This window comes from Pinus tabuliformis, chromosome 5_1 (assembly GCF_031772625.1).
Source record: "Pinus tabuliformis cultivar Carrire ecotype Pingquan chromosome 5_1, CPIR1, whole genome shotgun sequence".
Lineage (NCBI taxonomy): Eukaryota > Viridiplantae > Streptophyta > Pinopsida > Pinales > Pinaceae > Pinus > Pinus tabuliformis.
This window is the reverse complement of record NC_142305.1, coordinates 697,119,082-697,263,260: the sequence shown is the minus strand read 5'-3', so window position 1 is coordinate 697,263,260 and position 144,179 is coordinate 697,119,082. Positions and strand designations below refer to the sequence as shown.

General features: G+C 38.7%; 1 protein-coding gene across 1 annotated transcript; it reads left to right on the top strand.

Annotated features, from left to right (window-relative positions):
• Positions 1-41,941: 41,941 nt before the first annotated feature.
• On the top strand, positions 41,942-124,159 carry LOC149166854 (glycine-rich RNA-binding protein 4, mitochondrial-like). Its single transcript, XM_089432792.1, has 4 exons — positions 41,942-42,276; positions 42,396-42,464; positions 123,221-123,327; positions 123,493-124,159. The coding sequence occupies exons 1-4, from the start codon at positions 42,129-42,131 to the stop codon at positions 123,652-123,654; spliced, it is 486 nt and encodes a 161-aa protein (XP_089288918.1). The 5' UTR covers positions 41,942-42,128; the 3' UTR covers positions 123,655-124,159.
• The last annotated feature ends 20,020 nt before the right edge of the window (positions 124,160-144,179 follow it).

Sequence of the window (144,179 nt, the reverse complement as noted above, 5' to 3'; positions counted from 1 at the left end):
TGTTTCTTTCAGTTAAAAAAAATAAAAAAATTAATTAATTAATTAAATTTGTATAAGACTGAAAACCAATCACAGATTGGCGGTCTTATACAGAAAATGTAGAGTGAAAATCAGGGACACCTGACACTATATTTTCCAAAAAAAAAATCTCTTCTCTCCTTCTTTTTCCATCTTCACTCCACCTCATTTTCCATTCCACTCCATCTCCATCTCATTTTCATTTCACTTCACTCCACTTCATTTCACTCATTTCATTTCATTTCATCAATAAAAGTCCCTTTCAGGACTATTTTCACTCAGTTAGTTATTATCTAACTATCTTTGTTCAGTTAAGAGGGTGTTGTGTCAGTTTCCGCAGCTGGTAGCAGTTTCCGCAGCCAGAAGCAATTTCCGCAACTGGTAGCAGTTTCCGCAGCCAGAAGCAGTTTCCGCAGCCACCACTCTGTTTTTCAAATCCACAGTCAAAATGTTAGTGCAATAATCATGAAAATGCAGGTGTGATTGAGCATATGCTATGAAGACATGGAGCATCTCCAAGACATCAAGGAAGAGCAGTTGGTTAAAAGCTAATGAGCAAGAAATGACAAGGTTTCCAAAGGTATGAGCAAATTTTTTTAATCAAATAGCAATTAAAGTCATGATTATGCATAGTTATCAAACCATAAAAGCTTTACTATGTGCAATGATAGTCACGATAGCTCCATTACCCACTACCATTCCACGATATTATTCCGCACACCATGCATTCATTTCTTAACGGTCTCATGATTGATTTTCGGGTTTGAACTCATAGTCGACTACACTTTCATTCACCACCTGTAATCATGAGATGTGACCTATCCCATTACGGCTCCTCTCCACCACATTTTCTGCAGCCATCCATTAAAACGTGTAATATTTCGTACACAGCCGTTTAATTCAAAATCTCGACCTCACTCCATCTCCTTACCATTCTATTAAGACCATCCTCTTCACATACGTCTGCACTTCATCTTGTGGACTCATTGCGGCTGCTCATCCTCTGTTCCGCCTGTAATCCCGAAGCACTCCCATTACCTGCTATCCATCTACCGATTGCAGCCACTGTATTTTGCTATAAACCCTGCAACCGAGCCACCTTCCCTCTGCTAAACCCTCACACGCAATTAAGTTTTCAGTTGAAATTCAAAACAGAGGAAGGAATGGGAAGATTACTAAGAGCAGAACCAGAAGGACCTAAATATTTAGAAGGTTACCCTCGAGCAAAAGATTTGCTGAAGAAAGCCAAATGGTTACGCTTCATCCAAAAATTTAAGGGCTATAATAAAGAGGAAGCCAAAGCTTTTGCATGGTCTTTCGATGGACAAATGGTGGAAATTGGAGATTTGAAGCTCATGGTGACTGAAACAATAGTAGCAGCTGCCACGGGCTTACCCTAGGAAGGTGAGCGATGGTTTAAAAACAAAAGTGTGGACGAACAGGCATGGAGAATTATGCTAAGAAACCCAGGTATGGACACCACTGTGTTTACAAAAGGAATTCATGTTCATGCATTGAAAGAAGAATGGGCCAGTCTGCTGTTAGTTATCCAAAAATTTATCACTTGCGAAGGACGCTTTGGTTCAATGTACATGTACCATGCTAGACTGTTGATGAATTTCTTAGAGAGTCAAACTCTTAATTTGCCTTATTTCTTACTGTTGAGTTTGAAAAAGATGAGTATCACAGTCCAAAAACACATAGGAAATATAGAACCTCATCTATATCATCATGGACTTGTAAAGATTCTCATTGAAGACCAACTGAAGAAAAACAAAGATACCTGGGAACAATTCTTGATAAGAAACTACTTTCAAGAGCCATCTGAGGCATCTGAAAGTAGTACACCAAAGACACCAAGAAAGAGTAGGAGAAAAGAAAAGAGTGCCATAGTCCAAGACTTTCCTACTACAGAAACTCAAGAAGTTGGTCAAACAGAAAAAGAGAACAGAACTAAAGACAAAAAACAGAGAAAAGTGAAAGGCAAAAGAAACATACAAGAAGTCTACCAATCACCTGAGCCATCTATAGAGGAAGATTATCAAACACTATCGGAGAGATTAGTGCATCTTCAAGAACAAGCTGCTATAGCAAAGAAAAAGGAAAAAGGGAAACAGAGCATACAAGAAGGGAGTACTAGTCCACCATACTTAAGGAGAAGCACCAGGCTTAGAGGAAAGGGGAGTAAAACACAAGTAAAATGGCCCCACTTCATTGACTTGGGTGGGGAAACACCTGAGAAACCTCCAGCTGGCCATAGTCCACCTCGTCCTCAGACAAGTATTGAAACTAGTCCTCCACATGTCGATGAAAGCCCTTCTCGGCTAGAGCTAGAAAGCAATCCTCCTCCTCCACAAGATTTTGAACTCAGTCCAAGAAATACACCTGAAATAGATCCCAGTCAACAGGAGGTATATGACTACCTTGAATCTTTAGAAAAAACAGTTGCAGGTCCGAGTACCACTCTGCCCCACATGACACCAGATGCACAAGTTCAATCCTTAAAGCAAGAGGTATTTGAATTAGAGGTTCTAAACAAGCATATCAAGCAAGAAAATGAAGCACTTAAGGAGCAGAGCAAAGTAGATAAAATTATTCATGATAACACTATGCTTCATTTGGGACTATGGCAAAAGAAAAACAAGAAACTAAAGAAAAAGTGCAGAAAGCTGAGCAGAGAATTGATCAATCTCAAATTCAGATGTCTAATAAGGAAACCCAGGATGGTGGTAGCACCAAAGAAGAAGAAAAGAGGACTAGATGTCCTAGCAGAGGCTTTAGAACATATGGATTAAAGCGGAATGACTAAATTTTGGTTGCATGAGGACATGCAACACCTTCACAGTGGGGTATGTTGAGTCCCAAACCTGCATCTTCCATATATACCTTTTCAGCCTTCTTTTTCATTTACTTGATCCACCAAGCTGTCAAGTCATTGCATATTAGTATAAAAAGAGCTTATGAAATGGCTTCCTAATTATGTTTATGCCTGCTGTTTGATTTAGATTTTTGTTCAATCAGTTGCGGAAACTTGTCACTTTCCGCAGCCAGCTCAAGTTTCCGCAGCCATTTTGTTAAATACTATGTTACAGGTGTCCAATGGAGAATCTGGCCACGTGGGCAAGCTGCAAATGACATGTACATGGAGCGTGTCCCCTTGGTTCAGCCGAATCACTCACAAACAGCCATGGTCAAAGACAGTCAAAGGAGGGGTCAAACCAAGAGTTTTGCGGTGGCACGGCTCTGTTTTGCCCACGTGAAGTTTTGCGTGGCAAGATCCTCAATCTACGGAGGTGTGCTAACACCTGTGGATCAATCCTTGAACCAAATCGAGCAGCCACCACTCCATGGATTTATCTGTCATGATTACCATACCGTTAGATCTCAGGCCGTGGAGATTTAAGTGTCTGTTTGGCAGCGTAGATCTAGGAATCAGTTATAGCATTTTCACTTATAAATAACGCGTTATCATATGCTGGATAGTTAACTTTTCATATGTAACCTTGACTGTTTTTTCCGAGCCCACTGTACCGTGCTCTATTTCCATGTTTTTACTGCACTTTAACATATGAGAAGACAACATTCTTGAGTTCAATTTGTGACTAAGTGTTGATTGGCTGAGGTTGCAGAGGACCCCTGTACACCAAAGCTTTGTATCTACTGTATAGTTTATCGCTTTCTTTCATTATGTTACTGCTTTTATAATCAGTTGCTTGTGTATATATTTCCTGATGTTTATAACTAACTGTTGTTCATCTTTTCTTTTATGCTTTCTCATGATTGCTAGCTGATCAGTATTTTCTCTTTCAGGTTCTTGTAGGCAGCCCGGGCAAATTACATAGTTTTAATGACTACTGACATGAGATCATCTTGTCCTTTCTGCTGATTCATTTACTGAGTTTTAATTCCAGCATTGTCATTTCTTTCAGTTTTGCTTTGCTTATTTACTTTTATGCCACTTAGATATCATATTACTCATCTGTTTATGATTTCCTTCCTATAGCCAAGCGACTCAATTAGTGAGGAATCAGAATATTATTTGATGTAGTATGATTTAGTTTGCTTTCCTGCAAGTTAGTGATTAAATTACTTATGTCATTTTCAAGAATTGAAATATGAATGAGTAGTTAAATCTTAGTTTCCTTTTATGCAATTTGATTTCCTGCAATTTAGATATCATATTACTCAGCTTGTTTATGATTACTTCCTATAGCCGGAGTGAGTCAAAAGGTGAAGGGTCAGAATGTGGGTTGAAGTAGTGTGATTTAGTTTGCTTTGCTTTCAGTCTTTGAGTTGCTTTGAGTTCAGTTTTTATTTTCTTTTCATACAACAGTAAGGATACTGGGCCATTGTCACTAGTTCACTGTTTTGGTACATTTTTATTTTCTTTTGAGAATTGATTTCATCACAGTCAGTTTGAAACCTTCTTTTTGAGAACTTTAAAGTTTGGAAAAATCATTGTAGAAATCACCATTACCATCCATACTTGACTCTCAATTTCGCCATCTCACACTAGGGAATCCACAGAAGATAAACCCAAAAACAAACCAAAAACTCAAAAACGACAAAGAACCAAGAAATTGGTTATCTTGCATATACAGTGCACTTCACTTCAGCAGTTTACGACTCCCGGATTAACATTTTAAATAGCAATTTAGGACACACTAAATTGACCAAACAGATGTTCAATAGCAAGGTACTTCTGAGGAGGATTCTCTTAAAGTCAATAAAGGTTCTGAGGAAGAACCTCTTCAAAATCCAATTATTCAAAAAGAAAAAGACAAAGAGTCAACCCCCACAACTACTATAGTTGAGCAACCTGCATCTTCATCCATGCCTCCTTTCCCTGAAAGATTACAAATCGACAAAGGGGTGGAAAAACAAATCTTGTTGCCTGACTATGATTTTCTAAATGAAATGAAGAATGTCTGTATTAAGATCCCCTTGCTACAAGCCATTCGAGAGATTCCTATTCTAGAAAAAACAATAAAGGAGTTGAGTCTTAAAAGACCAGGAAGGAAACCAAGAGATATAAGAAGAATCCACCTGGTAGGGAAAATAACAGATATCATGATGGGAAAAATTACCATGCAGAAGTATGTAGATCCAGGTAGCCCAATTGTCAAGACACATATAAATGGGATAGAAATTCTAAACACTTTGATTGACTTAGGGGTTGCTATCAACATTATGAGTAGACAGACTATGGAACAACTTAAACTTCCTAATCTTCTTTTTACACCCACCTTACTGCAACTTGCAGATAGATTAATAATCAAACTAAATGGTGTACTAGAAGATATTTCAGTCTCCTTAGATTCTTGGGAGTATCCAGTAGATTTCATGATTTTGACTCCCAAGAGTAATCTAGGAGGACATCCACTCATCTTAGGAAGACCTTGGCTAGCCACAGCTGATGCTTTCATTAGTTATAGATATGGAGATATGTACATTTATGATGGTAGTTCGACAAAGAAATTCAATTTGTATCCTCTAGCAAAGGCAATTACAGAAGTAGGAGACAATGAATGGATTGACGATGAAAATATTATACAACCTATCTTTACTGTTTCTGAAATTAGTGAAGATAGTCAAATTTTGAACACATTAGAAAATTTTAAAACATCTTCAGAATATGACCACACACAATTTCAGTTAGATTCTGATATTGAATATCTATCATCAAGACAAATGTCTCTTTACTCTATGGAGGAGTTTGGTAGCTCTACCATTGAGATTTTTCTAGGAAAAACACTGAATATCAACAAAAATTTGGAAAAGTCACAACAGGAAGAGCTAACCAAAATCTTGCAAAAACATTCTACTTCATTTGCATGGGAGTATACTGATATGAAAGGGATTGATCCTAAGACTTGCATCCATCATATCTATATCGAGGAAAACAGTAGACCAATCAGACAACCTCAGAGAAGGATGAATCCAAATCTTAGGGAGATAGTGAAAGAAGAGCTCCAAAAACTACTCAATGTAAATTTCATTTACCCAATTTCAGATAGCCGATGAGTTTCTCCTTTGGTTATAGTACCCAAAAAGAATGGTAAATGGCGGTTATGCATTGATTACAAGGAATTGAACGAAGCAACTTTGAAGGATCACTTTCCCTTGCCCTTTATCGATGAAGTATTAGATACATTAGCAGGAAAAAAGTAATTTTCATTTCTGGATCGTTTTAGTGGTTATAATCAAATTCAGGTAGCACCCGAAGATCAGGATAAGACCACATTTACTTGTCCATGGGGAACTTTTTCTTATCGAGTACTTCCTTTTGGATTATGTAATGCACCTGCAACATTCCAAAGAGCAGTACTAGGATTTTTTTTTGATCTAATCCATGATTGTGTAGAGTTTTATATGGATGATTTTACAGTTTATGGTGATTCGTTTGAAGAGGCATTAGAAAATTTGGAAAAAGTCCTTATAAGATGTAAAGAAACAAACCTTTCACTAAGCCATGAAAAATGCTTTATGATGTTTACTGAAGGTATTGTTTTGGGACATCATATTTCAGGGGATGGGATTAAATTTGATAGATCAAAAGTTGAAGTCATCTCCAAGTTGCCTATTCCAAATTGTCAAACAGATGTTAGAAGTTTTTTGGGATTCATTGGATATTATAGAATATTTATAGAAAACTTCACTAAAATAGCATCTCCACTCTTCAAACTTCTTAAAAAAGACTGTGAATTCAAATGGGATCCTGATTGCCAATCAGCATTTGAAACTTTGAAAACAAGAATATCTGAAGCGCCTATCTTGAGAGGACCAAATTGGAAACTTCCTTTCCATATTTCTACAGATGCTTAAGATATAGCTCTAGGGGTTGTATTGGGACAAAAAGATTTAGTTCCTTATGCCATTTACTATACCAGTAAAGATTCAACTCCTACGGAGTTGAACTATACTGTGACTGAAAAAAGAGTTCTTAGCTATTGTTCATGCAATCAATAAGTTTAGACATTATATAACCGGCTATGAAACTTTTATTCATACTGATCATTCTGCAATTAGATATATAATGAACAAACTCATTACTAATGGCAGAGTTACAAGGTGGCTCTTACTTTTATAGGAATTCAATATTACTGTGTTAGATAGACCAGGGAAACAAAACATAGTAGCTGATTTCTTGTCTAGGATTCATAATACTAAAGAGGATTCTCATGTAGAGGACAAGTTTCCTGATGAATATTTATTTGCAGTAACTACTAAGACTCCTTGGTATGCAGATATAGCTAACTATTTGGTTACAGGGAAACTACCTCCACATTTATTTCCTGGTGAAAGAATAAATATTATTCAAGAGAGTTCAAAATATTCATGGATTTCTAACGAATTGTTTAAAACAGGGCTAGACTTTGTGATCAGAAGATGTGTTAGGGAAGATGAAATGCCTGATATTCTCAAAGTATGCCATGATGAACCATGCAGCGGACACTTTGCTGACAAAAGGACAGTCTATAAAATCCTCTCTTTAGGATATTATTGGCCATCCCTCTTCAAAGATGCAAAACAATATGTCAAAAGTTGTGACAACTGCCAAAGAGTAGGGAAACCTACCATTTCAAATGAAATGCCATTACAACCAAAGGTGCTCATCGAACCCTTTGAAAAATGGGCTTTAGATTTTATTGGACCTATTAACCCACCATTTAAACAAAGAAAGTATATATTGATATGTACTGATTATGTCACTAAATGGGTGGAAGCCAAAGCATTATTTTCTGCTACTGAGCATGCAATTGTTAGTTTTCTTTATGAGGATATTTTTACTCGCTTTGGTGTTCCAAGAGAAATTCTGACAGATCAGGGAGGACAATTCACATCGAAACTGGTGGAGAAGCTGATGGAAGAGTACAAGGTTAAGCACAGACAATATACTCTTTACCATCCGCAAGCAAATGGTCAAGTGGAGTCTACAAACAAAGTTCTTGAATGCATCATTACCAAGACTATTCATCTACATAGAAGAGATTGGGCAGAAAGGCTTCCTGAAGCCTTGTGGGCCTACAGAACTACATGGAGGAATACAACAGGACATTCTCCCTATGAACTTGTTTATGGGAAAGAAGTCCTGCTCCCCATTGAGTTCCAAGTCAAAACTTTCAAGATGGCAGTTTAGTTGGGAATGGATCTATCAGAAGCCCAAAAGCATAGAATGGAGCAGTTGAATGAGCTAGATGAGATCAGACAAGAAGCAATCCTAAGAACTGATCTAGTTCAATATCAAAGAGCTAAATGGCATGACAAATACATCAAGGAGAAAAAGTTTCAAGAAGGAGATTGGGCATTGCTATTTGATTCCAAGTTTAAAGACTTTAAAGGAAAATTTCAGACTCATTGGCTTGGGCCATATGAGATTGAAAGAATCTTTAGCAATGGAGTGGTAAGAATCAAAACCATTGATGAACATCAAACTCCTCTTATTGTGAATGACCACAGATTAAAGATCTATCTTAAGCCACTCTCAAAAGAGGAATTTGTCAAAATATTTCAAGATAGTTCTGCAATAAGACTAGTGAAGAAGAATCCTTCTTCTCCACCAGCCTAGTCTTTGTTCTTTTCTGTTAAAAAAAAACAAAAAATGTGTATAAGCCTGAAAACCAATCATTGATTGGCAGTCTTATATAGAAAATACAGGGCAAAAATCAGGAACTCCTGACGCCCTATATTTTCCAAAAAAAATCTTTCATCATTGTATTCATAGTTTCATGTCATTTCACTTCACTCCATTTCATTTCATTTCATTTCATCATCTCATTTTGCCAATAAAATTCCTTTCATGACCAGTTTTCCTATATCATTCACTCAGTCATTATTCATTTCCATCCATCTACATTCAGTCATATGTTCATTGTATCAGTTTCCGCAGCTAGAAACTGATTCCGCAACCAGTTGATTGATTCCACAGCTAACACTTTGTTATTCAGCACTGATAGTCAAATGTTAGCCAAATGCAGGTATGAAAAAAAAATGTTGAAGCACCCAAAGCATCAACAGGAAGCAGCGAATCAAAGGTTAGTGGATAAAACTGGCAAAAATTCCAAGGTATGAGCAAGATTTATTTCAAATAGCATTTTAAAAAAGAACATTCTATATAGTTATGAAACCACGGCTCCATTATATGTAATGATTAGCATTGATAGCTTCCATAACCGCTCCATGACCTTTACATGATTTCTCCACGAACCTTGCATTAATTTTTAACGGCCTCATGATCCGCCTCCGAATTTAACTCGTGTTTATTTGTACGTTGGCATTCCACCTGCTGAACCAGGTAATTATGAGGATGTGATCTATTTGATCACGGCTCTGTTCCGCCGCACATTCCGCAGCCATTTTGAGAACGTGCTCACGCTTATTCTGCAGCTGTCTATTTCAAAAGCTAAGCTCACTCTATTCCCATACTATCCCGCCTGTTATTTTCAGACTGTTTACACTCCCGTGAACTCATTCTCATTACCTGTTCTCTGCTCTTTCATTTACGATTACTGGTTTTTCTCCATAAACCTTCTCCATTCCCCGCTAACACAGCCGTTTCACCTCCGTCAATCCATCATTCACACAGATGTATTTTAAAGCAGAAGGAAGGAATGGGGTTTTTGCTAAGAGCAGAACCGGAAGGGCCCAAATTCATGGAGGGGTATCCACAATTGAAGAGCATACTAAGGAAGGCACGGTGGCTACAGTTCATTCAGAAATTCAGAGGCTACAACAAAGAAGTTACGAAGACATTTGCAAGGTCTTTTAATGGCGTGGAAATTGAGGTTGGAGACCTTAAATTTTCAGTCACAGAGGCATCTATCGTTGCAGCAACAGAACTCCCACAGGAAGGAGAACAGTGGTTCAAAAACAAAAGCTTTGATGAGAGGGCATGGAGGGTTATCCTACGCAATCCAGGTATGGATATAACCATTTTTAAACATGGAATCCCTGTCTCTACTTTAGAAGAAAAGTGGGCCAATCTATTATTGATAATCCAGAAGTTTATTACATGTGAGGGACGGTTCGGGTCCATGTATATGTACCACACCCAGTTGCTGATGAATTTTCTAGAAAATCAAACCATTAATTTGCCTTACTTTTTGTTAAATAGCCTGAAAAAGATGTCCATAACTATCCAAAAGAATCTGGGGGACGTAGAACCCCACCTGTACCATCACGGCCTTGTGAAAATTTTGATTGACAAACAGTTGAAGGAAAAGAAGGACACCTGGGAGCAGTTTTTGGTTAGAAACTTCTTTCAAGATCCACCTGAAACACCTGAGAGCTGCTTAGCAAGGAAAAGTAGGAGAAAGAAAACAAGTGTTAGAATTCAGGACACTCCTACTAACATAGTTAAAGAAACTAGTAGGGAAGAAAAGTTGTCTGAAAGTAGGAAGGAAAGAACTGAGGTTAAGAAGCCAAGAGAATCAAAAGGGAAAAGAAATATTGAGGTTGTCTATCAAACCCCAAAACCTTCCTCAGAAGAGGACCACTAAATACTTTCTGAAAGACTATTTTACCTTCACAAACAGTCAGCTGCAGCAAAGAGAAAAGGGAAAGAAAAACATAGTGTGGAGAAAGAAGACACTAGTTCACAAAATTTAAGGAGGAGCTCCAGACTTAAAGGAAAATTGAGGAAAGTAAAAACGAAAGGGCCCCACTTCATTGATTTAGGAGGGGAAATACCGAAAAAACCTTTAGCAATCCCTCCTAGCCGTGGCCCACACCATACTCCTATTCCTCAGCCAGATTTTGAAAATAGTCCTTCTCGACCAGATTTTGAGATCAGTGCTTCTCAACTAGATTTTGGGGACAGCCCAAGGAAGACTACACCTGAGATAGATCCAACCCAGCAAGAAATGTATGATTATATTGAAACGTTGGAGAAAATTGCCACAGATCAAGGCACTTCATCTACCCAGCCTAATATAGCCCAAGAAGCTCAAATCCAATCACTAAAACAAGAAGTTTTTGAGCTGAAGGTCCTAAATAGACACATCAAAAGAGAAAATGAAACATTGGAAGAACAAGGCAGGTTAGATAAGATTATTCATGACAACACCATGTTGCATCTTGGGCTATGGCAAAAGAAAAATAGAAAATTGAAGAAAAAGAACAGGAGGTTGAGCAGGGCTCTCATCAACCTCAAATTCAAGTGCCTAATGAGGAAGCCAAGGATGACAGTGGTCCCAAGAAAGAAGAAAAGAAGGCTGGATGTGTTGGCAGAGGTCTCAGAACACATGAACTAAAGGGAGGATGGTCAAAGTTTTGGTTGCATGAGGACATGCAACACCTTCACAGTGGGGGTATGTTGAGCTCTGAAACTACATCTCTCCTACACATTTTCCTAGACTTTTTCCCCTCACCAGTACCTCATAAGCTATCAAAGATCATTGCATATTGATTCTAAAAGAGCATTTAAGTGGTTTTCTAACTATGTTTTTGTGTTTGCTATTTGAATTAGATTTTTCTCATTAGCTGCGGAATGCAGCCACTTTCCGCAGCTGTTTTTGTTGATCTCTAGGTTACAGGTGTCATCAAGCAAAACGAGGCACGTGGGCAGTTCAAGAATGATCTGGACATGGATGAGGTCCTATTGGTTTAGCCAGATTCATAAAGGGAAGCCGTGGTCAAACGGTGGTCAAACGAAGGATTCCTACGACAATAGGTCTCTGTTTTTCAACACGTGAAGGGTTAGAGGCCGTTCCTATATCCCTGGGTTCATTTTGACAGTTGTACACTACCTCCACGACGCAAATCCAACAGCCATCTTTGATATATTGAATTATCTCGGCAACCATCATTCTAAACCCATAGACGTTGTCTTTTTACGTGTCCTCTATTGAAGGTGTTTCATGAGAAAACAGCTATGTAATTTTCCTTATAAATAACGCATTTGCAAACGCATGTAGAGTTAGTTTTTGATGTCTTTTTGCTATTAGTCGTACTGTGTCGTGAACTGGTCTTGCTGTTGTAACGAGAGGAGTCTTCCTCTGTTTTGCAATACAATAGAACTCTGTTTTATATGACTGTGTGAGCGTAATTCCAGACTGATAACGTGTTGACCAAGGCCGTGCAGAGGGCCCCTGCACGCTGAGGTTTTGTTTTCTTTATTGTTGTACAGTTTTATGTGTTGTTTCCTTATTTTCATTGTACATGTTTCATAATTCGTTCACCTGTGTATATTTCATAAGATAGTCATGGTGTTAACATTACAGTCCTGTACATGATTTTTCAAGTATTGTATATTGTTGCTAACACTGATCAGTGTGTGTTTCAGGATAGGCTAGGCCCAGGCATTTTCATACAATTTTTACGATAACTAGTGACATGAGATTAGCCTTTCTGCTGACTTTGCTTTTCTTAGCTTTTCAATTACAGTTATGCATTGATTTCAGTTTTATTCATTTGCTTTGTCAGTTAGTTTAGATATCAAATTCCTCATATCATTGACATTATCTCCAGAGCTATAGCTTAGACTACTTTGCGAGCTATTGGACTATGAATGATGTGATTTGATTTTAACTTTATTTTTCTGCAATTAGATATCAATTCCTCATGTTATTGACGTTATCTTTAGAGCCATAGCTTAGATTACTTGGTGAGCTATCGGACTATAAATGAAGTGAATTGATTTTACTTTTATTAGTTTGCAGTTTTTGATTTGTTTGAGTGCAATAGCTTAACTTTTATTTCTGTATTTAGATAAGCAGCAGAGATAGAGATTTCATGATCAGTAGTTCATCATTTGTTTGATTCAAGTAGCTGCACATTTACATTCTTGTTTAGCTGCACATTTACATTCTTGTTCAAAGAATCAATTTCATTACTAGATTGTTTTGAGATCTTCCGAAGTGTTAAGTTCTGGAAGCCATCATAAAGGACATAATTGCCTTAAAATCTATACCCAAACTTGCCTTCTAAAGTATTCTTAAAACTTAGGAATAGGATTATCATTTGCATTAGGAGACAAACCAAGATAAAACCCCCAAAACAAGATAAATTTGATAAAAAGTAAGAAAGAGGTTGTCTTGCACATATAGTGCGCCACACTTCATCAATTTAAGACTCCCGGATTGATAATTAATGTAGCAATTTAGGACATTATAAATTGACTAAACATAAAGGATCCCTTGTCGAGCATTCATATGCTTAGTGATCTGGATGAAAAGAAACATATGAAACAAAACCCATCAGATATGGAAGAGGTGTGGTGATAACATACAACTAAATATGCAAAATCTAATTTTTCTAGTCAACATGAGATAAATAGGGGAAAATTGATTAATTGTGAACATTTAAAGGAGTCAATGCCAATTGTTTGTATCAAAGTCAAGCACACAAAAGAAAGGAGACATGGTGAAGAAAAGTTGCCAATATTACAACAGGTCTTGAAAAGGCATAATGTTGAATGTGCGGAATCCAGTTTCCCTGATAAACATGAGAAGTGCAATGAAAAATCATGGAATTTAGAAAATCTCAAGAAGCCTATCTCAAGTTCCATTCATTTAGATCTAAATCATATAAAGAAGAAAAATAGGCAAAGGGGGCTTATTAAGAAGAGCTAATTCTTTAGAAGCAGACGATGCTAAAAAGGCTAAAGAGGAGCAAGTATCAGAATTAAAAATAGAAGAGGACTCTTCAAACAATGGGTCAGTGGAGGATTTTGGAATCTAGATAAGCCACATTAGCTCACTCATTCAAGAAAGCACTCAAAAAGAGACAGAAAACAATGATATAGAGACAATGTATTCGACAAGAACAAGAGAAAGCCATAATTATAACCTGAGAGAGAGTTATGGGAAGAAAAACATTCCAACTGTAAGGCAGAGTTGGAGTTACATGAATAGTACCAGAGGAATTCAACATTGGGAATGTGATAAAAGGAATTCATTTCGTAGAAGGGTGATGTCTACACAACCTAGTCATAAAAACCAAGTGCATCCTTCATGTAGCAAAAAAATAAGCATGCATATTTCCTCATCTAGAGGTCCTGAGTACTTTGGCCCAACTGTCTCATCCATTATGAAAAAGTGCAACTTACATGCATTGAATAAAAAAGAAGTTATTCCACAACAATCACCAAGATGGATATTTTGATTTGAGGTTTAGTAGTTCACTGAACATAATTGTGCACCCCTTATTCTGAAGGGTCTGTTGGAGAGGAATTTGTTATTAAAATATGAGGAAAATAATTTCCTTTCAAAACTAAAATATACAATCACCAAGAAAGGAAGTTCTTACATGTAAAATTTACTACCATTATTCTCACTACCAAATTTGATTGTTGCTTTTTATTTGATGGGAAAATAAACAATTTTTGAAAGGCACTAAGGAATGAAGTCATTTCTTGCAATGATGAAGTCATTTCTTGCAATGATGAAGTCTTCCCAACCTAGTCATAAAAACCAAGTGAATCCTTCATGTAGAAGAAAAATGAGAATGCAGGTTTCCTCATATAGAGGTCCTGAGTACTTTTTCCCAACTATCTCCCCCATTATGAAAAAGTGCAACTTACATGCAATCAATAAAAAAGAAGTTGTTCCACAACAATCACCAAGATGGATATTTTGACTTGAGGTCTAGTAGTTCACGAAACATAATTCTCCACCCCTTATTCTGGAGGAGTTGGATCTATGAAATTTCCCAGTAACTCATCAGTTGAAGAAGGCCCACATGAGAAAATTTGAAGAGATTCCTCAATGTGATTTCCATTTGACATTCAGTCACTCTACTCTTTTTTGTCTATCGACCTCTTTACCTTTGCCCTTAAATTCAATAACTTAGAAAGAACTAGACAAAATACACTTACCTATTTCAATCAATTGAATAAAAAGGGTATTTCTGAAGGGTTTGTTGGAGAGGAATCTGTTATTTAAAAGATCAGGAAAATAATTTCCTTTCAAAACCAAAATGTACTATCACGAGGAAAGGTAGTTCTTACATTTAAAAGTTGTTACCATTCTTCTCACTAGCAAATTTGATTTTTGTTTTTTGTTTGATGGGAAAATAAATGATTTTTGAAATGCACTAAGGTATTGAATGGTGATCCTTAAACGAGTGACTAGATTCCCTAATTACAAGCTATTTTTTTTCTTAGTTTTGGGTCTTGATGATGTGTTAAGGGTGCTGGAAATCCATAAACCAAGGGGGTCTCCCTAATGTGAAGTCCCAATTAGACCTCACACCATTTGGAATAGGAGCCCCATCTGTAGTATCAACTCGACTGCCATATATTCTTATATTTACCTTCGCTTTAGCTGTCACCAACAGAGAGAAGCATGTATGTGCCTTTGTGAAAATCAGGTAAGTGTGTCTGGTGAATGTTCGGTTGCAGGTGTGTCAACATTCTACTACTACATAGGGAGGAAAGGTGATCCTCTAAGAGAGAGGTAATAGTACCACCCTAGTAGCAGTGCACACAAGCGAAAATAGAATCGCCTAACATCAAGCAGAATAGTCCACATAGATACAATAATTGTTACAAGCATTACAACAAATTTTCAATTAGATAAGCACTAAAATAACTGAAATAGTTCAACTACTTTAGTACAAGTGAAAGCAAACATGAATCATAAACATTCACATAATAGTCTTACAAATATTCATAATCCATGCATGAAAATGTGTTGGCCATCATGCTTCAAGTACTAAGTAAAATTCCTAATATATATGAACACAATGAACTGTTGAAGAAAAGTGTAACTAGATTCGGTATCTACAAATGTAATTTTGATCTCTACACTTGACAAGAAAAACAAATATTATTTTTGTAAATTAAATGAATGAGTTTCTTTCTCATTTCATAGGTCTAGAAAAGTCAAAGAGTCAAAGTGATATATAAGGAGCTCTTCCTGAGCCTTCATGTAATGTATATGGGTCAACCCAATGTCTAAGAACAACCCTCTAAGACCAGCACAATCCTCTTGAAGACAAGCAATCAAAAACAATGAAAAGAAACACAGTCATGTTGGCTTGCAAAGGAGACACATCAATTCACTTGGTAATTTCGGCTTGATATGGAGACATAACACCTATAAATAGGAAGTTAGAGTCACCGCAAAAGTGCATAAGAGAACCTCTCATATCTCTTAAGAAGCTTGGATGGGTACAGGGTCTGCAACCCTGCATACTTTGAAAGAATACACTCTCAGATGGATACAGTAAGGATACTATCTCGTCACATCTGAAACCTCGCAAGAAATCTCAGTCTCCTCCTTAGTACATGTTTCGATGCATTTCTAATGAAGTCTACTCCTCGGTGGAAAGAGATGATACAAATCTCAGTGCTATGATAAATGCAGTCACAAGTGTCTACACCCTTGGCAAGAAGGATCTATATCAAACTCTGTCTCGACTTACATATATCATAGACACAATCACTATCTTGATGATCACTGTCTCACAGTCTCGGTGTATTCGAAATGAAGAGGATCTCTGTGATCTCTGTAATGATGCAACAACAGTGAAGCTCATAGCTATGATGAGTCTCTCAGTGGAAGCTCAGTAATATTCTCAGTGATGTTGCAGCAGTAATGAATGTCTCTGTGGTACAGTGATGATGATGATCTCAACAGTATGAAGAAGAGGATCGATGTCTTGGTCTTGGAGTGGCTTAGTTAGTCAAGGGTAATGGTGTTGGTGTTCGTCAATTGGAATCTCTATAAGAATAATTTTTGTGCGGGTTTTCCTCTCCAAGAGGGAGAGGTTTTGGCCCTGGCAGAAAGCCAATATCTTGTGTTCTTGTCTCTTTGTTATGATAGTTATTTAATGAACTAAAGAAGACACACTAACATTAAATAATATGCCAATAAGCTAAACATTAATAGTTATCATGCTAAGAAGAATCTCATGAAATCAATGCCCTATATTCTTAAACATGGTATTAGATCTATGGTTGCAATCTGAGAAAGGGCAGAAAAGAGACATTGGAGGAACAAGTCTACAACAAGGAATCTACAAAAAACAAAATCGTGTGTCTCTCTATTCATAATCAAATAGTCATCACAGTAAAACAGAACCTCGGATCACTCTGAAATTTCAGATGGTACAAGCTCTCGGTGATGCAGAGCATTGACATATTTGAACTCCTTTATTAGTCTTGATGAGCACAACAGAGTATAATATCTTGGTATATGAGCTCGACGAATACTCTATCTCAGTGAAAGAAGAGAATACCATGTCTCGTCACTCTTATGATTTCTGCCTCAATGAAAACACAGTCTTGGCATCAACGCAATCACTCTCTTGATCTCCTCATAATCGAAGTCTTCAACGCAATCACTAAGTAATATATTCTCGGCATGATCATGATGGAAAGAAACACTAACAGACTTAACGTGTTCATCTTGGTATCTCTGTTTTGGTAATTTCTTGGCATAAGAATAATGGTCTCGAAGATCCTATAAGAAGCACACAGTCTCGGATAATAAACCCAATACTACTACAGTATATATATATATATATATATATATATTCTCTGCACATCCATGATAAGTAAGATCTTGGCGATCACAATTACATTCTCTGTCAAGATACAATTATCATACTAACATAGGTTTTGATCTCGGTAAAGTCTATGATGAGACAGTCATGATCTCGATGGATCAAAATCTCCAATATATATCTCAACTTGAAGATCTAGTTGATGAATACCTCGAGATGAAACAACAATCAAGATCTTTGTGCTACAACAAAAGATGATCTCAATAAAAACACAGTCATGAATTCGGTGACCAGTTCGGGCTCACAATACAATATCTCTCTACACAACTCGTATGTATAGTGCTCATAGATATCATTGTCTCAATACAATGTCATAACAATATACTTGTCACAATCTCAAATCTTATTTATAAACATGATCTCAATAGCATGGTGCTCAGATCAGCACATGAGTCCTTCTATATCATTATTATTGTTTGGATAATGCTTGATATAGGTGTTTGCTGATGCACTCCTACAAATGTTGAGTGTGATAAGGTCCACTTGTGGGACAACAATATCACTAGCATGTCAACAATGTTTTCAAGTGTAAGAGTCAAAAGAACCTTGAAGTTGAATTAGAAGTCAAGATGATCTCAAGATCATAAAGCAATTTCAGTGATGTCAAGATTACAAATGTCATGATGTTAGAAGGCCTCCAAAGAAATTAAGGTAAAAGGATACTAGTGGTTCATAATGGGCAACTCAAGCAAAGGAAGCATCGAGGTGAAGATCTCCTCTTCACATGCCAAGTAAGTATCTTTGATTTTTTTGGTTTAATGACTTTATTTTGCAAGGAAATAGAAATATTGGAGGATAATCATAGTTCGCATGAAAAAGGTACTTGCATAGAATGAGGAGGACAGCGTTAGTCCTCATAAATGAGTAAAGTCGTTGAATAAGGTCTCATTTGAATTCATAAGGTAAACATTAGGGAAGTTAGAAAAGGAATTACGAACAGTATGGTTCTTAAAAGGACATTGATAGAAGGAAAAGAAAATTTATGTCACTAGATGGAAGAAGTTGAATGCATCCCATGGTAAGAGGGAGTAGAATTCTTTAAGTTAGTCTATCTCTATAAGTCTCCTTTTGGGCTCCTAGACCCTGCAAAGAATGTGACTACAATACATTATCAAATATGATGTGACATTATGGAAGTATTAGAAACAATATCTCTTGACATCATCACGAGGGTGACTATAATCACAAGGATAAGTAAGATACCTTTGTCAACAACTTAGGGTTTCTATGAAAGAAGGCAAGTTGTAGGCAACAACTTTGTAGAACTCAAACATTTGAAGAATGCTCATCATGCAACAAAAGGGAAACATCTGCTGGATAGGGATCTTTAAGATCCTCAAGTCTCTGTGATGGAATATTCACTAGAAGATTCATTGATCCAGGGATGAAGCAAGTGTTTCAATAGAAACTCCAACCTATGGAGTTCATGAATAATGATACGATGACGTAAGAGTAATTAAAGGGGTTGAAGATATTTCAATCAAGGAAGATGTTGAAAGAAGACTAGACAACCTAAAGGTGAAATGAGGTATGTATACTTGTATTTAAGTTTTTATAATGTCTTGTCGTATGGTTGCAGATCAATACTTTTATCTTGAGAAGCATGATCGAAGGAAAATGATCTCCTCCTCTGAAAGGATGTAGAAAGACATAAGTCACACCAGATGAAATCAACATAATATGAAATATGAGGTGGTTGACTACAATTACATAACTTTGATTAGAAAACCCCTAGAATGGGATGTGTGAGGAAGGAAGAGATTGTAATATATATAGTCATGATAAAGACAATCAACATCCAAGGACTAGGAATATTTGACTAGGAAATCTCTCGGAAATATGTAACTAATCTGATGGAAGTCTGGAAAAGATAGAGACCCTTGACAATATATACCTTTGGGAAATGTGTCAACATGTATGTAGGATGTTGATACCTACAGAAAGATGTCATGATAAAGAGCCATCTCAAAAGGTACAATTTGATTTAATGTTATGCCTTGATTTCTTGAATAATGTCTGGATGAGTTCATGCAGGGCTACTGGAACAAAAAGCACAAGGACAACTAACATTCATGTGGTGGATGGAAATTCTTGAAAGAAGCATGAAGAAAAAGAAGTATCCAGATGAAGAAGGTTCCAGATATGTACCAAGAAGGCCACTTTCCATGAAGAAAGAAATGACATGACGAACCAAGAAGGAAAGTGATCGATGGCCAATGTCCTACAAGGAAGAAGCTTAATTGAATTTCATGACATCAACGAAAGAATTTGATCAAGCAATTAAAGGACCCACGAAGAAGAAGTTGTTGATGGAAAGGAGATTCCCCTGTTAAGAGGGAGCTCTAGCAAGTCCCTGGTCACAGGGAGCTTGGATGCATTCCTTTATAGGAATGGGCATATCTTCCCTAGCTAAGAGGGAGAGATAGACACAACATTATTGTCTTCACTTTGGAAGAAATAATGGAGGATTGGGTAATAATCTGGCATCAGATGCTCTTTGAGGATGTGTAGGGTATCTAAGACAAGAGTAGGCAAGAGGACTGATATTCTTTGAGGGTTGGGAACCCAAGATAATAATAGTCCTAGAAGGTCATAATCAATGAACACCCAGGTGGGTATGTACCTTGAGAGACAATGATGAAGGTGTCTATAGTCATTTGTCTCGCCAACATTGTGCTCTAATCGAATGAGATATAGAGCTTTCAATCAAGGTCTTGCTGTGGAAACAATGTTGGTTACTATGATGCCATACAGATAGGTTACCAATATGATTATTCTTATTAGAAATTCTTCAGATTGAGAATGACCAAGTACCATTATAAATACCTCCCTAGTTAAGAGGGATTGTTGAAGAAAAGTGTAACTGGGTTCGGTATCTACAAACGTAATTTTGATATATGTACTTGTCAAGAAAAAGAAATATTATTTTTGTAAATTAAATGAATGAGTTTCTTGCTCATTTCATAGGTCTATAAAATTCAAAGAGTCATATTCATATATAACGTTATCTTCTTGAGCCTTCATGTAATGTATATGGGTCAACCGAATGTCTAAGAACAACCCTCCAAGACCAGCACAATCCTCTTGAAGACAAGCAAGCAAAAGAGATGAAAAAAAGCACAGTCATGTCAGCTTGCAAAGGAGACACATCAGTTCACTTGGTAATGTTGGCTTGATATGGAGACATAACACCTATAAATATGCAGCTAGAGTCACCGCAAAAGTGCAGAAGATAATCTCGCATATCTCTGAAGAAGCTCAGATGGGTAGAGGGTCTGCAACCTTGCATACTTTGAAGGAATGAACTCTAAGATGGATACAGTAAGGATACTATATCGTCACATCTGAAACTTCGCAAGAAATCTCAGTCTCCTCCTTAGTACATGTTTTGGTGCATTGCTAATGCAGTCTACTCCTCGGTGGAAAGAGATAATACAAATCTTAGTGCTATGATAAATGCAGTCACAAGTGTCTACACTCTCAGCAAGAAGGATCTATATCAAACTCTGTCTTGGATTACATATATCATAGACACAATCACTATATTGATGATCATTGTCTCACAGTCTCGGTGTATTCGAAATGAAGAGAATATATGTGATCTCTGTAATGATGCAACAACAGTGAAGCTCATCGCTATGACGAGTCTCACAGTGGAAGCTCAGTAATATTCTCAGTGATGTTGCAACAGTAATGAACGTCTCCGTATAGTGATGATGATGATGATCTTAGTAGTATGAAGAAGAGGATTGATGTCTCGGTCTTGGAGTGGCTCAGTTATTCAAGGGTAATGGTGTTGGTGTTCGTTAATTGGAATCTCTATAAGAAGAATTTTTGTGTGGGTTCTCCTCTCCAAGAGGGAGAGGTTTTGGCCCTGGTAGAAAGCCAACATCTCGTGTTCTTGTCTCTTTTTTATGATAGCCATTTAATGAACTAAAGAAGACACACTAACATTAAAGAACATGCTAATAAGCTAAACATTAATAGTTATCATGCTAAGAAGAATCTCATGAAATCAATGCCTAGATTCTTCAACACGAACATCACTAGCTCCAATAGTGAAGTGTTGGAGCCACGAATTGCTCCCCAAAAGTACTGACTTTGTCTCTCTGATACCCTATGGGAGAAGCCAAGGTGAAAAATCCTTTTCATGAACAATGAGGGTGTATATATAACAATTGGGGTGATCTTGCGCCTCCCTTATGACTCTTGGACTACACTCATGACTGTTTGATCTCATGACTTTTCGACTTCCCACATGACTCTTCACACTACATAGATGACTCTTAGACTTCCACTTTACATTACATTTTCCAATATAGAATTACATAATCCATGAATTATGGGGCATATGATGGCTCATGACATGACATGACATTGATGACATGGACTACATGATGGCATGACAATGTCAGGTCACTTTTTGTTGTTGTTTTCCTTTTGTCATATTAAAAGATGGTGCATTTTCTTCTTCTTCCTCCTCCTTATGACTTTAGGATAAGAAGTCTTCAATGTGATCTTGATCTTCCTCCTTTTGTTATAATTCGGTGTTCCTTTGTCTTCTTGCATGATGATCATCTTATCTCCTCAACTCCTTAGGTGTCTTATAGCATGGTCTCATTCTCCATCTACTTCATCATCATCCTTTCTTGACAAAATAGAATAAATGCGAGTGCAATGCACCCATGACAAGAAGACATCAATCTAATAAACTGCTAGCCTAAGATGCTTCATGAAATCACTTGTTAGGGCTAGTACTGGTGACTAGTTGAGTGACTGACTCGGGGATTGTAGTTCCAGAAGCCAAGGTTCAGGACTTAGGCTTGAGACTATGAAATTCATATTTCAGGATGGCGAGGGTCAAAGGATTGCACAGTTGAGGGACTTAAGGAATCAGGCTGGAGGCTTGAGCCTTGAGACTGCTCAATGCACAGTCCTAGCGGCCTGGGTAGAGGGACTGCACAGTTGAGGGAATCAAGGACTCAAGCTAGAGCCTTGAGGATTAAGACTGTGCAGTGCGAAGTTTTAAAGGCCTAGGCTAAGTGACTACATAGTTGATGAACTCAAGAGGTCAATCTTGAGGCTTGAAGTTACCCAATCCATAGTTTAGACAAGAGAACATGTTGGGAAATTACATAGTTAAAGGTTTCAAGGCCTCAAGCTTGAGGCTTAAGTCTTGAATTCAACCAATGCACAATTTTGGAGGGAGAGAGGCAAAGGGATTACACAGTTGCCCAGTTCAAGATATCAAGGTTGAGGCTTGATGCTCGAGACTGCGTAGTGCACATAGAAGGATGAATGAGGGTGAGAGGCATGGTTAGGGAGTTTTCCCAGTTTTGACTAAGTGTGGGATTAATGAGATGAAGTTGAAGAAGAACAAGACTTGAGCATGACCACACACTTAGATCACTTGATGACACAACACAAGACACTTAGAACACATGAACAACATACTTTCCTCAATGCGACAACATTGCAACAATTCACTCCAAGTGCAACACTAAATATACACTTTGCGACAACAATTGTACGACAATGCTTAAAACTTTGGAAATGAGTGTGATACATGTTTACATGATGAGAACAACTCATTATCACAAAAATTAACTCTTTAAACACACCATAACTAGCTTTTATATAATGTGCGACACTTAACATGCTAAAAGATGACATTTGCTATAGGAGCAAGAAAAGTGTGAATGATACCAGTAGTAGGCGAACGACGGTGAAAGCAACACATGCTAGAGCGAACATAACATCAAAATGGTAGTAATTAAAGTGAAAGCAAGCAAAAGAAACAACCAAAAACATGAAAACGACACTTGCAAAAGTGAAAGTGTGCAAAAGAAACAATTTGAAAAACTCACCGAAATAGAAGTACAAACACAACCAAAAGTGAGGGATTGTCAATGGTAGTGCACACTAGTTGTCGACATGGGTTGAACATTGCACATAAACTATCTTGATGGATTGTGCTATGCTTGTTCAAGCTTGTGTAAAATAATGCACTCATGAACTTGTTGTGACCTTAGCATGTGTGAGAAATTGACTTCAACTGACCAAGAAGTGACCACGGGATGACCAATCACAAGATCCATAATAGGCTCTAAAATTCAAGTGTAGGTAAAATTTTAGAGGGTGTTTGTCGCAGTGACAACATGATGTTTGTTATTATGACTGAGCTGCAAAGCTCCAAAGCAGTGGAATATTGGTCGTTCAAAGAGGAATTATGGCAAGATGATTGTAGATAATTTACTAATATATATGTATATGAACTGAGATTTATTAAGCATCCCCAAGGGTTAAAAAAGGCCCAAATGTCCCTTATCCATAAAAATTGGTGATTAAGATGACTCTATGCTTTATGTTCAAATGACAGGTGAATATGGATAGCGTAAATATTAGAATTATATACCATACTTAAGCTTCTTAGTAGTCTCTTACGATGTACAACCTCTCATAGTGATAAGCTACTATGCCATTAAAGCATTCCAAATGTAAAGCAAAGTTAGAGTTCCATGAGTAGTATAAGAGGAATTCAACATTGGGAATGTGATAGAAACAAGTAATTTCCTGGAAGGGTGAAATTTTCCCAACCTAGTTATAAAAACCAAGTGCATCCATCATGTAGCCAAAAAATAAGCGTACAAATTTCCTCATATAGAGGTCCTTAATACTTTTTTCTCAACTATCTCATCCATTATGAAAAAGCGCAACTTATATGCAATCAATAACAAAGAAGTTGTTCCACAATAATCATCAAGATGGATATTTTGATTTGAGGTCCAGTTGTTCATTAAACATAATTCTCCACCCCTTATTTTGGAGCAGTTGGAGCTCATAAAGTTCCTACTACATCATCAGTTGAAGAAGGACCACATGAGAAAATCTAAAGAGATTCCTCAATGTGATAGCCATTTTACATTCATTCACTCTGCCCTTTTTTGTCTAGTAGTCTCTTTATGTTATGCTCTTGACCTGCGAGAAGATACTAGAATACCAAATATGCGAAGAAATATAACCCAGAACATAGAACAATGAGAAATAACAACATGTATTTTATTATTCAGAAAGGAAAGAAATGTTCACTTTCCTCTTCGAGGGGGCTACCTCCAATAGAGAAGGGCTCAATTACAAAATAAAACATGACGCTCCTCAATGGGGAGTCTCTATCATTTATATAGGATTCATACATGCAATACCATGGGTCAGTACCATGGTTCTTATTAATACCATCTATCTAATACCATGGCCCATTTGCAACTAACTGTGGTCCCTTCTTTAAATGCGGGTCAACCACTTACAATTATTAATATGGGCTTTATTGACTCTTTAACTAACTATAACTATGACTTGACCTTATTACATAAATAAGGGGGTTAGGGTTGGACCCTAACATTCCCTCCCCCATAAAAACAGCCTTGTCCTCAAGGCTGAAGCTGCAGAAACTACTGAAGAACAGCGGTTGGTTCCCAAGTTGCATCTTCTGGAGAGGTGTCTTTCCATTTGACGAGGACTTCCTTGATCGTGAGGCCGCGCAGGTGCCATTCTCGTGTGTCAAGAACCTGTTCAAGTCGAATCCATATTGAACCTTCTTCATCCAATTCGGGTAGACTGGTTTGAATTCTGCAATTGTTCCCAACCACTTTCTTGAGGCGTGAGACATGGAAGACGGGATGGATTTTTGCAGTGGGTGGCAAGGCTAGCTTGTAGGCTACTTCTTCGATGCGTTGAATTATTTGATATGGTCCCTAGAATTTTGGAGATAATTTTTGACAACCCTTGTCTTTGAGTGATGTTTGCTTATATGGTTGCAGCCTCAAGAATACCTGATCCCCTTCTTGAAATGTGCACTCTAAACGACGTTGGTCTGCCTGTTGCTTCATGCGATTTTGAGCTTGATGGAGATTATCTTTGAGGTGGGCAAGCATGGTTTCATGGTTCTGTAGGAGTTAATCCACTGCTTGTACCTTAGAGCATCTTGGGATATAAGAAGTAGGTGAAGGGGGGAGTTGACCATAAACTGCTTCGTATGGAGTCATCTTGGAGGTGGCATGATAGTTAGTATTATACCACCATTCTGCTAGAGGTAACCACTGTACCCATAGATGTTGCTTTTCTAAAGTGAAACACCTGAGGTAGGTCTCCAGACATTTGTTGATTGCTTTAGTTTGACCGTTAGTTTGGGGATGATAGGAAGTACTGAGTTGGAGTTGGGTACCTTCTAGCTTGAAAAGTTCCTGCCAAAAGTTACTGGTGAATATCGGGTCACGATCAGACACAATGGAAGTGGGCATGCCATGCAATTTGAAGATCTGGTCCATGAAAGATTGAGCCGCCAAAGCGGGTGTAAAAGGGTGGGCTAGGGTGCAAAAATGAGCATACTTAGAAACTCTGTCCACAACCACCATGATGACTGACTTGTTGCCTGGCTTCGGAAGACCAATAATAAAATCCATAGAAACATCCATCCAGATTGAGGCAAGGATGGGCAATGGTTGTAAAGTGCCTGGGGATTTAACTGTTTCTCCTTTGTGGCGCTGACACACATCACATTCAGCTACAAAAGTAAGAATGTCGTTTTTCATGCTTGTCCAAAAGAATGAACACCAAGTGCGAGCATAAGTCTTCTGAAAGCCTGAATGGCCTGCAGAGGGAGATGAGTGCAACTCTGCCAAAATGCGATTTTTGAGGGTGGATGTTGGTGATATCACTACTTTGTCCTTGTAGCGAAGAATCTCATCCTGCTAAGAGTAGCCCACCGTGGAATTTGGATCTGCTTGCAATTGATTAATGAGTTGGGAGAGCGAAGGATGTGAAAACCATTCCTTGCGAGCCTCTCCAATCCACTCTGGAATGGGAAGAGAGATTGCTAGCAGGGTGCTTTACTCCTCAAATTGGTGCGATAAAGCATCCGCTATGACATTTTCACGCCCTTTCTTGTAAATTATCTCCTAATCATATCCCAACATTTTTGCTAGCCATTTATTTTGTTGTGGCGAGGATAGGTGTTGCTCCATAAAATATTTAAGGCTTTAATGGTCTGTGCGGATTTGGAAACGCCGCCCCAATAAGTATCGTCGTCACGTATCCACTGCATGTAAGATGGCCATCATCTCCTTCTCATAGGTATATTGTCCCAAATTTGTCCCACTTAGTTGTTGGCTAGTGAAGGCCAAGGGTCGACCTTCCTGCATTAATACAACCCCAATACCCGTACCTGAAGCATCACATTCAATCACAAAAGATTTGGAGACGTCAGGTAGTGCCAATACGGGAGTGGAACACATGGCATGTTTGAGAGCTATAAATGCCTATTGCGCTTCATCATTATAGAGGAATGAATTTTTCTTGAGAAGGTGAGTGAGGGGTCTAGCAAATGCAACCATAATTGCGAACAAATTTGCTATAGTAGTCGGTGAAACCCAAAAATCCTCTCAAACTCTTCAAGGTCTTTGGTTGGGGCCAATCCTGCATTGCCTGGATCTTTTTGGGATCCACCCTAACACCTTCACGCCCCACAATGTGGCCCAAATACTTGACTTATTTCATGCCAAAAGAGCACTTGGGACAATTTGACAAATAATTTATGCTTCCGGAGCAGTTGCAAGAGAAACTCTACATGTTGAAGATGTTTTTCTTGGGTGAGGCTATAGATGAGGATGTCATCAAAGAAAACAAGGACAAATTTTATGAGATATGGTTTGAGCAAGTGATTCATGAGGCTCTGAAAAGTGGATGGGGCATTACAGAGACCAAATGGCATTACCAGGAATTCATAATGGCCTTCATGAGTTCAGAAAGTAGTCTTTGGAATGTCTACTTCTTTCATGCGAATTTGGTGATAGCTCGAGCAAAGGTCTAGCTTAGTAAATAATTGAGCCCCATTTAGCTCATCCAACAAATCATCAACAACCGAGATGGGAAATTTATCTTTGACTGTCAGCTTGTCGAGGGCCCTAAAGTTTGGACACATACGCCATTCCCCATCTTTCTTGAGCACCATGACCACAGGCAATGAATAAGGACTAATTCTAGGATGAATGACACCGGCTTCCAAGAGTTCCTTGATGATTTTTTCAATTTCATTCTTTTGGGCGAAAGGGTATCTATATGGGTGCACATTTGGTGGTTGTGCCCTTGGGACCAAAGTAATGTTATGATCATGTTACCCTCTCGAGGGTGGAATCTCATGAGGTTTGCCAAAGACCTACAGATGGTTGTTTAAGACTTGTTGCATCTCAGGATGAATATGAAGAGAAGTGGGCTCGAAGGCCTGGATGGCATTAAATTGGGCGATAACTCCATGGTGGCCCTTTTTTAACAACTTTTCCATCTGATGCGAGCTGATGATAGAAGGAGCACCTGCCTGGAGTCCACGAAGGGTATGCATGTGGTCATTCTGCTTAAAGCTCATATATAACTCTTGGAAATCCATTGTGATCGGGCCGAGTGTGCGAAGCCATTCAGCCCCCAAGGCAATGTCACACCCACCCATGTTGATGGCAAACATGTGGGTCTTTAGGTGGTAATCCCCCATCTGAAGTTTGACATTTTCATAGCGGCCGTCACATTTCATTATGCTCCCATCAGCAATCTAGACCTGGAAATTAGAGACTACTCTGACAAAACAATGCACTGCTTCTGTAACTCTTTGATGGATAAAATTATGCATGTTGCCACTATCAATCAAGATTACTACAGGGTGATGTTTAACAAAACCTCTAATTTTGAGAGTTTGGGGAGAAGAAATGTCTGCTAAAGCATGGAGCGATATAACTGGTTCTTCTAATGTAGCTGGGAACTCATTGTCCTGCTGGTTGTCCTCATCTTCCTCCTCTGGTCCCTCAAAGGGTGGGGCTTCCTCAGTAGCATCAATTTGAAAGAATTTGGATTCCTTGCATTTATGCCATGGGGAGTATTTGTCATCACAATAGTAACACAATCCTTGCTTTCTTCTTTCCGCCATTTCTGCTAGTGACACCTTTTGAACCTTAAGTGTTTGGGTAGTGCTCAGAGCCTGGGTGGGGCGTCCCTTGAATATGAAATTTGGACGAGGTGACTGGGCCGCTAACGTGCGTTCCACTTCACGAGCCGTTGTGCAAGCTGCCAACCATGTGGCTGGGTGGTGCATCCGGACGTGGGCTTGTATGGCATCTTTGAGACATTGATAAAACATTCCAAGTAGAATTCATCTGCTAGACCTCCTGTGCGGAAGGCTAATGCTTCAAAGGCTTTAATATATTCTTGTACTATGCTTGTCTGTTTGAGCTTAGTAAGACAACCCAAAAAGTTAGATTCATGATCAAAGCGATCAGAAAGGGCTTTTGAGAATATTTGCCAAGTCATTGGCCTTGCATAGCATCATTGATGCCACTGCCACCATTGCCATCTTTCTTGGTCCAAGTAAAGGCTTCCCACACTTAGCTTAGTCTCATCATCTCTGATGTGATTCAATGTGAAATATTGCTCCATTTGTGATAGCCATATGGCCGGATGAGAGCCATCAAATTTATACATGTCCAGCTTGGGTGGTCAAGGGTGGGACTGTTGGTGGTTTCCATAGAAGTGAAGAGAATGGCTAGATTCGTCCTCATGGTTTTCATTAAAAGCATATGCCTCTGATTGTAACCCGACTTGCCCTTTGTGATTGCGTCACTTAAGGATTGGATCTGCTTCATTAAGTCATCCAACTTTTGTTCAAGGGTGTCTATCTTCTCATTGGCCATAGCTTGAGCTCTTGTTTGTACCATGCACATATCTTGTGCACTTGTTGTTACTGGAATTTTTTTTTTGTGACCACCCAAAAATTTGAAGCTGACAAGTGAATGGTACCACCTTGCTCAGCCCGTCGTCCTAATTCTTATGGGCTAAGTCTCCTATAAGTGTTCCAGGAGGGCCTCAGAAAAGTTAATCCTCGCTTAGGAATACTGCAGTAGCCAATTCTCAGAAAAGTTAATCCTGACCAATGTCCTGCGAGAATCACCCCAACGTATAGGAGCCACAAGCCTCTCTGCACAAATAGTTGGATCTGTTTGCGAAACCCTCAATTGCTGAGTGTGATTAGGAATGTGGCAGCGATTGAACCCCCGCTGCTAGATCTAAATGGCGGATCTGATTGTTGCTGCTGCGACAGAACCCAACCTGCTAGCTCTGATCTAGCAAAGAAGATGATGGGCGATCTATAGAGAGATAAGGGAACTATGGTTTGAAGGAGTGTCAGGTGCTACAGATCACAATATACATAAGGGTCCAATAGTAGTACTCAACCCAATCTTCAGGGCGCTATCTAAGAAGGATCAACCGTACCCTTAGTCATACTACCTGACTACCCTATCGTACGCGCGAGTAATCTCCCTGAGTGCTGTTCTCGGTGTACTGTAGCAGTAAGATGGCCGGCGGTTTATCTACGACGAGGTTTCAAGTGAGCCTAGGGGGCTTCCGATATACCCAGAGGGTATGTGGAAGATAGTCCATGTGCAGTTCTGTCTAATGCGCTACTACTCAAAGGGGTACCCACAAGGGTTACAAGGGAGTCCAACAAGTGTGACCACCTCTTGTATTTCCTACGTGCATACCTCCCCAAATTCGTAGGTTTATGTGCTCAACGACAAATCCTGTGGTTTAAAGATGCTGGAACACGTCTCTAGCCAAAAAAAAAATTCTGCTAAAAATGGAGATCCCACCGGCCTTGGAAAGTGCTCTGATACCACTTGTTATGCTCTTGACCTGTGAGAAGATACTGGAATACCAAATATGTGAAGAAATATAACCCAGAAAACAGAACAATGAGAAATAACAGCATGTATTTTATTATTCAGAAAGGAAAGCAATGTTCACTTGCCTCTTCGAGGGCCAACCTCCAATAGAGCAAGGCTCGATTACAAAATAATACACGACGCTCGTCAATGGGGATTCTCTATCCTTTATATAGGATTCATACATGCAATACCATGGGTCAGTACCATGGTTCTTATTAATACCATCTATCTAATACCATGGCCCATTTGCAACTAACTGTGGTCCCTTCTTTAAATGTGGGTCAACCACTTACAATTATTAATATGGGCTTTATTGACTCTTTAACTAACAATAACTATGACTCGACCCTATTACATAAATAAGGGGGTTAGGGTTGGACCCTAACACTTTACTTGTGCCGTTAAGTTTAATAACTTCGAAAGCACTAGACAAAAGACACTTAACTATTTCAATCAGTTAAATAAAAGAGGTATTTTTGAAGGGTGTGTTGGACAAGAATCTATTATTTAAAAGACCAGGAAAATAAGTTTCTTTCAAAACCAAAATGTATTATCACCAAGGAAGGGAGTTCTTACATTTAAAAGTTTCTACCATTATCGCATTAGCAAATTTGATAGTTGCTCTTTGTTTGGTGGGAAAATAAATGGTTTTTGAATTTTTTTCTCAGGAAAAAGCCAGTAAAGAAACAAAATTGCATTTTTTTACTTCTTTCTTTTATGCTACTCTTTCCTATGCTTCTGCCTTACGACATTTCCTTTGCAACATGTGGTGCAATTTCTAGTTATAACCTAGATGAATAAGATATGCAACATAGAAGTAAGATAACAACTCGAAACACAACTTCATAAGAATTATACACTATTCAAACCTAGAAAAATATGTAGAGAAAGATTAAAATTACCCAAAACTACACTTTTGGTGTCTATTATAGTTTCACTCGATCAAAGTTATATGCAATAGTTCCTTTATGCCACTAAGGATTTTGTTGAAAGTCTCTACATCAACCCAAAACCTAAAAAAAATAAAGTATATCAAAGCAAGCAAGCAAAAACTTTCATTTTTTCCAAATTGCAACATGAGTATCAATTCCATTAACTTTTTGGATCATTCTTCTTTTCAAAAAAATGAACGGATATATTTTGCATTGGAAAATTGTTGCAGTTGCACTGATTAAATTAATAATACGAAGATAAGAAAATTGTTGAAAAATATATCTTGTAGTTGTCCAAAATTGACAACTTACCATCCAAAGAAATAGAACAACCCTTTGTAGAGGATTTTGAAAAGATACTATTAGTAGAAGTTCTATAAAATACACCTAAATAAAACAAAAATTGCAAAAATATTAAACACTAGTACTGGATAAATGCACGATGGCTATAAACTTCCTCTTGGTTATTTGAGTTGACCTGAAAGTCTTGGTCTACAATCAACATTTCCATATCTTCCCACAACTGCTGAACAAACTCATCTTCTTTAACCTCCTCCATTACATTGCCCAATATAAATACCATTTGAAGCAACATAGCTTGGATTTTTGACCAAGTTCATAACCATTTGTCAAAAGGAAACACCGTTAGCTTGAAGGGCTTCTATTTGCCACTTTTGACCATACATGATTTCCAAGATGAAGGCGTATTCATTGTTTCTAATTTCTTCTTGAGCATGCATCCCATTAGTAATAGACAAAATCACATTCATGTTTTTTGCGATAAAATTTTATTATCTCCTTAGAGCTTTGTGAATATCAATGGCTTCATCCAATATGCATCTCCTAGAATGCTCGTGGTAAATTTTGAAGGTACTATATAACACCTACAAAATCCTCTACCACTACACATAGACACTAGATTACCATAACTATTAATTGGCCCCTTTTCCAACATTCCCTTGGACAATCGACAATAGAGAAAAAGATTATTAATTTTAAAATTTATTCAACCAACCTTTTGATTTTCAAGTTGTGACAAAGGCGCATCATAGGTTTCAGGACAAATAATAATTGAGCTACAATTCAAAGTCTCCATACTAGGAAGCAACCCACACAAGAACCACTAAGCCATCACATTGGGCTAATTGAACCATAATCCCCTTACAACAAATTAGAACTCATCAGAAGACCAAGGAAAAACCCCAATTTGAACTAAGATGGGACATAACAAGAACCACAAAGCAAGAATCCATAGAGGCTTCCCAATTTGCATAGCTAAAACCAAATCCATTATCCCACTCGTAGTAAAACCCAAATCCAAGTGCAATTGATGAACCTACTTTGACATTAAACACTCAATGTGTGAGGGTACCATGAAGGTTATGCACCTTGGATGCTATGTTTCAAGTTTAAGTTACACATGCCATTCAATTGTGCCATTTGTCTCTCATGCAAATCAAATAGATAACTATGGTTTGAAGCTTAAGGGACAGGGGAGGTTGACACCCCACTTTTTTTTCTCAAGGCATCACATTCTAGCTAGGAAGTCATGTTGCCTAGATTATCTACCTTTTTATTGAGCTCCTTTAGGATGTGATAATATTTGATGCTTTTAATCCTACTATCTTCCTTTCGTATTTGCTTAACAATTTTTGAGAGTTTTCCATCACTCAGAGCATCAATCTAATCTTTAATTCCATATCTAATAACAATAAGGTTTCTAATACAATTTATATTAAAAAAATCCTTCAATCATTAAAATTTAACCAATATCTTTACTTTTATTGAATACTCTATCCAAAACTTATAAAAATGTTTTTTTTTTTTCTTTTGGATCAACAACGATCCCCAAATTCGTCACCCCTAACATTTTGGATTATCCTTATTAACCACTCACACCACTAAATAAAACACAAAAATTATGGCACCCCATTAGACATAAGGCACATAGACTTCAAATGTGGAGTTGGTTCGTCTTGGAACTACTTTGGGACCATGGTTCATTGTCCTTCAAGAGCTCTCTAGCTCGTAATAAAAGTGTAAAAAACTATTTCTCATGCAAATGAGAATAAAAATAAAATTTTACTTGTCAATTTTGAAATGAAAATTGTTTGGGATTTTTTCAATTGAAGGGTAATGAAACTTTTCATAAAATGTTCTACTTGTCATTATTACTATAATTTATTTTTTCTTCTTTATTAGTCATTTTTCTGTATACCATGATAATTTAAAAAAAGAAAGTTAACACATTTTTCCAATATCATGATAGTTCAAGAAAATAAATGTTAAATTTTTTATTCTATAAAATTTTATTGTTACACAATTCATGTATGTATAACCTGTTTATTGAGGTTACATCTTAGTTGTGTGCATTGAAGATCAAAAGTTTTGGTTATGCTAAACTCGTTTGTTGTTCATAAAAGAGAAAAAATTCCAATTCTCATCAACTCCCCATGTTCTTACTACTTGGGTTTAAGAATGGTGGCTACCATTTTCCATGACTCCGCCCATAAATCTTCGTAGTGCGAACTCCACTTGCTTGTATTTATGGCCTATTTAGCTTGCTTGCATTTATTATTTGTTTTGCTTGCTTGGATCTATGAAGAGTACTTGCATGTCTTCTTTATTTCTATATAATATGAAGACATGAAAAATAGCACTAGGATCAAAATTGATTTAATGCAAGTTTGGTTCCTTATTATCAAAAATTCGTTGTTGAATAAGGTGTATTCAATATAAATATTCATTTTTGTTGACAAAAAACATGTTATTTCTATATCTATATATTTGCAGATGGTGTTCTCAACCGTATTGTACATGTGCAACAATCAATGACTGTAAGAAGAACAAATCTGGATAAAGGTTAGGAAGGAGTATTGGGATAATTGAGAAATGGCGCGCGCAGCTAGGGTTTGTCAGTTTCCAGATGCCGAGCCGACCGCCGCCACACTGGTCAACCTCGACGTTGCAACACTGGGCAACCTTGACTATGGCCAAGGCTCGATCCTGCTGATCTTGGCGGATGGGATAGGCTCGCTCTTGCGGGCCTCCCTCTGGGAATGACTGAAAGGCCTCTTCGAACCCCCAATAGAGACCAAGAATGGCGGGAGGCCTGATGATTCAATTGTCCTTCTGTATCGAGTCCGCCCTGCACCAGGGGAAGCCTTACAAAGCTCATACAGGTTGTTACGTGTTGGCTCTTGTGCTAGGGTATTCTCAATAGAGTTGGCTGAAGTCGCTCTCCAGCCCACGGATCTAGGCATCAATGGCGTACGCAGAATAACAACAGTTGTGCAAGACGATGTAGAAAAGAAGGCAATCATTTGGTGGCACCATGAACCAGGGTATGAATCCCCAGAGGCAGAGCGACCTCCACAACGGCCACAGATGACCTCCCCTTACCTGAATCGCTGCACTCCTTATAGATCTGGCCATGGGAACTTTGATGTGGGTAGCCAGATGGCAGTTCGGCTCATACGTTGGCTAGATCTGGCTGTCTACAAACCTTTCTCCTCTATTTACCACCGACTAGCAAACCCTGTGACAAAAGGAAATGGGAAACCCTCTACGAGGGTCACGACAATGCAGGAGAATGTATGGGGCATCTGTTTGGGCGCTCTTTACACAAACCTACCACCCCACCGAGAACAGGATCTGGCAAAGCAAGAACTAGATAGAGCATCAATATGCTTAGATCCGTCAGATCTGGGCACATGGGCAACAGATCGAGCCCCTTCTCAGACAAATCCACACTCTACTGAGGCAGATCTGATACAAATTTTCATTAAAACGCTGGAAGGCAGGCATATTTGTTGGAGGATCTGGAAGGGGAGGAGGATTCAGGAGTTAAGGTATAAAATCTAGAACCACCTCGGTATACTAGCATGCAGGCAAAATCTGATCTACTCAGGTCTCAGTTTACAGGATAACCTCACACTTCAGGATTATGGCATTACCATAGACTCGACCATCATGATCAACTTGCGTCTACGGGGTGGATGTGCTGGAACCAACTCAAAGAGCTTAGGCTCCTTTAAGGATGCAGTTAAAGGTAAGGAAAAAGCACAAACCAAACCAGCAACACTGCCCGAGCTACCAGGGCCCTACATTGTAGAACAAAAATCTGAGAATCCTGCTCTCACCATCACAATGCCTGAGGTAAATGACTTGTACACAGATCTCTATTCCAAATCAGTTATATGCAGATTTAATGGTTTTTGGCCTAAATCTGATGTTTTGCACCAATGGATATATGATGCCTGGTCACCAAATTGTGAAATATACTTATGCCCCAAAGGGTTTTTTATAGTCAAATTTAGAAAAGTACAGGAAAGGGAACATATCCTCAATAAGGGACCATGGTTCTAGGGAAATGCATGACTCTTCATGACTCCTTGGTTTCCAAAATTCGACACCAACACAATGGTGGTATCAAAAATGCCAGTTTGGGTTAGGCTGCACATACTCCCATCACACTTTTGGCATCACAATGTTTTAATAGCCATAGGGAACGCCCAGGGAAAGTTCCTAAAGATTGACGGGGACAAACTTACAAGAGGGATATTTACTTTTGCCAGGATATGCATTGAAGTAGATCTTAGCCAGGGATTACCAGACAACATAACATTGAATTTCAATAATACACAGTGGACTCAACCTTTAGACTACGAAAATACAACCTTCTGATGCCGTGGATGTCTACAAACATGACACCTCCATAGTGCCTGTCCTCAAGCAAAACAAATCCCCAAATGGAACAAGAAGCAACAGAAAAAACCAAAAGGATGGCAATATACAGCCCCCCTGGATGAAGAAGCAAAAAAAACAGAAAACAACAAAATATAAAGCAGAAACGGATGATCAAAAGGTCTAGAACAACACACTAAAGGAGGAGAAAGACCCCAACAACCCTTTGCAGCAACAAGAATCTCAACTAACAGGAATGGAAATAACTGGCAACAAGTGAACTCATGGATCAGAAGGATCCGATTCTGACAAAGACTCTCCCATACATACAAATGAAAACAAACTTTCCATTGTAACAACCACTCCCAACACTGGAGGTTGGCGAAAGGTGGAAAAAAAGAAAGGGAGAAAATAATAGTTTTTATATTTTATATTTTTTTATGTTTCCTGTGAAAACAGGAACAAACCATATGCATATGCTTTTTAGCATCTACAACATGTAATTTTGTCTTATGAATAAAATTACGATTTTTCTAAGGGGAAAAATAATATGACTGTAAGAATACTATAATTCTTATGACAAAAGGTTCTTGTAAGTTATATTTAGTTCATGAAAAATTGTGTTATTGAAGGTTCTAAGAAGGTCGTTTTTTTAATCGAGCATTATAGTGATATCCATAAAATAATGATATAGTTTGATTGTTATCAGTTTAAACAACTCATTACAATTGTTTGAATTATTGGACCAATTACCGTGTAAGAAAGAAGAATAATTTTATTGTAGAAGAATTTCATTGTATATGAGAAATGATGTCCATTAAATGTAAGAGTAAATGGGCCTATTGAATTCATTCCTTATAATTCCTATACAAACTATAAGTACATGGTCCAATTGAATTCCTTCCATATGGTTCATATAGAGATTAGCTCGTGCGTTTTTTTATTAATACTTTCTATATATGTATCTTGTCATATAATGATGGATTGTTGCATTGGTGCGTAAACCTGGATAGTGGCACGATGAGAGATTTGACTATTGTGTTCGGGGCATATTATATGTAATGCTTTGAGACATTATTCTATAACCTCAAGACTTATGTAATTTTTTATTCTTATTTTAATGGAAATGCCGTTTTTTTCTTCTAAAAGAAGTAAATGGTCTTATTAAATTTCTTCCATATAATTGTTATATAAACTATAATATTGATTTTTGCTTTATAATAATATTTTTGAAACATTAGGTATGAGTTATGTATAAAATTTGAAATTATTTTTCATTTTTATACTAAGAGAATAATTTATTTTAACTTTTCAATATTAAAAAGCTAAAATTATTATTTATTATCTAATTTTAAAGTCACAGCCAAGCCAGACACCAAATTGGTGTATGAGACTCCCTTGTTGGTGGAGAGACCTCCTTGTTGGTGGAACAAGGGACCCACCTCCGCCCAAAGATTTGACTGTTAATCCTACAAAGCTATACACATTGTTAGTGTATGAGACACCTTGTTCGTGGAACAAAGGACCCACCTCCGCCGAAAAATTTCACTACTAATCCTACAAAACCATACACATTATACCCTTCTAATTTGGACTTGTAGCCTCGGTTGCGACGGGCGCCGGGTGAGGTCAGGCACAAGGGCGCGCGGGTAGGCACGCGAGCGCGCGGGCGGGTGCACGAACACACAAAGCGACGGAGCGACGATAAAAATGCGACGTTAAGTGCGACGATAGGGACGCACATAAAAATGACTAAGTGTCATTCGAGCGAAAGTTTATATGCGTTGGTGAATAACTTGCAAGCCAACTTGCAAGTGTTTTTCGTTGGGCATATGTGCGTTGATATGGGGATCGGCCATGGGGCTGCACACCCCCCCTTAACATACACATATGATGCGTATAAATGAAAGGTGAAGAGGATTCATTTGGACAAGTGACATTCGCTCATAAGGCCTTCGTACAAGAGGAAGAAGTACGCATGGTAAAGTGAATGTGCATATCTCATGCGCATTGGACTTAGAAGAAGTGCGCAGATTATCTTGGTTGAAGGTTGGCAAGGAGTGCTGTGTATGGGTGAATTCCGAAGGACAGTTTTGTGCAGAACTTAGAGGAGGAGTTCTTGGTGTCTCGGGTGAGCACCCTCCTACTGTATGAGGTTGGCACATGTATTGTAAAGGCTGTCTATGCCTTGGTTGTAAATTGTTCTAAGTATAGACTTGGAGCTTTGCCAAGTATACTTGCTGATGTATTATTGAAGAAGCTGTTATAATATTATTGTTAGGCAGACTGTTCGGGAGTTGCCCCTCCCTTTATACTTGTGTATTGTTGATATTCTCGGTTTATTGTTCATGGTTGATGATTGAGAATGTTCTTTGTTAAAGTATAAAGGATAACACTTCATTCGGTTATAAGAACACAAGCTAAGTAAGTTTATGTTGGAATAGGCGTAGTCCATAAACGTTAGTATTGTTAAAAAAGAAAGCGTTCGGTGGTGCCGCACCTCGCTACAAGCGGTTGAAAGATCACCGCAGGTGTAGGGGCGTGACAGTTGGTATCAGAGCAAAGGTTGCTCGTGGAAGTGCAGGATACTCGGTGGAATTGTTGAATGGTCGAGACTAGATCGCAAAGGAAGAAGAAGCTGGACGAAATGGCAGCTGGGTCTCAGGCCGGGTCTAATCATGGCGATACTACTATTGGGTTCATGGAAAAGATGTCGGAAAAGATAGAGAGTATGGAGATTTCTTTTAAAGAAGAACTCGATGAAATCCGAATGAGGAATGATGAGCTCAAGACACAAAATGAGTACACTGAATATAGGTGTGCCCAACTCGAATAGAGGGTCAGAGAAGTCAAGGGATCAAGGGATCAAGGGATCAAGATCTTGCAGAAAGTCGTGCAGAAATTGAGAACTTGAAGATACAAAGAATGAACTTACAATTGTGAAGAGGGCCATGAGGCATTATTCATTTGGAGGAATGCCTCATATGAAGGTCAAGGAACCAGAATCTTATGATGGAACAAGGAAGGCAGCAATTCTTGGCAACTTCTTATGGGACGTGGAGTAGTACTTGGAGCGGTTGAACCTGATTGATGGTGAGACACAAGTCAAGGTAGCTACTCAATTCTTGACAAAGGATGCTAAGATGTGGTGATGAAGGAGGGTGGACCAAATTGCCAATGGCAGTGCTGATGACATCACTTCGTGGAAAGACTTGAAGAAGGCTTTGCAGACCCACTTCAGTCCTCAGGATGACACATGGGAAGCAAGGACCAAACTCAAGTACATAAAGCAAACCGGAAGCCTACAAGAATACCAGCAAGAGTATTCAAGTGCAGCTTTGGAACTTCATGACATGGCAAAAAAGGACAAGGTGTTCAACTTCATTATGGGATTGAAACCTTGGGCACGCAATGAGGTGAGGAGACAAAAGATTAGAACGCTTGAAGAAGCTTTTGCTGCGGTTGATAGGTTGGTGGATCACCTTGATGAGACTTTTGATGACAAGAAGAGGAAGTCCGAAAAGCTGAAAGAGAAGAAGGATGATGGTGCTTCGAAAGCAGATGATGGTTCGAAGACAAAGAAACCTTTGAAGTGTTGGATATGTGCAGGACCACACATGGTGAAGAATTGTCCCTCTAAACCAAAGGTGGCTGCGGTTGCACAGTCTGATGATGAGAGTAATGATGCTTCTGTGGGGATGATGCAGATACTTGGTGCTTCTGCTACTACAGAAGTAGTCTCTAAGAGAGACCCAGAAAGAAACAAGTTAGAGTATGTTCGAATGAAGGTTGGAGACACTAATGTGATCACTATGGTGGATAGTGGAGCCTCCCACAACTTCATGAGCGAGGATACTGCAAGGAGGATTGGACTAAAATTTGTACCAGCAAGGGCACAAATGAAGACAATAAATTCTCCTCCGATGGACATTCTTGGTGTAGCCGAGAAGGTGGATACTACACTTGGTGAATGGACCGGGAAGGTGGACTTCACTATAGTGCGGATTGATGACTACGAAGCTGTATTGGGGGTGGAATTTATGAAACAATTCGATGCTATGATTGTACCACATTTGAAGAAGCTCTACATATATGATGGAAGAGAAGATGTACCCATTGGTGTGCTTACCATTGGTGCAACAAGACCTGATTGTAAAGTAGGAGCAATGCAAATGGAGGACAAGGAAAAAGTGAACAAGCGGTTGTCCACTGTTGAGGCAAAGCTTGCGGAGCAGTCAGTGGTCATCAAGACACTTTCAGATAGCATCTTGGACTTAACAAGAAGGCTAGAGCTGGTGGAGGATGATGATGATGATGTTGATGAGGTGTATGTGAGGCCGGATGTCCAGAAGGAAGATCGGGAGGCATATCTACAAAGGATGGAGGTCGAGGATCCTGATAGATGGATCGAGTTGATTAGTGAGGAAGAGCCTTCAGGCTCTACTCCCTCTACATCTTCTTAGATAAGTAAGAAGATGGGCTCATTGCTAGCTGCTCATGGCAGTGAGTCCTCAAGCATATGGAGCAGGTATGATAGGTGATGGCATGTTGCAGATGAGATGGATGGAGTTTCCATGGACCTGAGCATGGATTATGGATGGTGAGCTTGGTGGCAGTGGTCACTAGGCCGAGACATAGTGGAGAAAGAGTCTCTACATATGTTGCAAGGATGTTTGCCTTGTGTAGAAAGGTCGACATCCTGAATGATGATGATCTTGGTGGAGAGCTACCAAGATGGTATGTTGTCGAGGACGACAACGATTTCAGGTGGAGGAGAATGTAAGGCCTTCGAGCCTCGGTTGCGACGGGCGCCGGGTGAGGTCGGGCACAAGGGCGCGCGGGTAGGCACGCGGGCGCGCGGGCGGGTGCACGAACACACAAAGCGACGGAGCGACGGTAAAAATGCGACGTTAAGTGCGACGATAGGGACGCACATAAAAAATGACTAAGTGTCATTCGAGCGAAAGTTTATATGCGTTGGTGAATAACTTGCAAGCCGACTTGCAAGTGCTGTTCATTGGGCATATGTGCGTTGATATGGGGGTCGGCCATGGGGCTGCACACCCCCCCTTAACATACACATATGATGCGTATAAATGAAAGGTGAAGAGGATTCATTTGGACAAGTGACATTCGCTCATAAGGCCTTCGTACAAGAAGAAGAAGTACGCATAGGGGTAAAGTGAATGCGCATATCTCATGCGCATTGGACTTAGGAAGTGCGCAGATTATCTCGGTTGAAGGTTGGCAAGGAGTGTCGTGTATGGGTGAATTCCGAAGGGCAGTTTTGTGCAGAACTTAGAGGAGGAGTTCTTGGTGTCTCGGGTGAGCACCCTCCTACCGTATGAGGTTGGCACATGTATTGTAAAGGCTGTCTATGCCTTGGTTGTAAATTGTTCTAAGTATAGACTTGGAGTTTTGCCAAGTATACTTGCTGATGTATTATTGAAGAAGCTGTTATAATATTATTGTTGGGCAGACTGTTCGGGAGTTGCCCCTCCCTTTATACTTGTGTATTGTTGATGTTCTCGGTTTATTGTTCATGGTTGATGATTGAGAATGTTCTTTGTTAAAGTATAAAGGATAACACTTCATTCGGTTATAAGAACACAAGCTAAGTAAGTTTATGTTGGAATAGGCGTAGTTCATAAACGTTAGCATTGTTAAAAAAGAAAGCGTTCGGTGGTGCCGCACCTCGCTACAAGCGGTTGAAAGATCATCGCAGGTGTAGGGGCGTGACACCCTTGTTGGTGGAGAGACCTCCTTGTTGGTGGAACAAGGGACCCACCTCCGCCCAAAGATTTGACTGTTAATCCTACAAAGCTATACACATTGTTAGTGTATGAGACACCTTGTTCGTGGAACAAAGGACCCACCTCCACCGAAAAATTTCACTACTAATCCTACAAAACCATACACATTATACCCTTCTAATTTGGACTTGTGAACTCTTAAAAAAAAAAAAACACTTTTTTTAACCATTAATGCCAGTCAAACTATATATAAACCTTTCAAATTTAACTCTCCCCTAATCTCTGTCTCTCTCTCTGTTTGCATGAAGGACTTCAACTGCACAGGAAATGGTTGTACGGCTTAGGCGGGTCCCCTTCCATAAATCATAATCTATCCCTCAAATTCCATGTAGCGTTTGGGCAAGTATGGGTTTTACAGTTTCATATATTTCATCTCTGCTATAGCAAATTTTTATCGAAGGATCATTGCCATGGAGTTTCTGAAGCATGTGAGCGGTCTGGCACGCTGCAGCTTGCTCAGACATCATTTTACTCACCAGTGTTATGCCGGAGTTCCTGCTCTGCCACTCCTGCATGTGACCACGAGGGGACTTGCCTCCTCCAAACTCTTCGTCGGAGGTTTGTTCTTTGCATTGTGCTTCATTTTGGTTTTAGCGATTTTGCGTTGGCCTGTTCCTAGGATTCCTCACAGAATCCGGTGCCCATGGATTTTGATGGGAAGTTTTAATTGTCTAAAGGCTTGCCATGGCATGCTGATGAGAAGACTCTCAAAGATGCATTTTCAACCTATGGAGACGTGACTGAAGGTTAGAATCTCATTTCTGCTCAGTGCACCTTATTCAACATGCACAGAACATTTTATTAATTGGTGAAAATTCTCTCTGTTATTGCTACTGTTCAAATTCTCATTGACTCGCTTCCAAAAGCTATGCAACCTTGAAGTGCATATCAGACCCGGTTAGATGGGTTTGTACTAGCGTACATATCGAATGCACTCATTGCAAACCCTATGGATTCAACACACTTTAACACGTGAATAAAAAATAAATACAGAGTATTGATGGATTCCCTTACCTGAGCTGTGTAATGCACCTCAGCCTTTTCAAGTGCAACTGCCAAGTTAGGTTTAGAAATACACACAGATACAATACTGTTGGGTTGCGAGTTGTACCTATATTTAGTTTCGGACCCGGTGCCAATCAGGCTACTTCCACTGTACTTCATTTTTAGTTATCCAAGCCTCTCCACTTGACTTAATAATGTTTGTAATTCTTAGTTCGCACATTCATAAGCTTCGTGTCCACAATCAATTCAATTTCTTTCCTTTTCTTCTTTCCCAGTTACTCCTTCTAAGCCATGCCCACAGTGTCAGCAAATTTATCATTTCGCCCTGCATCATATGTATAAATGTCTAAAACATTGAAGATCAGATTGATATCCAATTCCTCTGGCCAGTCAATGGCACATGTGTTGCCATTTATCCGCATGAAAATTTTACATGGTTCATTTTTCTCTACTTCAACTTGTTGCACGTGCCCTTTGAAAACCAATCTTTTTCAGGTACACGACCACCTGTTCTCTAACTTGTATGACTTTTCCTTCCTACGAAGATCTGTCCGTGCCTTATATTTTTCTCTTGTCTCCTTTAGCTTCTGCTTTGCTTGCACCTGAACATCATAGATATGCTTTGTCAGCTTTTTGGCATCTCTACTAACATGCACAACTGATAAATCTACAAATACTTTCCAGTTCATTCCATAAACTATCGAAAAAGGCAACTGTCTTGCAGATTTATTCAAATTAGAATTGTAGGCAAACTCAGCTTGTGGGAAAGCCAAATTCCATTTTGTTAGGTTTTATCCGACATTCTCTGCGACATGTTTCCAATTCTTTTATTTACTACCTCCATTTCACTGTGGCTGAAAGTGAAACTTATACAATTTTCAGCATCCCCTTTTAAGCTGAACATGGGGTCACATAGAAAATGTACAAATGGGAGTGGATGTATAAATACCCAACTCTATATAATGTTGGTCATGGCCAAAAATGAGAATGGGCTTATAAATGCCCAACTCAATATAAGGTCAGCTATTGTCGAAAATGAGATTACATCTCTTTTTTCATCATCACCCCTTAATTTTAATAAGGGGCCACAGAGAGAAGGCAATACCTCACAAGATTCACATTCCCCTTAATGCTGAATGAGGGCCTCATAGAAAATACATTATATGTTACTCCCCTTGATCACCATACCTCCCACACTAGCATGATTGCATGATTACAGAAGTTGTTGGAGATGGTCTTTGGTAAAGGTACATAAGAAGAGACTTCTGCAGGATATGATATAGACTAGTCCTTAAAAGGTCCTTGTGATCAACCTTTGTCCGTCGAAGCACTGTAGGAGGAGATTTTGAGGAAACACTTGTATTCTGATCAAATGCACTATGGAAGGGATTTGACTATAAATTGATCAAGTTTTTCAAATTTCAATTTGATATTTGAGTGAGAGGAGAGGGAAATTCGTTTCTTTTTTCCATTCCAAATGATCATGAAAAAACATAAACATCATATGTCACAGGATGGTTTGTATCGACTCGACCTTATGCCTATAGTTAGGTATTATCCGAAGGGGTAGAATAGAAGTTGTTCTTGGGAGAGATGGCTGAGTGGTTGATGGCTCTAGTCTTGAAAACTAGTTGGTAAATTAACTATTGAGGTCCATTGAAACTTGTGAGAATCAACTATAGGCGAATCATTTTTAAGAAGCAATGGATAAGATCTTGGGAGACCATGAGTAGGAACTTCATTAAGTTCACTTTCTTTCCACTATTCTATTGTTGATAATTGAAGAGGAAAGACCCATATGTGGAGTGCACAAATTCATGTACAATGTTAGATGAATCCATTAATTTTAATAACAATGGAAGAAGAAGCTTTCGTAAAGTCTTTAGAAGTTTACCTTGCTTGGTCCAAGAGAAAACGAGGTACCAACTTCTTCCAGGAAAAAATCTGCAGTTCTACCTATTGTTACAAAAAAATACAAGAGAGTGTTGGCCTTAGAGTAGAGTTTAAAACCTTGGAAAAGCCCCTTGGAAACCATAGAAAAAGTACGTTTTCCTTCAAGGAGGGTTTAAACCCTAGAAAAAATGCGCTAACCTTGAAGGAGGGTTAAACCCTAAAAGAATAATTGTAGCCTCGAAGGAGGGTTTAATACTAAACCCTAGTAAAACCCTTGGAAGTCCTAGAAAAGGAGATGATTGAAAAACACCTAGTTTTGCAATTGCAAAGTACTATTAAGCGATGCCACTAGGCAAAAATATTTTAGATCAATTGTTGAATTGAATAAGTGAGATTAATACTCACTCTAATACCATGTTCAAATTCATGAAAGATGTTAATTTTTAGGGCTAGATTGTTCTCTGCTGAAGATAATTGCACTTTTAAACCTTTTCAACATTTTACATTACATTCACCCCATAACATCATATTATCATTAGCAATTATGTAAAGAGAACAATAACTTCAACAATGCAGCGGAATAGAAAAGAACAACAGAAGAAAAGCATACTCAATCGAGATACCATGATTTAGGTCAGAGAACAGGGCAAAACCCCACAAGGGGGAAAACCGAACCAACTTTTTCTTCTATTAGATATTCATTAAATGTTCAGCTGAGATACATAGTACAATAAGAATGAGACATCTTCATCAATCATATTAGGTCACATGGGGCTAATCCAAGTCAGTTCATGGGGCCAATCCAAGTCAGTTCACAACTTCATTTGTGAATTGAACGAAACGAGTCCAAGAGAGCTGCTATCATATCACAATATCACATCTGCCATAGAGACACCGTCACATCTGTCATAGAAGCACTGTCATCACTGTCAAACGAGCACTGCCATCACTGTCATAGGAACATTGTCATCACCGTTAAAGCAGCACTGTAATCACTGTCATCACTATCTTTGGAGCACTGACATTGATTACTGTTACATCATCATCATCATTCATCATTGATGTATCAAAGTCACTGTTACTGCTATACAACATGGTTACTACCATACAAGATTACTGCTGCTGTCATATATCAGAGATTACTGTTATTAAGGTAAGAGTATGTTATCCATGTTACAGTTAACCATTACTGTCATATACTTCAGATCACTGAGATATAGGACATTGTTACATGACCAGGTCACTATCACAACATGCCTTAACAGAGGTCACTCTGTCATGTTCATTGAAGATATGCCCAAGCATCACTGACACTACTACTAAAGAATTAGCTCAAACATTACTGTCACAAAGGTACCAATATCATGTCATGGATTACTGTCAAATATCTCAAGTTCCTTTGCTGTTCAGTTTATCAAATGTGCAAATATCGTAACACAAACAACACTGGATTAGGGCAGCAACATATCCCAAAAATGTTACACCAAATTAGGTCTAGAAGGCCATACCAATCATGTCCTATCTGTCCAACCATTGTCCTCTTAGCTTGCTGGAAGTCGCCTTCATCTCAGAGAAAGGCCGCACATGATGAGCTCATTAGGCCGCATATATAATCAGAGAGAGAGCGCATTTGAACAGAGATTAGGCTGCAGTTGTGAGACACTGTAGTTCACAGATGTTTGTCCACAAACACAGAGAATAATCTGAAGTTGCGATCCACAGTAGGCCGCAAATGTTAGGTGCATTAGGCCGCAAAGCTGAGGTGTATAAGGTCACAGAGATTAGTGCCATTAGGCCGCTAAACAAACCACTGTTAGGCCGCAGAAAGGAGCCTTCATTAGGCCACAGACACACCCTCAATAAGCCACAGAGAAAGCCTCAGATAGGCCACAAAATTGCCTCAGAATAGCCCGCAAACTTGCCTCAGAATAGGCCGCAGACTTGCCTCAGAAGATATCCGAACTTAGATACAAATGGAGGAGGATGAGTGCCTATTTATAGTTGTTGCCACCTATGAAGGGTCACGTCCTTTAGGCAAGTCGACATGTCAATATGAAGTCGACTTGGAGAGAAACATAAAATTTGAATTAACATTAAATATATTTTCCAATTTTTTCGCCCATATAATTTTGTCACAATAATTATATTTATTTATCCATTCTGAATTCTTCTTTGACCATTATAAATTCTCTTTGGGACACGATGGGATTTCTTTGTGGTAGTTGGGTTTCCCTTTGGGGAAATTCATCCCGAAGCTGCTCAAATTTCAACACTTCCTCTCAGCTAGGGAGGAATGTCCATCTGCATCATAAATCTCATCTCAGATGTCTCATCATATCTCATCTCATCTTATTTCACCTCATAGAAGAAGAACAATCCACAATCAATGGTAGGGGAGATCGATTAGATCCTCCAAACCCTACTAGAATCCAGGTCGACTTCCATGACCTTCGTCTCAGTTGCACCAACAAGATATCCATCTCATTACATCTCGTCTCAACTTGTCTTTCCTTTGATCATCAACTGAGTAATGGTGTCTCGATCTAAAGAAGAAGAATCATCATAGGGGAGCTCCGACTTCCACCCTATATCCACGAAAAATAGGCGAGATTAATCTACCACCCTATATCTGATCGAAAATAGGCAGGATATGACTTACCATGAAAGGTAAGGATCACAGTCTATCCTATTGTCCGACAATAGGTAGGATACCCAACTTGTCATAAGTGACAAGGATCATACATCCTATCGCTTGTTGATCTTCCTACCTCAACCCTCAAGAATAAAGTGGTAGAACACTTGCATCCTTTCACTTGGGGAGGATACCCAACTTACCAGAGGTAAGGATCACACACTCCCAAGTCTCTCCTCATCCATTGGCTAGATGGATGGCAATCCCAACAAGCCCAGCTTGTGGGTAGGATGCATACTGGGGTATATTCTGTCAAGTCCAGTTTGATGATAGAGGAGGATTGCCCAACTTGTCATAAATGATAAGGATCACACACACCCTACAGTGACAATAGGCAGGATAGCCCAACTTGCCATAAATGACAAGGATCGCACATCCTATTGTCCATAGATCCCTCAACCTTAGGAGCTCTCATGGCTCAATTCCTCACCTTGGGAGCTCAGACAAGGGGGGCAACAATTAGTTGTGACCCTTACTCAGGAGGGTCACATCCGTGAGTTCAATATGTGTCTGAAGACCAAGAACTTCCCTTTTGGCAATGGCTTGGTAAGAATATCTGCTATCTACTCATCTGTTGAAGTCTTGTTGCTTCAATGTCGGAGCCTTACTGCTTCCTTTGCACCATATCTTGGATATAGTGATATTCAATCTCAAAATGCTTGGATCGATCATAAAACACAAAATTCTCTAAAAGTCAGTATATCATAGTCATGCCCAACACATGCTCAAGCAGCTCTCCAAAGAGCTTTCTCAGTCATACTATCTCATAGCTAGCCATGCTAGCAACAATTTGCTCTGCCTTAGTCATACTCAAATCAACAAAATTCTGTTTCGAGCTCATCTAGGAAATCATGGTAGACCCCAAATTACTGCAACATCCAAATGTGCTTTTCCTGTCAACAACAGTTTCAGTCTCAGTCAACATCGGTGTATCCATCAAATTTTCGATAGTGTGTCTCAACCCATGATTACTAAGTTCATCTAGATATCCAATATACATATCCAGGCTCTATCTGGCTCATGCTGCAAAGCAAGAATTCATCTGACTACCAGCTCATCATGGGATCCATCAAATCTTAATCTAAAGAGGAGTTTCTTTCAATTGCTTAAGAGTAAAACATTATGTCAAATCTTTGTCAACATACTTCCTTTAACAAGGAAGTCCTCATCATCTCTCTACCGCATTAATAATTGCAAGTAGTGGATCACTTGGGCTCAGAGGTCAGCATCCTCTGGTACTGATGAGATGATCTGATCCTGGCAGAAGTAAACTGTTAGCATATATAAAACCAAATATCAAAGACGTACTTTCATTATGAAGAGAGGTTGGAGTCTGCATCAGATGACCAACATTCCAAACATGCCAAGTCTACGGGACTTGCTAGAGTCCATATTGGCCTTTCTTCAATTTGTAATCTTGAATCTCATCTTACGTGCCTCAAAGCCTTGAGGTAGCTCCTAGAATGCTTCTTCTTAAATGTCATGGAGAAAGTCAACTTTTCATACATTTGATAATAATGCATTAGGCAACAAGAGCTACGATCTTCTTCCTCTGAGAGCATGTGGCATGTTCCTTATCATTGCTGTACTTAATATCACGAAAGCATCTGTCACTGATGGTTCTTGCATGAAGGACATATTGCTTCTCATCCTTTTTCTCATCTCATAATATCTTATTGTTACATGACGATATGCTCCCTCTAAATAGAAAGCCTTCTTCAATCATAGATATCAACCTGAGATCCTCTCTTCAAGATCTGAGCTCTTGTCCATCTATCAAGTGCCACTCTAATCATGGGATGGTTTTGCATTCTTCGCAATCTCGATATAGAGGACTAGGTCCTTCCAACCATTCGATGTACATGTTGACCCCAGAACAAGAGCGAGAACAATAATAACTTATTTCCAGTTTACTGGAATAATCATCAATTTAGCATGCATCTATGTTGCAGGAAATGTGGTATAGGGGTCCGTTTCCGTACGGGTCCGTTTCCGTATGGAAACAGGTACGAAACGTGGAAACGCGTTTCCGGTATAGGGGTCCGTTTCCGTATGGAAACAGGTACGAAACGCGGAAACGCGTTTGGTACGGCCGTGAAACGCGTTTCCGGCCGGCCGGAAACGCGTTTCAGGGCCGTACGACCCACGTTTCCTCATTAACTTGTGTTTTTTTTAATTTACTTTTAGGGTATGTTAGTGACTTCTTGTTGCTTCTAGATGCGTGTTTAAAGTTATAAAAGTGAATTTTTGCCTTAGTGTTGATATGCAGTTCATCAGGAAGTTTGAGGGATATGTAGTTCATGGTAATGTTAAATTCTTAAAGTAAAAGTGATATTCTCCTTTGTTTTTCATTTTCATCCTTTTACTTAAATTTTTAACATTACCATGAAATGACTCAGGATGTTTGAGAGTGGTTTCGCCCTCATTGGATTTCATATGGAGAAAGTAGAATTTTAGATCTCACTCAAAATTCAGCAGACTTATTTGTTTTTCAGGATTTCAGGATTAGAGGGATTGCAATGTTTCCATTGGATTTTATCATGTACTAGGGTATGGAACTTGTATTTAATCAAGAGAACCAAGCCCTCTATGCAGGGGAAACTCCCAATAATCAAGATCATGTAGGGTACTAGGGTATGAAACGTGTATTTAATCAAGAGCACTAAGGTCGTTCGACTATGTAGGAGGAGACTCCTAATACAACAGTGGTCCTTCTAAAGAATGGGATGTGGATGCAGAAAATCCTGATTTGGATCTCTCTCTTGCAGCCTTATAGTCTTTATTGTACTTGCAGCCTCATATATTAATATAAATAAAGGCTGATTTTGAGATTTGGATATATAATAAAGGTTGGTTTTGGATATTCCGATATTTTTATTTTCATTATGTGATCATTCATGAGTAAATGTGATGTAAATTAAATCTTAATGTTTAAGTGTAATAAATTATAATGTATCATTTATGCTTTATGATTGCACATATATATATATTTAAATATTTGCAATATCTATATAAATCTTAATGTTAAGTGTAATAAATTATAATGTATCATTTATGCTTTATGATTGCACATATATATATATTTAAATATTTTCAATATCTATATATATATATATATATATATATATATATATATATATATATTCGCGTTTCACCGTTTCCAAAATTTGGGGAGGTCGCGTTTCGTATCGCTTCCCGTTTCGGAAACTCGTAGCCGTTTCCCCGTTTCGTGCAACTTAGGCATGCATAGAGTTGGAGCTTCAGTTAAGTGGAGTCTTCATCAGTTTGACTACAGAACGAGGTGGAAGTTAGTAGTTCAGTTAGAGCAAGTTATTCTTCAGTCTTGGTTGAAGGAAGGACGAGTTATAACTCCAGTGATGATTGCAGAGAGAACCAGTTTGACTTAGTTAACTTGTCAATCACAACTCAAGTTCTAAATCTGTACTTGCCTAGTTTAGCATAGATCGAATCTATAAAGAGAGGACGGAGGCGTAAGGAATTCACAAGTTTTGTGCACAAAGGTTTGTGACAAGACAAAGCTCACAGGTTGTGAGAGAGCCTTGTTTGTGGAGAGCGTAGAGAGCTTGTGTCCTAAGTAATAGGAGATCACAAGTGCGCTAGGATTTAGGAGCTGGGATCAAGGGTTGGCACGACAAGTTCAAGCTATATCAGCAGGAGAACAAGTATGTTGTTAGAGGGACATATTGCTTTTTATTTGATTCAATTGCTCCAAGACAATCAATAAAATAGCCACATCAAGGAAGCAGGTTTTCCTAGTTGGGTTTCCTGAGAAATCAAGTGTGTGAATTTGTGTGATGTGTTTTTATTCCGCTGCATCTGAATTGTTAAGAAAATTTGTATCTTGGTGAAAGGAAGCTAGTTTCAGTTTTCAGTTATTCATCTAAGTAGTTGCAAAGTTTCAAGGAAAATTTAACATTTATCTGTCACAATGTACATGAAGGGGAAACAGAGAGTACCCAGGAGAAGGAAATTACAGGGAGGTAAAATATAACATAACATTCAGACATGAAATTCAAATGTGCTTTGTGCTTGTGTAAGTGACCCAACAACCTGTCGGGTGCATCTGCTAGGGCAAAGGTGTGTAGATCCAAAAACCCCTTGGGCTACATTTGGGGAAAAACTGCCTTTATTTATCTGTCTCTTCCTCCCTATAAAAAATAAGGAGTGAGGAAGAATTCAAACTTCTACAAAGGAAGAAGAAGACCTGGATTGTTAATCAAGGATTAGTGGTTCACAATGTAACTAATCATCAACTAACTCATCCATGATAACTTCCCATGCGACACATTTGACTAGTCGTTGACATGCTTTTAATCTCGCATGCATACAACTAATGTGTAGGCAACATTCAAAAAATATTTCTGCTGTTCTTTCCTATAGGACCTATAGGTAACACAAAAAATAGTCTGAAAACGACAGAAGCACATATCACTGCAATTAAGTATGTGGAAGTATTTTAAACATCTTAAATCATAGAAAATTTATTTTTCGCTGCAAAATATCACCAAAATGGATGGAAACATAGTCAAATTGAAGCCAAAGGATGGACCATTTCAGATCCCATCACTATCTTATGCACTTGCATCACTATTATCCAGAAAGCTACATTTATATTTTGGCTCGTTGATCTTTCTGTCTTTCTTATAAGTTTAGGGAAATTTACCCCTTTGCATGTTTTTTGTAGACACATTTTTTTGTCAAAGCATCATTGTAATTTTCTGCTCATCAATTTTTCATTTTTGCCCTGGTCTTTTCTTGTTTACTTTAGTTGGAACTGCTTCTGCATTAATGATAAAGGTAGATATGATCCTTGAGGAAAGGCTAAAAGTGTGTCAAATATGTATATCTTACAAAGAAGCTTTATAGATAACCACATTCGATTGATGATGATACAAATAACACAACTTTTCAGAAGCATCTCTTTAACTGAACACAGAAGCAAAACTGTATAGCATATTTGGCTCCATATTAAACATCACAAAAAATAATAGGTCCCTGAAAGGGTTTCTGTAATGAATATAAATAATTAATAGTAACAATGATTGGTATATTGAAGAGGCATGTCTCTTAGGACATGACCATTCGTGAAGGGGCACCCGTGTAGGAATATATATGGGACCCTCACTTGTAACCAGCCATATTCTCATTCATACATTTTATATATATACATATATCCTCAATGGACATCTTCATATTCCAAGTGTTTTGGAGTATTTAACTTGTGAGTATGAACTTTGTTCGCTACATTGGTATCAGAGCTATTCGATCCTTCGGCCGCTCAACTGTTGCACAAAGCCAATCTAATCTGGCCTTTGGCCATAAAAAAAAGAAAGAAAAGAAAATAAAATCAATGAAAAATTGTAAAGAAAGAATATATAATATTAAAAGAAGATATATATATATATATCCCAAAGGAACCCAACAACCCACTTGACACATAGCTACTAGTAAACATTTGGGGGTCTATGACTTGTCCTCCTCTTCGTAAACTGGGTCACAATGGGGGGATTTGAATCTTGGATCTCTTAGTTTTCTTAGAACTCACATTACTTCAATCACTAATTGAGCTGCCCCCCGGGACTATATGTATATATATTTTATCTGTTTCTTTAAACTGAAAAATAAATAATATAAATTATATCAGAAAAAAGTATAAAAAAGGAGAATTATATATCTTAAAAAATTTATTTTAAAATAATAAGCTGGCCCAAAGTTGTCAACTGGCCCAATGCCGCCACAGTCAGGCTTCTCATGGCCAACGTTAGCTTGCTCCACCACAAGGCCACCTCGATCAACTGCCATGGCTGCTATCTGCACCCGCTGCACCACTCTGCTCGACCATACCACAGTCACAGCGGAATTAGCCGCCGCTCAATGGTAGCCACAACCGAACCAACCACCATTTCTTTTTGTAGTATGCCATCCACAATTCCCAATGATTAGTCGATCAGTCGCAGTACCATTTGATCATACCATCCAACATACTCCATGCTTACACACAAAATCATAGTCTACAAAGCCTTATTTGTTCATTGCCCGTTCAATAGTTATTGTCGGCAATTCATGTGTATTATCACCGTCCCCCTGTGCATATGTGCTCCACTATTATTTTAATCAACTCCTCTGAAAGCCGCGACCTTACAAGGCTATATTTCAATTCCTTACAAGTCAATTTGAAGTTAAAAGAAGGCTATATCATTTGGCCGTAATTGAAGTTTATTTATATTTTATTTTTTAATAAAGAAAAGTTGTTATATATATATATATATGAAAAGAAAGAGTATTATAATTAATATGAATATTTTAAAGGTACGTAATTTAACAAGAAAAAAGGGGTAACTAGATATTTTTATAAAGAAAAGCCAAAAGGGAATTTTTTTTTTCCTTATATAAGGAGATTAAGGTGTATAAAAGGAGTTTTGAAGTAAAAAGAGCAGTCATAAAGTCTTTTATATAAGGAGAAAGAGGTATTATAAAAATAATATCTAAATTCAAAAAAAAATAAAATTATATTGCAGGGAAATATACCTCAAAGAAGACAAGAAAGAATGGAAGATGAGTTCCTCATGTAAGTCAACATTTTGAACTAAATGTCCATTTTGTGAAATGAAATTTGAGCATGGGTCGTTTTAAAAAAATACAAAATATGTGGAAATATATTTATTATGAAAGAATATGAAGGTAATGAGCAGATGCAAATGAAAATATTAGAGAAAGAACTCACAAAACTTGAACAAAAATTTGAGGTATCAGAAAAGAAACATAAAGTTGTCGAAGATATGTTTTACAGTGAGTCAAAAGAAAAGGACAAGGTAATTTTGTGACAAAGGGACCATAGTAAAAAATTACTTGCGAAGGTCAATAAGTCCAAAGCTACAAAGAAAAAATTACAAGAAGAAAATCAATATCTCGAAAAGAAATTCAATGAGAATCTATCGGAGAAGGAAGAAAATTTGCACTTAAAAAACCTTAATCAAAAGTTATTAGAAGAAATCAAAGATTTAAAAAATGAGAAGCTTGAGCATCAAAATGAAGTTAAATCAAAAGCTAAAGAACTTTCACGTTAAAAAAATCATAATAAAAATTGCTTACTCAGTTTAAAAAACCTAAAGATAATAAGAAATCATTGAAGAATAAATTCAAAGAACTTATCGCCAAAGAAGCATCAAAATCTTCAGATGTAGCAGTGCAAGTTGAAGAAAAAGGAACAAACACGGATCCCATTAATCTCACAATTCAAACAAATCCAAATCCAATTGAAGTGAAGACATACTCAAATGCTGCAGTTCAAAAGATAGAAAGTCCAAGAGGAAATCCAATAAGTAGTTCAACAACATCCATACTTGAAGTAAATAAAGAAATTACCAAAAGCATGATGAAGGAAAATTAGGTGACAAGAAATCTGTATCAACATCCTCATCATAAAAGCATTGGATTTCAATGAGAAATCCGTATCGACATCCTCATCGACACGTTGACACGTTGACGTTGAAAAGGGGCCTTATTAAACTATATAACCAGTTAAACTTGAGGTTAATTTCCTCTAAGTGCAAAAGAACTCAAATCTAATAGAATTAACAAGTTAAAAGACTAAACTAAACTAATTGCGTTGAAAATTGTAGCAAGTGAAGGTCTTCTCTGGATTGTGTCTTAGCCAGAAAGACAATGAGTTGTCTTTCCCTTGACCATGGAGCGAGTTCACGGAGATTGTGAGTGTGTTTCTAGTTTGCGGGAATAATATTCACAAGTTCGTGTGTAGTGTTGGAGGATCAGTCACATGGATCCTTCTTTAGTTAACTACAGGATAGATGGTAGTTCAAATTTAGAAAGGGACGAGTTGGGAACTTCAGTGTTTGATTGGAGGACGAGTTATAACTCCAAGTGATGATTGGAGCAGAGAACTAGTTTGACTCAGTTAGCTAGTCCGTCACAACTTGACTTCCAAATTTGTAACTTGCCTATTATAGCATGGACAATCCATAACAGAAGGATGAAAGACACAAAGTTAATTCACTATTGTTGTGTGCACGAGTTTGTGCGTGATCTCTTTGCTTGTGGTGTGTGTAGCCTTGAGGAGCAAGCATGCACTGGGCTGGTGAGCAGACTTGCAAAAATATTTGGGAGCTGCGTCCTAAATAATAAGAGACCTGGGGTGCACAGAAATAGGAGCCTGCTGCACTACAAAATAAGAGCTTTTGTGTGCATAGAAATAGGACCTAGTGCACTAGGAAATAGGGCTGTTGGTGTGCAAAATTTGAGCAGGAATCAATTGTTTTTCAAGGTGAGGCCAAGCTAATTTAGCGAGAGAACAAGTCTGTTCTTAGTGTGACAGATTGCCTTGTAAGAGATTCAATTTCTCAAACGCTATTGATAAAATACTACGACGAAGAAGAGGGTTTTCCCAAGAAATAAAGTGTGCAAATTTGTGTGACTATGTTTTTATTTCTGCGTTTATATTTTGGTGCTTATCAATGAAGAAATTTTGTATCTTTGTGAAAGAAAGTTTGCAATTGCATTAGTTTTCAATTATTCACTAAATAGTTGCAGAATCTCGTGGAAAATTAACATGGTATCAGAGCAGAGATCAACATAAAGATCAACACCAAGTTGATCATTAGTGAAGAGTGCAGATCAAAGTTTTGAAGGAGGAGTTCTTGGGATAAGCAAGATGCCGGTTCAAGGAATGAGAGCAGATCACTATTTAGAGGGGGCCTCTAACTTCTGCTCATGGAAAGAGCGAATATCAGTAGTGTTGGAAGATCATGGGGTGCTCGAATTTATAAAGCAAGCTCAAGTGCCACCCCAAGATCCCCAACAGTTGGCCTAGCATAATAAGAATGATACCATGGCGAGAATGATCATTCCAGAAGGGGTCAAGGACCATATCATTCCTCATCTCCATGGGAAGAAGACATCATTTGAGATGTTTAAAGCCATCTTAGATCTGTATCAAGGTTTCAGTGATGTCAGAGAGCTAGCTCTCAAGGAGAAGCTAAGAAGTATCATGATGAGCAAAGGAGAGCCCATTGTCATATATCTTTCAAAATTCACTTAGGTTTGGGATGAACTAGGTGGGGTGGACAAGATAGTAGCAGAAAAAGACCATGTGTGTCTTGCGTTTTTAGGACTCCATAAGTCTTGTATGGCTTCCAGGATGCAGTGAGTGTGAGAGAAAATTTTCTCAGTTGGGAAAGGTTTTGGAGTGACTGCGTTCAAGAAGAAATCCGAAGAGGGACGAGAGAGGGTAGATTGGCGAAGACAGAGGACGAGGAGAACTTTGCCCTGGCAGGCAAAGGCAACAAAGCCAAGGGCAAGAAGGGAAAAGGCAAGGTTGAGAACCAGTCAGAAGGGAGAGAAGAAGAAGAAGGATCTAAGCAAGATCAAGTACTTCCATTGCCATGAGTTTAGGCACCATGTCACTAAGTGTCCTAACAGGAAGAAGGGGTTCAGTAAGCATCACGTGGTTGCATCAACTGAGGTAGATGGGTTTGCTTCTCATTTCAAGAAATACTTCTCATTGATTGCTTGCATGGGAAGCTTAGTAGGGAGCAACATATGGTATATTGATTCTGGAGCAACCTTTAATATGATTGGGAACAGGGAATATTTCAGCTAGTTGGAGGAGGACATGCAAGTACATATTGAGCTAGGAGATAATGGCAAGTATGCGACCAAGGGAGTTGGTACTGACAGCTTTGAGAGGGGTTCTGGGAGTGTTATCCATCTCAAAGATGTTCTCTATGTTCCAGACCTGAAGAAGAACCTTGTTTCCTCTGCAACCCTAGAGGAAAAGGCTTATGATGTCCTCTTCAACAAAGGTAAGGCTTACCTCAAGCATCTAGCTTTTGGATCAATGAAGTAGATAGGTGTGAGGATGAAAAATCTCTATAGGTTGCAAGTCGAGACGTGCAACCTTGAGTAGCAAGGCAACAAGTGAGCAGAATAGAGATGTAGGAGAGCTTTGGCACAAACGCATGAGACACTTGCGTCATGAGGTGCTGAAGACCCTACAGCAGATAGCCAGAGGGCTACTGCAATATAGTATTGACAAGAATGGAGTGTGCAAGGAATGCACACTTAGCAAGTATGAGTCATCTTTCTAGAGCCGAGATAACATAGCCAAAGGGATTTTGGAGCTGGTGCATTCAGATGTATGTGAGCCCTTCTCTTCTCCATCACTTATGAGACACAGGTATTATGTTACTTTCATAGATGATCATTCTCGAAAAACTTGGATATTTTTTATGAAGAAGAAAGATGAGGTCTTAACCAAGTTCATGGAGTTTAAGGCCTTGGTAGAAAACCAAACTGGGAAGAATATCAAAGCAGTGAGGAGTGACAATGGCGGGGAATATATCTCCAATGCCTTCAAGGACTTGTGTGCCAAGGAGGGCATTAAGAGAGAGCTGACAACACCCCATAACCCTTAGCAGAATGGGGTGGCTAAAAGAAAGAATTGCAGCATAGTTGGAGCGGCCAAGGCCATGTTGCATGATCAAGGACTGCCTATGTTCTTATGGAAAGAGGTATGCAACGCTGCAATATTTCTACAAACAGAAGTCCACAAAGGGTGCTTGGACGAGTTACACCAGAGGAGGCTTTCACAGGTAAGAAGCTTCATATTTCACACTTCTGTATCCTTGGCACAAAAGTTTATTGCCATGTGTCCAAAGATAACAGGAAGAAGCTGGAGCCCACAATTGAAAAGGGTATTTTCGTGGGTTACAATGAGACATCTCAGGCGTACAGGGTGTATATTCCATCACTCAAGAAGACAGTTATCAGGTGGTACGTGAGGTTTGAGGAGGACAAAGCTTTGAGGGAATCCTTAGAGCGATAACAATTTGGAGTACCAAAGGAGGAGCTACTCGCTCCTGAGGAGGAGCCTTAGCTAGGATCATAGATTGAGTCTCATCCAGGTGGCAAGAGGGCTGCACAACAGGATGATGAGTAGGACAAACTAGGACAAGAGTAGGCAACTACTCAGTTATAGACTCCTGGCATAGGGAGGAAGAGAGCCAAGTGGGTCGACAAGTTGATTCAAGAGGCCCAAGAGCATGTTGAAGCTCCTAGCTCTATGTTCTGGTAGAGCAAGCAGCCACAAAGGTACACCGGGTATATGGCACTGCTGATAGAGTTGTTGGACACAAAGCCTTCTTGTTATGAGGAGGCAACCTCTCAGCAGGTTTGGGAGGATGCCATGGTGGAGGAATATTCCTCTATCATGAAGAACAATGTCTGGGAGATTGTGCCATGTCCAGAGGGCAAATCAGCAGTAGCCTCGTGTTGGATGTACAAGGTGAAGCATGGAGTAGATGGGAGTGTGGAGAAGTACAAGGTTAGGTTTGTGGCCAAGGGATTCTCATAGGTTGAGGGCATCGACTATGATGAGACGTCTGCCCTAGTAGCACGATATTCATCCATCAGGATGATTTTGACACTTGCTGCATAGATTGGTTGGAAGATCCACCAGATGGACATGAAGACAACATTCCTCAATGGAGTGGTTGAGGAGGAGATCTAAATGGAGTAGTCAGAAGGGTTTGAGAAGTTCAACAGAGACACACATGTGTGCATGTTGAAGAGAGCTCTTTATGGGCTCAAGCAGGCTCCAAGAGCATGGTACACTCATATTGACAACTACCTTCGAGGATTGGGCTTCACTAAGAGTGAGGCGGATCCCAACCTGTACTACATCATGGTTGGAGGGCTTCTGCTCATTCTAGTTCTCTATGTTGACGACCTTATATTGACTGGAGCAGATAACTTGATTCAAGATTGCAAGGTAGACCTTGCAAGGGAGTTTGAGATGAAGGATATAGGGCTTATGCACTATTTCCTTGGATTGGAGGTTTGGCAGGGTGATGGTGAGATCTTCTTGGGATAGGGAAAGTACACACAAGAGATTATCAAGAGGTTTCATATGCAGGATTGCAGGCCCATGGCCATGCCTCTAGTCACAAATTGGAAGAAGGTGGATGCTAACATAGCAGAACGAGTAGATGCTACAGTATACAAACAGCTCATCGGGTCATTGATGTATTTGGTCAACACAAGACTTGATATTTATTTTGTACTAAACTGAGTCAGTTCATGATGGAATCGACTAGAGTTCACTGGGTTGCTGTGAAGCATGTTTTGAGATATATCAGAGGCATAGCAGATTATGGATTGTGGTACAGACATGTTGATGGGGTGAGGCTTGAGGGCTTCACAAACGTAGACTGGGCAGGGTGCTCCACAGATCGGAAGAGTAGTTCAGGTTGCATCTTCAACATTAGGTCAACAATTGTTTGTTGGTTTAGCAGGAAGTAGAGATCAGTTACACTTAGTTCAACAAAGGCCGAGTACATGGCTGCCAGTTTGGCAATGTGTGAAGCTATTTGGATGAGGAAGTTACTTGTGAGACTTTTCAAATAGGGTATGGAGCCTATTGTGATACATTGTGACAATCAGAGTTGCATTAAGCTCTCTCAGAATCCAGTGTTTTATGATCACTCCAAGCATATCAAGATCAGGTATCATCATCTTAGAGGTTGTGTGCAGAAAGGGATAATGAAGCTACCAGACATTCCAACATAGGAGCAGACACAAATATCTTGATGAAGGCATTGGAAAGAAGCAGTATCGTCTATTTCAGAGACAAGTTGGGAGTTGTACAAAATCCCTTCCTCTCTAAGAGGGAGTGTTGAAAATTGTAGCAAGTGAAGGTCTTCTTTGGCTTGTGCCTTAGCTAGAAAGACCATGAGTTGTCTTTCCCGTTGATCATGGAGCGAGTGCATGGAGATAGTGAGTGTGTTTCCAGTTTGCGGGAATGATATTCACAAGTTCATGCGTAGTGTTGGAGGATCAATCACGTGGATCCTTCTTCAGTTAACTACAGGATAGATGGCAGTTCAGATTTAGAAAAGGAGGAGTTGGGAACTTCAGTCTTTGATTGAAGGAGGATGAGTTATAACTCCAAGTGATGATTGGAGAAGAGAACCAGTTCAACTAAATTAACTAGTCTGTCACAACTTAACTTTCAAATTTGTAATTTGCCTATTATAGCATGGACAAACTCTATAAAGGAAGGACAAAAGGCACACAATTAATTCATTATTGTTGTGTGCACGAGTTGGTGTATGATCTCTTTGCTTGTGGTGTGCATAGCCTTGAGGAGGAAGCACACACTGGTTTGGTGAGCAGACTTGCGCAAAGATTTAGGAGCTGCGTCCTAAATAATAGGAGACCTGGTGCGCACAGAAATAGGAGCTTGCTATACTACAAAATATGAGTTTTTTTGTGCACAGAAATAGGCCCTAGTGCGCTAGGAAATAGGGTTGTTTGTGTGCAAAAGTTTAGGAGCAAGAATCAAGTGTCTTCCAGGGTGAGTCCAAGCTAGTTCAGTGAGAGAACAAGTCTGTTCTCAATGTGACAGATTGCCTTGTAAGAGATTCAACTACTCAAACTCTATCAATAAAATACTACAACAAATAAGAGCGGTTTCCCAAGAAATCAAATGTGCAAATTTGTGTGGCTATGTTTTTATTTCTGCGTTTCTGTGTTGCATGGGTACCCGCACCCGGGGGTGGGGTTCTCGAACCCGTCCCGGGTTCCCGCACCCAAGTACCGGATTCGGGTATGGGTTCTTCCTAGACGAACCCAGAAGAACCGGGTTCTTCAAAAAAAAAATTTGGGTTCTTTTCCTTTAACGGGTTCTTGGGTTCTTCGGGTGCTTGGGTTCTTGGGTTCTTCGGGTTGGGTTCTTTGGGTTCTTCGGGTTCTTGGGTTCTTCATAAAAAAAATTATATTAAAAATTTAATTTTCAAATAATTTTTTTTTTATTGAAATTTAAAAAATAACTTATAACAAAGGTAAAACTTATAACAAAACCTAAAAAACCCTAAATCAATTCTTGTAAATCAATTTGGAATGAAACATTCTTCCATGGTCCTTACCATCAAAACCTGTGTTGCACGGGTACCCGCACCCGGTTTTTTAAGTTTTTTACAAGTCTTGTTTTTTAAGAATTCTTGTAAATCAATTTGGAATGAAACATTCATTCCCGAGCCAAATAACCATCAAATTATAAACTGTAAATGCACACATACAGGTTCAGACATTTTCGGTCAAATAGAAAGTAGGATTGAGACCAGCCATAAGCTGTAATCAGCTGATGCTGTTAAATGGCGAAGGGCTATTTTGGACAATGGCTAAATTAAGTATCAAAATCTGCCAATTTCTCACAGCATTCTGATAACATCATGTTAAGATTAAAACTAGGAAAATATGCCTAAATCATATATGGTCTCTACAGACTTGTACACCAAGTAATCTCTAAAAACTGCGAAGATGTTTTATGTTTAGGTAATTAATATTCAGGCAGAGCTTCACACTCAAAGACAAACTATCCCTCAAGCCATCAGATGGCTGCTGTGCATTTTATTGGGAAACAAAGACTGATAAGCGTGTTTTGTGCAAGGGTAAGGCTGCCACTGTTTTTTGGATTGCTTTACCACAGAGCACACCATGCATGGGGCAGGTGGATGATTAGACATCAAGAAAATTCTAGACCACTATCAGGTTGAGAAGAATCTCCTATGAAAAAATTGTGTTTTTATATGGGAGAGACTAAACATTCAAAGCAAAGTTACAAGCTCAAGCTCCAGCCAGAATGAGCAATTTCAATAAGGAGAGAAGCTGTCTTGAAATTAGAGGAGGAGGCAGAAATGCTAACACTCCTTGGCTGTGTAGGAGGAAGGGTCTGTACAACCACAACCTAATTCATTGATAGGCATCCTTGCAAATGAACCTAAGCTGCATAGTTATTTTAAAGCCTGTGTGTGACAAAATCTGTCCCAAGTTTCACCAAAATAGCTGAGTCTAGCATTTATCCTAGTATGTATTTTAAATTTTCAGTTTTAGTAGTAGCCTTGAGCTCTCTCACATAGCTGTCACAGTGTCATGGTTACATGGAAAAGATTCAAAAGAACAGTGTTTTGGTGATAAATTTTGAAATTTCAATGTCAATGTTGAATGTTCAATGATGTGCATGTTTAAATGATTATCATTAAAGTTTTCTTGTTTAAAGTTGAAAAAATATACAAATTCAAATTTCATATATATTATTAATTATAAATTTATAATTTATAAAATATAATTATTAAAATTTAATATTATTATATTACCCGACGAACCCACGCACCCTGTTTCCAAAAATGCCGTCCCCGTCCCCGTCCCCGCACCCACGTTTCCTGGCAACATAGCTGCGTTTATATTCCTCTGCTTATCAGTTAAGAAATTCTATATCTTTGTGAAAGAAAGTTTGCAGTTTCATGAGTTTTCAGTTATTCACCAAGTAGTTGCAGAATCTCGTGGAAAATTAACAAATTGCATAAAAGGAAATGAAAGGATTGCAATTGCCAAACTTGTGATAAAGATGCCTTTCATAAATAAATAATGCTTTTAAGAAAAAGGAACAAGCACAACTTACAAGGAACTTCCAGCTAATAGGCAAACGAAATTGTAATAGAGCAAGCTATGAACAATAGTTAATTGCAAGGAAAGGAATGCTGAAAAAATATATGAAATCAAAAGAATGGAGTTAGTTCATAAGACTTATCTAAAAAATTTGCATGTAAAGCTTAGACACTATGAACTATGTTTGCATGAAATGAAAATTGAATGGAAGTGTAAACAACTAAGTCATTCAATCAATCACATGAAGACCTTCCCCAAATGGTGAAAAGTGGGATGCCAAGGGGAAAAAATTCCCAAGCTCCCAAGAATAAGTGCCTCTTTATTATGTTAGCTCCCTCTTATAAAGTGAGGGATGAAAAAGGGAATTTTTTGGGGAGGAGTTTACAACTGATCCCTCAAAAGGGAAAGGTACTTACGTAAGGGAAAGGTACTTACTTCCAATAGTTACAAGTGATAAAAAAATCAAACTAGAAGCTACTTGGAAATAATTACAAAATTTGGTTTGATCTTTCACTCAATGGTAAGATCAAAACCCAAAAAACTTAGAACTCCCTTTATGGATGAAGAAGAGAAGTCTCAATGAGTTACAAAATGGTGAATCCTTGAAGGATCCTTGGAATGTAGAACCACTTAAAAAATGTACAATGAAAGGGTTTAATGGTTCAAGAGTTTGCTTTGTCCTTGTTGCTCAAATCCACCAATGTTCTTCCCCTTTCCAAGGCTGCCCCAAAATCAACCAAAAGTGAGCTACTCCTTATCCGTAAATCTGTCCAAAATGGCAGTCAAGGACAACAATTAGCAAGGTTCCTTTAAACCAATCTCCAAAGCTTAGCATGGGTTAGTTTCAAATGCAAACAAAACTACCAAGTAAATCCAACTAATCTCTACTCTATTTTGGCTAAGGAAACCAAGTGAACTTGGTTCCTTCTTAGACAAATAGGATCACTGCTGTGACCAACAACCCAAGAAAAAGCCTTTTGCTTGATTTTGTAAATGAAAGCACAAGTAAGGTGACCAATAAAATTTAGATCTGAAATGATGGAAGGAAGAAAATATAGAGGCTTGTGGAAACCCTCTTTGATCTTTCTTCTTTGAGTTGCTTTGGAGAGTCTTTGGCCTTTTGAACTATGTATTCCTTGAAATCAATGGAGTTGGCTAGTCTATCATAAGGCATCCCCAACTCCAATGCAATTGGTAACCTGTTTCAAAGCATACCCAATCTTGAACGAACAAGTATTAGTGTCAAAGGGAACTTGCCATATGATGGAAAATTTGGATTTGTTGTTCAACTGAGAACATACAAATCTCAACTAAGCCTAGGATATGTGCAAGCCCAAGGAAAACTACAAGTAATTGTAGCTTTCCTTCCTTACACAAGAATGCCATCAGGCTATAACACAAAATAATTGCAATGCAACAAAGAACTCAATAGAAAAATACGGTGTTACCTCATGCTACAAGGAAAAACAACATAAAACCAATCTTGATGACCTCCAAAGTCTTTACTTCTTATTACTTAAATAAAAATTTGACAGTGTAACAACAACCTTCTAGCTTCCAATTATGAGAGGCAATGAGCCCATGGGTTACATTTATACACAAATGGGAGGAAATCCCAATGCAAAAACTGAATGGCAAGTGGAAGAGGTGACAATCTCTATGCAAGGTCGAATTCTCCATTTGTATAATGGATCGGCTGTAGGTGTCCTTGCTGGCCAGCGTAGCATCTTCCTTAAGCTGTGCATAATCCTACTTGACTGGCAATGTATTCTTTGAGATCTGCGTGCTATTCTTTGAGGACGCCATGTGTGAGAAGAGTGGAGTCGTAGGGGGAACCAATCCCCACTTAACTGACAACCAAAACTAGTTATAACGCTCACCAAAATATGCGTCCTCAAACTTATGCGTATCTCTGCTAGAGGCAACTTCCAAACAGATCTGTGCATTAATTCTGATTGGCTGTGTAGAGTTCAGTGGGAGACAAGAGGGGGACAAGTGGGGGATAAGCTCCAATCACTGAAGCAACAATTGACATCTGATCCATAAAACCCGTGCCCAAAACATGCCAAAATGTGCTGCGTATTAGCTGTAGGGACTGGCAATTTATACTTAATTTTAACTTAGGCCTGTTGCACACTTTTTGTCAAAGTTCCAAGGAAGCAGATATGCCAATTTTTTTTCAAAAGATTGGATCTTCAACCATCAGTTTATTGAGTTATTATAAGCCCATTATGCAAATTTATAATGTAAATGATGCTAGTAAGACTGTTTGTATATGTAACAACCTAAAGAAACCTATTATTTTGGCAAAAATTTCATCCTAGGAGGTTTTTCATCTTACTGATTCATGTGTGTTTGTAAACACGGATGGTCGACAGAGTTTTTTCCTCCAACCTCATCCCAAAGCTAAGGTGGAATTCTTCGTCAAAATCTTAGGTAAGTCCTAGTGTTCTAGTCGAGTATTATGTAAAAGTGATTTGAGAATAATTTAAGTTAATTGGGTAAATTATTTTATTACAAATCACTTTGTCTACTAGATCATATTGTGTCGTAGAATTGGGTATATAATTTGAGAGTCTATACCGAATGGGTGTCCCTCCTTTGAGGTTTAAATTATAAAAATCTTACGTAAAGAATATTTTAGTGCATGGTCCCTCATACTTAGACACCATGGCTAAAATATTAGAGGGTGGAAAAAATTATTAATCCCCTCAGGTGTCAATTAATTAAATTTTTTTGGCAAAAATAAATTAAAATCCTAAGCCAAAAAGTTAAATAATTAGATTCAAATTTAAATGTCTAGAGAAATTAAATTCTCCAAGTGGAAAAATTTGTGGGTCTCAAAGGAATTAATTTTTGTAGGTCCCCCACCAAGGGAATATTGGAAATTTCAAGAAAAATTGGACTCTTGGACCTTGGTGGTTAAGTCATAGTCAAATTTTCGAGGAAATTAGCTCAAAATAATTAATTTTTATCTAATAAAAAATGGATTTAATGAAAAATTCGAAAATTCCTTAAACATAATTATTTCGACGACAAAGATTAAAAGATTATCAAGGATTTATCAACGACTGAGATTAATTTGATGAGAATCAAGCCAACTAGTTGTTATTTTTCCACTTGGAGGGTTTATCTATAAATTAGAGACATTTGAGTCTCAAGCCATCTGATTTTTCGCTAAGAAAATTTTGTAGAAAAGTTGATGTAACGCTACCCTCCCATTGGGAACATTTTTTGAATCATAATAAAGACTTTGGGGTGCAATTCATGGTGTTCAATGTTAATTGATTTGTGGTATGTGCTGGCATGAACTTTCCTATATTGTGCTTAATTATTTTTAAAAGTTTGTTTTTCATTAGATGGGGATAAGAACATTCTATTAATAGATTTTGGGTCTATTTTAGGTGATTTGATTCACCATATGTCTAACAAGCTTTCTTGAGAAAAATATATAGTGTTTGCAGGTTCTCTAGTCCTTGGGCTCCAAGTTCACAAACTGTGGGCATGAACTGACCTTGTTTGGACTTCAGATATTTGTTGTGGTTTATCTAAATTCATTAAGGTTGTAGCTTGCATCTAATTTCAAAAGTTTTATTAGCCATTTATCAAAGGAAATTTTATAAAATTTATTTCTCAAAATTTATTTCAAAATCCTTGTATATTTGTAAATTTTTTTTTGTAGGTGAGATAAAATGGAGAATGCTAAAATAGAGCTAGATCTAGTCTCTAATTTTTTTTGCAGGGCCAACTATTGAAGGGTTTGCAGTAAATTCCGGATTTGAAGATTTTATTTTTTATTTATTTTATTTTATTTTGCAGTTGGGTTTTCAAATTTTAGCCCTCTCAGGCCCGAATCCGGCCTCTCCAAGGTTAGCGTCAGCCTCTAAGTTCTCTGCATCATCCTAAAGGGCCATTGCATAATCTTTTATGGCCTCTCGGAGGCCTGCATTACCCTCCAGACCTCTCGGCCTCTTCTTTTCGGTCCTGCGTCAGGGGTTTTTGGCCTTTTTAGGCCTCGCCATGGGTCTAGGAAGCCTCAACCCCCTTCTCTGCTTTAGACGACAACCCTAGAGAGCTTGCCGTGGGTTTCTAAGCCCCTTAGGGCCTAGCCGCAACACTTCTAGGGTTTTTTCTTGCCGTTCCTCGCCTCTGTTTTTCAACTTCCCTTTTGAGCCCTCTTCTCCTCTCTTTACCCCCAACATTGACCTCTTTGGCCTCTTTTCCCTAGCTGTTGACTTTTTTGAGCTCTTTTCTCTTGCCCTTAGCCCTCTTCTAGCCCTAATTTGACCTCTGTCCATTTTTGAATTTTTTGGGACTAAATACTTGGTGGGTTTTGCAGAAATTTGGCTCAAAAGCTTGTGTTTTTAGGTGACAACTTCATTGCAAAATTTTGGCAAATTTGGGCAAAGTGATTTACAAGGCCTTGGAGCTAGGGTTTTCTCTCTAAACCTTCATTCTCTGACTATTTTGTCACAACTGTAATAATATCTTCATAATAGTGAATTAAAAGCCTTAAAAACATATCTAATTGGTCAAAACCAATGTTACGAATATCGCGATCGGGATTAAATCGACAAGGAGAAAAATCCGGAAAAAATCGGTAAATACAAAAATGTTCATTTTTTTTTTCAATTTTTTTAATATCTAAAGCATCTACAACATAAAATAAATGCATTGACACATAAATATGATAAAAGAACTAATATATAAGATGTGTAATATCATTTCTAGTGCTACATCACACATAACGGTGAATCATGTCCTGAATATTAAGTCCTGGCTCCCGAGTCCCAACTCAGCCTCAAAATATCAACAAAAAATATAATAATGTATCTCATATCATGAGTCATAATGTCATATACAATGAAATGAACCAAATAACTAATACTACTGATTTCCTCTGCCTCTCTTACGAGAAAATGCAATAGCTTTCCCTCTAAATGTAGATGCCGGTGGAGTTGGCAGTGGACTCTGTTGTGCTCTAGAAGTTGAAGAACTAGGAGCTACAGGAGGTAGACCACGTCCTCTACTGGTGACAGAGTTAGCCTGGGTAGGTGGTGTCACCTCCTCCTGTTGCTCCTCCTCCTCCTCCCCCTGTACGCCCTCCACTACCTCCTGCTCTAACCAATCATTGACAGACTCCATGAGAGGCCTCTCGCCCTCAACCCTCCATGCAGCAGTGTTGTCAATCCCATCCAATGAGATAGGTGTCCTTTCAAGTTGCCTCACCCACAATCGAAGATTGTAATAGACATAAACCATGTCATTAAGTCGCTGGGACTCCAACTTGTACAAAGGTCATAAAATAATAATTATAAAAAAAATTATTTAATGAATTCAAAAAATTAATTGGAAATTTGGAATATTTTAAGTTTTAAGTTCAACCTATTGCGTTTCTTGGTGTGTATTTTTTCAAATACACTCCAATTGTGCTCGCAGCCTGAGGAGCTACATGTTTGGCTGAGGATTCGAATGGCAAGCTTTCGCAGATGGGGTACTTTGGCACCATAACTTCTCCACCATGCATCTACAACAAAATTACAAATAAGATGAACATAAGAAAAAAATGAAATTTAAAAGTTGAAGCAAAGTATGAAGTTATGAACTTGAAGAGACAATGGAATTTGAAACAAACTAAAAAATACTTGGCATTTTAGTCTTCCTATCAACCACAACCATTTCAAAGTTAAATGTGCCACTTGCCATCCTGTATATCTCCATTTCTTTGGAGATTTCTGCACGTTCTGCTGGAGATGACACCATCCTCTGAACATAGGTGAAGAATCCATCCATAACCTTAGCATCAAATAAGAACCCACAGGGGTAAGCAAATGCGGGGTTCAGGTAGATCCCTGTAGCATGAATGGGACGATGGAGTGTGTTGTTTCATCGTTCATCAATCACTGCCCATAGGAGGAGTTGTTTCTGAAACCCCTCATCTCCCTTATCATCATAGTAGGTCCAAATGGATTCTTTGGCCCTGTCCATGGCCTCATACAAGTAGCCCATTGTGGGCTTGTCACCATCAACTAATTGAAGAACCTTTACCAAAGGTTCAGTAATGTTGCATGCCTCCTGCACTTCCGCCCAAAAACTTTCCTGGTATGAAACTAATCTGCATATGGCCTCTCCCTTTGGTTTGCGGCTAAATGCCAAAACACGCCACTGATCTGAAAGAAACATTCTTTTCACATTCCACATAGAATTCACGAGGGATTGAAGAGATATGAAACTGGTGGCAAATCGTGTAATGGTGGGGCGCACCAACTCCTTGTTGTTGGTGAATGTTGTAGGAATTTACAGGGTAAGTTCCTCAGAAAGAATACCAAAAGGACACCGCCCACAACCAGATCACAGATCAATACACCAGTATTTTTGACGTGGTTAAAACCCTCAAAGAGGGAAACAGTCCACGGCCTGTCCCAACGTGGGTACTACAGGCAATTTATTAATCAAAGAATGAAAATTTACATAAGCTTCTCTCATGCACGGATTACCCGAACAATGACCCTCCATGCGCTTTAAATAGAACTCATGGACCAATCGGGTGTCAAGCCACGGATCAAGTGTCGGTAATACCGAGGAGAGAATGAACCGTCGGATCACTACATATCGTGACCGTCGGATTGTAAGTTACAAAATGTACAACGGTAAAGAAACACACTTTACCTAACTCTATACCTAACTCTATACTAGACCAAGTTGGACTTAACTATTTCCTATGTGTCGGAATATCCTAACATCCCCCCTTAAGAACAACTTGGGATAGGATTGAAGGATTTACAAATATGACACAATAGGAGAAGGAAGGAGGCACTAGAGCCTATCCCCCCTTAGTGACAACTTCCTGAACTCCAAGCATATATCGAAGTTTAGTGAACTTCGCCTCTGTGAGAGCCTTTGTGAAGATGTCTGCAACCTGATCATCTGTTGAACAATATTGCACTTCAAGAACATGGTCATGAATGAGCTTTCTGATGAAGTGCATGTGTAGTTCAATGTGTTTGCTGCGCTGATGCTGGACTGGATCTTTGCATAGCTGAATGGCACTTTGATTATCACACCAAAGTGTGGTTGGATGCTGCTGCTCAAAACCAAACTCTGATAGGATCTGACGAAGCCACAAGGCTTCCTTACTAGCTTCCACGGCACCACGATACTCTGCTTCTGCTGACGAAAGAGAAATGGCAGCCTGTTTCTTACAAGCCCATGTAATAGGTCCTGAACCAAGAGTGAAGACATAACCGGCAGTAGACTTCCGATCATCAGGGTCACCAGCCCAATCAGAATCAGTGAAACCAACTAACAGAGGAGCTGCTTTGGCACTGTAATGAATCCCAAACTGTACTGTACCTCGAACATAACGAAGTATTCTTTTAGCTGCTTTCCAATGACTTTCACGGGGGTTTTGCATAAAACGAGCAACAAGGCCAACAGCAAAGGAAAGATCAGGACGAGTATGGGTTAAATACAAGAGTTTTCCTACAAGTTGACGGTATAAGGTAGCATCAACTTCAGGAGAAGTACAAGAGACTGAAAGTTTGACTCCAGACTGAAAGGGAGAAGGGGCTGGCTTACAGTCTTCCATGTGAAAATGACGAAGAATATCACAAGCATACTTGGACTGGGAAAGGAAAATACCCTCCTTGGATTGCAAGACTTGAAGACCGAGAAAATAGTGTAAGTGTCCTAAGTCTGTCATTTCAAATTTCTTTTTAAGGCTGGACTTCACATGGTTTATAAGGTTGGGATCACTACCAGTAAGAATAAGATCATCAACATAAAGAACAAGGATGATAAGAGAGTTGCCCACTTTCTTGGTGTAGACAGTATTGTCAGAATGACACCTAGAAAAGCCAGATTCTAAAAGAAAGCTATCCATTTTGGCATACCAAGCCCGAGGAGCTTGCTTGAGGCCATAAAGGGATTTCTTAAGTCGACAAACAAGGCTGGAGTCTGTTTGTATGAAGCCAATGGGTTGTTCCATATAGATTTCTTCCTGCAAGTCCCCATGCAAGAAGGCAGATTTAACATCCATCTGATGGACTTCCCATTTTAAAGAGGCAGCAAGGGAAAGAACAAGGCGGATAGAGTTCATTTTGGCAACAGGGGAGAAGGTTTCAGTGTAGTCAATGCCTTCAACCTGTGAAAAGCCCTTAGCAACGAGACGAGCTTTATGTTTATCAACTTTCCCATCTGGTCCATACTTGGTTCTGTAAACCCATTTACATCTAACAAGTTTGCGTCCCTTTGGTAGAGGAACAAGATCCCATGTATCATTTGTCATCAATGAATGATATTCTTCATTCATAGCTGCTTCCCAATGTGGATGGCCTGAAGCTTCTGCAAAAGTGTCAGGATCATGATTTACTGGAGCTTGAGCCAGTAAAGAAGAGGCTCTTTCAAACTGAGAACGTGTACGTCGCTGATCTGTAGGATCACCGGCAAGATCACCTGCTGCATCCCGAGTAGCACGGACCCATCTTGGAAGTTGAGGATCCTGAGAAGGTGGGGGAGGATTATCATCCTCGCTTTCATCATCTGAAGAAGAAATGTTTTCAAAAGTAGAAGAGATAGGAAGAGGTGGCACATCCGCCGGACTAGGCTCGCAGGCCGATTTATTTTCATCAAATTTTACATCTCTTCTAATGATAACATTTTTGGACTTAAATGGAATAAGTCTATAACCTTTTACATCTTCAGAATATCCAACAAAAGTACATTTCTCACTCTTAGGTTCTAAAGCTTTATGCTTTTCATCTGGAATATGGGCCCATGCTTCACTTCCAAACACACGAAAGTGACTTACATCTGGTTTAATGGAACTCCAAGCTTCTTCTGGAGTGATATTCTCTAGAACCTTAGTAGGAGTGCGATTGATTATATAATTTGCACAATTAATTGCTTCGGCCCAAAAACTAAGACTGAGTCCTTTAGATTGCAGCATACAATTAGCCATTTCCTTTAAGGTGCGATTTTTCCTTTCAGCTACACCATTTTGTTGTGGAGTGTATGGAACAGTATGTTGCATTTGAATTCCATTTTCGGTGCAAAAGTTGATGAATGTGTTTTTAACATATTCTCCACCATTATCAGTTCTTAGCTTAAGAATTTGATGTCCAGATTGTTTTTCAACAAAGGCTTTGAAGGCCAAAAATGTGTTAAATACTTCGCTCTTGAGTTTTAAGAAGTATACCCAAGTGCGTCTGGAGAAATCATCAATGAAAGTTAAGAAGTACTTGCAGCCAGAGAATGAAGCAACAGGAAGAGGACCACATAAATCACTGTGCACAAGCTGTAAAGGGGCTGAGGCGTGCCAAGAGGCACGTTTGTCAAAACTGTCCCGATGATGTTTTCCGAGTACACATCCGGAACAAACACCATCTCTGCAAGATACCATAGGAAGACCTGTCACCATATTTTCTTTACATAGATGCTGAAGGGAGCGATAGTTTAAGTGACCAAATCGCTCATGCCAAAGTTTGCTCACTTCATCATTATGAGCAACAAATACTGAGGGAAGATTTGATGACCCAAAGTTGTGAAACTTATACAACCTTGTGGAATCATCAGCAAGACCAGTAGCTAGAATCTGTTTAGGATCTTTTAGATCCTTGATTACAACATCATGAGGTGAAAATTCAACAATTTTACCTTCACCTGAATGAGTTATCTGATAGACAGATAGAAGGTTGCAGGATAAGGTTGGAACACATAATACATCATTAAACTGACCATTGTCTAGATGAACAGTTCCAGTCCCTACAACATTAAGAGATCTATCATCACCAACATATATATTTTTGGTGTTACAATCATTTAAAGAAGAAAACATGGCTTGGTTTTTGGCCATGTGATAAGAGGCTCCAGAATCAATGAGCCACTCATGAGAATGAGAAGAAGAAGAAGATACATTTAATGCATAACCAGACTGAGATGATTGACAACGACATGCAGAAAGTGCCATTCCGGAAGTTGAAGTTGAAGTAGGCTCCACATGGATGTTATGTTTCTTCATTGCGGCTTCCAAGGCTTCCATCTTCTTAAAGCATTTAGATTCTAAGTGGCCATCTCGATTACAAAAGTTACAATGTCTATCAGTCTTCTTCCATTTGTTTTTATTGGTCTTATCATTTTGCTGAAATGATCTTTCATTTTGAGGCTGAGTTGGTTTAGGACCATTCTTTTGAGGATATGACTTCTTAGGATTCTTTGAATTTGGTTGCTGCTGGGCGGCTAACGCTTTCGTGGAAGAGTTTCCAAGATTAAGAAGACCAAGGTGTAAGAGTTTTTCTTGTTCTCTTATTAAGGAATCACAAAAGGAGTCAAAGGAAGGGGCCTTGTAGTCTTTTCCTTGACAAATGAAAGCTTCCCTTGTAGAATGGAAAGTGGAAACAAATACAGAGTAGGCTGGTCCCAACTTAGTAAGGATGGAATAAATAAGGTTACCATCTTCTTTCTTAACTTTAACACCTTCCAAGAGATATCTAAGGGTCTTGAATTTGGACAAGAAATCTTCAATGCAAGAAAAATTATTAGGATCCAAAGTAAGCAACTCATTTTCAAGTTGATGGGCTCTAATTTCATTTTTAATCCCAAAAACTTTAGCGAGTTTTTCTAATGCTTCATGAGGAGTCTCAAGTTCTGCAATGTGGAATCTAAGATCAGGAGAAATAGACATCCCTATCAAACCACGTGCTTGATCTTGTCTATTTTCCCATTTTGCAGCCTTGTCTTCATCTTTTGGTTTCTTCTCTTGGTCTGTGGCTATTCTGAAGAGACCTTTACTTCTAAGTAAATCTTCCATGTAGGCTACCCATTGGAAGTAGTTAGTGCTGTCAAGAATGACTTGGCATGGACTTTCCATTTTTAAAAAAAAACTGAAGCTGAAGATGCTGAAAGTAAGTGTTCCAATGGATAGATCTCGAAAAAATAGGCGGTTTTAAAAAAAACGGCTCTGAAAAAGGCTTCCGGATGAAGAAGTTATGGCTTTTTGAAAAAAAATTGTTGACGTTGCCGGCAAAGTGCGCGAATGTGTGGGAATGAAAAAATCCGCCCCCACAAAATGGAGACTTGAACCCAAGACCTCTACTCTCTTAAAATAGCTTTGAACCAATTGATCTATACAAAAAATTTGAGAGAGAGAGAGAGGGGGGGGGGCCTTGATTTGCGTGCTTGCCTTGAGAAAGCTCTTTTTCCCTACAAAACACAAAACACAAAACACAAAACCCAACACGAATATGCAAAGAAAAACGAACCTTGCGGCTCGAAGTTAGCTTTAGCCAAAAAACTAGAAATTTTTTAAAAAAATCTCAAAGTTAGCTTTAGCCGAAAAACTAAATATTTTTCTCAATGTTTCTGATTTTCCGAGATCACACTAAGGTGCAGGGAAAAGAGCATACGCATGAGAAAAATCCTTCCTTTCTGTTTCTGATTTGCCCAGATCGCACAGAGTCGCAGGGCAAAGAGCATACGCAGAAATGAAAGGTATAGATCCGGTTAAAAAAAAAGGCTAAATAAACCGAAACCGAAATAAGCAGAGAGAAAATAACAGTAAACTGCAAAAAACACTGTATACCTCCCGATCTGAAAAATGACGCAGCTAGGGCTACCGGAAACCTTTTCGCGTGAAACGAAAGGGGTTCCTCACTGGAACAGATGCTCCGAACGCAACAGAGCAGTCCTCTCGGCCCGAAAGCAGTCAGAAACAACAGATCTAGGAAACGACAGCCGCATGCAGTTCTACCGGCTTCAGATTTGGATCACCAACGGACGCGGCCCTCAAATAGCTCCGATACCATGTAGGAATTTACAGGGTAAGTTCCTCAGAAAGAATACCAAAAGGACACCGCTCACAACCAGATCACAGATCAATACACCAATATTTTTGACGTGGTTAAAACCCTCAAAGAGGGAAACAGTCCACGGCCTGTCCCAACGTGGGTACTACAGGCAATTTATTAATCAAAGAATGAAAATTTACATAAGCTTCTCTCATGCACGGATTACCCGAACAATGACCCTCCATGCGCTTTAAATAGAACTCATGGACCAATCGGGTGTCAAGCCACAGATCAAGTGTCGGTAATACCGAGGAGAGAATGAACCGTCGGATCACTACATATCGTGACCGTCGGATTGTAAGTTACAAAATGTACAACGGTAAAGAAACACACTTTACCTAACTCTATACTATACCTAACTCTATACTAGACCAAGTTGGACTTAACTATTTCCTATGTGTCGGAATATCCTAACAAATGTTCTCATCAAATGAAGCACAAATGCATGATTACATATAAATTTTGTAATGCTTTTTGATGAGTCAACAATATCTTTGACAAAAGGAATTTTTCCTATGTCCTCCAACATTAAATCAATGCAATGTGCAACACAAGGTGTCCAAAATAAAGTAGGATGCCTTTCCATAAGCATCTTGCCAGCATCAACATAATTTGCAGTATTGTTCGTTATGACTTGGACAACATGTTCTGGACCCACTTCCAAAATAAACACATCCAACAAATCACATAATAATTTTGCATCTTTGATATGTGCAGATTCATCAGCATGTTTCATAAACATTGTCTCATTCAGACAATTAACCAAGAAGTTTATAAGGCTTCTTCGCTTTTGATCGGTCCAACCATCTAACATCACAATGCATCCTGTGTGTGCCCGTGATGCCCTAAACTCCTCCAATCTTTTGGTGTAGTCAACCTTTTCATCTTGAGAATGCAACCTCTAAAGTCATCATAAGAAGGGACTTTGTACCTTGGGCCAACAATTGCAATAGCATCAACAATAGACTGGAAAAATGGATTATTCTTTGCAACGCTAAAAAGAATATCACTCTAAAGAAGAAACTTGCCCAACTTGTCAGCTTCTTCTTTCTCATTTTTTTAAAGTATTGAAGAGATAGATGGTTGTGAACCAGTTGTGGTTCTAAGAACAAAATATGATGAGGCAGCTACAGGGTTGGTTGTAGATATTGATGCTGAAGTAGAACTAGTGCCACTCTCATATTCACCTCCTAAGACTCTATTCCCTGCTAGTTGATTCCTCAGAGTTGACTTGGACTGTTTGGTTTCCTCTATTTTTTCCAATGATCTGAGTGCTCTTCGGATGATTCTGGATTTGTATTGGTGTAAGGCCCTACTTCATGTTCAAGGATTGTGCAAGGTGATACTTCAATCTTTACACCCCCGTATCATATGATGGCCATACAACTTGCAAGACAAGTTTGATCTGTGAAACCCTCCATCAGGTTCACCAAATTCCCACAGAGGGTCCAATTTCCTTAGCATGTTTGTAACTTGGTTGAACTCTTGAGTTTTAATGTAAGATGAAGTTTGAAGTTGAACCTAGGGCACAAGAAGAATTGCAAGTTAAAAAAATAAAAATAAAATTTACATACAACACATTGAATTTTTGACCCAAAAAAAACCTTAACACAATGCAACAATAATAGAAAAAGTGCACATTCAAATCCAAACAAAAATGATGCAAAAAAATAGAGCACAAGAAGAAATGAAACTAATAAATCTAACAATCAAGTTTTTGCATTTTTGACCAAAATGAACCCTCTCCACTCTATGCAACAAAAATGAAAAAACACAATCAAATCCACTCAAAAATCATTGATAATCAATGGGTTATAGAAACCCAAGCAAAAACAAGAAAAAAACAAAAAAATGGCCAAATTTGGTGCCCATACCTGGAAACCATGCTTTGCTAAAGAAATTTGGTCCAATCTCGAATTTGTCTTGCTTGGAATGCTAAAATCTTTTGTTTTTCTCCTTCTCAGCCCTTGTAGTTGACTTCCTCTCCTCCTGAGCTCTCAAACAAGCCTGCTGTCTGCAAAAAATGACAAACAAAAACCCAAAAATCGCTTTAAAAACTCTCTGTTCGTAGCACCCACGATTTTTTTGCATTGGATCGCTTTTTTTTCTTCGAAAAATCGCGATTTTTTGAAAATAAAAAAATCACCGAAAACATCGGCGATTAAATCGTTTGGGCGAAAAAATCGCGATGTTCGCAACACTGGTCAAAACACTTCAAATTTTGCATGGTAAAATTTTCATAAATTTTCGCTGCTTGGGCGTTGAGTATCTAGCCTAGATCTAGTTTTTAGCTTGCTGCAATATCTCTACATAACTGAATAATCATATCTGATATTTTCTGAATATTGCATCTAAAATGGCTCAAAAAATTAAAATTTTTAGTTTAGCTTATTCTAAGTTTTAGGTATATTTTGGCGCTTGTTAAAGCACTAATAACTCACTGTTTACACATTTACTTATTGCTGTAATAAATGTCTCAGATATGATATAACAGTTAGTAACTCATCATAAGTGGGCTAAAATTCACTAATTTACATTGGCAAGTCATTATATTATTCATTGATCATTTTATGATTCATATGTTTGGCAATTTCTTTGTTTTGAAGCGAGATATTTACTGTTATCCCATACATCATCATAAATAGCTCTTTCATAATTTTTTAGGTTTATGGTGGTTCATGTTGTTAAACTCTAACAATTGCTTGTCTTGTATTAAATTTTGAGAATTTGTTAACTTGGCACTAAGATTCACTCATATATCTAAGTTCTAATTTTGTTGAAGAGTTAAATAACTTTGGGCATTTGAAATCTAATTGGCATTGTGGCATTGGCATAAGATCATTGGTAATCTTGTTATAAAATCATCATTGGAATATCTTGAGTAATTGTAATTGGCATCTTGTGTTGATAACCATTGGCTAATTGATAAGTGGATAAGCGTTTTAAGCTCCTTTCATTTTTGTCATTGGTTAAATATCTTGTGGATTTATCTATTGTTGGCACAAAGTAAATTGACACTTTCTCGGTTGTGAGATTGCACATAACTCATTGATAAGTACTCTTGTCGTTAAGGATCCGTCATAACTTAAAATACTTAAAACATTAAACTAATCTCAAAACTAAGAATTTCACTCATTATCATTGCATAAACATTCTAGGCTTAGCTTGCATTAAAAACTTACATCCAAGCATAAGCTTGGTTGATAGACTTCTATGGCAACTCTTTCTCATTTAGCTTGAGGGATTAAACCCTTCTTAGTGTTTAACACATTGACCTTGCAGTCGTCAAAGCCACAGTGTTTGCAGCTCCGGAGGCACTAGTTGGTTGGAACACAGGGGGAGGTATCTTTAATCAAGCCTTTGCTTGCTTCCTGTTGGCTTCCATCCCACAACCTACTCTAAACACTGTGTTGATCACTTCGCGTCAGCTACCCTATAGCGGTGTACATTTTCGCAAGAAGATTCCATCATGCGCGGGCAGTGAAGATTATCCATATTTCATTGTCATCTTCAGTCATTATTTTGTAAAAGTTGTAAATCCATTCTACGTGTTTATAATGTAAATGATCTTAGTAACACCATCTATGTATGTAACAACCTAGGTAATCTTACCATTTCGGTGACGATTTCTATCTAAGTGGTTTTTCGTCTCACTAATTCATGTGTGTGCACGAATGATCAACATAGTTTTTCCCTCCAGCCTCACCCCAAAGCTAGGGTGGATTTTGTCGTCAAGATCTTAGGTAAGTCCTAGTGTTCTAGTCGAGTCTCTGTAAAAGTAATTTGGGAGTAATTTAAGCTAATTGAAAAAATTTCTTTATTACAAATTACTTGGTTTACTAGATCATATTGAGTTACAGAATGAGGTTTTATAATTGAGGGTCTATAACTAACGGGTGTTTCCTCTTCATGTATTAAATTTTAATATCTTGACATAAAAAATATTTTAGTTCATGGTCCTTCATATTTAGAAACCATGGCTAAATTATTTGAGGGTTGGAAAAATAATAAATCCCCTCATGAGTCGATTAATTAAATTTTCTAGCAAAAATAAATTAAAATCCTAAGCAAAAAATTTAATTAATTTCAAGTCCTAGAAAAAATTAATTCTCCAAATTAAAAATTCGTGGGTTCTAGAAGAATTAACTTTTGGACGTTCCCGACTAAGAGAATATTGAAAATTTCAAGAGCTTTTGGACCCTTGGGCCTTGGTAGTTAAGTCAAAGTCATTTTTTTGAGGAATTCAACTCAAAATAATTAATTTTGAGTTGATTAAAATTCAATTAAAAGAAAAATTCGAATTTCCTCAAAAAATAAAATAATTTCGATAGAGAACATTAAAAGATAATTAAATCTTCTTCAAGGGTCGAGATTACTTTGACGGAGATTAAACCAACTAGTGTTTGGAGAATTAATCTATAAATTAGAGGTCATTTGTCATTCGAAAGGATCCTGTCATTGAGTCGTGTATTAGCTTCTGAAACTCTCTTGTAATTTTTTTTTTGGAATTATAAAACACAAAGTCTTTGGGGATTTATTTGATGGCAGTATTCCTCTCCGGTGCTTTATGGTAATATTGTTCTTAATATTCCACTGATCTTATTTGATAAGTTGCTGATTAATAACTTTCATAGAGTAATCTATTGCACAGGTATCTTGCTTAGATTATTGAGTTTAAGGTAGTATTATAATTTGACTTGGGCTTTTGGGATGGCCTTAAATCGGATATTCAAAAGTTTGTGGTGGAATGTTTGGTTTGTCAACAAAATAAAGTTGAAACAATTAAGACCCTGGGTCTATTACAACCTTTATCCATTCCAAGCCAATGTTGGGAGGAGGTTTCAATGGATTTTATCACAGGTTTACCCAAGTCTGAGGGAAAGAGTGTCATCATGGTGGTAGTTGACAGACTTACCAAGTATGCACATTTTTGTGCATTATCACATCCATTTAAAGCCAGTACAGTTTCTACTGCATTTATGGAAACAATTCAAAAGCTACATGGAAACCCAAAGATTATTGTAAGTGACAGAGATCCCATTTTCACTAGAAATTGTTGGACAGAATTATTTTCCTTTCTTGTTTCTCAGTTAGCTCATAGCTCATCTTATCATCCTCAATCTGATGGGCAAATTGAGATAGTAAACAAATGTTTGGAAGGATATCTTCGTAAACAGACATAATGGGTCAAATGGTTGCCTCTAGCTGAATGGTGATATAACACGTCCTTCCATACAACAACAAAAATGACCCCATTTATGGCACTTTATGGATATCAGCCACCATCCATCACATCATATTTAAAAGAAAATTCTAAGGTTCAAGCAGTGGAACATCACATCGAGCATCAACAACAAGTCCTCCAACTCTTAAAAGATAACCTCGTGTTGGCGTAGAATAGAATGAAACAACAGGCAGATCAACATCGCAACGAAAGAAGTTTTGATGTAGGTGATTGGGTATTCCTACGGCTACAACCATATAAACAAATGTCCCTCAAGCAAGCTAAGAAGGATAATAAATTATCACCAAAGTATTATGGTCCGTACAAGGTGTTGCAAAAGATTGGTACTATGGCATACAAATTGGAGCTTCCTGCAACTTTTCGAGTGCACCCAGTTTTCCATGTTTCATGTTTAAAGAAGGTTATAGGCGACAAGCTCCCAGTTCAAACAATATTGCCAGAACTTGACGAGGAAGGAAAAATTATATTGGAACCGGAAGCAGTCACAAAAACAAGAACTCGACAGCTACGAAATCGATCAATTTCGGAGTATCTCATCAAGTGGAAGAATTTATTCGCTGAAAATTCCACATGGGAGGATGAGAATTTTATACATAGGCATCCAGAACTACTCAAGCGTTGAGGACAACACTTTTTTGAAGGAGAGGGGCATGTTAGGTCCCTATAATACTAGTGATTACCCCATTACTATTGTAGTTGTATCCCTTATTGATATTGTTGTGCCCCTATTGTCCCCATATTGTTATTACTGTGCCCCATAGAATCCCTTTATTGTTATTTTTGTGCCTTTATATTATTATTGTTAGGTTGGCTGGGTTATATTGTGACTCCTTAGACTCCTATATATAGAAATGAGGTTTTGTCATTTGAATCATCAAGGAATCATTCATTTGTGTAATGTAAAGGAGGTTGCCCCCTCGAAGAGGCTAAATTCTAAGGCGTTGATCTATCTTTTCTATCTTTTTGTGAGCTGGTTTCATAACAGAGATCCCTTAGTTCGACAATTTTGTTTATCACACAGAGGATCCTATCATCTTGTATCATTGAAGATGACAACTCGAAGAAGTCCAAAAGATGTGAATAGATTACTAGACAAATAAACATGACACACCTTTTTAGCAATAAGCTTTAAGGACAAAGCTTTTCTAAAGGTGAAGGCATTGTAATGGATATAAATAATTAATAATTAATAGTCATAATGATTAGTATACTGAAGAAGCATGTCTCTAAGGACATGACTGTTAGTGAAGGGGCACCCGCTAGGTATATATGTGAGACCCTCATTTGTAACCAACCATATTCTCATTCATACTTTTTATTTATATACTGCTATCCTCAATGGACATCTTCATACTCCATGTGTTCTGGACTATTTACCTTGTGAGTATGAACTTTGTTCATTACAATTTCATTATGCTTTTTATATATTTAAATGTCCCCAAGTTATTTGTCTTGAAAAAGCAAGGGGGAAATTAGTTGTCATCATCTGAGGCTATAAGCATTGGCAAAAGTAGTTGCATTATGCTTTTATGATTCCATTGCAACCTTCCTTGGTAATTCTGCTTGAAATTCCATCTGCACTCAAAACGTACTATCTTCTTATCCTGTCACAGACTGAAAGCAAAAGTTCTAGTAGGTTCATCCCATTTGTAGAGTAACTTGCATAGGTTAGTAACTACCTCCTGAAAGGAAATAAAATTGGAAATCCCTCATTTCTTTTGAAATGAGTCTCTACAAAGTTAAAAATTCTGAACCATCTTTTTTAAGGCACAATCAAGAAGTGTATATATTGGTTTGCAATTTCTTGTATCTAGCACACTCCACATGCCAAGCATCCTTTATTGAGTGCCTATTCTCAACTGACCTTTGGTGGACAAGGGACAAGGAACAAGGGGAAATCAATTGTTGTCCGTTAAGGTAAAAGCTGGTAGAACTAGTTGCATTATGCTTTTGATTCCATTTTAACCCCTGCTAATTCTTCCTGAAATTCTTTTGCACTCGAAATGTACTCTTCTTATCCTGTCACAGATTGAATTGGAGTAGTTCAAGCGGGTGCATCCCATTTGTAGAGAAACTTGTGTAGATCAACGACTACCTCTTTTGCAAAGAATTAAAGAAAAATAATTCCCTCATTTCTTATCTCAGGTCTATACAAAGTTAAAAAATCTAAAGTGTAGCGTCTCTCCCACCCCTTATACTCCCTTGGGCTGTGGGAGGTTGTTAATTTTAGTTAACAATGGTATGTTCTATGCTTAGCACAATTACTTCAATGTACTTTAAGCAACCCAATGACAATTTCCAAATTAGTTTCCAATAGCAATCACATTAACCATAAATCACATTGACAGTAACTGTAGATAGAAAATAAAATAAAATGCAGAAGACAAGCCAAGACAAGAGGATGCCAGATTTGGCAGATGCTAGAGAAAAAAACCTTAATGTGGGGAAAACCCTTTGATCAGTTCTTCTTATTATTATATCAAATGTTCAACAGAGAGAGTGTGTAATAATACAAAGTCAAAGTCAAAATTGACTTGCCAAATCATTGTCCAAAACAACCCTGTAAAATCTGCAATATTGCTCTCAGCCCTTTAAAGATTAAATAATCAAAGTACTTATTCATTTTTACATTAATAATTGTATTAAATAATAGTTATTAAAAATGATTTATTATGATTAAAATAAATGAAAAGATTAAAACAGCCGACATCCTCTTAAATCTTCTCTCCTCAAAACTATTGAAACCCTAATTCAAGCTCTTCTTCTATCTACATTCATGAAGTCCTGATGATGGATCCCTGTTGGGATTTGAAACGTTGACGAAAAATGGTTTTCACTGTGGGTTCTCCGGTTACTAAGTTAGAAGATATAAACCACAAAAGTCTTAAATCCAGAATCATTTCCCTATGCGGAGGGGATACATGGAGTGAAATCGTTTTACTCGAAAAATTTAGGGTGAAGATAGCTAGAAGAGCTGCAGACCTTCAATTTCTTAAAAATTGTCGTGACAATAAACTCATTCCCTCATTTGCGCAAATTAACCATAGACTACATAACAAATTTAATAGTAAGGCTTTTTTTCAATTAAGCATGACTCTAATACGGGCAAAAATCAAGAGGGTGAGGGCTTCTCTGGATAACCTTGGACGCTCAGCGCTCTCAGCACACCTAAAACTAGCCAGCAGCATCAACAAAGAATTTTGGTCTGTAATTGATGCCAGGGCTGCTCTAAAAGCGGGTAATGAAGGACACATTGCTCAAACCAGACAACGTAAGAAGCTGGCCAAGTTATTGAACAGGGCGTTTTACAGCGATAGAGAAGGTAAAGAAGACAATCCAGATGAAAGAGCTAACAGTAACATCGAAAATTCGGTAGGTCCGGAATCAGGCTCTGCGAGGTCTGATGGTTCCATAAAAACAAGGGCAAGCGTAATAAAAAAACCTGTTAAAATCGATTGACATCAGGAATGAAAGATCTCGAACTTCGGCCCTTGCAGAACATTCCTCAAAAACCAAGCACCAGGTTTGCTTGGAAAACGCTTCAATTATCGCGCGGGAAGAAAAACATCATAGGTGAAAGATCAGAGAAGCTCTTGAGATTATCAAACATCCACATAATCTCAACAGGGACAATGGTATTGAGATTAGCGGAAGCTGGCTCCCCTTAATCAGAGAAATTAAGATCCCCAGTACTTCTCAGGTATAGTGCTCAGTAAGTTGATATCTTCCTCTCCTATTCTAGCATTTAGTAGTTATTAGTCTTACTTTCATCATTGCTCTCCATAATAATTTTTCAACAATAAAAATAAAATAAAATAAAATAAAATTTCAATACTATTAAGTATGAATTATAACATTTACAATAATAATGATGATATTAGCTATTAATATTATCATTAATTATTATTATGAAATGTTATTATTTATTATTTATTAAGGCCTATGAATAATTCTAATAATTAATTAATCTATTAATAAAATTAATAAAAATTAATTATTTAGTAGCAATTATTATGATTTGGTATTATTATGAACTATCAACATTAAATATTAATTAGTTATTAATGATTATTATTTACTTTAACTCACTACATTAACATTATTATTATTATTAATCATAATATTATTAATTATAATATTATTATTCATATTAATATATTTTAGTATTTAATATTTAATATTATTAATTATAATATTATTATTAATATTTAATATTTAATACTTAATATTTAATATCTAAGATTAATATCAATATCACTTTTTAGTGTCATAATAATTTAAATATACATTTTTATATATTCACATACTCATATATATTGAATATTAATACAAATAATTAAAAATGAAAATAAATATTTAATATAATAGTTTTGATAATAACTATTACTATTATTTTATGAATTAATTATTATTTAAGATATAAAAAATAATAAATAAAAAATTAAAAAATTAAAAATTAAACATTCAATAATAAATATTGATGTTAAAGATTAAATAATCAAAATATTTATTCATTTTTACATTAATAATTGTATTAAATAATAGTTATTAAAAATTATTTATTATGATTAAAATAAATGAAAAAATTAAAACCGCTGACATCCTCTTAAATCTTCTCTCCTCAAAACTATTTAAACCCTAATTCAAGCTCTTCTTCTATCTACATTCATGAAGTCCTGATGATGGATCCCTGTTGGGATTTGAAACGTTGACGAAAAATGGTTTTTACTGTGGGTTCTCCGGTTACTAAGTTAGAAGATATAAACCACAGAAGTCTTAAATCCAAAGTCAACGATGGTCAACGTAGTAGCAAACAGTCCACTTGGAGCTCAATCAAATTCAGCCTTCCTTGCTGGTCAAATTCAGCCCAAAATAATCATAAAATCTGTGGTCAAACTTGGTAAACATGAAGTCAAAGTTGCGGTCAAATAGGCATGCGGTCAACGCAGGTCAAAGTCCTCCTTTTGCCTCGGTTCCTATGCCCAAAAATGCAGCTTGCTGAGATAGAAATTCACCCTGAAAATCGAAGAAAATCGAAGTCAAAGGATGCCGAAAAAGTCAAAGTCAACGCAGGTCAAATTGCTGAAAAGTATGAAATTTTCGGCCCTGTAATTCCGTCCAGAAATTCAATCTCCTTGCCACACATGTGAGAGAAAAAGAATGCCCAATAGCTGTACGAACCAATGAGAGAAGTAGAGAGAAGAATGTGTGAGTGATGATGATGCCAAATGAGGTGAGAGGTCACTTGTATTTATACAAGTCGAGGAGGGTGAAGTGATAGGTCCATTGGGCTTCATGAGCCTACGTGATGATGTGGTCGACCTAAACAATTTGCACACGTGGGCATAAATTCAAAAACCCACTTTTGCTTGTCCAAATTTGATGATCTTTATATCAATTTTGGTCCTCTTGAAAAGAGGAATTTAATGCAATTATCATCTCCATCAAATGAGCTGTCCCAAGGTGGAATTTGGCCCTAGTTTCCAATTTTAACACTCCCTCTCAACTAGGGAGAATTCCACCTGCCAATCCATCCATCATCATTGATCATCATGCCATCTTGTTGTCATGTACCATCTCTGTATCTCATCTCATCTCTGCTCTGCTGAACACTGATATGAATAATGAAGAAGAATCGATCGAGAGTGAGTCACAAGACCTTACCACTCTCCACTGACAAAAGTCAGTCCAGAGGTAGAACCTCAATCAGACTTGATCCCAGATCAAGTTGTTGAACACCATGCATCTTAGACATAGGGAGTACGACAGTACACGATGTGTCCATCTGTAGTGCTATGGTCCCTATCCACTTTTCCCAACTCATTGGCTAGATGAGAGGTACTTCCCATGAGTCCCGGACTACATGGGTAGGATGTATGCTGGGGCATCAACAGGAGAAGGTGAACCACTCATCTTGCTCATATGCCATAAGAGAAGGTGAATCACTCATCCTATGCATATGTCAATCGTAGGGGAAGTTGAAACACTCACCCAAACATACGTCATCAATCGTAGGGGAAGGTGAACCACTCACCCTACACACATGTCAACCATCTTGGGGTATGTCAGAGGAAGGTGAACCACTCACCCTGTACACAACGCACCAATAGGGGAAGGTGAACCATTCACTCTATGGTCACTCATAACTCCAAGAAGCACCCCAAGTCCCCTGCAGCTCCTAGAGCTCAATGTTCAACTCAAGTGGGACCCTCATGGGAGGGTTTTTCCACGACTCCAAGACTCTCTCGGAAGGCTAAGAATTTGACCTTCCCTAAGGGTTTCGTGAGGATGTCTACAACCTGCTCATCAAAATTGATTTGTTGGAGCCTTATTGCTCTTCGTTGTACCAGATCCCGGATAAAGTGGCAGAGATTCTTTGAAAGACGAATCGCACTCTGGTTGTCGTAGAAGATCACAGTGTTGTCCGACACGTGCTCAAATAGCTCACTAAAGAGCTTCCTCAACCAAACAGCCTCACAACAAGCCATACTAGCTGCAATGTATTTGGCCTTGGCGGTGCTTAGAGCAACCGATTTCTTCTTCCTGCTCATTCAAGAAATTGAAGCAGACCTCAATGAGAAGCAACATCCAGACGTGCTTTTTCGATCCACAACACTGCCAGCCCAGTCAACATCAGTATATCCATGTAGCCTCAAATTCCTGGCAGTGTATCTCAAACCATAGTTGATTGTGCCACAGAGATATCTCAAGAGATTCTTAGCATCAATCCAGTGTATGTGATGAGGCTCGACCATAAATTGACTCAACGTATTCATAGCAAAGCATATGTTCGAATGAGATTTTACCAAGAACATTAAGGCCCCCACAAGTTGTTTATATTCTGAAGGGTGGGCCCAGTAACACTTCCCCATAGCTTCTTGAAGTTGAGTTCCATCGGAGTAGACACAGACTTGCAATCCACCATCCCACATCTCTCGAGTAGCTTCACATTGTATTTTCCTTAAGAAAGGAAAATATCACTTGGCTTTTGCTAGACCTCCATGCCTAGGAAGTAGTGCATCAGTCCTAGGTCCTTCATCTCGAACTCGGAAGCTAACTCTCTCTTACATTGATAAATGAGAGGGTCTGCACCTTTCAGAAAGAGACCATCTACATAAAGGACCAAGATGAGAGGCATGCCCTTTTGAACTTTGAAGTATAGGTTAGGTTCAACATCTCTCTTCGTAAACCTCAACCTCATAATATAGCTATCAATTCTCTCACACCAAACTCTAGGGGCTTGCTTGAACCCATAGAGGGCTTTCTTCAACGCGCATACATGTGTCCTTTGATCTTGTACTTCTAACCCCTGAGGTTGTTCCAAGTAGATTTCCTCCTTAAGTGAGCCATGCAAGAAAGCAATCTTAACGTCCATTTGATGTAGGCTCCATCCTTGAGTGGCAGCAAGAGCAATAATAGTTCAGATAGTGGTATATTGGGCAACTAGTGCAAATATCTCATCATAGTCCTCCTTCCTTTTGAGAGAAGACTTGAGCAACGAACTTGGCCTTGTATTTCATAACATTCCCATTTGCTCCATGTTTGATTTGGTATAGCCATTTGGAGGTGACTACAGACTTGTCATTCGGTCTAGGCACCACATCCTAGACATCATTTTTCATGATAAATTCATATTTCTCATTCATCGCATCCTTCCAGACTTGGTGCTTTATGAATTCTTCAAACGTACATGGCTCAGTTTGAACAATAATATTCATAGCAACTAAAGTACCCTTGATACTTGTTCGGGTTCTTACTTTCATGGAATGTCCCTCTTGGAGCAATATGTCTTTCAACATCTTCGAGAGTATCTTTGAGCCACAAAGGTCTTTTCCTTGAGGTAGAGGGATCACCAAGAGGTGGATCAATGGGATCCATCGAGCATAGGCTCATTTGTTGGAGGTTCATCCTATTTTTGTTAACATCATCATTATCCTTCCTTGGAATGGGGAGATCTTCATCGAAGGTGACATCATGGCTTATTTCCACATCTCTTTGACCAAGCACATAGATTCTATATGCCTTTGAATTTTCACTGTAGCCCACAAATATACCTTTCTTCCCAGATGCTTCCAACTTGTTTCTTTTCTCTTTAGGCACATGAAAATACATGGGACAACCAAATATTCTAAAATGAGAAACATCAGGTTTCTTACCAGTGAAAACTTCTTCGGGTGTCTTGAAATCCAGTGCTTGATGCAGGTTCCTATTTTGAACATACACGACAGTGTTGGTAGCTTTTTTCCATAAGAACTTCAGTAGACCTTGATCATGGAGCATGGCATGGGTGGCTTCCATAATTGTTCGATTCTTCCTTTCAGCAACTCCATTTTGCTTAGGAGTGTATGGAATGATTGTCTCCCTCTTAATGCCAGCGTCTTCGCAAAATTCATTGAATTCATTTTATTCATATTCGGTTCCGTTGTCGGTGCTCAATATTTTGATCTTCTTCCTTGGTTGATTTTCCACCAAGGATTTGAAAGAACGAAACCATTTGAACACTTCATCCTTCTTCTTCAAGAAATAGATCCATGTTTTGCGAGAGAAGTTATCCACAAAAATTGCATAGTATAAGTATCCTTCCAATGATGTCACTGGCAACATACTAGATAGGTCAGAATGGACCAATTGAAGAATATTAGTAGTTTGGCTTTCACTTGAAGGGAATGGACCCCTTGTAAGTTTCCCAGCGTTACAACCCTGACAAACTCCTTCATGATTCATGTTGAAATCGGGCATACCTGTGACCATCTTCCTTACCCCAGGTAAGGCTTTGTAATGTAAGTGGGCGAACCTTCGGTGCCATAGCTCAGATTGAAGAGAAGCATTGCAAGTCAAGGCTCCCAAAGGACTTCCTCCAACTTGATAGAGACCATCAACCTTAAATCCAAGTGTGAATGCATCTTTAGGTTTTCTTTGCCAAATACGTACCTTTCCATCAATGAATGCTACCTTGAAGCCTTTATCTTCCATCGCAAAAATAGACACCAGGTTCTTCTTCAAATCAAGCACATACAATACTTCTTGTAGATGAATGGTTTGACCTTGATTTAAGTGAAGAGTGACAATACCTATCCCTTTCACGGGGTAGGTGGCATTGTCTCCAAGTATGATCTCCAAATTAGTCTTCTTTTCAATCAAATTTGAAAGGGCCTCTTTGTACCTAGTGAAGTGCCTTGAGGCTCCACTATCAATCGACCAATGATCCAAAGTATCCGGAGGAGAGGCAGTAGATAGAGTGGAAATAAGATAAAATTCCTTTTGTTTTTTTACAACATTACTTTCCTCATACCTGGAGTTTCTCAATCTTTTGGGAGGTCGACCATTTCCATATCGAGCAACGGGAGCATTCATTTTTCCTTTTTCCTTTATAGTTGAACGTGTTGTTCCTTTGATTGCCATTTTCTTTGTTGTTTTTGTTATTGTCATCATCCCTTGGAGAATTCTTCTTGTGAGAACACTCTCTAGCATAGTGGCTGAACCTGTTACAATTGAAGCATTTTCCTTTTCTTCCTTCTTTGAATCCTTGCTTGAACCCTTGACCCTGTCTCCTTGGACCAACATTATTTTTCTTCTTTGCATGAGCGGAGAAAGCAGTAGGTTCATTTCCATTTGAAGGCTTGTCTCTCTCCATCATCCTCGTCTCCTCTTGAGTGCATCTAGCCAATAATTCATCGAAACTAGGAATCTTGTCATCGTTAAGAATGGTGGTGTTAAACACATCCCATGCTCTTGAAAGGCCCCCAAGTGCAATGCGAGTGAGCTCCCTGTCAGCAATAACTTCTCCAATTGATAGAAGGTCATTGTGATTTGTGTCATCCTCATGAAGTAGGATTGAATAGACTCCCCTTTATCCATCTTGATGTCCTTCAACTTGTTTTTGAGAGAGAGGATTTGATTTGCATTGTTCACTTTGAACATCCCAACGAACTTATCATATCTCCTTAGAAGTTCCCAAATCAGAAATATAGGCAACCAAATGCTTTTGAATAGAGTCAACCAAATTTTTCTTTGTGTTGGCCTCACATTTTTTATACTTCGCCTTAGCAGCAATTGGTGCATTTGAAGGAGGCTCCACCACTTTTCCCTGCACATATTCCAATACTTCATGCTCCTCCAAAGTCAGGTCCAAAGTCATCTTCCATGCATGATAGTCAGATTTGTCATTGAGCTTGTCCTCAGTCTTGAAGTAAGATGAAGAAGCCATTGAAACTTGTTCAATAAATCTTTCTTGGTGATTGCTTTTCTCTCTCTTGCTTGGGCTTTGTCTTCATTTGGGTTTTGATACCATGTTAATTTTAGTTAATAATGGTATGTTCTATGCTTAGCACAATTACTTCAATGTACTTTAAGCAACCCAATGACAATTTCCAAATTAGTTTCCAATAACAATCACATTAACCATAAATCACATTGACAGTAACTGTAGATAGAACATAAAATAAAATGCAGAAGACAAGCCAAGACAAGAGGACACCAGATTTGGCAGATGCCAGGGAAAAAACCCCAATGTGGGGAAAACCCTTTGATCAATTCTTATTATTATTATATTAAATGTTCAACAGAGAGAGAGTACAATAATACAAAGTCAAAGTCAAAATTGACTTGCCAAATCATTGTCTAAAACAGCCCTGTGAAATCTGCAACACTGCTCCCAGTCAACAACAGTCAAATCAACCCTAACCAGGAAGTCAACGGTGGTCAACATAGAAGCAAACAATCCACTTGGAGCTCGATCAATGATCTTGCATAAATATAGAGATAACCATAAATACAGAGATGCAACAGAAATAATACTTCATTTCATTAATGTAAAATACTGAAATATGCTTACAAACAGAAATGGAAATAAACTAGCTTAGGCGATGGTAGCTTATCTCTGAGGAGAGATGTCGCAGCTACATGCGTCTGAACTGTCTTACAATGAGGCTCGAAGGCCTATTTATTTTTGAAAAACAATGGAAAACCCTAAACGTCCAAAACCCTAACCCTAGGAGATGAAGCGGCAAACTATGGGCCTTGTTATGGGTAAATTGGTACATCAACTTCCCGGGGTCGTAACTTTGGCATACGATCTTCGTTTGACACGCACAATACCTTGTTAGAAAGATCTATCCAAGGACTACAACTTTGAGATGAGCAACAAGGGTCCATGGATCCACGCTGCTCTCAGTTTTCCCAAAAAACGTCGTTTAGGGCCTCAAAACGACTTCGGAAGTTCAGGACCTAAAAAACTGCCAAAAATAGTAAATTGTGCTACAAATAAGGAAACTGAAAAACTGAAAGAAACAATGGTGGGGGTCCAAGTGGAATTGGTGGATGGCCACCAATATCCACCTAGATCATTCCTCCCCCCTTAGGAAGCAATGGTCCCCATTGCGTTGAGTTCCTCCATGAGATGAGGAAACTTCTGCTGAACTTGGTCCCTGGTGAGCCACTTGCACTGGTGAAGGAGTTGGCCTGCTTTGACAATGCGATACAGTGGGATCTTCTGTTGGCGAGTGTGCTTGATTTGCGTGTCCATGATCCGATCAGTTGCAGCTTGTTCCATGCAATATGGATTTAACTCTGTTGGTGTGCGCTGTTTTGTGTCTAGTAATGGTGGAAAGTATGGCCGAAGGCGATCCATATTGAACACTGGGTGCAGGCCAAGGAATGAGGGAATGTTGAGCTCAAATGCATTGTCTCCTACAATTGGTAGTGGTTCAAGGACCATATCGGAGTGGTTTGAGTTTCCGATAGACTCCGGTAAGGCGTTCCTTTTGCAAACGCAACTAGACTTTGTCACCAACCTGAAACTTGTGTGGCACCCGATGTTGATCATGTCGCTGCTTGTACTTCGCATTTGATTTCTCCTAAATGTCGTGGACTTGCTGGCGGATATGTTGGATGTGCTCAATGAAGCTGTTTGCCTTATCTGCTTGGGACTGGACATGAGTCGAATTTGCTTGAGTAGCTGCAAATGGCATGGCCACATCAATGGGACATAGTCGCTGGAATCCCAAGCCCACTTGAAAAGGGCTGTGGCCAGTCGAGCTGTGGAGAGCCCGATTATAGCTGTGCTGAACATAGGGGAGGCTCTCATCCCATGTGCGTGGATGCTTTGAGTTGTACATGCGCAGAATGTGTACGATCATCCTGTTGACAACCTTTGTTTGGCCATCAGTTTGGGGATGGAAGGCTGTGGACTTAGTGAGTTTGGTGTCTAGCATCGACCAGAGACTGGACCAAAATGTACTGAGGAACCTGTTGTCCCGATCTGAGATGATAGACTGTGGGATCCCAAAGTGTACCCACACTCGTTTAAAGAAGAGTTTAGCAATGGCTTCTGTTGTGATATTCTTCTTGCAGGTCGCCATAATGGCCATCTTTGAGAACTTGTCGACGACCACAAAAACACAGTCGTTTCCATGCTTAATCGAAGGAAGGCCTGACATGTAATCCATGGAGATGGATTCCTAAGGTCGACTAGGTGTAGGCAGCGGAGTATAGAGGCCTTGCTTCTTGATGGTCGGTTTGGAAATGGTGCAGGCAGTGCAGGATTTGATGTACTTCTCGATATCCTGTCGAAGATTTGGCCAATAGAAATACTTATGCAGTATTGCCACTGTTCTCTCGACCCCGAAATCCCCAGCAGCTCGACTGTAGTGTGCTTCTCAAATCATCTCGACACGTTCGCTTGAAGGAACACAAAGGTGACCCAGGTGGCATAACAGGGCATCCTAGAGGTGAAAATCTGGATCATGCTGATCCTCCAAGAGTGTCTGGTATGTGTGGCTGAATTCTGGATCGCTTTTGTAGAGAAGTGGCCAATCAGAAGTCTCGTGCCCACAAGAGTTGAGCACGGTGGTTAACGTCATGATCGGTGGTCGACTGAGGCAATCTGCAACATTATTGGTGCTGCCCTTCTTATACTTGATATTCAAATGGAATTGTTGAAGGTATGTGGACCACTTCTGATGGCGATCATTTTGCAACTTCCCTTACGTCTGTATGAACTGCAGGGGCCGGTGGTCTGTGTAGATGACCGTTTCCTTCCCTAAAATGTAATGCTTCCATTGTCGGCAGGCCTGCACAATGGAATGCATCTCTTTGTCATAAGTGGGATACTTCTGGACTGTGTCTGAAAGTGTTTCACTGTGATATGCCACTGGATGCCCGTGTTGAGTAAGGACTGCTCCAATAGCATAGTCAGAGGCATCTGTCTCGATCTCAAATGGTTGTTGCAAGTCTGGTAATGCGAGCACTGGTGCCGAGTAGAGGCAATGTTTCAACTCTGTGAATGCCTTCTGTTGAGATTTATACCAAAAGAATTTTGCTTTCGCTCCTCCCTTGGTGACTTGACTCAAGGGCCAAGTGATATGAGAAAATCCCAACACGAACCTACGGTAGAAGTTGGCAAGACCCAGAAAGTTGCGGAGCTCTGTCAGAGTGGTTGGAGATGGCCAATTCCGAATGACTTGGATTTTGGCTGGATCCACATGCACCCCCTGTTCATCAATAATGTATCCCAGATACTGAACTTGGGTCATGCCAAAAGTGCATTTCTCCAAATTGGCACATAACTTGTGTTGCCGCAGTGTTTGGAGAACCTGTCGGATGTGGTGGAGGTGCTCTTCCCAACTCTGGCTGAAGATTAGGATGTCATCCAAGTATACCACTACAAATGAGTTGGTGAATGGCCGCAAGATGTCATCCATTAGCCTCATGAAGGTTGCAGGAGCATTCGTCAACCCGAAAGGCATAACCAACCATTCGAAAAGGCCCTCCTTGGCTTTGAAGGTAGTCTTCCACACATCGGAGGGTTTGATTGGTACCTGGTGATATCTTGACTTCAAGTCGATCTTGCTGAAATATTTTTCCCCCTTCATTTGGTCCAGAAGGTCATCAATCTGTGGGATCGGGTACCTATTCCGAACAGTGATTTTGTTTAGCGCTCGATAGTCAATACAAAGTCTCCAAGTTCCATCCTTCTTCTGTACCAACACGATTGGGCTCCCACAGGGCGATGAACTCGGTCGGATGTGACCTTTCTGCAACAGCTCCTAAATCTGCCTCTTGATTTCATCGTTCTCCATAATGGAGCGCCGATAGATTGGTCCATTGGGCAACGACGCACCGGGGGTCAGATCGATGGAGTGTTTGACCTGACAGTGCAGAGGAACCCCTGCAAGGGAGGTGAAGATGTCCTCGCACTCCTCCACGACCTTGTCCATTTGTAATTGTCGTGCGGAGGGGCCCTGTTTGGAGGTCGTGGCCACCGTCTTCTTCTTTCCTTGAGGGTGTATCACTAGGAAAACAAATTTCTCGGTTTTGGAAATGAGTTTACTGCATTGGTTTGCAGTAACCAAAGAGATGGCAGTAGGCGGTGCTACTTCCGGTATCCTGTACAACTTATTTCCCAAAGTAACAATAACAACACGAGGCCTTGACTCATATACAACATGTCGCTTCCACAAGTATGGTTGGTGTTAAAATTGGACAACTAGGTCCAAACTCCATGTTCTGATGCTCAGATTAAGAGGCTAATATTTTTGTTGGATCCCTCTTTTTGAGAGGTGTAAAATCCATATAAAAATAGTCTTAATCCGATGAGCAGAACTTATATTTTGAATTTATTATTCTTAATAAATTATATGTGCTAGGTCAGCCGGTTTTGTAATGTAGGCTCACATGCCCAACAGATGTGTCACACACCCTCATTGATGGATATATATACAGGAAAAGTTGGAGAGAATTTGAAGATAACACAACTCACATCTTCCTCTCTCATCCTATAAGTACGAGCTACTTGGAGGGTTGTTGTGACACATGCTGGGCTGGCTGACCAAAGGAGACTTTGCTGGTTGAAGCATCCTGTTGACCGCCGAAACGAACACATACATTTTTCTTGTTTCTGATTTGTCTTCTGTAAGATCTGCTTATATGTTCTATCTGCATTTTGCTTATCTACTTGTATGATTGCTGTGAGAAAAGTGAAATTGCTCTTAGCATAGAACATCTACCAAAACTTTAACATGGTATCAGAGCTGAGGTGAAGACAAACTCACTTCAAGTGATCTCCTCTCCACGTCTTGGGTTTTTGGAGAAGGAGATTCACACTAGATTTCACCGGCCTAGTATGATGCCCTAACGGAGAACGCAGTCATGAACTTATACGCTGTTCTAAGCAGCCCTAAACGCAGTTAATGGATGCCTTTATATAGAGGATTATATGCGTTGTTCTTAAGGAACTTACACGCTGTATGATAAATGGTGGACGCAGTAATAAAAGGACACAGTCAACCGCAGTCTAAATTCCACAGTCCTGAGGTGTAGCTGGAGTTATGTATACGCTGTGCAAGGAGTTATGTATATGCTGGACACACATATATAATGCAGAGGAGGTTCTGGCAGTCATACGCTGGAGTTATGTATACGCTGTATGAGAACGAAGTAGTCTATGTATCAAAGACGCAACCAAGGTATGACGCTGTAGAGAACCACAGTCAAATCAAAGCCACAGTCAAGATCACGTATACGCTGGGTCAGCCACAGTTAGGTATATAGAACCACTGAATCAATGAAGGTCACGTATATGTTAGCCACAGTCAGGCATATATAGAATTGCTGAAGAGGTCTATACGTAGTCAATGAAGACTCTTATACACAGTTAATAAAGATAGTTACACGAAGTCTCCATACGAAGTCAATGAAGACTCGTATACACAGTTAATAAAGACAAGAAGGCGTGCGAATAAGGCGGGGAGATGCGCATGTCTTATGCGCATAAAGCCAGGTAGCTTCGTATGTTCGGGCTTGGTTTTATGTAGAGATCACGGTTGCGCAGTGAAGGTTATTAAAGGTCTGTTCATGAGTGCAGACTTACGGAATAGCGCTGGGGTTTGCGCGGTCTTGCCGTAATACAGTCTTGTGAACAAAGGTGGATAATGCGACGTGGAAGCACACAGTTATAAGAACAGTTTTATAAAGACTGTTTTATAGTTTTATAAAGACTGTTTTGTAAAAGTGCGGACAGGTCATAGCCTCGGTTATAGCTTCGGTTGAGGACAGAAGCTGGAATTCATGAACACGCAGAGGTTTATATGCAGCGGGCTGTCGAAGCGTTATACCGGTGATTTACTGTGGAGCTGTCACGTGGACAGGCCAGAGGACTGCTACGTGGACGGTAGCATATAATTGGTGCAGGTTTATGGGTGCTGGCGTGCTCGGATAACCGCACAGGAATTTGTATCAACCACGGGCTGTCGGTTGATATATCTGTACAAGTGGATTGTTGCTGGAATGTCACGTGGACAGACTACAGGTCTGACGCGTAGACGGGAATAGATTCGCAGGTTTATCTACATACGCTGGTGCGTTTGGAGCAAACAAGTGAAGGGAACTGCGCAGGTCTGCTGAAATATACTTGCAGACCTGTTCATGACCCACGCAGTCTCAATGTCCATGCTGGATAGTTGTATGCAGTCACCACGCTGTCTGCAGTCAATGATATACGCAGGAATATATATGCAGGAATATATAACTGCTGGAATATATATGCCATCAAGCCGCAGTAAGGAAGGAATAGATGCAGTGTTCGCATGCAATGAAGACACTTATGCAGGACTTAAATATCCGCAGGCAAAAGAAGACAGTGGCATCTTCATGCTGTCATGGGAGACAGATCAACAGAGTCATAGAAGGAAGCCGCAGTCATGAGAGACCTGTAACTGCCAATCTCAGTGTGAAGATGACATCATTACGTAACCCTATATTGTAGCCACGTGATGCCCTTAACACTGTAAAGGAGTAGACTTATGCACAGGACATTGAGAAACATATATGCAGCCATGGAATTTATATATAGGTCATGGAAATTATATACAGGACTTCGAATCTTTTATATGCAGGCCATGGCAACATTTATATGCAGTTCATGGATACATCTATACACTGTCATGTTGACACCTTATGCACAGTCATGGAGATACGCTATACTTGTGAAGACAAGATTTTGAGGACTGACAATAGTACTGAATATGAGTCAAATGAGTTCAAAGACTTTTGCAGAGAAGCTGGCATTAAGAGGGAGACTACCACTGCATATACTCCTGAGCAGAATGGTGTTGCTGAACGCAAGAATAGGACTATTGTGGAAGCTGCCCGTGCCATGCTATGTGACCAGGGTCTTCCAAAGTTTCTGTGGGGAGAAGCTGCAAATACTGCTGTGTACATTCAAAACCGATGCCCTCATTCCGCTTTGGACTCCAAAACTCCCGAAGAGGTTTTCTCTGGTAAGAAACCTGATGTCTCACATTTTAGAATTTTTGGATGTCCTGTCTATTTTCATGTGCCGAAAGAAAAGAGAAGTAAGCTGGATGCTACTGGGAAGAAAGGAATGTTTGTGGGCTACAATGAGACTTCTAAGGCATATAGAGTCTATGTACCTGGTCAAAGGGAAGTAGAGATAAGCCATGATGTCACTTTTGACGAAGATGCTTCCCTGAAGAAAGTAGTAGATCTTCCTAGATCTGAAGAAAACCATGAAGAAAGACCTGGAAATCTGGAAGAACCCCAGGATGAGACTATGCCTGATGTTGAAGGGTCAATGGACCCTATTGATCCTTCCCCTTCTCTAGGAAAGAGGCCATCATGGCTCAGGGACACCCTCGAAGATGCTGAGGGTCATGCTGCCCCAAGGAGAACATTCCGAGAAAGCAAGAAGCCGTGTAGATACCAAGGGTATCTAGCTGCCTTGAGTACTATTATACAATCTGAACCTGGATCTTTTGAGGAAGCCATCAAGCATCAAGTCTGGAAGGATGCTATGCATGAAGAATATGAGCCTATTATGAAGAATGATGTCTAGGATGTGGTCCCGAGACCGAAGGACAAATCTGTTGTCACCGCTAAATGGCTCTACAAGATTAAACATGAATCTGAAGGGAGTGCTGAAAAGTTTAAGGCAAGATTTGTTGCCCATGGCTTCTCTCAAAAGGAAGGAATTGACTATGACGATATATTTGCACCTGTGGCTCGATATACCACCATCCGATCCATCATAGCCCTTGCTGCTACGCAAGGATGGAGTCTTCATCAGATGGATGTCAAGACCGCTTTTCTGCATGGTGCAATAAAGGAAGAGGTGTATGTAGAACAACCTCTGGGATTTGAAGTTCAAGATCGAGACACTTATGTCTGCAGGTTGAAGAAAGCCCTCTATGGGTTAAAGCAAGCACCCAGAGCTTGGTATGAGAGGATGGATAGTTACTTGATGAAGCTGGGCTTCACTCGAAGCAATGCTGATCCAAACCTTTACTTTAAGGTTAAGGAAAGAAAGCCTCTTATTCTAGTGCTGTATGTGGACGACCTCTTCCTGACAGGTGATGACCCTCTCATTCATCAATGTAAGAGGGAGCTTGCTGCTGAGTTCGAGATGAAAGACCTAGGACTGATGCACTATTTCCTAGGCCTGGAGGTCTGGCAGAGACCTGGAGAGATTTTCCTTTCTCAAAGAAAGTATATTGTGAAGCTTCTGGAAAGATTTGGGATGGTGGACTGTAAGTCCGTGTCGACACCAATGGAACTCAACTTTAAGAAGTTGAGTGGCAGCGCTGCAGGGCCTATCTTGGCCAATCCTACTGAGTATCGTCAACTCATAGGAGCTTTGATGTTCTTAGTGAACACCCGTCCGGACATATGTTTTGCAGTGAATACTTTGAGTCAACAGATGGTTGAGCCTCATCATTTTCACTGGGTTGGTGCTAAGAATTTTTTGAGATATCTTCGGGGCACAATAAACCATGGGCTGAGATACACTGCCGGGAGTGTGATACTCCGGGGATATACTGATGCCGATTGGGCTGGCAGTGTGGTGGATCGTAAGAGCACATCTGGATGCTGTTTCAATCTTGGTTCTGCTTCGATCTCATGGATGAGCAGGAAGCAGTAGTCGGTGGCTTTGAGCACCGCGGAGGCCGAATACATTGCTGCTAGTATGGCCTGTTGTGAAGCAGTTTGGTTGAGGAAGCTCTTTAGTGAGCTGTTCCAACATGTGCTAGATACCACTGTAATACTCTGTGATAATCAGAGTGGGATTCGTATGACTGAGAATCCTGTGTTCCACGACCGATCCAAGCATATTGATATCAGGTACCACTTTATCCGGGATATGGTACAGCGAGGCGCCGTAAGGCTCGATCATATAGGAACTGATGAGCAGGTCGCGGATATTCTCACTAAGCCCCTGGGGAAGGTCAAGTTCCTAACCTTCCGTGAGAGTCTTGGTGTCGTGGAAAGACCCTATGATGTGGGTCCTGTTGGACGATGAGCTCTGGGAGCTCTGGGGGGCTTTGGGGATAGCTTCTCGGAGCTATAAGCACTCATAATGCTTCTGCCCCACCCTTGTGATTATTGAGCTGGTTCGCCACTCATTTAATCTGTGCCCTGTATGCATCCTACCCATTGAGTTCAGGGCTCATGGGAAGTACCTCTCATTTGGCCAATGAGGTGTGGAAAAGCTAGAGACTATTAGCAAAGACTGATGGACGCATCAGAGATTGCCGTACTCTCTATCTAGGATGGCATGGTCCAACCACTTGATCTGGGATCAAGATTTGTGAGGTCTGGGACCTCTGGACTGATTATGTCAGTCGGGGAATGATGTCTTTGTGACTGACCCACTTCTGTTCTGAAATAAAGAAGCCAGCAAAGCAAGTTTCGGCGGGATGACTCACGATGTTAATTGCACTAATAGATGGAGTTCTCCCTAGTTGAGAGGGAGTGTTAAAATTGGACAACTAGGTCCAAACTCCATGTTCTGATGCTCAGATTAAGAGGCTAATATTTTTGTTGGATCCCTCTTTCTGAGAGGTGTAAAATCCATATAAAAATAGTCTTAATCCGATGAGCAGAACTTATATTTTGAATTTATTATTCTTAATAAATTATATGTGCTAGGTCAGCCAGTTTTGTAATGTAGGCTCACATGCCCAACAGATGTGTCACACACCCTCATTGATGGATATATATACAGGAAAAGTTGGAGAGAATTTGAAGATAACACAACTCACATCTTCCTCTCTCATCCTATAAGTACGAGCTACTTGGAGGGTTGTTGTGACACATGCTGGGCTGGCTGACCAAAGGAGACTTTGCTGGTTGAAGCATCCTGTTGACCGCCGAAACGAACACATACATTTTTCTTGTTTCTGATTTGTCTTCTGTAAGATCTGCTTATATGTTCTATCTGCATTTTGCTTATCTACTTGTATGATTGCTGTGAGAAAAGTGAAATTGCTCTTAGCATAGAACATCTACCAAAACTTTAACAGTTGGCCTAATAATACATCACAAACATCAAGGGGAGCAACGTCACACAATACCTCATCCGTGATGGGGTTGATGTTGTATGGAAAACGACACTGCTGGCTTATGTGAAGATCCCGTCCTTGGTGAAGCCACCAGATGGTGTACGGTTGTGGATGTGTTGTGGTCGGTAAGCTTAGCCGCTTCACGACCTCTGCTGAAATGAGGTTCTTTTGGCTCCCGCTATCGACAATGAATTGTAACGGGGAGCCCTTTACCCACATCTGGGAGTGGAAGAGGCGCTCGACCTCCTCTGATCTTCGGGTTCCTCCTTTTGGATCTTCGTGGTGGCAATGGTGGCGTTGGGCTTTGAATCGATAATCTGCTTCCCTTTGTCATTCCCCTTATCAGGTTCCGACTCAGAGTCTGAACATGCATCTGATTCCGAAAACTTTAGCTTGGCCACTAGTGACTGCTTGGCCTGACACTCACTTGTGTTGTGAGTGGAGCTCTTATGGAACTCACACAACTTTCTCGTGTCCTTCTTTGGCTTCGCGGTGTTGTCCTTTGCTTGCGGCTTTGGCGGGTTGTCCTGGGCCACCTCGCCTTGGCTTTGTCCTTTTTTCAGTGGTTTGGGGGCGTCTTTCCCTTACTTCGAATTTGTAGATCCAAAGTCTTGCTTTTTCTATTTAAACTTCTGCTCGATCTTGATAGCGTATCGGTACGCCGTGCCGAGCGAGATGTCCATGAACTCCATCTTATCCTGGATGTACCTGTGTAGGCAGCCGCGATATTTGAGTACCAAATGCAGCTCAGAATCCTTGCTACCCAACTTTGTGCGAAGGGTATGAAAAATATTGGTAAACTCCGGCACGTCTTGGTCCCTTCCCTGCCGCAGCATGGTCCACTTTATATATTTATCCTCATAGCTTTTGACAAGGTAGTACTGCTCCTTGATGGCATTCCAGAATGAATTCCAAGTGGGTGCGGCTGAAAAAAGTGAGGCCGTACTTTCATCCTTCTGTTCACAGTAGGTTTCCCACCAGTCCTTGACGTGGGGGGTAGCTTTGAGAAGAGCAAAAGTAATCTTTTCCCGGCCAGAAAAATCATGAACAGAAAAATACCCTTCTAACAGATTTAACCATTTATCTATAACATCTGCATCTATCTGACCCTCAAATATGGGAATGTCAAAGTTAACTTGTACCTTAAAGGGTGTGGCGCTTCCAGAGTAGTTGCTGGAAGTAGATGTGTCGCCCTTGGGTAGCTGTTGAAGGATCTGGGCAAAGTTGTCCATCATCGCGTTCCTTTGTCGCTCGAGGGCTTCTTTGAGCAAGATTTTGATAGGATCTCCTGCCCCCTCGTCTTTCTTTTCATCCGCCATGGGAGGCCGTCAGGATTTGCGAGGCTGGTCTTGCAAAGGTTCGACCAGTTCAAGCCCTAACTCCTTATATCCCGACTTCGTTGGGGACATGCAAAGAAAAACAAAGAAAGAGTAGACTGCTCTGATACCACTGATCCAGATTTAAATAGGAACGCAACAAATTACGAAGATAACCATAAATACAGAGATGTAGCAGAAATAATACTTCATTTCATTAATGTAAAATACTGAAATATGCTTACAAACAGAAATGGAAATAAACTAGCTCGAGTGATGTTAGCCTATCTTTGAGGAGAGATGTGGCGACTACATGCCCCTGAACTGTCTTACAATGAGGCTCATAGGCCTATTTATTGTTGAGAAACAATTGAAAACCCTAAACATGCAAAACCCTAACCCTAGGAGATGAAGCGCCAAACTATGGGCCTTGTTTTGGGTAAATTGGTACATCAACTTCCCTGGGTCTTAACTTTGGCATATGATCTCTGTTTGACGCGCACAATACCTCGTCAGAAAGATCTATCTGAGGACTACAACTTTGGGATGAACAACATGGGTTGATGGACCCATGTTGCTCCCAATTTTCCCAAAAAACGCCGTCTGGGGCCTCAAAACGGCTCCGGAAGTTTAGGACCCGAAAAGCTGCCAAAAATAGTAAATTGTGCTACAAATAAGGAAATTGAAAAACTGAAAGAAACAATGGTGGGGGTCCAAGTGGAATTGGTGAATGGCCACCAATATCCACTTGGATCAATCAAACCCAGTCAAATTTGCCCTTCCTTGCTGGTCAAAGTCGCCAAAACAATGATAAAATCTATGGTCAAACTTGGTCAACCCAAAGTCAAACCTGCGGTCAAACAAGGCTGCGGTCAACACAGGTCAAAGTCCTCCTTTTGCCCGGTTCCTGTGCCCAAAAATTCAGCCTGCTGAGACAAAAATTCACCTTGAAAATCGAAGTCAAAGGATGTCTAGAAAGTCAAAGTCAACGCTGGTCAAACTGTAGAAAAGTCTGAAATTTTCGGCCTTGTAATTCTGTCCAAAAATTCGACCTCCTTGCCACATGTGTGAGAGAAAGAGAATGCGCAATAGCCATGCAAACGAATGAGAGAAGGAGAGAGAAGAATGTGTGAGTGATGATGATGCCAAATGAGGTGAGAGGTCAGTTGTATTTATACAAGTCGATGAGGGCGAAGTGACATGTCCATTGGGCTTCATAAGCCTACTTGATGATATGGCCGACCTGAACAATTTGCACATGTGTGGGCATAAATTAAAAACACACTTTTGCTTGTCCAAATTAGATGATCTTTATATCAATTTTGGTCCTCTCGAAAAGAGGAATTTAATGCAATTATCATCTCCATCAAATGAGTTGTCCCAATGCGGAATTTCTAGGTGAATTAAAGAAAATAATTCCCTCATTTCTTATCTCAAGTCTCTACAAAGTTAAAAAATCTAAACTGTAACGTCTCTCCCACCCCTTATACTCCCTTGGGCTGTGGGAGGTGTTACTTATAACTTCACCTAACCCTCACAGTCTATGGTGAAGATGGGATTACAAAAATCCTCTTTCTTTGAAGCTTGCAGAATTAACTTATGAGATTACCATTGTAATCAACTCGTCGAGAGCTTTCCGACGATATAAATTTTATCTCAATGTGGCTTTTGGATTGAAAGTTATGTCCTTTTATAGTTTGACCAATTAACTCTTGCCACATCAACATGACACTACCACGTGGCACTCCTGTGGAATCCATGCAGCTCTGCCGCATCACTTTTGGCAGCTACGTGGCATCCACGGGACCATCACCGTGCCTTCCTAGTGCTTGCCACTTCATCCTAATTCGCGGGTCCCACAAAGACCCGGCCTCGTCATACAATTCTACGATTGTGCTATATCCGATTATGATGGGAAATCTAGGTGCACCTCATTTTGCTCCATTAGCATCCTCCTCGGACCCCCGGATCACTTTTTCACATTCAAAGATATTCAGTCCTGGCCCACATCCAAGGTTTCACAAGTTTGCTCCATGCCTTCGCCCCCAAATGTCTTGGATACATTTTTGCTCATAAGGGAATCTGACCTCGAGTTGATAATCACTCCTATGGAACCCACCCTAGATATACTACGCTTCCTCCAAATTCCAGTTCGACGCATAACTGACCCCGCCTAGGTGTTCCACCCAAGTAGGCTCCACCCCGGATAAATTATACTTTACATGAAATTAGACACCATTCAAATCTGGTACTTTTCAAATAGTGCACACTCGTTGGCTGGTCAGATGCCCATATATCCGGATACTTCTGCCATTCGATTAGATATCTGGCTCGTCTGCCTGTCCTGATATAATCTAACAACTGGGGAGTTGAAAAGTTATCCAACCCCAGATGCAAAACATAGTTTTGCTCCAAACTCGTAGGAGGGAAACATCAAGGTTTTAGATTAAGGTTTCCTAATGACAGGGCCTTTCCCACAACACCGCAATTTCCATGAATGAAAACCAAATCGGAACATTTATCCCTACCAGGGATTTCACCATGACCAGAACAAATATATTACTAGTCCAGCCATATATCAGATACTGAATAAGTCTAAGAGATAGTTCCAAAAAACAGATTTCACAGGGACTTCACATAACATGCTTCCTCCGTGAAGCTCTGGACATCACAACATCACATAGATGCACATAATTACAGAATGCTCACTTGTCCTTCAAACAAGCATCAAATAAATGTAGATGAATCCTTCAAGCATCACATAGCACTTGATTACTTTCTTCTCTTGAGAGGGAGTCTACAGCCTTCAACAAGGCATTGAACCATGATATTCACAACATGTTAGATTATAGAAATTACATACCATAACAGGTTAGCTGAAGCATATTAAGAAACCATGCATATTCATGTAAATAACTCTGTAAATCACGAGGATATCAACAAACACATAGATCCATAAGTTAAATCATGACCATGAAGGCATCTAAAGCAAAGCATTCACCATGATCATACAAAGATCTCAACAACCTTCCTAAGGTAGAGTTATTCCATATACACAACACATAAATTGAACTCCTAATAAGATAACCCACCATCATGGTTATGGCAGTGAGCTTCCAAACGTATAAATATATAAAGATGACTGAAACTTATGAAATCACAGATTAGTCCCGAGTGATTTTAGATCACTAGTCAGGGACATATCAGACAACCTGCAAATGACTAAGAAGGCTGCATCCACATAACTCAAGCAACTCATAATCACCATAGATATACAAGTTAGCTGGTCAACCATGATTAGATAGTGAATAAGAAATTCTTACATAAATGACACATCACTAATCATTAGTCATAAGCACAATAAGACATATCATAGCCTGTAATCTAACATGCATAACCAGGAATACTTATCTGAATAACTTGAAATGGCTGACAACTGAAGGAAGGACTTCCACTCCACCCAACCATAGGTCAGCTGTAACGTTTCTTGCAGTTGATTACCCCCGAGTTGGATCCAGGGTCTGAGGAAATGCTTGCACAGGGGAAGGGTTCGCACCAATGGGTTGAACACGATTTCAGGAGATCAAGTCCACTGTTCTACTGCTTCACTAGCTCAACAACCAATACTTAGTGGTCCATTTACTCGTTGATGCTCACACAAGCCACCCAGGCTCGAACAAAAACTCAGTTGTTATTAAACATAGCCACATGGATGATCACCTAGGTTACAAAGAGTAGGCCATTAGTTCAATGGAAAAGCATAAAAAACCAGGGGAATACGAGCCAGCTAAGGCCAACCACTCTGAATCTCAGAGCATCCAACGCATCGGTCTTCTCTTTTTCTGCTATCTTTGTGTGCCTTTTTTTGTCGATTCTCTTATTCTTTTCCTACGGTTACAAAAGCCCAACTTGGCTCTTCAGTTTTTCCTTTTCTCGATCTGTGAGAGGGAAACCCAAGGAATGGGCACCATCTGCCCTTTTTACCGCCCGGTCCAATCTCGCCCCTTCATCTGTCAGGAGGTGGTTTGGTCTATTACGCCACCTCCTCACTCTTCATGTGAGGGCGTTGTTTCCACTTCTTCACTTTGTAACACTCATCAATGAGCTCTGCCAGCTTCAGTTCAGAACCAATCACATCGCATAATGCCTGTTAGACAACTGACAGACCGAGTATACAAGCAACCTTGGTATTTATTCAGTTGGTATGGGTTGTGGCTTTTCAAGCAATACAAGCGGGTGAACACGCTTTAGGTAAAGTAAGTGAGCAAGCAAGTTTCCCTCAGGCTAAGGATCCGTAAGGCTGTCCAATCTTTAGCTGTGTTAATTAATTAATTAGTTTTTAAATTACAATTAGTATATGTTTAATCAGAGGTCCAGCCAGTCATGCTCCTTCCACGTTGGTGTTACAATCACAATCATCATTACAATATGCAGGGGTAGAACAGGGGATGTTACATAAATTGTTTCTGTTAAGGCACACAATGAAAAGGTGTGTATAATGGGCTCCATTTTTCTGCATCTGGCACACTTCCCATCTGTAGCGTTTTCTATGAGCATTGAGGGCCTATGCTCAACTGAACCTTTGGTGGACAAAGGACAAGAAAGGATTTTATTAATGGGTGTTATTGCTGAATTTAGGGTTCTAGAGCAGTTAGTGTGACTGGGTCCTGGAATACTTGTTGAATTATTCAAAGAGATCGCGAGTTTCCTTGGCTTCGTGTACATTGAAGGAATCCTGTTTGTGCACTGTTAATCCCTGGACCCTCAAGAGTTGCTGAAAAAGGAATGTGATGTATGAAAGCAGTTTCTTTTGGAGGAAGGATTTTGCCAACAGTGAATTATGTTTCACTTGGGTTCTCATTTTCTTTAGCCCACCATTTTGCTCTGTTGATCTGTAAGGTCTTGAGAAACCTAATGGCTTTTGAGAAATTTAGCCCAGTGTGAAATTGCTATGAGGAAACTTCTGAATTTTGTCTGTGTTTAGAGATAATGAACCACAAAGTTTCTGAGCCATTCTGCCCTACTTCTATGAGCATTGAGGGCCTATGCTCAACTGAACCTTTGGTGGACAAAGGACAAGAAAGGATTCTATTAATGGGTGTTATTGCTTGCTTTGAATTTAGAGTTCTAGAGCAGTTAGTGTGACTGGGTCCTGTAATACTTGTTGAATTATTCAAAGAGATCGCGAGTTTCCTTGGCTTTGTGTACATTGAAGGAATCCTGTTTGTGCACTGTTAATCCCTGGACCCTCAAGAGTTGCTGAAAATGGAATGTGATGTATGAAAGCAGTTTCTTTTGGAGGAAGGATTTTGCCAACTGTGAATTATGTTTCAGTTGGGTTCTCATTTTCTTTAGCCCACCATTTTGCTCTGTTGATCTGTAAGGTCTTGAGAAACCTAATGGCTTTTGAGAAATTTAGCCCAGTGTGAAATTGCTATGAGGAAACTTCTGAATTTTGTCTGTGTTTAGAGATAATGAACCACAAAGTTTCTGAGCCATTCTGCCCTACTTCTTATATCCACTTAACAACTGGTAAGTTGTCCACCATAAACTTAAGTTGCAGCATTGTTCCATATAAGGTGGGGACAGGGCCATCTGGAGCTACTTTGTTTGGCTTGAAATATTTTTTCCTTCACAAGGGCTGTTTGTGCTTCATTCATTACTAAACAATGCTCTTGTGACTAACTTGTCTGATGATTTTTTTTTTAGCTTGCTATTTGGTCAATCATGCCAATGGTCTACCTTTTTTGTCTTTTCTGTAGACTGTATGTCCAGAAAATTACGATAAAGCCCTTGATTGAATTTCTGTTTGACAATTAGACATCTTAAATATATGCCGACAGTAGAGACAACTAATTAAGAGCCATCATTAATGATTTGATCCCCAGCAATGCATTACCAAAGGTAGAAAGGTTGATGAGTTGGTCCTAAGTTTTGAACCATATTAACGGATAAAAATTTGATAGCCATTTGGACTTATCAAATTTCCTGAGCGATCAGAAAATGCTTTCGAATCATGCTTCTTTGATTCACTCTTTGTCTATATATAGATGTTCTGAGAAAACAATCTCACTGCACTCTCATACACTTGAGCAAAGAATGGGGTTGCCGGTACCAGGGCAACACTTGTGCAGCTCTCCTCGTTCCCAAGAATTGTGGATGGAAGGCAGATCGACTGCCAACTGCATATGTGGCTGCTAACCCCAAAGGACCCAATGAGATTTGATCATGAGACCTCTGTGGGCTGAGAACAAGAGCACCTACCAATTGAGCTCACTCCTGGGGCTATATATATATGTGTCTGTGTATGTATGTATAAGTCCCCAAGGTTTCACTCAATCAGTTGAACTGTCCACCAAAATCACATAGTCAATGGGGAGGAGATAGGCCATAGGCTCAAATCTGGTTAAGCCCCTAGATGTTATCAGCCAGCTTGTGGCTGATATCATCCTGCATCACGATATCCCAAGGAAAAGGGGGGATCCCATGAGGTTTTCCATGCAAAAATGATGTATGTATTTATATCTACAAGCCTCTTTAAGATTCTAAAGATAGCAAAGTTTTGATCCCAAGATCCTTGTGGACTTAGAACAAGAGTATCTGACAATCGAGCTATTCCTTGGGGCTATATGTATGTATGTATGTCTGCCTACATACAAATACATTTTTATTTATTTATATCTATGAGCTTTTTTAAGATTCTAAAGATATCAAATATTTACTGCAATTAGACAATGTTAGGTGCCAAGGGCCACCCTTGTTTTAATAGATCTGTCTGTTGGGGTTATGTCCCTATGAATACCACCATGGTCAGGGCATATGCATAGAGCACTGATATGTATTTTGAGGGATCACCCTCCAAACCCAAGCCATTCAACAGTCTAGTACGAAGAATTACATCTGAAGTTTCCTAGACTCTAGAGTAGTTAGGTTTGTTTTCCTTTGATGAAAGATAATATCTCTTATTTTTATTTAGGTTAAATACCATTATCGTAAAATACCTTTTAGTTGAATATCTTATTTGTTGGTAAAAATGGCAACCTGATCCTTGAAACTTCTCAAGAATTTTTTGATTCTCAAAATCACAAGCTTGTGAGGGATTTCCTATATTTCCTTGGGGTCTAGGTTCAATTTTCATCCTTCCAAATCGATTTGATTCTATTCCTACATTGTTCTGTTTCCAAGTTGGCTCACATTATTTCTTTAATATTGGAAGAAATATTCATATATTAGAGAGAACTCTGGAAGGAAATCTAGGAGTGTTTGTTATGAACAAAGTTCATAAACACAGTAGAATACTTGGAAGATCTGAAATATATAAATATCCAAGATAGGACAAATATATTATATAAAAATGTACAAAAGATATGAGATGATGATGAGAATGTTATAAATGAGGGCCCGCTTATATACCTAGGCAGGTGCCCCTTCATAAACGGTCATGTCCTTAGAGACATGCCTCTTCTATACTAATCACTAATTAATTAATCATCATTATACTTATCATTATTATTTGTATTTATGTAATTTACATATATATTTTATTCATAACATTGCCTTCCTCTTCAGAAAGAAAGCTTTGTCCTCAAAGCTTGTGGTTGACAAGGCGTGTTATTTGTTTTTATGTCTTTGTTATCTATACACATCTTTCAGAATTCTTCAATTTGTCATCTTTCTTGATAAAAAATGATAAGATCCTCTGAGTGATAAACAAAATAGTCGAATTGAGAAGGGATTTGACCATCTTAAATTAATCTTTTGTGGAATCTTGCGTTACTGGAAACTTTGTGTGAATTTTTATCACAAGACTGAATTTCACTGACATTAGTTGTCTCCATAACATAAGTTACTTGTTTCTGTTTTGAGTGATACAAATATGCAGACTGATTGAGTTTTCTGCTTTTATGATTCGGATGTCGATAAGGAGTCCTTGTGATTAGATCTCCCCTTAACTTGTTTGTGGCGATTTCTTGGTTTACTAGAGGTAACTGATTTCCTTTAGGTACAGGAGTCACTTGGTTAATTGTTGGATCTTCACTTGAAATTTCCGTTGTTTGAACTACAACATCTGAATATGTTTTTACTTCCACTGGTTTGTCATCATCTTGAGTTCTAGTATTGATTGGATCAATATTCATTCTTTTTTCTTCAACTTGGACTGTTACGTCTGAAGACTTTGATGCTTCTTTCATGATAAGTTCTTCTAATTTGTTTTCCAATTATTTCTTGTCTTTATTAAGTTTCTTAATTTGTGTCAATAATTTCTCGTTGTGGTCCTTGAGGCGAGTAGCTTCTTCGTTTTTGTCTTTGATAACCTTTTCAACTTCTTTTCGCATATTTTGCATTTCCTTCTGGTTTTCTTGAAGAATTACTTTTGAGATATCTTTTACGTCTTCTGGTGTTATTGAATTTGATTTCAATGTAATGTCTTGTAATGTTATTTTTTTCTTTTTGTAGGAAAATGTTAAAAACTTCTTCATATTTAGGATGAAGGACCTTAGAGATTCCATCCAGGGTGAACCCAAAATTATATCACTATCATCACAAAATAAGGTTTTAACGGTGAATTGCGAGATAAAAGTATAATCCCCAATACTTAGTTGTAGATTGCTTATGTCATATTGTTTGTTACTCGTTTAAAAAAATTCATTTCAATTATATTTGATTCAAGAATCACTAATTGGTTAGCACATTCAGTGCTAACATAATTATTATCTTCAGTATGATCAATAGAGATGATAATATCCCTTCTTGCAAGTGATCCTTTGATTTTAAATATTGCACTAACACATTTACTAAAAGTTTTAGGAAATCTTTCATTATTGGTCTCCATTTTGTATTCCTCAATAATTCGTACTTTGACTAAAGATTTTATTTTATTCGTATAAGAGACCCACTTTTTCAAAAGATAATAAAGTCCCTTTTTATTTAATGAACTTGAACACCCTTATGGATTCCTTTAACAAATTTTTTTATTTTTTATTTATTTTTTATTTTTATTTATTATTATTTATTATTTTTTTATTTTTTATTTTTTTTTCCATATAACTTCGTACTTTAAAACTGCCTTCTCTTTTTTCCTCATAACTTCGTACTTTAAAACTACCTTTAAACTGATTTTTTCGCTTGACTCTTCTTCTTTCTCCTTTTATAACTTTGATGGAGAACTTCAGGACTTGCTTGAATTTTTTCCGTTAAATTTGTATATTTCAATACTCTCTAAAAATATTTTACTTTTTATAAATCTTTTGTTTTATAATTTAATATATTTTCAAGTCCTTTTTTCACTTTTAAACCTTTTAGGCAAATTAAAAATCACTTTAATACATCCCCTTTCACGCTTTCAAATTATGATGAGAAGATGTGATTGGTCACTGTACAAATGGCCACTTGCAAATTTAACTTGGAGTACAATTTTTAAATTTAAATTGGATTACAGTTGCAACAATTTGGTTTGCTAAGATAATTGTTTTATTCAGCGGTGGCTACCCCTTGAAATCTAGAATTGGTTGGGTGCACTCATTCAATTGTACGGACACACTGCCACTAACGATTAATTGGTATGGATTGATAGTACAACCTTCAATAACCAATCAATTCCTTTTTTTTAAATAGTGATGGTATTGTGGTGAGCGATGGTCTTGTACAAAAAAAAAATTTCCTGTATATATTCCAATTGATGTTTTTGTATTTCAATTAATTTGTCATGGATAGTACAATGGATGGTGTAGGATGATATGGTTTTTGGAAGGCATAATCGTTCAATTACAGTGGTGGCCAAAACGACTATGGATTTGTGTACGCGGTTGCACGGGATACAGGATGACAGTGGGTGTAGTATTGAGTGTCTGTGGTGACGACAATAACGACTAAATTAGTGTCTCACTGTGATGGCAAGACGCTGCATACGACTGTGGCTGGCTATGTAGCTTTCTTCTTTTTTAATTTTTTTCTTTGATTATTATTTGACCCTCTTTTTTAGAATTTTATTTCTTTTTTTTTTTAAAGTTTTTCTTTAAATAAATATATACATATATTTTTTTTTCTTAATTTTTATTATTATGTATGTACATATTGAACTTGATTTTTTTTTAATATATTTCGACTCTTTTTTTATATGTATAGCCCCTTTTTAATTTTTTTTTTCCTTTTTAATGGCCAAAGGCCTAACGACAAAATGGAGAATCTCCAAAATTGTGTAGCGAAACGCTTCGATCACGACAACAATGAAATTGATGAAAATTGATGGCCAAAGGCCGAATCAGACTGGCTCTGTGCAACGATTGAGCAACGAGAGGATTAAACAACTCTGATACCAAATGTTATGAACAAAGTTTATAAATGCGGTAGAATACTCAAAAGATCTGAAATATATAAATATCCATGATAGGACAAGTATATTAATATAGAAATGTACAGAGATATGAGATGACGATGAGAATGTTACAAATGAGGGCTTGCTTACATACCTAGGCAAGTGCCCCTTCATATATGGTCATGTCCTTAGAGACATGCTTCTTCTATACTAAGCACATTATTATAATTACCATTATCATTTATATTTATATTATTTATATGTATATTTTATTCATAACAATGTGGTTGGCATGTCCACCTTGATTGGCTTTCTTTGCAGGCTACAAAGGTGGAAGAACCTTGCAAACTGTCAGGCCAGGAGGTAACTCATCAAAGCTAATTGTGTTTTTGCATTAAGACTGATCATATATATATATGGAGGGAGAGACTCATGGGCTTCATCTCCCACTGTCTCTTCATATCCCAATTCTCTATATTTTCTATTTACACTGTTTTACATAGATTCAACTAATCCCACAGATTGTGTCAACATTCCCCCCCTTAATCTGAAGGGATGTTGGTGAGTCTAGGCATCATTCTGAATTTTTCAAACTTTTCTCTTCCAAGCACTTTGGTGAAGATGTCTGCAATCTGCTTATTTGTGGAAAATGGCGTAGATGGATTGTCTTGGCCTCATCATGATGTCGAATCAGATGGTATTTTGTATTGATGTGCTTCGTTCGATCATGGAACTTGGGGTTCTTGGCCAACTTTATTGCAAAAGTGTTGTCAATCATGAGAGGAGTTCAATGCACTTGTTTCTCCTGCAAATTTTCCAGAATTTTCCCAAGCCACACAATTTCCTTTGTTGCTTTAGCTGTTGCCACATATTCTGCCTCAGTTATGGAATCCACTAGGATTGATTGTTTGCATGATCTCGAGGAGACAACCCCTGATCCAAGACTCATAACATAACCTGAAGTAGATACCCCAGTTTCTTTATCTCCATCGAAGTCTGAATCAGAGTATCCAATGAAGCTGAAGTTGCCCACCTGTGTATACTTAAGTCCAAAGTCTTGAGTTCCCTTTAAGTACTTTAGAACTCTTTTCGCAACAAACCAATGTCCCTCACAAGGCTTTTGCATAAACTTGGAAAGGATTCCAGCAACGAATGAAATGTTTGGTCTGGTAGTATTCAGGTAGTTGAGACTTCCTACAAGCTGTCTGTACTTTGTTGCATCCTCAAATTCTTTTCTTTCAATGGATGTGAGCTTTAAGTTCTGTTCAATTGGAGTAATCAAAGGATTGCAGTGTTGCACTCAACCATGCCAAACCTGTTCAACAGATCTCCAATGTACTTCTTTTGAGAGTGGAATATAAACTTAGGATGTTGAGTTACTTCAATACCAAGATAGTAGTGAACATAGCCCAAGTCAGTGATTTAAAAAACTTACCTCAATTCCTTCTTTATGGGTGCAATGTAGCTCTCATTGTTCCCTGTCATCAAATATCATCTACATACACCACAAGATATACAACTGTTTTGCCAACTTTCTTGACAAACAAAGTTGCATCATCAAGATCATAATGTTTGAAGTTGAGTTTAGAAGATGCTTAGTTAACTTCTCATACCAGGCTCATGGTGCTTGCTTGAGGCCATAAAATGATTTCACAAGCTTGCATACTTTGTGTTCTTGACCCTTCACAATAAATCCTTCTGGTTGGGACATAAAAACATTCTCTTTCATATCTCCATTTAAGAAAACAGTTTTCACATCCATTTGATGGACTTTCCAACCGTTCTGTGCTGCCTAGGCAAAGAGTGACCAATGGTAGCCCATTTTGCTGTGGGGGCAAAAGTCTCCTCATAGTTGACCCATTCCTTTTGTGCAAAACCTTTTGCCACAAGCCTGGCTTTGTTCTTGTCAAGTGAGCCATCAACTGTATACTTGTTCTTGTAGACCCACTTGCAGCCTATTGGTTTGGTTCCCAATGGAGGATCAACCAGCTTCCAGGTGCCATTCTTTATCAAGGCGTCATATTCTTTCTTCATCGCTTCTTTCCATTCATCATGAGAAGCGACTTCTTTGAAGGAAATTGGTTCAAAATCTGTATATAAATTTAGTTCACAATCATAAGAAACATCCATATCAACCGGTGAATCAAAATCGTCTATATCATCTCCATTCTATTTAGTAGAGCTCCTTGTTCCTGTCTTTCCAATCTCATCAAGATGAACACTTTCAAATGTCTTTGTCAGCCATTTTGGAGGACCTTTCTGGGATGGCCCAGGCTACTCAGTTGACTGAGTTGGGGTTGGATCAATATTTAGTCTCCCAATTCTGTCAATCACATCACCCAAAGTGTCATCTAGATCAGTAGTTGGAGCTTCATGAGGGGAAGAGAGTACTTCAGAAGAAGATTCCACAGATTGATCCAGTATAGGAATCCCCCCTTCAAGATGTGGAATCTGATTATCAAACTCTTGAAAAGATTTTACATGTCTGAATCTATCCAAGTGATCAAGTTGTCGCTCAACAACATTGTCAGTCTTGGAAGATTCAAGAAATATCACATCTCTAGACACTATAAATTTCTTATTAACTTCATCATAGAGACAATATGCTTTGGAGGTATTTGAGTACCCCAAGAAGATACACTTGTGACTCCTTGCACCGAGTTTGTTTCTTTGTTCCTTAGGTATCAAGGCATAATAGGTGGAACCAAAGACCCTGAGATGCCTCATCGAAGGAATGTGGCCATACCACATTTCATAAGGAGTCTTGTTTCTAATAGCATTAGATGGACACCTATTCTTTATATACACAACACATAGAACTGCATCAACCCAAAACATCAATTTAACATTCTTGAAAAACATCATGGAACGTACCATATTTAAGATTGTCCTGTTCATTCTTTCAGCTACTCCATTTTGTTGGGGATTATAAGGCACAATTTTTTGATGTTTGATCCCATGCTGGCGAAGATAGTTTTCAAATTCATTTGAAGTGTATTCTTTTCCATTATCAGTGCGAATAGAGCCAATATGAGATTGTGCATCATTTTCAATCCATGCATGAAAATTATTGAATGTTTCAAAAGCATTAGACTTGTTCTTCAATAAATAAACTCAACACATTTTGGTGTAGTCATCAGTAAATGTCATCATATATTCATTACCATTTGCAGAAGGAATAGGCATTGGACCACATAAGTCTGAATGAATGAGTTCAAGTTTTCTATTTGCTCTGGAATGAGAATCATGAAAAGATTGTTCGCTGTGCTTTCCTAAGATACAAGCATCACAGTGCTTAAGTTTTCTAGGAATTGTAGGCAAACCAATAACACCAATTTTATTCAACAAACGAAGGCTGTTATAGTTCAAGTGTCCAAATCTAGCATGCCATAAAAGACTTTATGGAAATGTACCTTCATCATAGTGAGAACTGTATGAAAAGTTTTGTGCACGAGCAGAGGTACCTTGCAGCTTCAAAAGTCTTTCTTCTTCTATCCCCGTCATGACAAGTGAGTGATCTGATGCTTTTCTAACCTTGACCTTGCCATTAAATATATGAATGGAGTGTCCTTGCTGGCGGATGTGGACCAAAGACAACAAGTTTCTCCTCAACTCCGGGAGGTATAGAACATCATGTAGAAGAAAGTCTGGAAGACTAGGCAATTTGAGCCTGATGGTGCCAAGCCCTGATGGCTTGAGTTTTGACTTGTTTGCAAAATATACTGCTCCATCAACATTGTCAGTGAATTCTTCAAAAAAATCTCTCCTAAAAGTCATGTGGCAAGTTGCTCCTGAATCAAACAACCAATCATTTTTCCAAGAAGCAAGTGAAGCATTAAATACGTCTTCAGTTACTCCAATGTTGCAATGTGCCACAACATAGTGAGCGGATTCGGATGCTTTACCTTTCCCTTTGTCATTCATTGGTTTTACCTTTGCCTTCATTTCTTTCCTGCTCAATTCTGTCCCAAGGCAACTTACATGTGGATGCATCATGTCCATCTCTATTGCATTGTATGCAATGAAGATCAAACTTTTCTCCTTGGAATTGTCTGTCCCCCTGCCTTTGAAATTCCTTCTTCCTCTTTGGCCACCTCTTCCTCTAGAAGAATCTTGTGCATGATTCTTCTCTCTATGTGCAAGACACAACTTTTTCAAAAGACCGCGGAGTTGTCTTCTTCCCAAAAGCCTTCTCTCTCTCTTAGCAAACTTCTTCTCAAGGGAGTCAAAGGTAATCTTCTTGAGATTTCCACTTGCTTGCAATGACTCAAGATAATGTGAATAAGTGGGATATAGTGCCTTGACATAAGCTATGAGAGGAATGTCTATTTCAACACCAGTGGTTTTTATATCATGCATAATAGATCTTACTTCTGATGCTAAAGCAAGAGGGTCATCATTTTTCAATTCAAGACTGAACAATTTAATCATCAATTGGACAACTTCAAGTTCAGAGTGTGAGTCATGCAATTCCTTCAACTTCTTTAAGTCTTCAAAAGCATTTCAAAATGGTGAAATCAAGGCATAAGCTGCAATCAAGGCATAAGCCTTGATGTTATTGTTTTCCCAAATGGCAATCTCCTTATCTGAAGTGGGCTTTGTAGGTGCATTATCTTCTTCTCCTTCACAAACTCCTCTCCACAACTCATTGAGAATGACAGTGTGTTTTATCTTCCTTGACCATTTAGGATAGTTTTCTTTTTTGGAGAGAACTACTCCAACAATTGATATTAGTGAATGCATTTTAAAAATGTGTATTGTGTAAAAAATTTACTTTGCTAGCAATATACTGTGAAAAAATGCACTTTTGGTGGTAATTTCTGTACAAAAAACGCACTCTGATATATATAACAAAAGTATTATTTGGGGAATGGTTATATGGGGAAGGTGTTGTATGGGGGAGGGGGTATATGGGAGAGGGGGTATATGTGGGAGGTATTAACTAGACAGGAGAAGTTATATTATAATGCGGAGTAGGATATACGTAGATGGAGCGGAGTTATACGTGGTTGGAAGAGCGGTAAGCGTTGGTAGGAGCGGTGGTATGGTCTGGGCGGTGGAGCGAAGGTATGGAGGAGGTGGTTTACGGGACCACAAAGAGGGCGGTATGGGGAGGAGGCGGGTGATGCCGCAAGATGGGGAGGGCAACCTGTCTTGTTTTCTAGATTGAATACAAACCCCGATTTTAATAGCAATAACCAAAAGGTATCAAAGCTGCGCTCTCCACTCAAAACTTATTTTTCATACTTTTGCCACACCAAACCGGGGAAAAAAACGATGACAAAGATGCGGTGTGGAAGGTGGAGGGGCCCTGGGGAAAAAAACGATGACAGAGATGCGGTGGGGAAGGTGGAGGGGCCCTGGGGAAAGAAAACGATGACAAAGACGCGGTAATGAAGCCCGACTTTTTAACACTGTTCACAATACATACAAACGTTTCCACCATTCGAGCACTTACAAAAAAATGACATATACCACTGCCATTCAACCATTCATCAACCATCGAACAAACAGGCTTCTAAACAGGCTTACCATACACAAACACCATTGAATCTTGAACAAGAATCACACAACACCTCTAGGCAACACAACAACTTGCTCCAGTCTTCACAAGAGGTAAAGCAATGCCTTAATGCAACAATTCGATTGTTCAATAGTTAGAACAGAATGCAGTCTCGACCAGTGTAATGCATGAAATTTTGCAGGGATATGTCAGTTTGCATAAATGCAGAACAAAGGCAGGAAGTAGTTACAAGGGAAGGAAGGAAGCCAAAAATAGTGGCTAGGACCTTTGCTCTGATACCATGTTAGGCCAGGAGGTAACTCAAAGCGAATTGTGTTTTTGCATTAAGACTGATCATAGATGTATACATGGAGGGAGAGACTCATGGGCTTCATCTCCCAATGTTTCTTCATATTCCAATTCTCCTTATTTTTTATTTACACTATTTTACATATTCACCTAATCCCAAAGATTAGATGTCAACACAAACCTTTCTAGAAACTTCTCTCGGCTTCATTCACAATGAGATCATGTAAGTCAACCTATTATGTTTTATTTTCTCTCATTGACGCTTGCCCCATTGGAAAAATGCTTTTGCACTGCTACAAAAGTTTTTCGCTTCTGTGTCACTTTTCAAAAACCTTCCATTCATTTATAACTTACATATATTATTATCCTGAGAAATGCCCCTAAAATTCAGTCTATCCAATTGAGGGATTTTGACATAAACTTATATAGTGGAATCTGTCAAGGACATATGGCTTGAAAAAGCTCCTAAAATGTTGTCCTCTCAAGCATAGGTTGTTAACATGACTGCCATTAAAATTGTATCGTAAACCTCCAATGCTTGTTCAATACACAAAATGTGCACCTTTGGTCCATTTTTCACTTCTACGTGTTGTGGGACAAGGCATCTTCCCTTGGGCTAAAACATGTGCAAAGGGTCATTTCTCTTTTGTTTTTAATTTTGTCTAGCTTGTCTACCTTCCATCTTAGTGTTTCTAGTTAGAATTGGTCACAAGTATCTCATTAAGTTATCAACGATGATATGCTATCAAGCCATTTCAGGGCAAACCATGTAATTCTTAATGGCTAAATCATGTTAGGCATATTTAGGATGACCTTTCTCAGTTGATTGGAGGTGAGATCAACTTGCCTTCTTACACTCAGCATATCCTTACATTCCAGTGTTCCACCCCACATTTCCCACGCTCTTGGGAAAGGGGACATTTGTTAGTTTTTGTATATCAGATGTGTTCTAGCCATGAAATTTGGAGAGGCTAGAATACATGAGATCTCCAAAACCCAGAAATCGTTTCTGGAAATTCTGCCTAGAAATGACTTAATTAGATTATTCACCAGTTTTTAAATATTTCCTAAGTCTAAACTTAGGGAATATGGTTAATTAATCAATATTAATTAAGTCAAGGCGGGAATCATCTAGAAACTCACAGATCAATCTAGAGATGATTCTAGCCATCGATTATGTTTTAATCTTGGCCGTTGGTGCTCCAACAGAGGATTATAAGAAGAGGTCGATGTGGTGATGGAGAAAACACTTGAGCAGTCCGATTTCTTGGCAGATCGATTTTCAGAGTAGCAGCAGTCAGTTGCCAGAGAGAGAGCCAGAGATCGAAGCAGTGGGTGAGGGGCAAAGACAATGAGGATGGAGGAGGCATTCCAGATCTAGTGAGTGCATTTGCAGAGAGGAAAAAGAGACACAAAGAGGCTAACACAGGGGCAACACAACAATCTCTAGAGGCAAGATCGATTTGCTGAGAGGGAGAGGCGTTTTCAGTTCCAAAGGCCAGTAAGGAGTCCAAGAGTGCTAGAGAAGCATCTTTCCAGTCAGCAGAAGGCAAAACGACTTCATCAGAGACCAGTGTGAGACTAGACGTCCAGCAGGCTGCGCAGAGGGTCAGAGGGCCGAATTTTTGAACGCAAATTGTGCCGGGGGATTGTCTGTGGGGTGAGGAAAATTCCTTAGTAGATTTTTTCTAGTCTTTTTCTCTATAGGATTGCCATAATTTGACATCCAGTTGTACTCATAATTTCTCACTACTGCATAATAATAAAACCCTCAGTTGTTGCACTGGTTTTCCCAAGTTGGGTTTTTCCGACTTTTGTCCAAAAGTAATTGTATTATTTTTTAGGTATGTGTGCTAGCATTTCTCAGTTTCCAGCACATTATTCTTCCACAGTTTTATTTGTGTAGATTGCAGTGTGATTTATTCAGTATTTGCCGTAGCAAACAACAAATAAATTGTTAAATTAAATTAACAATTAGGAGAATACTTTCCAGTTGCTGCAATAGGATTTCGGTATTGGAATTTTCACAACATTGGGGGAAACGTTACCCCACATCCCCCTCTTTGGGAAACTTGAGGAGATGCAGGGGGAAACATTTCCCTAAAATGGGTGCTTGTGGGCGCCCCCTTGAATTTTACTTGAAAACAATAATTTGTAAGTATGAAAACCTAATATTCAATCCTAGGATGCTATGTAATTAATGGTAATGTTAAATTATTAAAGTAAAAGGGAATCCTTTTACTTAAGTTTTTAACATTACCAATAATTGACTCAGGGTGTTTGAGAGTGGTTCTGACTTCATTGGATTTCATATGGAGAAAGTAGAATTTTGGATCCCACTCAAAATCCAGCAGGCTTAACACTGAACAGTTTTTAGGATTTCAGGATTTGGGGGATTGTAATGTTTCCATTGGATTATATCATGTATAAGGGTATGGCTCTAGCATTTAATCAAGATTCAAGAGCACCAAGCCCTCTATGTACCTTGATGTTGATTACATTAATTATTGAATTCCTCTATCATGGCCCTAGTAAACTTGTACCTATCACTCAAACAAAATCTTAACTTGACATGTTAAGTTTTTTCTATCTTAGTTTAATGCTTATAGGGTGACATTGATAAGAGGATCCCAATATATGCAATGATTATGATGATATGTAGGTATTTGTCGCAGTATGAATTATTTTTGGACTATTGAGGCCATCTAGAGCCTCTGCGTATGTATTTTTGGTTCAAATATGGATTGCACTCAATGCTATCTTGATTACATGCACCCTTGCTATAAGCCTATATATATATATATGAGAACTTTACATATTTGTGTATAATGGTTTGGATTCATATGGATGCACATGAATATTTACGTATTTTTCTCAAAATTTGAATATTTATGTATTTTTTGATTGATTGGTTTTTGGGTCCAGTTTTTTTCCCAATTCCCAGTTTTGTGGTCAACTGGTTTGATCACCGGTCTAGTTCTGATAGCATTGGTTCATTGTCCATTGTTCATTTTTGGTTTTAACTTTTAAGTCATTACTCTAGACACTGATGACCTTAAACCAAGTCTTTGACTCTATCACTTCTTACTATCTTTGAATTTAATTTCAATTTACTATCCCCATCTTCAAACTTTAATATCTATTACTTTGCTTAGTACTTATCAGATTCAAGAATAATGAATGATGAATTTAAATCAATGCATACAATAGTTACTATTCTATTTCATTGAATCATTTATAATGTATGAATCAATGTATTTCATTGTTGAATTTGAAATATATATATATATATATATATATACACACACACACACACACTCCGACGTCCCCTCTTCCCCCTTAAATTTCCCTAAAATTTGGGGGTGCTCCCGCACATTCCCCCTATGCATCTCGTGTTGATTTGGGGTAGCATCGGATGTGCTTTAGCCATGAAAATTGGTGGAGAGGGTAAAGCACATGCGGTCTCCAAGACCCAGAAATGGTATTGGGCAGATTCTACCTGGGGAAGGAGATATTAAAATATTTAATATTTTTAATGGAGTTCTTAAGTCTAAACTTAGGAAAAATAAAATATTAATGGGTATTAATAGAAAACTGGGTTAAAAGGTTTTAAATGACATGGATCAAGCCAAATCTAATCTTAGTCGTTGATTAGAGTTGTAATCTCGGCCATTGAAGGACCAACAGGAAAAGTATAAGAGGAGGCTTGAGGGTCAGTTGGAGAACACACTAGAGTGATTAGCCATTCGATTTTCTAGGGCGGGGTTTGCTAAGAGAAATCGAATCAGTGATCAGAGTTGCAGCGAGGGGCAGTGAGTACAAGGTAGAGATAGTGCCGGAAGGCCAGCACTGAAGTAGAAAAGCAGACGCAGAGCCAGAGGGAGCCATGCAGAGGCTAACAGGGACTGCGCAGAGGCCAGAAGGGCCTGCGTCATCCACGTAGAGGTTGCAGGAGTGACGCAGAGGGTTAGAGAGGCTGCGTAGAGCCTCAGAAGGCTAACACAAAGGGTTTCTAGCTGACACAGAGGCCAGGAGGGCTGACGCTGAGCTTCAGATTGTGCTGGAGAGGGTTTCGTGGGGCAGACTTTCCGAATATCTGCTTCCGAATAGAGAGGTATTACTGCCGGATTATTTTCTCTGTCGGGTGAGCCAGTTTCCCACCCAGTTGTACTCAGAAAGACTGCATAATAATATAACCCTTAGAATCGCTGCACCGGTTTTCCCAAGTTGGGTTTTTCCGGGGACGATTGTCCAAAAATAACGGTGTCACTTGTGTTTGTCTATTTCTTTCAGTTGTTGATCTGTAGATGGTTGAGACTATATTGTGTTTATTTCAGTGTTTATATGGTTAAATAACTTGTTAGTAATTAAACAAGTAGGCGAAATAAACCAGAGAATACAGATAAAATTTCTAACGGGTAATACTTAGAAATTTCAACATCTCACCGTTCCCGCGTCCCCCCATCCTGGAAACTTGGTGGAACATTGTTACATTCAGCTCTTTTATTGTCAAAGACATTGTCTAGATAAATATTGTGGACAGTGAAGGTTTATAAAAAGGAATGCGAGACAAATCATGTACTTATATGAGGACCTTTTACATCTTTCTGTCCAGGATTGTATATAATCAAGGAAACCTCCTATCATTCAAGTTCCACAGCGAAGGATAGCTTTTACATATTTCTTTGTGAATTGAAATTTGGATAGCTTTTTATATATTCCTTTGTGAGATGAAATTTAACATTGGAATGAAGCCTTCCCAAAGACCTCGGATTGATTCCAAAATTCTAGTTATTTGTGCATTATCTCACTATATGTTGACTATAAACTGCCTTCTAGAGAACAAAATACAATTTATCATAAATTTCTGTCTGTTTCTGGTATATTGTTCAATGCTTTCCACTTTTTTTTTGTCACTCGTCTTTTCTTGCAGTTTGGCTCACTGGTGGTCCTGTCTAAGCTTCCTCCAAGACTGGTATCTCCTTTACTTCAGAGATTGTTATTTACACTTTCCTTCGCATTCAACTTGTATTCTACTCTTTATCTCTTCATTTTTGTAGTGTTTTCCTTCCTATTTATCTCTTCAGCTATCGAACTGAAAATCAACCGAGGAACCATTATTTTTGCACTCCACTTCTGAGCAGTTTGTCATCATGCTCTTTCTTGCCATTTCCTGTGAGCTCCATGATGAACTGTTAAAAGCACAACTTTCTTTTCTGTCCAAACTTTAATTATAAAATTCCTTGGCTTTCCAGCATAGAAGGTACGAAGAACTTCTCACTTGTGTTTTATCCAGCGTATTATAACATGGTTTCATTGAGGAGGTGTGTCATGCCATCACCCAATCTTTCCAAACTTTTTTTCAATGCGTGATTCTATCTTCTTCGTTGTTTGTCTCTGCTGGAGCTTAAGTTAGTTTTTAGTGATATTCATAGTATATACCTCTTAAGAATGGAAACTTGACTTAGCTGTTGCCACTGTTATTTTGTTGCCTCGTATTTAATGGTTTAACGATTGATTATATTGAGTTGAATCTTGTTTTAGTGAGAATAATGTATGATCGAGATTCTGGGAGGTCAAGAGGTTTTGGATTTATTCATTTTTCAAATGAGAGCAGTGCTGAAGATGCCAAAAACGGGATGGATGGAAAGGTGTGGAATTCTTATATGGTTTGAACTTTAAACATCTTTCAAGCAGCTGAGAAGATTTTTTCATCAACTTTTATGTGTTAATGCAATTTGACTTTTAGGAATTTTGTATGGATATTTTTTATGGATGCCTATACAAATACTTATAATCTTTTTTGTATTTTCCAGGAGCTTTTAGGTCGTGCCTTACGGATAGATTATGCCATTGACAAAGCAGCTGCAGGAAGGTCCAGAGCAGTACCTGGGCTCTCTCCTCTACATTCAAAATTTGACAGAATTACTCACGATGAAGAAGAACGCAAGCTATTTAGAAACTGGAATTCCGGATGAATCCACTAAGATTCTGGTGATCACAGTTTTCATTGGTAACATTGGCCCTGTCAGTAAGCTTGCTAGTAGATGAACTGCAGGTGCTAATAATGGTTATCTTGAGAAGAGCTTGTTTTCAGAACACCTACAATTCAAAGCCTTCATTGAGGATTATCTAGGATTCAATCTGTATTGCTGAAGAAAGTACAACTTACAATGCAATTTTGAAGGGTATTCTTTGATGAAAGGCACAAAGTGCCTCTGGTCAAGGAATTTTTCACGCATTTGATATCCAGTGGTGTTATTTGCATGAAAGATAGTTGCCTGTGGTGCTGAGCTTAAAGATTCCCTTTCTGTCACTGTAGGAAGACCTCTAGCCAAATCACTATTTTAATAAGAAAATCTGTTGGAAACACTGAGAGGGGGGGTGAATCAGTGTTTCTTTTCAATTGTTATTTTACCAGTTAAAACATTTATATTCAAAACTCAAGATATACAACAAGGATAAATGCTTTTATTAATATAATCTTTGCAATAAAATAGATACAATATATATATGGTTCCAATCTGTTGCCAAGCACCAACTTGGACTTTTGTGAGACTCCAACCTCCAGAGCACCAACTCTATTTTGTCAAGGCACCAACCTTGGACTTAGGAGCACCAACTCCCAGGACATCAATCCTTCCAGTTCTGAGGCACCAACCTCAAGGGCTCCAACCCTCTGCTGTCAAGGCACCAACCTTGGATATAGGAGTACCAACTCCAAGGACACCAATCCTTCCACTTCTGAGGCACCAACCCCAAGGACACCAATCCTTCCAATTCTGAGGCTTCAACCCAAGGGCTCCAACCCAATCTTGTCAAGGCATGTTTGATAGTGATTTTCTGCTCCCAAAACTCTTCTTTACTGAATTCTGTCTGTTTACAGCTTCACTGTAGTCTCCATGCTACAACATCAATGGCAACTAGTCTTCATATGAAGAAGTCTACAGAGTTTACAAAAGTTATCTCATGATGATATAAAATAGCCATCATGATCTCTAATAATGTCTCCACACAGCTTTAGTGAGTCTACTATTAGCTGCACTAAGCTCTGCAAAAGAACCAACTCTTTGTTTCAAGCCTTTGTTCTCACTGTCATGGTGAATGCTTCTAATGTGACTACTGCGCACTGTTCTTGCTATTGCAGTCTCTTACTTCCCAGAAATACATTCACATATGCTTCAATACTGGTGTTGGCTACTGTTCCCTTCAAGCGATATCAAATGAAATTTTATTTATTATATCACAGAATTGTTCTTCAGTATACATTGTGTATCTGATTAATTCATCGCAAGTCTGAGTCTTTCACAGGGTGACATGATCAACAGAGTTGCTCGTCCTTCAACTGCCTCTTGTCTGGTTGGACCTTCATCTTCCTTCTGTCCTTGCTGGACCTTCGGCCTCTTTCTATCCTGCTAGACCGTCGGCTTCCTTCTTTCTTCCAATTCACCAACCACCACACATAAAGGCAATTCTCTGTTTTCTTATACTGATACGCCTGACCTTTGGCTTCCCTTTCGCTCGCTTGAACTTCCGCTTCCTCTGTGCTCGTTCGACCTTTTGGCTTCCCTCCTCCGGTCGCTTTAGCTTCTTCAACGCTCGTCCATCTACGCTCGCTTGATTCTTCGGCTTCACGGTCCATGGATTCCTCTGTCTATTCGAGTGTTCCAATACTCACAGGACACGTAAATTCAGAAGAGAGGCCGAATTACAAAGAAATGTTGCATATTAAAAAATATTAGAGAGGCCCTTTTTTTCCTTAATATTTATATAATAGACTCAATCATTATTTACGGAGGATTTCAGTGGAGAGGCTTGTACCAACAGGGAGGTCCCACATGCCACGTCAGTATCTCATTCGCAATCGATGGTCCGGCAACGACAACCCTTATGATTTGCGTGACTTCCCCGATACCCGGACGCGATATTACATAAAGTTATATTTTATGGAGCTATCGGGTCCGCATAGTATATCGCAATCGGCATTTTGACATAGTTACAGTTCTTCACGACTTGCGATATGTGACGGATGCGATATAACAATAAACAAAAGTTAATATACTTGTCGGGTCCGTATATATATATATATATATATATATATATATATATCTATATATATCGCAATCGCAATTTATAGTGTACCATCCCTTTATAACTTGCGATGCATAACCTCCGATACGGTGGACGCGATATAGCATTAGGGCATATTACAATGGTGATGACGTAACCTGTTCGGACACAGCTCCCGAGGTTTAACTTTATCGGGTTCATTCTCCACCGTAGATTTCATTTGTATTAGATCCGACGATCAACACTTGGTCCGATCCACACAACCCATCGGAAGCTTGCTGCGCCGTCGATCTCTTCTCTCCAGATCTAACAGTCCCGACTTAACCCGATCAACCCAAAAACCGTCCGTTGATCCTTTGCCGTCGATCAACCCATGCTAGATCCAACGACATACAACGATTTTGGGTGGACTACTTGCACGAGAATTACCCGCCTGAAATGAGCGGTTTTTCTCTCCTCTAGTTGCTACGTGTCAACCATTGAATGGAATCGGGCGCTCTCCTCTAAATACCACTTACCATTTTGCATCCGCCCGAAATCTTGCTTATTGGAATATAACCACGTGGATTAATCAATCACTTAAGTAAAGCGCTTAATCATTTAACCACGAGATTAACACTTAACACAAGATAATCATGATTTGTGAATAAAAGCGTTAAGCACTGAGATTTATGTTTTTTAATGGGAATACAAAGAAATACCCGGTTGACTATTGAACGCGGATACACATAGTAACGAGAGTCCACACCAGGCACGAGTCTTGCCCTCTCGGCTCAATTACAACAATAAATTGACCTTTGTCTCAAACCCCCTCTAACACTCAACCTCTCGCTTCTCACTCGAAACCTAATCATCTCAGCTCTTGACTTTCCGCTCTTCTCTAGTTTGATATGGCTCCTCTGTTAACTCCTCTAATACTCTGCAATACTCATGGCTTGGCTGGCTTGGCTTTCCTCTGGCTTCTCCTCATGGCTTTGCTCCTTGGCTTCTTGCTCTTGTTTCTTCACGGATCTGCTTTGCTTCTCCTTGGATTCATATCATCATTTAGTATCCTAGAATATTGCCATATTGACATACTCCTGTTGCTTCATGGATCTGCTCTACTTGGCTTCACATCATTGTTTACTGTCCAAAATATTGCCATATTGACATCAATGACAACCTAGATTAACAATCTCCCCCTTTGTTATTGATGGCAATATTCTTCTTCTCTCCCCCTTTGACATCAATGGCAAAGGAGTGCACAAGGACTCCCCCTGTCGAACTGCTACTCTTCTTCATGAATAGTAGATCTTCATGGGTCTGTTACTCCCCCTGTCATAGTGCTCTTCTTTTTACTCAAGATAGAAGGATTGCTGCAACTAGCACATTATCCCCTCTTCATGTCTCAGAACTACTTTATCATGGCTTCAACAATGCTTCAGTTTTGTTAGATGCTGCCAACTGCTCTTGCTTCATACTTCATTCCCAGATGTATCTGTTTGTTTGAAGGTTGCCTTTATTTGTGTCCATAATTTACCTGTTCTCACATTCAATCCCTGAGTTGAGGCATAAACTTCTGTAATAACAACAACATGGTTATTTGCCCTATTTCTCTAGTATTAGATGACATTCTCTGTTGTTCCAATTTCTACTTAGTGATCAAGTGGAAAACATCTTCAACACCAGTCCAAAGAATAGTTAAGAGATCAAGTTCTTCAATGGAGTGCTCCTGAGAAATGATCTTTATTAATGAATGATTGTTAATATAGCTCAACAAGGATTTCATAAGGACCCTTTCACTAATAGCTTCTGCAATAATGATCAAGAATCACAGGCTCCCCCTAACTGTATGCATCTTCTCTTTTGGCAGAATCTTCCTATCAAATGCTCATATTGTCGAAGATCAAGGCAACAACATGTGCTGTTGGCTGGAGAGTTCAAGGGACTTTCGGATTGTATTTGCTTCCTTTACCATACTTTTGTAACTTTCTTCTTTTGCATGGTTCTAGCTTGTGTAAGAGCCCAAGTTAAGTTACAATCACATGCCATATGACCAATGTTATGACACTTGAAGCATTCTACATTGTTCATGAATAAGAATTCATGATTTTTTCCTGCAAAATTGTTCCTTGGAGATTATTGGGGACCATAATATCTATCTTTATGATATGGTTGGGGACCATAACATCTATCTTTATGATATGCTTTACAATCTTTTGCCATGTGACCAAAGTTTGTACAAGAATAACAATAACCAAGAAATAAACTTTGGTACCTGGGAGATGGAGATTTCCTTGATGTACTTCTGAAGTCTTTCTATCTTGAGATCCTTTGATGATAACCATTGCTTCTAGCATCCTTGACATTATCTACATTTATTCTTGGAGCAAGATTTCTTCCATTGTTGCCTTGATTTTTTTCCTTGCCTTTGCTGGCACTGGGAGCATCACCATTTCTTTCTGGCTTTTTCACATCCCTTTTGTTTGAAGCATTATCATTCTTGTTTGAGGATTCACCTGCATACCTGAGACCTGATTTATCAAATGGACATCTTTGATGGCTGAACATGTCAGCCAAGGCTTGAGAGCTCTTCAAGGTTTTGTTCATCCCTTCAACCTTTTTCCTGAGGAAGACAATATCTTCGTCCAATCTTTCACACTCATTATTCTTCTTAGCAAGTTGTTTCTCATTTTTTTCCTTGATATGAGCAGCTTCATTTGCTTCTATCTTAAGGGAGATGATATCTGACTTCATTTTGAAGATTTCTTCATTTTCCTTTGCTAGACTGTTCTCCATTTCTTCCTTGATCCTTGTAGCTTTACATGTTTCGGCCTTGAGAAGTTTGATGTTAGATTTTAATTTGAAGATTTCTTCATCCTTTGCTTTTAGTTGACACATCATGGTGTTTCTCTCCTTTTCTGCTTCATCAACCTGTTCTTCTATGATTGCTAATGCTTCCATTGTCTTCTCAGCTCCTTTTGTTAACTTTCTTGCTTCTTGTAGTTGAGATTTGAGAGAGGAGGCCTCTACCTTGTACTGACCAATCTCTTCTTCAAGTTTGTTCAATCTCTTGTGCCTTTGCTCAAGTTGACTTGACAAGGTATCTTCTCGTTTCTTTGCTTTATCCAATTGATTTGTCATGGATATGATTTCTTCATGATGCTTTCTTTTGTTTTAATGAAATTCTTTCTTAAGCTTGACAAGCTCTTCATCCCTTTCCTGTATTTGACGCTGGACAAGGTCAACTTCCTTCCTTGTTTGGTCTTGGTCAGCAACTAGTGTTTTCTTCTTAAGTTCCTTGTTTTCCTTTTTCAAATTGATAATCTCTTCCATGGCAGCTGTAAGTTGAGCGAGGAGATCTTATACAAAATCTTTTTCATTCTCTTCATCTTCTAGGTCTGCTTTAGCCTTGATGTCATCATTCTCATTTTCAGCTTCTATGATGGGTTCTGGATTTCCTTCTTGATTTCCATCATCTTCTTGACTGATGGTCATGGTCAATGCTCCTTTTGAGTGAAGGTCATGAAGTTTGTCCCATATACCCTTTGCTGATGAATATTTTCCTAAATTGTTCTTTATAGAATCAGGTAGCCCATTCAAGATTGCCTTCATTGCTTTTTCATTGTACTCCTTGGATTCTCCATCCATCATGCTATCAACAATTACTGATTTCCAGATTTCAATGCCTTGAGTCTTTAAGAAATTCCTCATTCTTGCTTCCCATATATTAAAGTTCCCATTGAACCATGGAGCCTCCTCAAATTGATTGTCTTCTATTTTAGTGGTAGAGGGAGACACATCCTTAGGAGGATTGGAGACTTTCTTCCTTGACTTCGCCATTTGTGTTCTAAAGATCAACCTTCAAGCTGTTAGGCTTTGAATGAAGGTACTGGCTCTGATACCAATTGTTGGAAATACTGAGAGGGGGGGTGAATCAGTATTTCTTTTCAATTGTTATTTTACTAGTTAAAACATTTATATTCAGAACATAAGATGAACAACAAGAATAAATGATTTTATTAATATAATCTTTGCAATAAAATAGATACAATATACATATGGGTCCAATCTGTTGCCAAGCACCAACTTGGACTTTTGTGAGGCTCCAACCTCTAGAGCACCAACTCTGTTTTGTCAAGGCACCAACCTTGGACTTAGGAGCACCAACTCCCAAGACACCAATCTTTCTAGTTCTGAGGCACCAACCTCAAGGGCTCCAACCCTCTGCGTTTAAGGCACCAACCTTGGATATAGGAGTACCAACTCTAAGGACACCAATCCTTCCACTTCTGAGGCACCAACCCTAAGGACACCAATCCTTCCAATTCTGAGGCTCCAACCCGAAGGGCTTCGACCCAATCTTGTCAAGGCATGTTTGATAGTGATTTTCTGCTCCCAAAACTCTTCTTTACTGAATTTTGTCTGTTTACAACTTCACTGTAGTCTTCATGCTACAACATTAATGGCAACCAGTCTTCATATGAAGAAGTCTTTACAACTCTTCATACTGTCCACACAGAGTCTGCAAAAGTTATCTCATGATGATATCAAATAGCCATCATGATCTCTGATAATGTCTCCACACAGCTTTAGTGAGTCTACTATTAGCTGCACTAAGCTCTGCACAAGAACCAACTCTCTGTTTCAAGCCTTTGTTCTCACTGTCATGGTGAATGCTTCCAGCGTGACTACTATGCACTGTTCTTGCTATTGCAATCTCTTACTTCCCAGAAATACATTCACATATGCTTCAATACTGGTGCTGGCTACTGTTCCCTTCAAGTGATATCAAATGAAACTTTATTTATTATATCACAGAATTGTTCTTCAATATGCATTATGTACCTGATTAATTCATCACAGGTCTGAGTCTTTCACAGGGTAACACGATCAATAGAGTTGCTTGTCCTTCGACTGCCTCCTGTTCGGCTGGACCTTCGTCTTCCTTCTGTCCTGCTGGACCTTCGGCCTCTTTCTATCTTGCTGGATTGTCGGCTTCCTTCTTTTTTCGAGTTTGCCAACCACCACACATAAAGGTAATTCTTTGTTTTCTTATACTGATACGACTGACCTTTGGCTTCCCTCTCGCTCGCTTGAACTTCCGCCTCCTCTGTGCTCTCTCAACCTTTTGGCTTCCCTCCTTTGGTCACTTTAGCTTCCTCAACACTCGTCCATCTACGCTCGCTTGATTCTTCGGCTTCTCGGTCCATGGCTTCCTCTGTCTATTCGAGTGTTCCAATACTCACAGAACACGTAAATTCAGAAGAGAGGCCGAATTACAAAGAAATGTTGCATATTAAAAAATATCAGAGAGGCCCTTTTTTTTCTTTAATATTTATACAATAGACTCAATCATTATTTACGGAGGATTTCATTGGAGAGGCTTGTACCAACACGGAGGTCCCACCTGCCACGTCACTATCTCAATCGTAGTCAACAGTCCGACAGTGACAGCCCTTATTATTTGCGTGACTTCCCCGATACCTGGACGCGATATTACATAAAGGTATATTTTATGGAGCTATCAGGTCCGCGTAGTATATTGCAATCGACGTTTTGACATAGTTACAGTTCTTCACGACTTGCGATATGCGACGGATGCGATATAACAATAAACAAAAGTTAATATACCTGTCGGGTCCGTATATATATCGCAATTGCAGTTTATAGTGTATCATCCCTTTATAACTTGCGATGCATAACCTCCGATACGACGGACATGATATAACATTAGGGCGTATTACAATGGTGATGACGTAACCCGCTCAGACACAGTTCCCGAGGTTTAACTTTATCGGGTTCATTCTCCACCGTAGATTTCATCTGTATTAGATCCGACGATCAACACTCGGTTCGATCAACACAATCCATTGGAAGCTTGCTGTGCCGTAGATCTCTTCTCTCCAGATTTAACGGTCTCGACTTAACCCAATCAACCCAAAAACCGTCCGTTGATCCTTCGTCGTCGATCAACCTGCGCTAGATCCAACGACCTACAACGATTTCGGGTGGACTACTTGCACGAGAGTTACCCGCTCGAAATGAGCAATTTTTCTCTCTCCTCTAGTTGCTATGTGTCAACCATTGAATGGAATTGGACGCTCTCCTCTAAATACCACTTACCATTTTGCATCCGCCCGAAATCCCGCTTATTGGAATATAACCACATGCATTAATCAATCACTTAAGTAAAACGCTTAATCGTTTAACCACGAGTTTAACACTTAACACAACATAATCATGATTTGTGAATAAAAGCGTTAAGCACTGAGATTTATGTTTTTCAGTGGGAATACAAAGAAATACCCGGTTAACTATTGAACGCAGATACATAGAGTAACGAGAGTCCACACCAGGCATGAGTCTTGCCCTCTCGGCTCAATTACAACAATAAATTGACCTCTGTCTCAAACCCCCTCTAACACTCAACCTCTCGCTTCTCACTCAAAACCTAATCATCTCAGCTCCCTTGACTTTCTGCTCTTCTCTGGTCTGATATGGCTCCTCTGTTAACTCCTCTGATACTCTGCAATACTCATGGCTTGGCTGGCTTGGCTTTCCTCTGGCTTCTCCTCATGGCTTTGCTCCTTGGCTTCTTGCTCCTGTTTCTTCACGGATCTGCTCTGCTTCTCCTTGGCTTCATATCATCATTTAGTATCCTAGAATATTGCCATATTGACATATTCCTATTGCTTCATGGATCTGCTCTATTTGGCTTCACATCATTGTTTATTGTCCAGAATATTGCCATATTGACATACTCCTGTTGCTTCATGGATCTGCTCTACTTGGCTTCACATCATTGTTTACTGTCTAGAATATTGCCATATTGACATCAATGACAACCTAGATTAACAAAATCAACAGTGTACACTAAAATAGTCAAATCATACATGTGAATTCTTCTCACCTTGCAACTAAAAGATACAGCTCATATACAGTGCACATATACACATTCAGTTCACAAAAACATGTCCACAAGGCCGCTATGGAAAAGATTAAAAAAAGTTAGAGATTGGTGATATATGAATGAGCTGATAATTTTTTATTTTTATTTTCATTTGTTTGGTGATAAAATATAATATGTTATTAGATTTAGGATTTTTGTTTTTATTATTGTTATTATGATGATGTCTCTAACAAAGAAGAAGAAAGGCTTTGATTTGGCAGAGAAAAGCATGTCAAAAGGGAAAATTGCTAGAGAAAAGTCTGTGGAATGTTTCCTGGCATTTTTGCTTTTGGGAAATGCTACATAATGTTATGTAACGTTTCCTAGAGGGCAAATGGATTTTTGGGGTGGCTTTGGCAACGCAGGTTTTAAAAACGTTTTCTTTTGCATAGGTACTTTTCCTATTTGCTGTAAAGAACTATTATCTTGTTCACTGGTTCAAGGCCAAAATCTGTGGAATATGTTTGGTTGTTCCTAATCTACAATCAAATAAAAGAAATTCCAACCTATGATTACTTAGCCAAGTCGCTCGTGAAGTTTGCTACAGTTTCTATCTTTTGTTGACTTCGTAATCTATATTGAATCTATAAGTAGCCATCAACATCTACTTGATACTTATCAATCACTTCCTTTGTTCTCTGAAATCAATATTATAAAGATCAACTCATTCTTTTCTTTGAAATATTCCTAGTTTACATCTCATAGTGAAAAAACTCTGATACGAAGAACATGGAATTGTACACAGCAACACTACATTGGGTAGCCATGAGTATGTTATCTTAGTTGGATTTGAATTCGTAAATCTGATAAAATATTAGACTTGACTAGATATCGTGCAATAGAAAAATGAAAAGATGAAGAACAAGCATTATTTGACTTTCATAGATATGGCTTAGGTTTGATATCAATACAATTTTATCTTGTGCACTTGAATATCATGGGCATATCCAACGTCTTGCTTTTCAAAATCTTCATCGCTGATTGGAAGGACTTTACTATAAAATACTTGATCATATGTCATAGTGCGTTACTTTACTTTCTCAGATACTGAATTACATATGATTGATCTAGAACAAAGTTAAAGATCTGGTGGATACAGCTGAATGCTAGGTCATCTGACCACACTTGTTTGAATTTTTCACTTATTATCTTGGGTTTCTCTATTTCTGTTGCTTTCCTTGATGAAGACTGCAAAGCATCGCTTTTCATGCCTTTCTTTCAACTTTCAAGTTTCAACGTTGACACTAATATGGGTCATTTGTCTCCATATAAAAATGTGTGTTTATTTGCTTCTTTAGTATTGCAGTGCACGAATTTCTGTTTTTTCGCTTCTTTAGAATTGTAGTGCATGATCTCTTGGGTGCATTAGGATATCATCTTCATAGATCCAAATATTACTTCTATATTGCTATTTTTATGATATATTTTTTTCATGTTGTTTGTATGCATTTATATTAAATAACAATATATTTCTTGTCCATCAGCAAGTTCTATTTCATAGCAAATATGGGGCTTCAGTGGTGCGAATGTGTATCTTTACGGCACCGTTTTCTTATATGAAGTGGTTGCATCCTAATTTACGAAAAAGTTATTCTCATACCCACTGATTGTTTCTCTTATAAATATTGCTTCAGTTGGTTTGAGTTTATTGAATCACTCGTGGTTTTCTGATTACGGGTCGTCCTCTTTGTAACTTGTAGTTAGAACTTTAGGTTGCTTTTGCTTTCTTTCAGCTTGATAATGGGGTCCTTGTTGGTTTCTTTGTTGTTCCCAACATTCTGGTTTTGATGATTGGTTTAGTAGTTGGTGAATTCAGATATGAGTGGGGGGCCTTGAATAATCTACCTTGTATGTATTTCGTTTTCGAATGTTGAATAACTTGTTTTAATTCTGAAATTAAGAGATCCTTAAAAGGGCAGGCTTTATGTTACTATTGCAAAGGTAAGGATTTATCATTATTTAATTGTTGATTGCTAGTATTTTAAATCTGCCACCTGAATGGAAGGCGAATGATTTTTCGTATTGTGTTGGTTTGTAGTGCTGCTAACCTGTGATTTCAAACCGCTTATAAATTAGAGCACTCGTTCTCTAATTATATTGGAAATTCTTGTAACCAAGTGTTCCATTTTAACACGATATTCCCTAACATTTCCAATTTGGTTAGGGACTTTTAATTGGTGGAATGCTTTTCTTTGTCAGTAAAGGTAAAAGTCTTGTAATCATAACATTTTGGGTTTGTTCTAGTTGTTAAGGGGTCATCAATTTTGGTTCCTACTAGCTCTTCATGAAAGATGAACTCTCTGTGCTCTTTATCTCAAGAGAAACCATTCTTCATACGACATCTTACAATGTATCTGATCCCGTCATCAATAATGGGATGCCAATATCTTGATGGGTGATACCAATCTTTTTCACGTCTTGTAATCATAACATTTTAGGTTTGTTCTAGTTGTTAAGGGGTCATCAATTTTGGTTCCTACTAGCTCTTCATGAAAGATGAACTCTCCATGCTCTTTATCTCAAGAGAAACCATTCTTCATACGACATCTTACAATGTATTTGATCCCGTCATCAATAATGGGATGCCAATATCTTGATGGTTGATACCAATCTTTTTCACATGTGGGCCACCCAACCTCCAATAAAAACCAGGGTATCAAATTTTACATTGCCTCAACAAATTAGAAACTCCCTTTTGCTCTTATTTTGTTCATCAGCGATTGATGACACTGGTTGGTGCTAGAGATGTGACAATTACAAAGCCAATTATGCCATTATCAAGAGCTGTATCACTAAAACATATATAATTCCAACGTCAAGTCACTATAACTTGCTTCTTAATAAAAAGTGGACTTCCTATATATATAATCAAAGTTCTTGGAATGAACCTTTTGATGGAACAATTTTCAAAGCCAAAATTTCATATTTATGGGCAACAAAAGCTGGAGGTATGATGATGGATTTTCTTGTCTTTGAATACAGTTTTCCATTTAGTTGTGTTAGTTTAGGTAGTGGAAAGATAACTCTTACAACAACAATATTTTCATATAACAAATACACTTCATCACAATAGAAGGTAGATGAAGGCCCACAAATACAATGACTTGAAACATAGGTACATGACAATAAACTAAAAAGAAATATATGTATTTGATCTATACCTTAACACATGAAAGACCAAAGCCAAGATTTTTATTACTTGTTGTAAATAATAGATACACAACTTTTAACAAAGATAGAGGTGCTTATTTTCGTAATAGGGATTGATTATAGATGGACAAATTTGTTGGAAAATGCAAAAGTGGGAGCTATTAATTCTTATTTTCCTTTTCCTTAATACTTGCTTGTGAACTTAATTATTCTTCTCGTGTTCCTTAGATCTTTTATCAAACAAATATCAAGAATGAAACAACAACAATAAAGGACACATGTATGAGGCTCTCAGCCAGGGTAAAACCCCTCCAAGGGGAAAACTCGGTAAGCTCTTCTCTTCTTATAGAATCTCCTTCAAAATGAGACTCATAGACCAAAACCCTTGACCAAGTCTGATTCGAAGTACCAAGTAGGCCCTCCAACAAGTCCTTCCTTGATTTTGCAACAACCAGATTCAATACTGCAACTTTGACCTGCCAGCTTCAATATTGCAACTCGTACTGCTACTTCAACCTACAATTTTAGCATTGTAGCTTCTATGGAAACCCTAATCCAGCCTCCTCCTGAGACCTACCTAGAGCAAGACAGCTCTCCAAGGTCAAGGTAGGGCTCTCTTCCTTCCAACTACAAGATTCTGCACTTCGTCCTCCTACAACTCAGACCTACAACTTCAGCGTCCTTCTGTAGCACCAAAAACCCTATAAATTCGCATGTGTGAGAGAAATAGAGCCCAAAAACAAGATATTTCGTCCTTCTTTCTTCTCCTAGACCTTCGCTCTTCTTTCTGCTTCTCCCAACGTCAGATCGAACTTGTGGATGAGTGAGTGCTAAATGAGGTCTAATTGCTTCTTTATATAACCTTTTGAAGTGGTTGAATTCCCTCCTTTAGGTCGACTTGTACCTATGGAGTTTCCAGGACCTTCTAGACTCAAAAGTAATTCTTTTTGCAATTACATTTTGCGCGGAAGGGTTTTATAAACATGATGTTGACTCCTTTGACTCATGACAATAAATCCTAAGATCTAACAAACCCTAGAAGCACGAAGAACACGCTTTTACCTAGAAGACCATCAATAAAGAGCATGAAACCCATACTTTAATAATAATATTCTTTTTCTTCTTCTCTTGTTTGTCTACATAGGATACATATTGAAATGAGTACAACAATTATGAAGACCAAAACTAGTTACATTTTCAACAGTCCCTCTTAACTAGGGAGGTATTCATAATTGTACGACCAATACAACATCATTCTCAAATTGAATAGTTCTCATAAGGAGTCAAATTGTTAAGCCATATTGTATGCACCATCATTATGACCAACACTGTCTTTGAGTCCTAGCTATACAAACTATTCTTTAATTAAGAGCATTATGCTAGTAGGTTTTACATGTGATACCACACTACCTCTACAAGGCACATACCCCATCCAGATGTCCACAAGGTATGTCCTTTTAGGACTATTCTTATCTTGGATCTTCATAATATTGAAATATCTAGGGGCAACTAGATTAGATGATTTCTCTTGCTTTGATAACTGCTTGTGATGTGTTTTTACTTAACTTGATTAACTTTCTTCTTTTACTTAATTATAATTAGTATCCTGCATCATACAACTACCAAACCATAAAGAACAATAAGACAAAGGACACAAGATATAGGTGACCAGCCAGGGCCAAAACTTGTCCACTTGAAAGAAAAACCCACAAGAATTGTTCTTCTTATAGAATCTTCAATTGACGAATTCTAAGACCTATGACCCTTGACCAAGATCCTCCAAGACCAAGTCAAATTCTTTAGCAAGTCCTGCAATTTTGACCTCCAACAAATTCTTTTGCTTAGTAGATTCTTATGTTATTATGTGATTTCAACCTCTCTAGCAAATTCTTCTGCAACTTTGACCCCTCCAGCAAATTATTGTGCAACTTCGTCCTTCCAACAGATTCTTCTGTAGAAACCTTGAGTGACACGTGTGAGAGAATGATGGTGACTTTGTCAGTTTCTTCTTCATATGATATGAGACCTTCGGGTTGCAAGTTAGATTTCCTTTGACCCAAAACTCAGCCTTCTTGAAATGATTGGAACTCGGTTTTGCACTGTTGCAAGATGATGCCCTAGCCTTCGCACATGTGGAGGAATATAGCCCAAAAACCAAATAAATAAAAAAACTCGTTTTTCTTGTCTTCTTCTAGTCTCTCTCTTCTTTGCACTTTTGCTCTTCCTTGTACAAATTAGTGAGTGAATTGTGTCCCTTCCAAATGAGGTCGAAGTCTCTTTTATATAGGTCTTTCACTAGGTCAAATTGCACCTTTTAGGTTGACTTGCCCATGTGTAGGTCGGCTTGATCTTTGCACCATGATGAGGTCTTGGAGGGCCTTTTGACCCAATTTTTTTCTTTCTTTACAATGTGTAACATGCCCAAACAGGTATTCCATACATGACAATGACTCTCTTAACTTGTAGACTCAATGACAAGCCCTAGAAGCACTCAATTGGAGCTTGACCTAAAAATAAATTTCTTTAAGTGTGAAACACATACTTCAAGAATAACAATAACAAATTTATTTTTCTCTTTTCATTAAATACATAAAATCATGATTACATATGTCATTATGAAGACTGAACCTAGTTACATATTTCAAGGCTCCCTCTTAATTAGGGAGGTATTCATAATCCATACAAGGTACTTGGACATTCTCAATCTGAAGAATTCCCATAAGAAAATTCGGATTGGTAAGCAATCTATTTGCATTATTCCAACCAACATTGTCATATAGTAAGGCTTTGACTAACAACTCTATCTCTCCACAAGATCAGAGTACAATGTTGACGAGACCAATGAATGACAAACACCATCATCATTCTCTCTCAAGGCACATACCCCACATGGGAGTTAATAGAGCATGTCCTTCCAGGACTATTTTTATCTTGGATTCCCAGTCCTCAAAGAATATCGATCCTCTTCTACTACTATTATCTTGAATGCCCAACCACATCTTCAAAGAGTATCGGATGTCGGATGCTTACCCAATCTTCCATTCTTTCTTCACAATATGAAGACGAGAATGATGTGTCTCTCTCTCCCTTTCAACTAGAGAGGATATACCCATTCCTATAAAAAGAATGTACCCAAGCTCCCTCTTATCTAAGGACTTGTCCAAGCTCCCTCTTACCTAGAGACTTGCTTCGAGTAGCTCTAGGAGGAGATCATAATACTCTCAGTTGCTTGTGGGCTCCTCCTTTAAATGTCAAGAAGTTCATCCATTTTATTATGAAGCCTTCATCAGTGGCAGGGCATCGACCATCCATCATTTTCCTTCACGAAGCATATCAGTGATGTCATCCTTCCCTTCATCGAAAGGTGATCTTCTAATCCACATCTGACTTTTCTTTATATTTCTACCTCTTTCAGGTCATGTTTCTTTTAGGATCTTCCATCCAACCACATGAGTGGTCGTTGTAGGTGACATCTACAATCCTCTTTCGATAGCCTTGTATAACCCATCCAAATGTTGTTAAAAAATGATCATCAAATCACAGTCACTTTTTTTTGTGATGGCCTTTCATCATGACATCTTGCTTGTCTACAACATCCTACACATACATAAACACATCTCCAAGACTTCATATGTTAAAGGTCTCATTTCTTTACAAACCTTATCATGGTATTATTCTCTATGGAGATGTCATGATCACTTCTTCCAGTCATCGAATGTTGACTTCCCTTTTTTTACATGACCGTAGTTGCATCTTTTACGATCTTTTCTTTCTTTCTTCACATATTGCTTCCCAGGAACTCATAGTTCCTTCATATTTGTCAACTACCTCATATTCCATATGAGGACATATTATGTTGATTTCATCTTGTCAATATGTGAATCACACCTTCATGCATCTTTTCAAAGGAAGAGATCCTTGATCATGCTCACAAGGTGGAACATTTACTCATGTTGTCGGCAACTATGTGATGACATGGCTCATTTTATCAAATATATACATACCTCTTTTCTCCTTTCGATCATCTAGACTTCCTTTGACAACTTCCTATCCTTGATTTAGAGTACTTCAATCATCTTGACTTGTTACACTCCTTTGTCATCATACCATCATCCTTCTAAACAATGTATCCCACATAGGGTGGAATGATCAGCGAGACGCTAGCTTCTTTCAAGTAGAGGTGAACCTTCTAATGAAGATTCCAATGGGGGATCTTAATTATCCTCATCCTGCAAATGCTCCTTCCCAATGATGACGATGCATGATGAACTCCTTCTATATGCTAGATGAATTTCTTCTACCCATAAGTACCACTCATACTCTCAATGAGGTTACCAAGAGCTACTTCCTTTCTATGATGACTTCTATAGACTTCTACTTCAGCTATCTTTCAAGCTTATATAATGATGTCATGAGATCTTGTTTCAATCATATGCTTTTATGATGCCATCCCCTAAAATGATGCATCCTATCATGCTTATAACGTTTCCTACCATCATAACTGTATTTTACAAACTTGGATAAGATTATCTCAGTCATAGTAGAGATATCTCACTTCTTCCTTCTTTGTTTCTTCTTCTCATGTTCTTCCACTTCCTCAGTGATATGGGATTCATCCCTTCTTATTTTGTTGTTGTCCTTCTTGAGTTTAGGACAATTTCTCTTGTAGTTCCCATATTCATGACAACCATAGCATTGGATTTTCGACATATCCATCTTGTTCTTTTTCTGAGGACCAAACCTTCCAAACATTCCTTTCCTCTTAGCCATGGAAGCAAATGCTTGAACTTGCTCGTTTGATCCGACATCGCTTTTTGCCTTCAACCTGGTTTCTTCAATCTTACATAATGACCAAAGTTCACTGAATGGGGTAGCTTCCTTCTTTCCATAGATTCTTGATGTAAAGTTTCCCCATTCCTCTGGTAGTGCATTAAGCACTATGGTGGTCATTTCTTTATCAAACATTATTTCTCCCAACTCTTGTAATTGGTCTCTTATTTTTTATACCCTCATAAAGTATGAGGCTATTCCATCTTCTTTTCAGAGATTCATTTTGTATAGCTTGTTTCTCAAAGATATCACTTCTCCAGCCGTACTTACAGAGAATAATTCTACTAGCTTATCGTATATTTCTTTTAATGTCTCTAACTTTTCTATATATAGAATGAGGGGATATTTGATGGATTCTATGAGAATCCTTTGAACCCTTATTTCCCCTTTCTTATACTTTGATAGAGCTTGAGCTTCTTCCTTTGGAGGCCTAGTGATTGGTACCTTAACATGTTCAACAACTTCATTTTCTATAAGGATCAAATTTGTCCTCTTCTTCCATGCAAGAAAGTTTGATGACCCAACCAATTTATTGCTTTCCTTGCAAAATGAAGTCATTTTAATAAATTCAGATATATATATAAAGATACTTGTGAAGATACTCCTTGATGAAAATATCTTCAACTTTGTTCCTTCTTGATTTTGATGATGATGTTGATAATAGAAGATGTCTTCCTTCAAATGTGATCCTTCAAAGAGAGGGAGATCACCTTGATTCCTTGATGATGATGACAACGAATCTTCTTGCTTACCTTGGATGTATAGAATTCAAGATGCTTCAATGAGTAGTCCTTTAAGTGGAGGTGGGGTCCTGTAGATCTTTTCTTTGTGATGATGATGTGAGCTTCTCAAGACTGCTTCAAGTGTATAACCCTTCTTTGGATGAGCGAGCTAGGATTTTTGAGTTCTTTATTTAATATGTGATGATCCTTGAGATGAATGGTCCTTCTTGATGATTGATTTTGTTGATGGTATTCTAGTGCTTCATCCCTTGAGTGTCCTTTTTACGCTGCGTCTGTCTTGTTACCTTAGCTCTGATTCCATGTTGAAAAAACTAGGGGCAGCTAGATTAGACGATTTTTCTTGCTTTGATAACTGTTTGTGGTGTGTTTTTACTTAACTTGATTAAATTTCTTATTTTACTTTATCATTATTATTATTATTCATCAAACAACTACAAAACCTTAAAGAACACTAAGACAAAGGACACAATATGTAGGCGGCCATCCAGGGCCAAAACCTTCCACTTGAGAGGAAAATCCACAAGAATTGTTCTTCTTATAGAATCTTCAATTGACGAATTCCAAGACATATTACCCTTTAACAAGACCCTCCAAGACCAAGTCAAATTATTTAGCAAGTCCTAAAATTTCGACCTCCAACAAATTCTTCTACCCATTTGATTCTTCTGCAATTTCAACTCCTCTAGCAAATTCTTATGCAACTTCGACCCCTCCGGCAGATTCTTCTGCAACTTTGTCCTTCCAGTAGATTCTTTTGCATAAACCCTAAGTGACAAGTGCGAGAGAATGATAGTGACTTTGTCCTTCTTTTCTTCTTCACTTGAGATGAGACCTTCAACTTGTAAGATAGATTTCCTTTGACCCAAAAATCAGCTTTCTTGAAGTGACTGCAACTCGGTTTCTGTTGCTACAAGATGATGCCCTAGCCTTCACATATGTGGAGAATATAACCCAAAAACCAAATTGGAAAAACTCGTTTTTCTTGTTTTCTTCTAGTCTCTCTCTTCTTCACACTTCTTGCTCTTCCTTGTACGAATTGGTGAGTGAATTGTGTCCCTTCCAAGCGAGGTCTAAGTCTCCTTTATATAGGTCTTTCACTAGGTCGAATTACACCTTTTAGGCCGACTTTTCCATGTGTGTAGGCCGAATTGATCTTTGCACCATGACGAGGTCTTGGAGAGCCTTTTGACTCAAATAATTTTTTCTTTACAATATGTAACATGCTCAAATGGTTCTTTCATACATGACAATGACTCTCTTGACTTCTAGACTCAATGAAAAGCCCTAGAAGCCCTCAATGGGAGCTTGACCTAAAAATAAATTTCTCGAGCATGAAACCCATGCCTCAAGAATAAAAAAAATAATAATTATTTTTCTCTTTTCAAAAAATATATTAAATCATGATTACATATGTCATTATGAATACCTAACCTAGTTACATATTTCAACACATACCTGAGTCCTCAAAGAATATATGTCCTCTCCGACCACTCTTCTCTTGAATGTCTGTCCCATTCCCAAACAGTGTCAGTAGCGTTCCTTTCTTGGATGCTTTATCCTCAAGGAAACCACATATGCTTATCCAATCCTCCACAATTCTCTCTCCATCATGTGAAGAAGAGAATGCATGTGTGATGTCCAACATCACTCCTTCTCAACCAGAGAGGACATCCCTATTCCCCCTTTTGATTAGAGAATATATCATTGCTCCTTTTCATAGAGATTCCTTTGCTTCCTCTCAAATCTAGAGGAAATTCCACACATCCTTTCTATTTGGGAAGCCAACACCACAAGCCTTAAAGCTTGTCTTTATGGGAGTACCAACTACTTGATCTTCATAGCTACATGGCTCCCTCTTTCTTCTATATCTCTTGCATCGAGCTCACTTCCTTTCAAGGTATCATGGAGCCATCTTCTCTCTTCAATATTTTGACAGGATCTAGGCCATCTTCCTTTTTCTCATCACTTTTATCTTTGACATAAAGACATTGCATTGAGCCTTTCCAAACTTGAAGTTGATCATAGCTTTCTCATGAAAGTGATATTCTTTGACCTTCACGTTATCTTCTCGCACTGCTACCTTTAAGATGAGCATATATTGTTTTCATAGTTTCCATGTACTAGATATTTGAGCTTCCCTCAATACTCTTCATCCATACATTTGAACTTGCCTCAACTGTCATCCTAAATTCTTGCAACATTCTTCCAGGTAGCAAAATAATATGTTAACCAGAGAACCAACAATCAAAATCATGATGACCTTCTCGTACCATCAACATACTCATGGTCCATCTCCATATGAATCTTCCTTCATGCATAATAGTGCTCAACGATCAAACTTGACTACCAAGTCACAACATTTTCTTCTAGATATTATACTAGATGTTAATCAATGTCGTATATTCTAGAGAAATTCCTAATTCTTTATTCATCCTAAAGTAAGTCAAATCTTATTCTTTTCAAGCATCATATATCCATATAGTTAAGCATATTTTATGACCAACTTTCTTTTCTCAAGATTCGATACATATGAATCTTATCCAAAGTTTACTTTCAACATGCATTCTTATGCTTTCATCCAATCATCTAGCTATATGCTCTAAAGTGAGCTTGCAACTTGACCCATTGCATTCCTTCATCCATTTAACAATATTGATTCCACATTACATGGAATTCATACTACCCTTGTCATGATGCCTTTTCCAAGGACCCATCAAAATGATGGTCCTTCCAAGATCATAATGATCCACTTAAGCAATATGACAACCTCTAACATAGT

What these genes read in the sequence shown, in the direction of transcription:
- LOC149166854 (XM_089432792.1), top strand. Translation starts at nt 42,129, where the DNA reads ATGGAGTTTCTGAAGCATGTGAGCGGTCTGGCACGCTGCAGCTTGCTC. An exon ending in CTCCAAACTCTTCGTCGGAG is followed by an intron (nt 42,277 to 42,395) that starts GTTTGTTCTTTG and finishes AATTGTCTAAAG; the next exon opens with GCTTGCCATGGCATGCTGAT. An exon ending in CTATGGAGACGTGACTGAAG is followed by an intron (nt 42,465 to 123,220) that starts GTTAGAATCTCA and finishes ATCTTGTTTTAG; the next exon opens with TGAGAATAATGTATGATCGA.